Source organism: Pyrus communis, chromosome 7 (assembly GCF_041283825.1).
Source record: "Pyrus communis isolate YQ-2024b chromosome 7, ASM4128382v1, whole genome shotgun sequence".
NCBI lineage: Eukaryota > Viridiplantae > Streptophyta > Magnoliopsida > Rosales > Rosaceae > Pyrus > Pyrus communis.
The window spans coordinates 21,392,086-21,535,868 of record NC_142571.1 but is presented as its reverse complement, the minus strand read 5'-3'; the positions used below and the strand labels follow the sequence as shown (position 1 = coordinate 21,535,868).

Sequence of the window (143,783 nt, the reverse complement as noted above, 5' to 3'; positions counted from 1 at the left end):
TTTACATGTAGCGTGTGACTCAACGAAAAATCGAAATAAATTGGAAAGGTCATCAAATAGGACACGTGTCAATATCTGGCAGAAATGATTTATTTCATCTGATTATTTAAATCCAAAAAATCAAGTTTTGGAATTCTATAAATAGGAGGCCAAGGCATTCATTTCAAGGGGGGAAGGAGAAAGAAAAAGGAAGAAGAGAAAGAAAGAAGGGAATTCACATCACACCAAAACCTTGAAGCCTTGAAACTCTAAAGCTCTCAAGCAAATCCCGAAGGATCAAGAAAACACTCTTCGTTCTTCGTCAAACACTCCTTCAAGGTCAAGCCCCAACGGCCCTTGAAGAACTTCCACCGACTCAAGATCAAGCCCCGACGGCCCCTTGAAGAGAAGTGTTCATCGTTCATCATCCGTTCATCCTAAGATCAAGCCAGTCTTCAAGATCAAGCCCCGACGGCCCTTGAAGAGAAGTGTTCATCGTTCATCATCCGTTCATCCTAAGATCAAGCCCCAACGGCCCTTTGGATCAACAACCTCAACAAATCCACACATCCAATCAGTCTTCAAGATTAGGCCCAAAAGCCCTTGAAGATCCGCTCATCCATCAACCTTCAAGATCAAGCCCAAAAGCCCTTGAAGATCCGTTCATCAACTGTTCATCCCAAGATCAAGCCCCGACGGCCCTTGAAGAGAAGTGTTCATCGTTCATCATCCGTTCATCCTAAGATCACGCCCCAACGGCCCTTTGGATCAACAACCTCAACAAATCCACACATCCAATCAGTCTTCAAGATTAGGCCCAAAAGCCCTTGAAGATCCGCTCATCCATCAACCTTCAAGATCAAGCCCAAAAGCTCTTGAAGATCCGTTCATCAACTGTTCATCCCTAGATCAAGCCCCGACGGCCCTTTGGATCAACAACTCATCCACAAACCTACACCCTACGAAGATAGAATCAGAGGATCAAATTACAAAGAGATTGTAACCCCAAAATCATTAAACACAAAAATATATTTTGTACGCGTTATTCTTGTCTCTTGTTTCAGGAATTTTCCGTGTTTACAAACATGTCATGGTGAACTTGGTTAATTAGAATGTATCAAGCAAATGATAAAATAAAAATAAAAATAAAAATAAAAAAACACTTATTTTAAGATAAGATACCAATCTTACATATACTTTAATACACTCATTTTTTTTAGTACATCAATATATTTTTTTTAACTAAGGGAAGGAGGAGTTTGACTAAGCCACATAATGTGTAACCTAATTTGGAATCAAATTCGTCATTCACGAGATTCGAACCTAAAACCTCTCACTTCCAAGTAAAAAGGAATACCACCAGATATTTGATAAAACAATATAATCTGCATTAATAATATTTTCATTAATGTTCTATCTCATTATGGGTATTACAATTTTCCTTAGTCTGTATATGCATGCAAATAGACTGATTAAAAAGCACAATTTATCTTACTTCATGCTCATATTGTAATCCGCGAGAGACCATGAAAGTAAGAAGGGTGGTCCTATCCACACATCATTTTTACCTCTCTTGGTTTATTTTTGTTTTTTTATCTTCTTTAATTCATTCGATTTGACGGATGTAAATCGAAAAGGATATGTGAGAGGTAAAAATGATTATGTAGATAGCACTACCCAAATAAGAAATGTCACAATCTCACTCCAAACTTCTTCCACTTACATATATTGAACCAAATTTTCCTGTGGAATTCATATTTTTGGCATTACTATTATCTGAAAAACCAATTTCAACTTCATATGTTTCCGTAGTTTCTCCATTTGTTACTTATTATGATCTTTTGGGTACCTTTTTTTTCTTGGGTGTGATATCCACACTCCTTTTTACTTCTCACACACTCTTCTAATTTTGGACCGTCGGATCGGATGAATTGAAGAAAATCAAAAGACAGAAATTAAGAAGAGGTGTGTGAGAAATAAAAAGGGATGTGTGGATATCACACCCCTTTTTCTTTCTCTTATTTCCTTTTAATTACATGTCTTGGTAAGTTCCATTACTTGAAAATTTCAGCTGGCCGATCATTTCACTTGACCTAAATGTCAACTAAGATTAAGGAAACGATGCCTAAAGATACTGAGGTCAAGGAAAAAGGGAGGAAAAGAAAGGCAAAAAGCTAGAGCCCCTAAACCAAATGATGGTCGATTGGGACTGGCCATGGAGAAAGGCTGTGGAAGAGGAATAGAAATGCAGAGACCAAAATTGACGAGTAGGACTAAGGCTTACACATAGGGATATGTGTTGTAGCTTTGCACACCTGCCTTTGCCCCTCTCCAGTCTTCATCCATATGACAATTTTCGGGCAGCTTTAAGTGGGATTTTTTTATTTCTTTTGCCTCTCAACCATTTGACTTTGAATTTTCCATTTTATTAAGTAGCACATCTTGACGTAGTGTAACAAGTACAAGAAAGAGAGTTATAGCTAGGGTAACTCGAGCTCCCTCGTGGGTTGATTCAAGACATTTGTGAACTCATCAAAAAAAGAATCATTAGGATTAGTCACAGGTCGACTTCTTATAGCAATGGACTTACTATAGCAACTTTCTTTGAGCAAAATGAAATTATTGAGTTGTAGAAACAAAACGATAGATTAATCAGTACTGAACTCGTGATCCATATGAAATGAAATTAAGACCATTTATTTGTAAGTAAAAAAAAATCAATAAACGCAGTAATAATGTGACAAAATCAAAGTTATATACTGGAATTTTATGTTTTAATATTCCACCACAAGCACCAGGGTCAATACACGTAGGGGTGGTACCACTTTCCTTGGCTACAATATAGTTATCTTTACCTAAAACAGATGTGCATCAACTTATTAAGCAATAATAACTGTAACAATTCTTTTCACAAGCTTCCAGAGGGCACATGGGAGTGAGCCAAATTCAGCTGCACATACTGCCAACTCTGGTTCACATTTCAAGTTGCTGTAGGCTAACCTCTCTCATCTTCTATCTCATATCTCAAGGGCTATTTTACTAACAAATCCCTTTGGTTAGTTCCAACTATAGTAAATAAAGTTTTGCGGTGTGATATCCACACACTCCTTTTGACTTCTCTTATATCTTTTTAATTTTCGATCACCGGATCGAATGAATTTAAGAATATCAAATGACAAGAATTAGCAAGGGGTGCGTGAGAAGTAAAAAAGAATGTGTAGATAGCACACACCTAAAATTTTACTGGGTCTTTGGACTATAGAATTGGGCAATTAGAAAGGTTTCTTTTGATTCAACTTGTAAATTTGATTCTACATTATATTAGATTATCTATTCTTTCTATCATACAACAATGTAATACACATATTGCAGATCAAGCGGTTTCTTTTTACCATACAATAATGTACACACATTGCAGGTAGAGCGGTAAGTATCATTTTGTACTCTACAAGGGATCTAGAAAGATGAACTTATCCGATTATTGTATGGCTAGAATTTCCTACATTATCATCCATGGAGGGCAAAGAAAATTGTAGAGACTTCAGAAACCCAAGACGCAGGAAAAGGTGTAGGGTAAGGACATGCATAAAGCATATACAATGATGAATACTCATAGATCTGCCAAAAGTCAAAATAGAGAGAAGCATCTTTGGGATCAGGATACTTTCCTAATCTAAGGATGAGGATCCTCATGATCAAAGGATGTGGACTGTTGGATGAAAATCCAACGGTTATAATTATTATAATTTTAAAAGAACTCCCTGTTTGTAGCCGTTGAATTTTCATCCAACGATCCACATCCCTTGGTTATGAGGATCCTCATCCTTAGATTAGGAGAGGATCCTGGTCCCATCCTTTGCAAAGTTTGTAATGATGGGATTCAGAGATTCAAAACGAAATCCTAAAATATCATAGATTCTTTAATATGTTATGAACATGATTTAGGAAAACAAATGTAATGATACACTTGGTTAGAAACTTTAAAAAAAAATTTCTAACTAGTATTATTATTCTATTAGTATGCCAAGCAGTGTTTACGTTATATTAAAAAATTTCTTCTAGAATATCACCTTGAATTGTGGACCCCAAAATCCTCCAAAAATAACATAAAGCATCACAAAATGCATAGGTCACATTCTTCTAATTAATTAAATAAACATGATATTTTTTTCTTTTTTTTTTCACAAAACAAAAACGAAAATTTAAGAAACAAGTAGTAAACATCATCTGCCTTGTCACACACTACACCCAAAGTGGGCACAACAACTCACAAGTCACAAATTTACATTCTACGAGATGGAAGCAATGTAAAAGCATAGGTGCCAATTTTTCTGCTCCCCCATCTCCCAAATATCCTAAAAGAGTGAAAGACCACCTTACATTTCTGCCTACTCCCTCTCTCTCTCTTCTCTCTCTCTCTCTCTCAGAAATGAAATGAAGTTAGCTACTTTTCAGGATCGTCAGTGCTTTTGACTCACGGAACCAATCAACTGCTGCCATTGATGAAGTTGAATATCTGATGCACGGCTCTTGCAATGTCATCTGCTGATCCTAAATGACAACCTTCTTCTATCTGCATTTATACCAAATTTAAATTCCTCAAACGCGTTATACCGCGGAAATTTTATGTTGCATTGATCAAGAATTCAACGTTAAATAGCTCAAAGTACACTAAAAAAATTCCTTTATATTGTTATATAATATTAACTCCTTCCCAAGAAGGAGGACAAGAGCAGTAAGAAAAAAAAAGTAGAGTACATGCTTAGCCCGCTAGCTAGCTAGGGTAGCTTGAGATCCAAGTCAGAAAGTTTGACTAGGCAAAAAAACCAAACAGATAAGACAGAATAAAAAAATATGGATAAAAAAAAATTAATATATACCTTGAGATTGAAAGAGTAAAGAACAGTGTCTTGTGAAGATGTAATGTTGAGGTGCAAAACAGTTAGCCTAAGATCCTCCAATGCAAGGATGGCTTTCATCAGCTGCCCAGCTCTCCTTTGGCACTGGACTTTTAAGTTGACATGAGATTGGATCACAGTGACATCTATGTCTGCAGCCTCAGACTTGTTCTGAGCTGTGCCTTCATCCTCAAAGGCGGTGGCGATGGCGGTAGTGCCTTCTTGATCATGAGAACCAATTCTGCACTGGGATAGAGTCATGAACATTCCATTGGATGGCATTGCCATGCTGCAGGGAGAAGAGGAGGATGCTGGTGAGGAGCTGAAAGAGCTGTTGTTACTATTATTGTTCATCCCTTGAATTTGATCAGCTGTTTTTCTATTTCTTTTTTGGGCTTCAAGGGAATGAAGTAGGTGCTCCAATTCCTTCACAAAATCTATTGCACCCCCCACAATTGATGCTTGGTCACCCTTCAACCAAAAAAAAACCTTAATTCAATTATACATTAAAATTTCATGGTTTCAAGCTAATTAATTTGCGAAAGGGTGGCGATTTTGGCACTTCACTTTTAACCATCGTAGGAAGATTGCAGAAGGCTAAAAGGGAGCGTGAAAATCACTAGCGCGTGTTCATGAAATTATAAGATAGATTGAGTGAATATGATCAATTACCCTTTGAATGTAAGAAGTGGGCATGAGGGACCTGAGGACATTGAGATGGTCATTCATCTGGCGGCGACGGTTGCGCTCCACCGCTATGTGGGTCATCCGCTGGCTCTCCACTTCTTCCTTGTTCTTAGTTGGCCTTGTTCTCTTCCGCTTTCTCCTCTCCCTGGTGGCAGGAGATTTGGGTTGCTGGGTTTCCTCAGCACCATTATGTACCTGAACCCAGGTAGGTGGGGGTGGAGACCCAGCAGCTGAGCTGGGCTTTTCTTCCCCTTGGTTGCACTCAGAAATCGAGTGTTGGAGATGAAAGTCTTTCCCTTCTGATTTCACAGGTGAATGTTGCAGCTCAACCATTTCATGGGTCACACAGCTCTCAAGTTCTGGAGCTCTCTGAATTGTGGTTTCCATTTCAGGCATGTAAGTTTCGTCCAACTCCCATGGCTTTTTGAAGTGTTGGAGTTTCAAAAGTGTTTGAAAGCTTGGCTCTTTCAATGGAAAATAAGGTGTAGTGGTGGTGGTGGAGGAATTAACACTTTGTAGCATCTGGAGAAATGGCATTCTGTCCTCCAAGCTTGGCATTAAGAGGTGGTGGTGGGATTCTTCCTCCTCCTCAAAGCTCAAGCTTTCAGTGGTGAAATTCAAACTTTGCTCCAACTGAAAATCCAAATGCTCACCAAAGGACTGCTGCAAACACCATAACCCAAGAAATAGTTCTTAAAAGAATGTTAATAAAGAATGAGAAAAAGGAGGAACAAGGGAAGAACTTTACTGGGTTTCACACCTACCCTTTTCTAATTAAACAAAAGAATTCAACTTTGAAGTGGGAAAGTTGGAATATAAAAGTGGAAGCAGAAAAGAATATAAAAGAGGAAATTTATAGTTTTTTTCCCGTAAAATAACATCCATTGTATTGAATGCAAAGAGCATTGTTTAGAGGAGTAAATGCAGTCTATTTCTTGATGCAAGAAAAAGGGGTTAGAGAAAAATAAAGGGTATGTGCAAATTGAGCAAAATAACAACATATAAACATACACAGGGATTACTGGGTCCTTGAACTAGCCTCTCCATTACAGGCTGCAGAGAGAGAGAGAGAGAGAGAGAGAGAGAGAGAGCAGCAGCAGCAGCAGTTTGTTGGGTGTTCCTTAAATTGTGTCTTTCTCTCTCTAGAAACATATTACCAACATTCCATTTATGCTAACAGAACAATTGCAATAAATGTGAGAAGCCCCAATGAGAAGCGGAAGAATTATGAGACCCCATGAATCGAACAACACAAAATATATTTTGTTTTCTGATAGGAGTGAAATATGCTCTTATAATAGAACAATATTAAATGCTGTGCTACTTTAGCCTTGAAGAACTGACTTATTGAGAAGATCAGAGAACAGGTATAGAGAGTACTCTGCACAAGTGATTGAATAAATGGGCCTCCTCGTTCCAGTCCTCCTTCACCGAGAGAGAGGGAGAGGGGGAGAGAGAGAGAGAGAGAGAGAGAGAGAGAGAGAGAGAGAAGAGGGAGAGAGAGAGAGGTTAAGGAGCTGAGGTGAATAAAGTGGAGGGTGAAAAGTACCAAAGGGAGGGGGGGAGGTGTGAGGTAAGAAATGAAGGGTGGAAGTACTCTCAAACTGATTGAGAAGATATGCTGGTAATGCTTAGATATGCATGAAACTGAGAGAGTTGGTGATACTGAGCAGAAGGGAGAGAGAGGGGGCTAGGGTTGTCTGGTTTGCAAGGTCCCAAGCATTATTGGCGGTGGCAGTTTTGTCCAGCTGCGAGGACAGGCAGCTGTGGGGACTAGTCTCTCTCTCTCTCTCTCTCTCTCTCAGTGCACACTGCACCAGCAAGGGGAGAGAGAGCAGTAGAAAAGCTTTGGAAAGTCCTTCAATGGGAGAGATTTTTCAGTGTGATAGGCACACGAGATGGTATATCACGTGTCATTATATAAATGGTAGGATATATATGTTAAAAAGTTAATAACTTAAAAAATAAAATTTCCCACCACTTACATAAAAACACATGGTATATCATCCGTGTTCCCGTCACAATGAAAATTTTATATTGAATCACTTGTCTGATGATGGGTCATTTCCCATGTCACACTTGTCCAACCAGGCCGGCAGCCCAACCCAACCAGCCCTGCAGCCCAATTATCCATGATGTATCACATTTTTACTTTTCTACCTGTACACACAATACGTGTATGTAGACATGACAACGTGTCGTTCTTTTTCGTATTCGTGTTAGTGGTGGATCAGAAATTGCAATTTTAACAAATCATCTCAATCCGAACTGTTAAGATAACAAGTGAAAATTATAGAAAACTAAGAACACAATGTTTTCTGAATATTCCTCTCATTTAATGAATAGATAATTACATCACTTGTAATGTATATAGCCAAAGCTATTTACAATATTCTTTCTGACAGTCTAAACAAACTTTGTACACATGGCATATTATGATTTGCTATCTAAGAAACATATGTCATCACTTGGCATCCTCATCTTTACACCCCCTCAAGCTAAGCTTGGAAGAAGTTGAAGTTCCAAGTGATAGCTTGGACTGGAGGAAAAGAAACATGTTCTTAGCCAATGATTTTGTATGAATATCAGCTATTTGATCCTCACTGCAGACATACCGAACTCGAACAATATTAGAAAGAACTATCTAATGTAATGATGATCAATTTCTACATGCTTGGTTCGAGCATGAAAAACCAGATTAGAAGTAAGAGATATAGTAGAGATGTGATCACACCAGATTGTGGGTTTGAAAGATAAAGAAAAGCCAAAATCATGAAAAACCTTGCAGATCTAGGTAACCTCAGTTGCAGTGTGAGCTAGAGACCGATATTCAACCTCAGTGGAAGATCGAGCCACTGTAGGCTGCTTCTTAGCATTCCAGCTTATTAAATTTGATCCAAGAAACACACAAAAGCCACTAGTCGATCTACGATTAAATGTACAACCCGCCCAATCTGTATCAGATAAGGCTAAGAGATTGAGATTACCTTGTTTGAACTAAATACCATGTGAAGTTATGCCTTTGAGAAAACAGAGAATTCTTTAAGCTGCTTGCATATGAAGATCAGTGGGTTGCATGCATAAATTGGAAGACTTGATTTATAGCAAAAGAGATATCAGGAAGAGTCTAGGTCAAATATTAGAATGCACCCACAATAGACCTATATTAAGTGGGATTAGATAATAGAATGCCACTGTGATCCAACTTTGTAGTTCTAAGATGTGTGCAACATGGTTTGGCACCCGTCATCTTTGTTTTCTGTAATAGATCCAGAAGATACTTTCCTTGATGAAGAAAGAGACCCTGTTGCAATCTTTGAACTTCTAAGCCTAAAAAGTAATGAAGATGACCTAAATCCTTGACTGTAAATAAAAAACCAAGCTTTATGATGAACAAGTTACAGACAGAGGAATCAGGGCCACCAACTAATATGTCATCGACATAAACCAATACAATAACTAGAACATGATCCTTTAGAACAAATAGTGATGCATCAGAACAAGATTGAGTAAAACCAATGGACTTAAAAGCTTGAAAAAGCTTATCAAACTATGCCCTAGGAGCTTGCTTGAGTCCATATAAGGATTTCTGAGTTTACACACATGATTCGGCAAGATTGGATCATGAAGCCAGGAGGTTGTTGCATAAACACCTCTTCTTTTAAGTCTCCATAAAGAAATGCATTGCTAATATCAAGCTGATGCAGAAACCAATTGAATTGAGCAGAAAAAGTGAGCAAAATATGAATGGTAACAGGCTTAGCTACAGGACTAAATGTTTCTTGATAATCAAGCCCCTCTTGTTGGTGAAAACCCTTGGCAACCAATTGGGCCTTATACCTATCAATGGAACCATCAGGCTTTTTCTTAATTCTAAACACCCACTTGCAGTCGACCACATTCTGAAATGGTGAGGATGGAACTAGAGACCAAGTTCTAGTGGATTGAAGGGCATTAAACTCATTTTGCATGGGTAGATTTAATAGCTTGATTATAGGTGTAGGAACATAATCCACAGTAGGTGGCAGAGAATGTTTAGTAGTAGTATAGGCTTTAGGTCGAAAAATACCATTTTTGGATCGAGTAACCATTAGATGGATGTTGGGAAGTGATATATGGGAGGAAGATTCAACAGAAGTAGTTGTGGATTGTGATTGAGGTTGAGGTTGAGATGTAGAGGATTGACGAATAGGTGGAAAGGAAGTTCGAGAAATGGGAAAATGAAGATCTATAATGGGAGGGATAGTGGCAGGTGTAGAAGATGACTGAGAATGAGGATGAACTTGGTGAAATGGAAATGTTGTCTCATTGAATAAAACATGCCTGGAGATGTATACTCGACCAGTGAGAGGATCCAAACACATATAGCCCTTATACCTTATGTTGCATATTATATCCAAGAAAAGCACATTCTGTACTTTTACCATCTAACTTTGAAGAAATATACGGTTTTAACCGCAGAAAGCAGTTGCAACCAAATACTTTAAGCCTAGTATAGTCTGGAGATGAATGGAACAACAATTCCTAAGGAAACTGAACAATACCAGAAATAGGCAAACGATTGATCAAATAAAGAGTAGTGAAGATAACTTCAACCCAATACTGTTGAGGAACATAAGATGCAACCAATAGAGTGCGAGCTGTCTCAATGAGATCTCTGTGTTTTCTTTCAACACATCCATTTTGCTCAGGAGTATGTGGACAACTAAGCTGATGAGAAATACCATGCAATTAGAGAAATGATTGAAAATAAGTACTAACAAATTCGCCCCCTAAATCTGAACGTATAACCTTTATTTTATTTCCAACAGAATTTTCTACATATGTTTTGAAGCTTACAAATGTAGAATACACATCTGATTTAGCTTTTAAGGGAAATAACCAGTTATACTTAGTATGATCATCTACTAACAACAAGTAATAGCGAAAGCCACTAACAGATAGCACAAATGGAGGTCCCCAAACATCACAGTGTAGTAGTGCCAGACTTTGAGAAGCAGACGAACTTGCAGCTTTAAAGGGAAGCTTGTGATTTTTGGTTATAGCACAATCAAAGCAGAAAAAGTTCACAGAAGATGTACCTTGCACAACAAGTTTATTACTAGATATAACCTTGCAAAATATAGATGAGGAGGGATGACCCAAGCGACTATGTCATAGCTTGACTGGAGCTTTAATATTAGCAAAAGTCGAGGCAGTAATGGAAGATGAAGCTTTACCAGTAGAAGAGACAGTGTGCAGAGGATAAAACTCATCCTTAACTGAGCCCCGCAAAAGCATGTTCCCCATAGAATGATCCTTGACAAAGAATCCATCAGAGTCAAGTGTCAAAGAACAGTAATTATCACAGAGAAATTGAAAGGCAGACAACGAATTGTGTTTCATGTGAGGAACATAAAGAACATTGTTCAATTTAAATGATGTTGTAGTTGTACGTAACGTAGAAGAACCAACATGAATAATTGAAAAACCTTTACCATCATCGATGTATACTTTTTCTTCACTAGTGTAGGGAGTAGGAGAATTGATGGTTGAGATGTCATTAGTGATGTGCGAGGTAGCACCAGAGTCTATCAGCCAAGAAGGATAATGCTTTGAAGAATAGCATGCACACATTGCTTGAAGTTTGGCAGGTGGAATTCGACCTGAGATCTCTGGATTCATTCGATCAAAACAGTCAATAGCTTCATGACTAGGATTGCCACAAATTTGACATAGTGCCCTAGGACCAGAAGATGAACCACGAAAGTTGAAATTGTTGTTGGTGTGAGTAAAGCCACTGGTATACTGATTTCCTCGATAGTTGCCTCTAGTGCCACGGGTACTATTGTAGCGATTGTTCCGTCCTCGATTCAAATTGTAGCTAAAAGAGTTCTGAAGTGGTGGATTTTGTACGACATATGCCTGAGGCGGTGTGGGAAGAAGAGGTGGTTGACTTTGTACAGATAGAGCATGAAACGGTTCAACATTGTTGGAGGAGATAGATTTCTTTCAACAATTCATAAAAAGCTCATTAGTGAGTAGTAACCCACGCAACTCATCCAAAGAAGTAGAAGATAACCAGAGCATGATCGAATTAGTGAGAGACTCAAAATCATCAGGAATACCAGCAAGAGTGGCAGCAATTAGATCACGATCAGAAATTGAAGCTCCAGCAGTAGTGAAAGAGTCTGAGATCTCTTTAAGTTCTTGCAGATAATCAGACATTGATTGTGAACCTTTTTGAATGCTCTGAAGTCGCAATCGAAGCTAATGAATGTGCGCATTAGAAATACCCCCAAATCATTGTTAGTTTGAGCCAGTGATCGCGAGAAGACGAAACTCCAATAGTAAAGGGAATTACCTCTTCAGAGAGTGTGGAATTGAACCAAATTAGGAGATTTTGATCTTTCTCATACCAAGATTTGAACGCCGAATTGAAAGATCAATTAGGCAGAAATGACGTCGGGCACGATTCTGTGCCATCGAAAATACCAAAAAGCCGATAACGCCGAATAATTGGGGCAAAGAGAGCTCGCCATGGCAGATAATTGGATCTCTTAAGTTTGATAGGCACCATGCTACCAATGTTTTGGATTGTGAGAGATGTGTAAGATTGAGAAGAATTAGGGTTTGAAGAGGAATTGGGATTTGGATTGGGCATCGACTCAAAAGATGCAGAAAGAGACGGCATTAGAGATCACAAGATTGATGAAGAAATCAAGTAAATTGTAGAGAAATCAGAGAACCAGAGCGGAAGAGAAGAGGATCGAGAAAGGTCATGAGGCAATTGGCTCTGATACCATATAGGAAACTAAGAACACAATGTTTTCTGAATATTCCTCTTTTATTTAATGAATAGATAATTACGTCATATGTAATATATACAGCCAAAGCTATTTACAATATTCTTTCTAACAATCTAGACAAACTTTGTACACATGACATATTATGATTTGCTATATAAGAAATATATGTCATGACTTGGCATCCTCATCTTTAAAAATGCTCAATCCGGATCCAAACCACTTGTTAATGATTTGTTTGACAAGTGGCTCGTTAGCTAAAAAACTTGTTTTGAAATTCTCAAGGCTTATAATATTAACAACAAAACAAAATTCGTATGTACATAATATTATAAAGTATATGGTAATGTTTGCAGTACTTGATGATCTTTTCGAGAACAAAACTATAGGTGAGCTCGAGAAACTGAAAATTGAAAAAAAAAAAAAAAAAAAAGACCAAATACCAAACTGAAATCGACAAAAACCAAGCCAATGGAAAGTTGAACCGAACCAAAATTTATTGGTTCGGTTTTGATTTTGGTGATTCAAAAATCGAACTGAACCCAAGAGGTTTTATTTATTTTTTCTTTGAATAGTACACCCACCGTTTACGAGACCAAAGATTAATTGACAAGCAGGAGGATTAATAATTTATTTATGCTGGGGTATTCAAAAATCGGACCGAATACCAAACTGAAATTGACAAAAACTGAACCAATTGAAAATGGAATGAGCCGTCCCAAAAGGAGGGTCAGTTGCAATTAGCATGCAACTTGGTACTGCAGTTTGCCAATCATCTGCTTCTACACTAAAGGGTAACAGACGTCTTGGTTCAAAGGATTCATAACCCCAGAAGAGGAAAATGACACAAACCAGTAAACCTAGTTTGAATCCGATTGCCTACTTAACCTTTCCAACGCATAAGATTATTCTAGATTACGAAGACGTCTTGGACGAGATGAATCCACCTCCCTAGAATCATGAAATTTCAGCCCACTATGCAATTTTGGATGAGTTTTGGAATCAGACTAAGATGATAGTCTACTGATATCATGCTAAGCGATGACATTTAACCACGTTGTGTTGATATATGTCGATGTCGAACTGATTGATCAAATTGGAAACAAGTAATCCAGGTCGAACTTGATTCGCTTGCGAAATGCAAGGTTTTTAGGCCCATAGCTCCCACGCCGCCACATGTGAAGCATGTTGGTTACACATGAGTTTTCGTAAGAAAGCATAATGAGAATAATGAAATAGTGCAATATAAGGCACACCTCGTAATGCAAGGTTTCTTTTAACGTCATGAGATTGATTACGAGGAGACTTATTCTCCCTTAATGGACTTTATTACCTTCTGCTACCTTATAAGTTTGGTAGTTTCCTAAAAAAAGAATATGCAACTCATGGACGTGGTACCTTTGTATCTCTATAAGGATCTTCATACAAAAGTTTATATGAAAGTTCCAGAAGGACTTACATTGACTGATCAAATAGTTATCGACCATGGGACACCTTCTTGATTCAATTAAGGAGATCACTCTATGGAATGAAACAATTTGGATATATGTGTTATAATCGTCTGAGTGAATATTTGATAAGTTAGGGTTACGTGAACGATAAACTATGCCTATGTGTGTTTATTACGAAGTCACATTCTAGATTTGCCATCGTTGCAGTTCATGTCGACAACATGAATCTCATTGGGACTCCCAAAGAGCTTGACAAAATTGCCGCTCACTTTGAAATTGAAATTTAAGATGAAAGATCTTGGGAAAACTCAATACTACCTCAGCCTGGAGATTGAGCACTATTCGGATGGAATCCTAGTACATTAATCGAACTACACCCATAACGTATTGCGACTTTTATGAAGATAAACCAAAGCCTTCAAGTACTCCTATTATTGTTCATACTCTAGATGCTAAACAAGATAATTTTTCATCCTAAGGAGGATGAGGAAGATGTTTTTGAGCCTGAAGCCTGAAGTTCCATATCTAAGTGCAGTTGATGCTTTACTTACCTCAATGCACAAGACAAGATATTTCCCTTCGTTGTGAATCTTCTGGTAAGATACAACAATGTGCCTACTCACAAACATTGGAATGGTGTTAAAAACATTTTCCATTACCTCAAGCGTACAACGGATTTGAGTTTGTTCTACCCCTATGAATCCTCGAGATTAGCTGATGCTTCTTTCGGTCATCAGGTTGATTCTTACCTTATTGGTTATGCTAATGCAAGTTATTTATCTAACCTTCATAGGGCATGTTCTTAAACGGGTTACGTCTTTACCATTGGAGGCACCACAATTTTGTGGAGGTCTACCAAGCAATTATTAGTTGCAACTTCTTTGAACCATGCTGAGATTCTCGCCTTGCATGAAGCTACAAGTGAATGTTTTTTGCTAAAAGCAGTCATGGAACATATACCAAATACTTGTGGTCATTCTACCATCATTGACGTCCATACTACGATCTTTGAAAATAACGCTGCTTGTATCTACCAACTGAATAAATGATACATCAAGAGAGACAAGATCAAGCACATTGCGCTGAAGTTCTTTTATTCTCATCAGCAATAACATCACCAGAACATTAAAGTCAAGCAAATTCGTTCTCAAGAAAACCTAGCCGCTCTCTTCACGAAGTCATTGTGCAAGTCTATTTTTCAGAAGCTCGTCCAAGGAATTGGTATGCTTAAACTTTCTCACCTGAATAACTTGTAGGTCTCTTATTTGGAAGTTTTGTCAAACTCAAGGGGAGTATCTAGAAGTATACTCACTTAATCTTAATGTACTCCTTTTGCCTATGATTACGAGCATTTTCCCATACGGTTTAACTAGGTTTTAATGAGGCACCCATCTTGGAATGGTCATACCTTTATAAGGTTTACTACTTTCATCCCATATGACGTTTAGTTTTGACCTAGGCATTCTTCTCACGTTTCTCCTTAGTCTATGGGTTTTTCACCTACTTTGGGTTTTACCATAGCAAGGTTTTGTGAGTTTTACTTTCAATGGATGCTTTCGTTAATTTGAGACTCGCATTGGCCGATGTGCTAACGACTTCATCAACTGATCTACTTCAACTGTTGAAGACCTAATGCAAAGTTTTGTTTGAGTAGTTACACACTCAAGGGGGAGTGTTGCAATCCTAATTATTTAGGAATGTGATCATGTTAATCCTATCTTATCTTGAGATATCCTTGTGGAATTCTACCATATTTCTTAGATTATATATTATCCTATTAGAGTTATAATCCTATTAGAGTAAGGAATTTGCCTTCCGTACTACTATAAATAAAGGCATAATGGGGTGAGATAACACACACCTTACAATTACACATCTCTCTTTTCTCTCTTTGTCGTGTCGCACCCCCTCTCTTTCTTTGTTCTTTATATTGCTCAGTTAAATGAGCCTATAATACAGCTTATACTACTGGTTTCAACTCCTAATTGTACCAAGACTTATGTAATAAAATCTCACACTTGTTGGACCACATGTGATCAAGTGAAATAGTTAGTTGTTGTCGTTGGTCCGTCTTTCTGAAACAATGAAATTGAGCAAATTCAACTAATTTAAAAGATAACAAGTTTGGGACTATTAAACAAGTCTAATTCACTTCAATTAAAATGTTGGAGATGGTTCAAAGTTGAAATTTCTCCTTTCTTTGATAGAAAAATGATTGTAGTTTATTCCTATTGTGTCACGAAGAATATTGAAGTTTAAGGTACCATCACATGGCAGTAACTATAGTTTTCAAATTGAGATGCACTCAGTGGTAATATCTCTCACGGTCACACAAGTAGAAGATCTGAATTATGTTTCATTTTTAGATAAAACCAATTCTGAAATTCTGATAAAATCCAATAATTCAAAATTTTAAATTAAAATTAATATTTAATACCGAAGCTTTTTGAATTGCCTTGAAATGCTAATTTCTAATCTGATTCGACCAAAAATCACCACACGCAACCATCTTGCAAATTCCAACTTGGTTAAAAAAAATAAAAAAAAAAAAAAAAAAAAAAAAAAAAAAAAAAAAACAAGGGTATATGACTACAACCGCTTTTTCCCTCCATTTTGTGTCACAGTTCACAAACGGAACAAAACAAAACCCCATAATTTCTATTTTTCACATTCTATATAATTAAGGTTTTTTTTTTTTATTGGCTGGGGCCTATGCCCACTAGCTTTGGGTATGTTTCACAATCAATATGTCGGGACATAAATTTTGTCTCTAAGTAAGGGAACTGAAGGGACTGAATTCTAGATTTAAAGCATATGTCTCCCCTTTAATTTCCTCCTTTTTAATCAAATTTGAATTCACTTGTCAATTTGTAATGTTGTAGCTTTGAGCTTTTCTACTAAGAGCACTTGCACCCCATACCCAATTGTCAAGGCAATCGGGCAATTATTGCTCAAAATTCAAATAAACCAGCTTCAGCCCACTCTAAAAACTCGGGTAACGAGTGAGACCAGAAGTGCCGAAAGAAATCAGGCAATCAATGCTTGACCCAGCATCCGAGTGTAATTTGATGTCATGTTAACGTCAGCATAACGTCATTCGCATTTATTTATTTTTTTACATCCGGCGCATGTACAACACGTGAATGTGACGAGTGCGTTGTTAGACAAAAATGGCCAGTGGGGTCCAACTTGTAGCGCACTCAGTGCAAATTCTGCATGGGCGACATGGCCCGTTTACGTCCATTTGATTCCCAACGGTAAAAAGGGTAAAAATTGAACCATTGGATTTCCAACTGTAAAACATTTTTTCTAATCCAACAACTATAGTATACATGGCGCAACGTGGACCGTTGGATTTCTAACTATCATATAATCCAATAGTCCATATTAATTCGTCATTTTCATGGATAAAAATAAAAAAAAAATCGAAAAAAGGAAAAAACATTCTACTAGCCGTTTTGCCCACGTGGCACAACCAGAGCTGTTGGATTACCAAAAAAAATGTATCCAACGGTCCATATTAATTTGGTTTGAAAAAAAAAATGTTAAAAAGTTTAAAAAAAATTTACACTATGAATCAGACATTGTTAGAACTCAAGATTTTTACATTATGACACGTGGCGTGACGGAGTTGGTTAAAAATCCTATTCAAAATTAAACATAATTTATCTTCTTTTATTAATTTTATAAAGAATAATTTTTTAATGCCAATTACCCAAGATAATTTTTTAATGCCAATTACCCAAGCAATTCATGTACATAATTGAGATGCACTCGAACAATTACTTGAAATAAGTTGGCAGATTTTCAGGTATGAGTCTACCTATTTAACATGATCCATCTGCATATTCATATAAAAGTAAATAATTTTTGTTTTGAAATTTAAAGGTATGTGTTCTCTTCATTTTTCCAACTTTTGTTTTGCTTTGTGTTTCTATGTTTTATTGGCCAAAAAGTCACAAATGATACATGTGGTTTACATTAATGGTGGTGCTATCCACATGCCTATTTTTACTTCTTACACACCCTAGTTTTCTGTCGTTAGATCGAATAAATTGAAGAAAATCAATGAATAAAATTTAACAATGGTGTGTAGGAAGTAAAAAAAAAAAAAAGTGTGCAAATAGCACTACCCTTACCATAATGGTACTTTCAAAGTGATTTGTTACCCACTCATTGGGGATGGCGCCTGCCCTACTAACCTGAGGGCTTGGGACGTGTGACCGCAAATCTCTTACCCACTTAAACTTATCTCCCATACAAGAAAAACTTGTGTGGGGATCAGCTTGCCACTAGGCTTTGTTGAGTAACATTACAATCCACTCAAAACTCACCACGTGGTAAGTTTTAATATACCATTTTATTCCCTATCATTCTACTATGTAATTTCTTTTCTACCAATTAATATACACCATGAGATTCATCTAACAATTCGTATTTTTCCCTCTCCTCCCTCTCCTTTTCCTTCCCTCTCTGCTATTGCCCACTTGCAATCTTCTTCAACTATCATGAAATGAAAGGAAATAAAAAATAAATTAAAAAAAATCAATTTTAGAACACACAATTAAAATCATCCCAATCCTTGACCATGTCTTGGTTGAGAAAATTCACCATATGATCTAAATTCCAAGCTACTGTTCGTCAAGGTAGAAGAAGGAAAAGGAAAACAAAACGTACAGATTATTTAATATATTTTTATAGTCAATTTTGTTGTTAGTTAAGGTAGAATACTACAATTCATATTTATTGATAAACTATTAGAATTGTAGATGCTTTTTGTTTACAAATCATATTCTTATGAAGAAAAGAAAGGAACAGTGGGGAAGAAGCTACAAGGGCAGAGAGGGAAGAAAAAGGAGAGGAATGAGAAGAAGTAAAAAACTAACAAAAGTAAAACTACACTACTCAAGTACTGGTTTTTCTTTTTTAAGAAAAATGTTGCTCTGTGTTTTAATTTTTTCATCCACACAGTTTTCTTTTCAAATTTGCGGAACCTTTGTGCATTGAGAAGAAAAATACCAATAAATCAAAAACCTACTTTTTGTTCGAGACAGTTTTGCACTACTAGGCTCCCCTGACTGTTGCCTTTGTTTGTTCGATAGAAAGCTCCATCTCAGACGTATTATTGCTTGTAGCTTGTGGTACATAATGATTGAGGTACCTATCACAGCGATTGAGAAATCTGTCATAGCCCTCAGGTTTTCTAAATATATTCCAAAATGTGTCTTCGTATAAACAGACATGGCTTAATTAATCGCTGGCTAGCTAGCCATTAGGTCCCTTACAACTTCAAATCAGTCACTCACATGTATGCATGCATGCATATTTCTTTTCCAGTTTCTGTACCAGCATTACCTGACTGCCAAGGCACACTACAGCCCAACTGCCTCTCTCTTCCATTTGCTGATGAAAAATCCTAACAAATGATACTGATAAGTATATGAAATATAAGGCCACATCTTATCTTTTTCGTTCTTTGAGTTGTTTTCAGACCATTTGCGCTATCACCTCTTCACTAAGCAAACGTACGTACTCTGTCCTATAAGGCGATTGATCTCTTTTTGTAATCTTCATTTTTATTCTCCTAGCTAGATTTTATTTTTATTGGGGAAAGGTCACGGACGACTTCTTTATACATTCATCCATACTCAAACTTTCTATTTCTTTTTTTAATAGGATAAGTGTATACTAAGATCTTTAACGGAAGTCGTGAGAAATAGTAGCAGAGTTAATCTCATGCATTGTTAATTTGTTACCTCAACGACTAGGAAACAATACATATTAAAATTTTGAACTTGATCAAGATATTAGGTATTTTAGTGTGCAAGATCGATTATCAAACTTCAACGTCATTTTTATTTGTAATTAGAGCATTGTTTATGAGTCTAAAATTGATTGATAAAGTGTTAAGCCAATTGATCTAAGCTATATATTGGTATATTCCAATGGAAGCATTGTCTTATGATGCTAGTATATATCTTTAGAATATTATGCCTGTCCTCATGTGTTGTTACATCTTCAAAGAGATATTGATGTGTATTTATGAAGAGAATGACAAATTCATTCCACAAAGCCCCTATTTTCGTAAGATAAATTATATCTTATCCAACCCACACTGCCTCTATTCTCCTCACATTAGTTTAGTGCTGCAGATCTTCAACCACACAGCCAGAAGCATGCATGCGTGGTCGAACTCCTGAAAAATAGCATAATTTATTTATTTAATTTTGGCTGTTTCATGCTTGGTATTCCTGAATCAAATATACATGCATATTAAAACACATTGAGAAGTAGCAGCACATTAAAAATTATTAACTGAAGGAAAGAAAAAATAAAAAAAAAGCATTATCTCATCAGGACTTCAGAAACTGGTTGAAGAGTCTCCTGAACCATAATACTTGGAAGTCGGAAACCTTATCCCCATCACTTACAACTTACAAGGTCAAGCTTCTGATCGGCAGGTTTTGGCCCCTTTCTTTTTTGCAATTAACCATACTTCCAAAATTCCAAATCAATGTACTGTGCAACTGCATGCTTTCATATATATATATATATATATATATCACAATGCCCTTTTAAGAGAAGAGATTCCTGTTTTTTTTTAAAGAAAACAAGGACTAGTTGTGAGGCTCATATTACATTACATTAAATTTCAACGATCTGAACTGTCTATTTTTTTAAGTTCTACTTCATAGATTATCCTTGCAAAATATTAGTCAAATCGGAAATATTTGAGTCATCTAATTGAGTTCAACGAAATTGACAAATACTATGTTATAAGAAACATTGAAATTTCATCGTGAAAATAAAATGAAGAACTGATTTCGGATTGAATTAAATTTTTGTAAAGATGATCTATGAATCGAGACTTATAAAATAGACGGTTCAAATGGTTTAAGTTTGACGTGTAGTGAGTTCCACAACATCCTCATTTTAAAAGAAAATTGAAGATCTATACTCTTAAAAGGCTTGATCACAAACATATCAGTCTACAATTACAAGAAAACAGGCTTAGGGGTGGGCACAGTCTGGTTCGGCCCGGTTCCACCCTCAAAATGGAACCAGAACCAGAAAATTTCAACAGTTCAGTTCGGTGCGGTTCCGTTTAAATTAATTATTAAAACCATACGATTCGGTTCATGACGGTTTCAGTTCGGTTCATGTCGGTTTACGGTATGTTTTTTTTCTTTCTAAAATTCTACTTCTAATACCAAACACATATTTCAACCACAAATTCAAGTAAATTTGAGTTTCTACTACTAGGTCTACAAGATTTGTGACCGGAAGATAGAAAGTGTGCATATAAATTTAAATCAAAAGATAGAAAGGCTCATATCAAGACCAAAGTGTAAATCTTAAATTAAAACTAAAATGTACATAATGCATAACATACTGGAAAAGAATGGAGAAAAATAATGTAGAGGGAGAAAAGTGATAAAACAACAAAGGAGGGGGAGAGAAGTGAAGAAAAATATTGGGCTTATGCACATGGTCTTCTTGGAAAATGTCTTATTTATATAAAAATAATAATAAAACAATAATTTATATTAAAAGCGGTTCAGTCCAATTATTAATATTTCCAAACCAGAACCGGAACTGTTTGAAACAGTTCGGTTCAATTTTTGTTCCAGTTTTGACTTTTTGGTCAATGTGATTTTTTACGGCTTTTTTTGTTACGGTTCGATTCGGTTTCCGGTTTGGCGGTTTTTATGCCCACCCCTAAATAGGCTTGCAGTGACCAATTTATTAGTGACCATAAGAAAAAATGTTAATAATATTATGAATCTAGTGCCATTTTGCTAACAGGTCACTAAGCTCAGCTATTAACCTTTCATTACCTAATTTTAGTGACCCAATTAAAATTTGATCACTAAAAATAGCTTGATTTATAATCAGTGGCCAATAATAAAAAATGAAAATTAATCTTTTGAAAAAAAAAAGTTTTTAAGCAAAGGAAGAAATCAAGCAAAAATTGAACCCTTGGTTTTCTTTTTATGAGCCCAACTTTCCTCTTACAAAAACTCTCTTCAAGCCCTTTGTTTTGATGTGGGTCTTACATGTGTCTATTGGACCCATTTAGGAACCCTCAAGTTTCTCATCGAGGCCCATCTGTGGTTATTCTTCCGTTCAGCGGTTTTCTTTTTCATGAATTTGGGATGAAAAATTCGACCGTGGGATATTCCAAAGTCAGAGAGAGAGATACTACTAAACTAAGAGCTAGTAGGATACTCTTCAACATAAAAAAGTACTACTACTAAACGAAAAGCTAGTTGGTCTTCCATTTAGGGTTTGGACACATACAATATGATCATGGAATTTATATTGCAGTATATATATATTTTTTTTTTTTTTTTGACAAACAATAGATGTTGTTAGTTAAATGTTAGATTAGCCACCGACTGAGTTTGAACCCACGTCATCATGCAAGAGCTCAACACATTTTTATCACTATGATAAAGAGCCACTTGCTCAATCTATATATTCCGATGCTATGCAAATTGTCACTGATCAACCCAACTGTCGAACACATTAAATATTAATATGCGTTATTTACTTATTCCAAAAATTTGCCAATTGCAAGAGAATCCATTACTCAAATGTAATGCTTGTGACAGTGAAGGCTCAAGGAAATGCTCAAGAAACCAAACCATTTATTGAATCTACACCGTCAATCCAAAAACTATAAACTGCTTAGCACCAAACATACATCTTTCTAAATAAAAGGGAGGAACTGAAAGCAATGTCCTGCCTAAATACCACAATCTTGATGTTAAAAATTTAAACCATTTTAAGAAGAGTATATCCGGCCATATACATAATCAGTTCTTCCTCCTACATCATCTTACCTTTTAGAAAGCCCGCTAACGCTCGATTTGTATCGTGACATGGCTGATGTTATACTCCCTTCTGATATAAGCTACTACGTTGTCCAGCACCATGTCTGCATTTGCTTCTGGTCTAACTTTCACATGGCAAGCCAGCAGGATTTTCCCCACTGTGATAGCCCATATATGTAGCTCGTGGACAGCTACCACTTCGTCCATCTCCAACAGTCCTGTTTCAAGTTTCGATGCATCAATCTCTCTCGGAGTGCTCTCCATCAGGACATCAAGAATGTTCCGCATCATACTGATAGTTGTCCCCAAAACAATGACTGAAAAGATTAGGGTGCAGATTAAATCGACTATCTTCCACTCCGGCTTGACCCATATGATTGCCCCTCCAATCATTACCCCGATACTTTGAATGGAGTCTCCAAGCACATGGAGATAAGCTCCCTGTAGATTTATGTTCCGTTGCTTCTTCTCTCCTTGTCCATCTTTTGGCTTATCCAACAGTGGCTCAGCATGATCTTTGTCGGCGTGATGGTGTTTATGATCATCTTCATGAAGGTGCTCATCATCATGTGAGCGCTCCTCATGATCATGATCATGCAAGTGTTTCTCGAGAGCATGATCGTGATGATCATGATGAGAAGAAACAGTCATTCCATGACTATGACCACCGTGATCATGTCCATCATGTCCATGTCCATGTCCATGATCATGACCTAATAGTATGGCCATAACTATATTAACCACTAGACCAAATGCGGCAACAAGAAACATTAGAAATCCATTCACCTCGCTTGTGTTATGTATCATTCTAACTATGGCTTCATATACCAATATCCCTGCAAGCAACCATATGAGTTGGATGGATACCAGGGCACCGAGAATTTCAATCCTAAAAAACCCATAAGACTGGCGGGGAGTGGCTTCCCAGCTAGCCGCCCACAGAGAGAACAAGGAGATGGCAAATGCTGCAACGTCCGAAAGCAAATGTGCTGCATCTGTCAATATTGCTAAACTATTGGCTTCAATGCCACCAACTACCTCAACAGCCATGAACAGAACACACAGTACCACTGCTATTAAGAGTTTGCGCATGGAAGCTGATCGTTCTTTGGCACCTTTAGAGTTGGATCCAACATCCGCGAGTCCACATGGTGCTTCCCCACAAATCTTACTCCCACCATTACTTGTCTCACCATCATGAACATCTTGATGGATCTCAATAACCTGTGCATGTTGAGTATTTTGTGCTTCCATCTGAAAATCCACAAAAATAACACAAGTAATATGCGTGAATGCTTAGTGCAGTCAGTATGCAAAATAGCACGGAAAAAAATGTTCTGAAATTGGACAAAGAAAAAAACGCAATATGATTCCATTACTTCACTTTCATGAACCAAATTCCATTACTTCACTTTCATGAGCCAACAAAGAAGTTCATTGATTAGCACAGACCAAATGAAGTGTATCCTTAAATCTGTAAATAATTATTACACTTGCCTGTGACCTCCAATCTCTTTCGAACACGGTATTGCGATAAAGTTATCTAACAAGAATAACACAATCTATTGAAAAAACCAGTGAAAGACATAAAAGGAATGATTCTAAACAAGGTAAGAAATTTTTTCAAAGAATTCTTCTATCATTTTTCTAGCTTTGACTTGCATCGTTTGCAGCCACTACAATTTATAGGCTTCAACATTCAACCATTGGAGTTCCTACCTAATGAGACATCCTATAGAAAACAAAACGTTCTTTGCTGGACACAATGCATCCTTTATGTAGGCAGATTTCTGCAACCTCATTAACCCCAAAAACTACAAACTATATCTTTATCAATATCCCTATTTTTCAAAACAGAGCATAAGCATGTTAAACTTCCTAGGTGAAAATGTTTATGAGATTCCTGAAAGCAAAAACATGGTTTCCGCCATTGTTTTCATTTCTTCAGTAGTGGTCACACTATCTAGTATCTAATTTCCTTAGCAACTTAGAAGGCATCAAAGCTTGCCAACACAATTCTCTGAGGATCATGGTTATAAAATTTCGAACTCATAGTAACTTCTGAAACCATATCTTCCTCTAAATTTCTACATAAAAAAATTGAAAAAACAATGGAAAGAAAAAAGATGGCATCTCATCCCAAATCCCAATTTCTCACAGACCCAGCACAATTCAATAAACCAGTGAAGCTCAGCTGGACTCAAATTTAGCAGCTGTAGTTGCATTTTCATAGTATAGTATGGAGCAGAAAACTCATGATCCATCAAATGACAGGAATTCAATTTAGCCAAACTAACATCTGCAGGAGCAGGTTTCAAAATCGCCTTAGATTGTCTAGGCCGGTTGCCAGGAGGTTTTCGTAGCTTCCAAATAGGAACCAAAAACAAACTATATGACCTAATTTATTCATCAAATTGACAAAGTTGTTGCTGCAGATGTACTGCAAACAGGAATTCTAATAGTCCAAACATTCAGATTATCAAAGGCTTAGACAAATCGCACCAACAACATCAAAGTAAGTTATGGAAATCACAACCCAAAAGACACATCAACAAATGCTATCATTTCAGAATTTCACATACAACACAGCAGATAAGGAAATAGAAGAACCCCATTAACTATCTTTGGTGAAAAAACCCTATCACACCATCAAACCATTTCAAACATATATCGCATAATCTCTATCTTCCAATTCCAAGAGGAACAATTGATACAAGAAAAAGTTTATTACTTGATAAATATAAAAAACAGATTCACAGGAAAGTTAAGAATATATATAAATAGAATTAAGGACTTGAAAGAATCTACCTTTGAGTTTAGGCACTTACGGCATTCCTATAGCAAAGGGTCTCTCTCTCTCTCAAGTTCAGATATTACTGGCAGTAGCAGTGGTGAGAGCCTTTTTATCTTTGGAAAGTTTTGGGAGTTGGGGAGTCTTTGCCACGAATGGAAGAACAACTTTATAGGGTACAATTATAGCCTTCACCGAATGTTCAAGAGGACCAGAAGACTAGTAGTCTCTGTGCAACTACAAGGAAAGAAAGGAGAGAGAGAGAGAGAGAGAGAGAGAGAGAGAGCAAATAAAAAACTTGAGTCGAACGCTGTATTGGAGTAGTACTGTAGTCATGAGGTGACCCCGCGTGGGTCTCAGTTTCTCGAGGGTGCGGCAAGATTTGTCCACACTGTTCATGTCACACAACGGACAGATAATTCATTTAGAATATTCTACTTATTTTTATTTGAAAATTCATAGAATTTTTATTTTAATGTATTAGATTGGTGTTCCGAAGATAGTGGGTTGCCCGGATGAATATTTTGTATAATATGAAAATATATTGGATTTAGGAATGGCAACCGTTCAGTTTTGGAATGAAAATACTATATCCATCTTCATAATCATGAAAATTAACCATATTCATAACCGTCAATTAACCATTGGATATTATCCATAACCATACCCACCGAGTAATGGATTTTCCGTCGGTTAACGGTCCATCTTCGTGAATACAAAAAATATATTCGTTCAATTGAGTCATTATAATTTAGTAAATATTAATTTCGTAATTAAATATTTAATGTGTAAAATGATTTAATGAATGAATCTTGTGGAACATAAAAATTAAAGCTAAACATTGATAATGTTGGCTGATTTTTTATTCTCCCATAAGTACTATTGGTTTGGATTCTCATATATTTTGATTCATATCAAAACTTTTTAACTTGCCCACAAAATGCAACTCACACAGTGCAACTTTTGTATTCTCAAGGTAATGGATTTGGTATAATAAATAAATAAATAAATATATATATACACACATATATATATATATATATTATATAATACATAATTCGGGTCGGATAAGGAGACGGATACAAATTCCTATAACCATATCCAAAATTATAACCTAATATTATTCACGGTTTTTCCTAATATTCAAAATATATCCAAATTTTCACACCCAAATCCAATCTATTCGAACAATTATCCATGGTTATCGATTTTAACCGCTAGAATTATCATCCCTAATTAGATTGGTTATGATTTGATCATCAATAGTTGTTTTATTCCCTGCTAATCATGACTGGCGGTTTCTTAATTTTGCCTTATATGGATAAATAGATTTTGACATAAAAATTTTTCTTAAAAAGGGACCACTTATGATAAAGAGTTTTAGATTTGATTCTTATTATTATTTTTATTAGCAAATTTTATGTCAAATTATTATGAGTGCATAATTATATAACTGTGACATCCCATATCGTTTAGGGGAGTGATCCTTATATGTATATTCTCATCCCTACCTAGCACGAGGCATTTTGGGAGCTCACTGGCTTCGGATTCCGTAGGAACTCCGAAGTTAAGCGAGAAGGGGGCTAGAGCATTCCCATGATGGGTGACCCATTGGGAAGTTGCTCGTGAGTTCACAAAAACAAAACCGTGAGGGAATGGTAAGCCCAAAGCGGACAATATCGTGCTACGGTGGTGGAGCGGGCCCGGGACGGATGTGACAATTGGTGTCAGAGCCAATCCCTGGCCGGAAATGTGCTGACGAGGACATCGGGCCCCTAAGGGGGGTGGATTGTGACATCCTACATCGCCCAGGAGAGTGATCCTTATATGTATATTCCCATCCCTACCTATCACGAGGCTTTTTGGGAGCTCACTGGTTTCGGGTTCCGTAGGAACTCCGAAGTTAAGCGAGAAGGGGGTTAGAGCAATCCCATGATGGGTGACCCACTGGGAAGTTGCTCGTGAGTTCCCAAAAATAAAACCGTGAGGGAATGGTAAGCCCAAAGCGGACAATATCGTGCTACGGTGGTGGAGCGGGCCCGGGAAATGATCCTCCCCAGGCCGGGATGTGACAATAACAACTTTTGACAAAAAAAAATAAAAAATTATATAAGTTGACTCAAATTTTAGTCTCTTAATCTAAATATATCGTTGTTTTCAAATAATAAAGAGGTATTGGTCGATTCTCCCTTTCCCTTCACCCCACCCAACATGTAAGGAATTGCCAATTTTCCTTCTGAATTTTAATGTACGCAATTCAAACAAAAAAAAATATACGCAATGAACTAGCGGAACAAAAGAAGAAAAAAGAAACAATATGTGGTCTAAATTAGAAATAAAAATTACCTTTTGCAATTATAAAATTAAGTTTAGGGAATAAAAATAAGGAAATTGGCCGATAAAAGTTCATGATGTAATCGGCTAAAACTTAAATCCAGGGAGAAATTGGCCAATTATAAACAAATAATTGGCTAAAATTAAAGTTCATGGGGAAATTAGCAAGCTCCTTAAAGCATCTCCAAAAAATATGTCAAAACTGCCACATAAACATACAACATTAAAAAGTGACAGCAAACTTTCTTCAACCAAGCCTTCAATTTCTTATGTGACACTGAGTCATTTGAAAGCAAGGTCTTCTGGTGGCATTGATTTTATTAGATTAGTTACTGACGGAGTTTAAACCCATGTCGTCGTGTAATGGCTCAACACATTTCCACCATTATGGCAAAGGGCCACTTTGCTTCTTTTTCTTTTTTTTTTTTTCCTTTTTTTTTTGCCTTATATGGATAATATAATTTGACATTAAAAAATTTTGAAGGGCCCACCTCTAATTAATGAGAAGTTTTAAATTTAATTCTCGTAAATAACGAATTTTATGTCAAATTATTATGACTTCTTTATTATATAACTTAATGCAAATTTTAATTTCTTAGTCTAAATGTATCGTTGTTTTCAAATAAATAAATAAAATAAAGGGAGATAGCGAAACATGCAGCAGCTGCATGAACTTGCTCTTTCCCATTGAGAGAAAATTGTGAGAAACGATAAAATGACCAAAACAATAATTATGTTGTAAAATTAGACAAAATATGAAGTGCAGAACATGAAAGCAATTTTTGTGTTATTTTCTCTTAGTTTCTAGTTTATAACCTCAACTTGACATATTGTTACAGATTATTTTTTTGTATGATTACAGTTTAATATGTATGGTTTAAAGATTGAAGATATTCGTTAATACTTTGATTTTTCAAGTTGAAAATATAACCAATTCACCTACACATACCACCCCTTTTGTTGGGAACTTGCATCGAACAAAGTCATCCCACATTAGATGCAACAAGAGCCGCAAATTAAGCATTAGGGCTACACATTAAGCTATGTGGTGGAGGTCAATTGTCGACCAAGCTCGCCATCCATTTGTTACATTTACTCACGGACAATGCATGCATGGGCATCCATATTTATAATTAATGAGTTGTCAACAGCAAAATATGAGTTAGAATTCACGCTACTATGTAAATAGACATTAATCGCTTGTGAAATCAACTTGCTTCAAAGACTGATACATAAATTATCGATGCCATTGTTGGTATTGCCTTAAGCTAGATCCCCTTTATTCTGTATACAATATGCTGACATTGTCAACAGGTAACAAAACGCAACAATAAGATAAGAAGTTTAACATTTACTCATATTCTAATTAATCACATAAAGAAACATTAAACAAGACGTTTACAAACTTACAATTGCACAATATAAAATTATACATGCGAAAAGTAAAATAATCTGACTATATGTATATATTTGTGAATTTTGTGATTTCCATTTTAATTTTCGGTCTTCTATTGCACTCTTAATTCGGTGGATAAGGTAACATTTCCACACCCCATACATCTTTCTTCAGGCATTGAGATTCTATTCTAAAAGCAAATGACAACACAAGCATGGCCCCAAAAATAGGGCTACCCAACACAAGAATGAAAGTTTATCTTTTTCGGGATATAATCTCGTGTGATTGCTCACTCATTACGTAATATATGACAATGTGAATATATTTCTGGTGACACCCAACATCGCAAGAGTCCTACAACCCCAACAAACTGTCAGACAATATTACAACCCAAAAACACTTGGAGTAAATTACGATTCCTACAATTCCTCAAACTAAAATCATGTTAAGCCAACAGTTTTAACTAAACCAATTTTAGGACAAGATACAACCAAGTTTAGATCTTTCTTTTTCTTTCCTCCCCGCAAAGATATAAAAGCCCACAAAAAATTCTGAATTTCAGGTTTTTGTTTGGGTACAAAGAAGAACAGATAATAAGGAGAAGGCAGGTTCGACATAGAATCTTGGAATAATAATCTCTTTGTACGTGTGTTGTGAGTAGTATATTATGGGTAAGCTTCAACCAATAAAACTAGGAGATCCAAGTAGTAGTAAGATTCAAATTGGTTTCATTACCATTACGTACACAAAATTTATGACCTTTTTGAAGAAAAAGAAGATTGCAAAGAAAGCATTGTAGCGTTTTATCTAGTTTGCCTCGGAGCATGCATAGCATACGTTGGAGTTCTTGGCCGTTAGAACTTATATGCCTGTATCACAAAGAACACGTGGTCCATAGGTAGATGGATCAGGGTCACGTGAGAGTGCCCGGGGTGAAGGCTAAGCCCATTTCTTGATCAAGCAGAAGTAAATGGAAAGTGGGGCAAGATCCATGGAGAGAAATGAACATAAAAACGCCTATACTTCTTGCTCAATCTTCATTGTAAACCCTGGCATCATTTTTCCAGACAAGTTCATTCAGTCGCATAGAAAGTGAATCTGATTTTCTTATTTTGTTTTTTGCTTTCTTATCCCATTCATCTTTGTGATCTTATTTTTATGAAAATGCATCATTTTACTTTGTGTCCCTACTTTGTTTTATCCTTGAAACTGATGTCAAAAATTAATTTTTTTTGGTGATTTAGGTCCTTCATAACATTCATTTAGAAGTGCCAATCTTCGAGATTAATTGAGTAGTTAGTTTAATTGAATTTGATACCCTAACCCGCAGCACTTGACAAGTGCCAATCTTACTATCAATAACGTCAATTATTTGTACTAATAATATGCCGATACATTTTGTTATTACCAATGTTACAACGTTTATTCGACACAATATCAACAATTCACCCCTTAATAAATAAGGAACATCCTGCCCTTAAAGGGTCTGTCCGATGTACAATTAATTAAAGAGAGAAAACAACCGAAAACGAAAAATCAAAAGTCAGGGACGACGAGAGAAATCTGGAGGAAAAAAAAATCTTGGTGATGCAAACAAAAAAAGGTTTCTATAATCAATCATCTTTGTCCTCCAAATCTAGACCCCAACACTAACAATCAATTTGCAGATTGACACTGCTGAAGCTATACCCAGCTCTAATATAATCCGATCTGGTCTTTTCACATTGCAAGCCCGAAGGGCTAATCCCATTGTGATAGCTCTGTGAAATATATTGCAGAAATATACCAACTATTTATTGACTAGCATAAGAAGGGTAGTATGGTCAAGGTCAAAATGTGTAAAAATGATATAAAAGACAGTTAGTTAGTTAGAGTTGGGAGGCTTTGAAGCTTAGGAGATAAGATAACACTTGGGTATATAAGTGTGAAAGATCTTGTAAACAAGTAATCAATTGTAATACACGAAAATATCATATCTCTCTATCTCTCTTCTCTATCATTCTTTCTCTCTATATTTCTAGGTATTTTCTGGTTTTCTTGATGAACACTGTTATCATGGTATCAATCACTCGAACGATTCTTGGTGCCGTTTCTTCCGCTGGAGATTAAATAACTGCGGGTGAAGGTTAATGATGGCTGCAAGGTCACAGCGATTTCTGTCAAAAAGGGTCAAGGGGTTTGTTCATATCAGGTTCTTGGTTTCTGTTTTTGCAGTGCACACCATCTGTTTGTGATATGTTCTAGGTGAAGAGTGTGTGTTCTTTTTCTATGAATTTGAAGGTCGATAACCATTGTTAGCAAGTTCAAAGGCCGATAGCCATTATTTGAGTTCGTAAGAGGCCGATAGCCATTGTTTGATTGTGAAATGTGTTTTTTTTTTTGTCGAAGAAAGAAAAAGGCCGATAGCCATTAGCAAAGAAGGGCAGCATATTTAGGGTTCAAGAGCATATTTTGTTTAGTTGTTTGGTATTCAAATGGCGGCATCTAATGTCAAGATTGAAGGGTTGCTTGGGATGCTTACGGTAAAGCTTCAGGATGACAATTTTGTTAAATGGAGTTTCCAGTTTCAGTCTATTCTTAGGGGATATGATCTTTTTGATCATTTCACGGGTGAAGATCCATGTCCTCCGAGATTTGTTATTGATACAGAGTCAGGAGTTACTATTGAAGTTACTGTGGCATATAAAGATTGGGTGAAGAAGGATCTAGCCTTACTCAGTTTTCTCATTGCTACACTATCTGATGATGTTATGGAACACATTATTGGTAGTAAGACTGCGTGTGAGGCCTGGACTTGTTTACAAGAAAGATTTGCGTCTGTCTCTATGGTTAGAATCAATCAACTAAAAAGTGAGTTCCACACTATCCAAAAAGGTGGGGAATCTGTGGATAGGTTTCTTTTAAGGGTTAAAGTTACTAAGGATCAACTAGTGTCTGCTGGAGAAAGGATCACTGAGAATGATTTTCTTATAGCTGTGCTATCTGGCTTACCTCCTGAGTTTGAAATGATAAAGACTGTGATATTGGCTCGGGATTCTCCTATATCATATAAAGATTTGAGGGCTCAGCTTCTTGGTGCAGAGGCTAATATTGAATCACGAATGAAGTCTTTGAGTACATCCATGGCAGCAATGTATGTTCATGGAGATGGATCTGGCTCCAATGTTTTTCAGAATAATCATAACGGTTTCGAAGTTGGGGAAAGTTCCAACTCTCACAGATTTCAAGGGGAGTATGATGGCGAACACTCCAATGCGTTTCATGGTGGTTCTGGCTTTGTGGGGAATGGTGACAGGTTTGTCCAGAAGAGCAATTTTTCAGGGGGCAATAGGAGGTATAATGGCAATTATAACAATGGTAATTTTGATCATAGAAGTACTAATGGTTCAAGAAACTTCTCTGGTAATGGAAATCCATCTGGTCACAGAGGTCACAATGGCAGTTTTAATGGCAATTTTTCTGGCAATGGTAAAAGTGTTCAGTCACAGAATGGAAGTAGTTTCTCCAGTAATGGTTTTCAAAAGAGTAATACCTGGAATGGCAATACATCTTACAGATCTGGTGTTTCACCTGAGTGTCAAATATGTTCCAAGAGGGGACATACAGCAGCTAATTGCTATCACAGAGCTGCCACTGGAAATACAGGGTTCCTTGCTTGTCAGATTTGTGGGAAAAGAGGACATATTGCACTGGAGTGTTATCATCGCAATAATTTTGCTTATCAGGGTACTCCACCACCTTCTTCCTTGACTGCAATGACTGCACAGGCTCATATTAGACAGAATACACCACAGAACAATGGACATGGGTTATCCAATGGGGATACTTGGATTCTAGACACCGGAGCTACACATCACATGACTTCCAATGTTCATGCACTCTCTCAAGTCAATTCTTACAATGGAGATGAGAAGATAACAATTGGAAATGGTGAAGGTTTGGCAGTCAAGAACATTGGTTCTTCTACAATTACAACTCCAAATAATGCTTTAATTCTGCATAATGTGTTGCATGTGCCTCAAATTACTGCCACTCTTCTTTCTGTTAAGATGTTATGCAAAGATAATGGATGTTGGTTTATTTGTGATGATGTGGATTTCTTTATACATGACAAAGCAACAAGGGTGATTTTGTACCACGGAAGGAGTGATGATGGGGAACTTTTCAAGATTCCAGTAACTGTTTTTGATAACTCATTTGCTACAAGGTTGAGTCGATGTGCTGCATTCTTGGGACAGAAAGTAAGGACTGCAATTTGGCATCAACGGCTAGGACATCCATCAGGGGATATTTTAGCTAGAATGTTGAAGACTGCTGACATTAGTACTAGTCAAGATACTTGTCCAACTTTGTGTTCTTCTTGTGTACAAGGGAAAATGTGTAGACAAGTATTTCCAGTAAGACAAAATAAAGCTAAGTGTTTGTTTGAGAAAGTTCACTCTGATGTATAGGGACCATCTCCAATCCAATCTATAGAAAGATATAAATACTACATTACTTTTGTAGATGAATTTTCCAAATTCATGTGGATTTTTCCTATGATCAATAAATCAGAAGCTTGTTCAATTTTTGTGAAGTGCACAGCTTTTGTGCTTAATCAGTTTCATGCTTCAATTAAATGTTTTCAGTCTGATGGGGGAAGTGAATAAATGAGTAAACCATTTAAGGAGTTTCTAGCAAGTAAGGGTATTTCCCACATGATTTCCTGTCCTTATACTCCTCACCAGAATGGTATTGCTGAAATGAGACATTGTCATGTAGTAGAAACTGCCATTACTTTAATGGCAGAAGCAAGTTTGCCTCAAATGTTCTGGTATCATGCCTGTGCTCATGCAGTTCTCTTAATTAACAGAATGTCATCTCAAGTCTTAGAGTTTCAGTCTCCTTATCAAATTTTGTTTGGACAAACACCAGATATTCATAACTTTAGAGTATTTGGCACTGTCATTTATCCCTTACTGCGCCCATATACCAGTAATAAGTTTCAACCTAGATCTTCACTATGTGTTTTCCTTGGTTATGCTTTGGGATACAAATGAGCAATCTGCTATGATATGAACACTGGTAAATTGATCTTGTATAGGCATGTCATATACGATGAGGAAATGTTTCCCTATAAAACAGTCATATCTCGAGGGTGTATTCATTCTGAACAGTCTAAGCACATATCAGGAGATGTGGTTGTGGTTCAAATGCCTATTCATGCAGTTCATAGTACAATATTTGTATCAAGTGCAGCTTCAATGTTAGATCCAGTCTCTCAACAGCCAGTGTCAAGTGGGCAATCCAGTTCTGAAATGGAAGCATCTCATGAATCTGCTAATCGTTCCAACTACTCACAACCATCACCTTCCCATCATCACTCCAATGCAGAAGTCAATGCATCACCCTTGTTACCTGTCCATCATAGTTCCCAACTAGAGGTATTGATTTCTATCTCTCCTCAACTCAGTGAACATTCTGAAAATCATTCCATGTCCCCAGATGCAGTGTTTATTCATCCCATGGTTACACGATTGAAAAGTGGGACTATACAACGACAAGATTATGCTACCTATTTGACATCTTTTCCAGAATTACAGTCTTTACATGTTACAGAAGATGAAGTGTTCTCTGGTGGTTATTCCTTTGTGACAGAGATCACTGATACTAAAGAACCTTCTAATTTTCGAAAAGCTGCAAGTTTCCCACATTGGCAGCAAGCTATGCAGGAAGAATATGACTCTCTCAAGGCTCAGGGGACCTGGCAGCTAGTTCGATATCCTAGTAATAGATCTGTGGTTGGTAGTAAATGGGTTTACAAGGTCAAAAAGAAGTCTGATGGCAGTGTATCGAGATACAAAGCTCGATTGGTGGCTCAAGGGTTTTCACAGGAGCATGGAATTAATTATTCTGAGACATTTAGTCCTGTTGTTCGACATACAACAGTGAGAATCATTCTTGCTATAGCTGCGATGAATCACTGGAGTTGAAACAATTGGACATTAAAAATGCATTCTTGCATGAGGATTTACAAGAAGAGGTTTATATGCACCAACCTCAAGGTTTTATTGATCCCACATGTCCCACTTATGTCTGTAAACTAGTTAAATCACTGTATGACCTTAAACAGGCACCAAGGGCCTGGAATTCTAAGTTTACCACCTATCTGTGTGCTATGGGGTTTCATGCTTCATTGTCTGACACAAGTCTGGTTGTAAAGAACACTGGTACTGATATCATCATCCTTCTTCTCTATGTGGATGATATAATTTTGACAGGTTCTAATTCTGTCCAAATTCAACAGGTCATTCATGAATTATAAAAGGTGTTTGAATTGAAATATTTGGGTAGACTCAGCTATTTCTTGGGCCAACAGATTTCATATCCTTCAAATGGGGATATATTTGTCAACCAGTCCAAATATATCAAAGATTTGCTTCATAAAGCTGGAATGGATTCTTGTAAACCATCCACAACACCATGTAAGCCACACAACTCATTGCTTCTCACTGAAGGAATGTCATTGCCTGATCCTACATTTTATAGGAGCATTGTCAGTTCTCTCCAATACCTAACATTTACTAGGCCGGATATTGCTTTTGCAGTTAATTCAGTGTGCCAATTTATGAAAGCACCAACTGATGTTCATTTTGGAGTTGTGAAGAGAATCTTGAGGTATCTTAAGGGTACAATACAGTATGGTATTGTATATTCCGCAGCTACAACACCAAGTCTCAAGGCTTTTTCAGACTCTGATTAGGCTGCAAATTTGAACACTCGGAGGTCTGTGACTAGTTATCTTGTTTTTCTTGGCAATAATCCAATTTCATGGCAGTCCAAGAAACAAGGTTCTGTCTGTCGAAGCTCTACTAAAGCAGAATACAAAGCCTTGGCTCACACTGCAGCTGATCTAGCGTGGATAAGGGCAGTCTTGAAGGATTTGGATGTGTTTCTGCCCACATCACCTGTTATACACTATAATAATTTGTCTGCGATTGCATTAAGTGCAAATCCAGTGTTTCACTCTCGAATCAAGCACTTGGATATGGATTATCATTTTGTTAGAGAAAATGTGCAACAAGGTGATTTAGAAGTCGCCTATATTCCCACTGAAGATCAATCTGCCGATATTCTCACAAAGGGGTTACATGGGCCATTATTTGTCAAACATTGTTACAATCTTAAGCTTGGTTCCCCAATTTAAGATTGCGGGGGGATATTGACTAGCATAAGAAGGGTAGTATCGTCAAGGTCAAAATGTGTAAAAATGATATAAAAGACAGTTAGTTAGTTAGAGTTGGGAGGTTTTGAAGCTTAGGAGATAAGATCATACTTGGGTATATAAGTGTGAAAGATCTTGTAAGCAAGTAATCAATTGTAATACATGAAAATATCATATCTCTCTATCTCTCTTCTCTATCATTCTTTCTCTCTATATTTCTAGGTATTTTTTGGTTTTCTTGATGAACACTGTTATCACTATTTATATGATCAAATATAATAAATTAAATGCATAATCACTATTAGACTTATGAAAATTAAATTAGGAAAAATGAATAAGAATATCTGGCCTATGAACCGAAGAGAGGCACGATGTCACTGCCCTAAAGCTGTAGACGCCTCCCTACGTGCAGGTTATGGCGGTGCCTACAACTCTAAGATACAACCCAAAGCCTCACAGGATGTATGACCCATTATGCACGCCAACGGCAGACAGGATTGCCAAGTAGTAATCAATTGCTCAAGAATTATAAAGTAGGAATGTAAATTGACTGACAGAGATATGAGAAGTAAAAGAGACAGAATAGTTTTTAACATATTTTGTTTTCTGTCGGAGTTTTCTTATTTAAAGAACTTCTCATACCCCTTTAGAAAAGGATTATGACTCTTCAAATAAAACACAACTCATAAATACTAAAAATAAATAAGATAATAATAAGTTTTGAATCGTTAATATAAAATATAATTAAAATAATTAAAAATAACCAACAATCCCCCACAAGATTACAAATTCTATGAGGAATAAAATAAACACAATTGAAGATATGGCCACTGTTGGTTATTTCTTTACACTCCAGCTGATGAGTGAATTTCCCAGAAAGATATGGCCACTGTTGATCTTCTGTCTAAAGCACAACCGGCCTAATCAGCATTAGTGAATGCATTAATACTGAGAGGTTTAGAACATTTTGGAAACCATAGACCCAAATCAAGAGAACCTTTAAGGTATCTTAGTATTCTCTTGATAACTTGAAAATGAGATTCTCTAGAACTATGCATATATTGACCCATGAGATTAACTGCAAAAGAGAGATCAGGTCGGGACCATGTTAAGTATTGTAGACCACCCACAAAAGACCTATATTCCTCTGGATTAGAGAGCAGAGGAGAAGTATGATCTAGTTTTGAAGTACTTAATGGTGTAGCACAGGGCTTTACTCTATCCATTTTGGCTTTCTTGAGTAAATCCAAAATGTAATTAGTCTGAGAGATAAGAATTCCAGTAGATGATCCTTTAACTTTTATGCCAAGAAAGAAATGTAATGGACCAAGATCTTTAATAGGAAATAAGGCACTGAGTTGAGCAATTGTTTCCTTGCATGCCTGAGATAATAGACTTGTGATAAGGATGTCATCTACATAAACAAATACCAAAACTGGAGCCTTTTTCGCAAACAATGAATGATCATTCTAAGATAAAGTAAACCCTTAAGAGTGAAAGGCACCTTGCAGTTTCTCATGCCAAGCTCTAGGAGCTTGTTTCAAACCATATAATGACTTATGGAGTTGACAAACATGAGTAGGCTTAGTTGAATCCTGAAAACTAGGTGGTTGTTGCATGAATACATTTTCAGAGAGTGAGTCATAGAGAAAAGCATTGCTTACATCCAATTGGTTAAGAAACCAGTCATAATAGCCAAAGTAAGAAGAAGCATAATTGTAATAGGCTTGGCAACAGGACTGAATGTGTCAGTGTAGTCTAAACCTTCTTACTGGTGAAATCCTTTAGCAACTAGCCTAGCTTTATACCTATCTATAATGCCATCAGCTTTCCTTTTTATTATGAATACCCATTTACAGACCACAAGATTCTGTGAGGAATGTGAAGGAACAAGAGACCAAGTCCTAGTGTTTAGGATAGCATTATATTCCTCTTGCATAGCATGTCTCCAATGAGAGTGTTTGGATGCCTGTAAGTAAGTATATGGTAAGAAGTCCTTAGAGATATGAGAAGGAATTAGATGTTTAGTTGATGCATAGGCTTTAGATTTGACTATACCAGACTTGGATCTAGTATGCATGGGATGAGTATTTGCGGAAGGGATAAGATGGGATGAAATAGAAGGGTGAGAGCTAACTCTAGGTTCAGATGCAGAAGAAAGTACAGCTGCAGGATTTGGTGAAGCTTCAGGTTGTAATGTAGTTTCATAATTTGGTGAAGTTGGAGGTGCAAGATGTGAGAAGGTTGGAGGGTGTGATGGTAATGGTGAAGATCCTACATTAGTAAACACTAAGGTAGAAGGAATTGAAGAGGGTGAGCAGGCTGAGAAAGTAGGTGAAGAGGGGGTTGAAGTAATATATGATGAAATGGAAAATGAGATTCATCAGAAATAACATGTCGAGAGATGTATACTCGCCGTGTGAAAAAATCAAGGTATCTACACCCCTTATGGTTAAGGTTGTAACCTAGAAAGACATAAGGCTTGCTTCTAGGTTCTAATTTGGATGTGATATAGGGTTTTAACCAGGGAAAACATTGGCACCCAAAGACTTAAAGAGTATTATAAGATGGAGGTTTCTTGAATAAAAGTTCCCAAGGAGAAGACTTAGTCATGGTAGGCAACAGGTTAGTGAGACACACTACTGTTGAAAATGCTTCAACCCAATAAATGTGGGGAACATGAGATGCAGCCAGAAGAATGCAAGCAATCTGAACCAAATGCCTATGTTTGTGCTCAGCACAACCATTTTGCTCTGGTGTGTGAGGGTAACTTCGTTGGTGATAAATGCCATTTGTCTTAAGAAATTGAGTATATACAAAACTTAAAAACTCTCATCCAGAATCAAATCTCAACGCAACAATAGAAGTATGCAACATGTTCTCAACCAATGCTTTGAATTCAAGAAAGGTATGAAAAACCTCAGATTTACACTTAAGAGGAAAAAACCAGCAGTACTTAGTGAAGTCATCTACAAATATAAGGTAATATCTATAACCAGAGACAGACATTATAGATGATGACCCCCATACATCTGTATGTAGAAGTTGCAGAGGTCTAGTTGTAGTACTAGAGACAGATACAAATGGAAGTTTGGAACTTTTTCCCATTGCACAATTGGAACAAATTAAAAGACTTAGTCATGTTAGTTGAAACATGAAAACTAGACTTAGAGACTATTTTATTTAAGATTTTGAAGGAGGGATGGCCCAATCTTTGATGCCACACGCATCATAAGAAGCTTTGACCGTTGTAGCAAAGAGTTAATGATTATCAATAGTTGAACTAAAGGCAGTGAAGTGGTAAAAACCATTCCTCACAAGGCCTTTAAAAAGCATCCTCTCCGAAGAAAGATCAATCACAATAAAGTGAAAAGGATAAAGAGTAATTGAGCACCAATTATCAATTGTAAATTGATTTTGCAGATAACAGATCTTGCTTTAAATTAGGAACATGTAAGACATTTCTAAGAGCAAAGTCACGTTAAGTAGTATGAAGTGTAAAAGAACCAGAATTAAAAATAGGCAAACCTTTGCCATCACCAATGTAGACTTGCTCAAGTCCAATGTAGGGTTCTGAACTCTGCAAGTTTGCAATTGAATTAGTCATATGGAAGCTTGCACTAGAGTCGAAAAGCCAAGTTGGAGTAGCAGATGATGGTGCAGTGTTGGTACACATTGCAATTGAGATGTCTTAAGGCCAAATTGAGAATTCATGCGATAAGGACACTCAGCAATCTCATGATCATTTTGACGACAAATTTGGCACGTAAGTCAGCGTCCAGAAAAATTGGAACCAAATCAACCACCATGATTGTTCCTCTGATAATTGTTATGAGAGTAATTTTGACACTAATTATTAGATCTGTAGTTAGACTAATTCTGGCGCTGATTGTTTGACCTAAGGTTTGAAAAATTCTAATTGAAATTGCGATCTTGACCACGACCTTGATTCTGATTGAAATTGATGAAATTCTGAGTAATAAATGCTTGAGAGTTAGGGTTCTGAGGAGGTAGAGGAAGAATTCCAGCAAAAGATCCTAAGGCAATTGATTTCTTACAATTTGCAAGTTGAATTTCTTTGGTCAATAGTAAACCATGAAGTTCATCAATGGTTATAGATCCAAAACGAAACTGGACCGCATCAACAAAAGAGTCATAATCTGAAGGAAGGCCATGAAGTGTTACAGAGATGAGCTTAGAGTCTTCAATTGGAGCTCCAGTGCTGGCAAGAGCATCAACAGTCTTCTCAATCTATTGAAGATATGCAGCTGCAGTGGAATCAACCTTCGTGATTGTGTGAAATCTTGAATGAAGTTCATACACATGAGACTCTGAGGCCACAACCAGTCGCGATTCAAGCTTGGACCAAAGCTCTCGAGAAGAATTAACACCAACCGTATACGGAATCAGAGATTCAGAGAGAGTCGAGTTAATCCAAATAAGGATATTTTGATCATTCTCAAACCAAGCAACATAATCAGGATTCAAGATTGCATGTCCAGAAAAATCACGAAGAAATTTGGGTGGAGTAGCCACAGATCCGTCAATGATTCCAGTGAGATTGTAACGACGAAAGATCGGAGCGAACAACGCACTCCATGTGAGGTAATTTGGTTGTTATGAGCTTGATTGGCACCATGGAACCAATATTTTGGATCGTGATCGATGCAATTGGAGAAGTGCCAGAGGAATTAGGGCACGAATTTATGATTGGAGGCAGATGAACTTAAGAATCTGAGTTAAAGGAAGGAGAAGCATCAGTTACCATGTTTGCGATTTAGGGTTTCAGAGAGAAAATAGGGGAAGCATAGGAAAAAGGATCGGTCGTTTGACAGAAGCGAGGGATACCACGATAAGAAAAATATCTCCTCATTAATTTTCTAATAAGATTACAGATAAAGGTATTTATACATTTCTCATCACACAGATGATTGACAACTCACTACAACAAATCCTAACTGTCTAATAACAAACTATAGAAGTATTTACAAATTGACACTTCCAAGTTTTATCTTTTACACTATGTTCCTTAATACTTCTATCCCAATAAAAAAGATAAGGGCAATAATTTCACAAAACAAAATTTTGTTGTTTTTTGTTTAAGCATCACTTACAAATGATTTTAACATCTCTAATTTCAGAAAATTATAAAAGAAAAAGTTAAACCTCCCTCCCTCCCTCTTTCTCCACACTCCCACATTCCTTTTCACTCTCTTCCTCTCTCCCTCTCTCCTTCAATTATAAAAAAAATTTCGCACACTTTGTGTGTTGGCATATACTAGTTATAAATAGGTCAATCAAGTATTTTGATACTTAAATGTATTTAAAATAAATAAAAATTACAAAATTTGTCACTACAGCTGCAACCCACTTAAACTGACCCACCATTTCTCATATTTTTTTATATTTTTGAATAGGTCAACACAAATTTAGACGCTGCACTTCTTGATTCTATTTTTAACATTTAGATTCAGACGTTGCGTTGCATTGTCCGTTTCATGGTTTGTTTTTTTTCCATCACTCACACTCCTATATTTCACACTTCCAGTGACTTTTGATTTTTACATTTGGATTAAGACACTGCAATGAAGTGTCCCTTTCCTGGTTTTGTGTTTTTTACATTTTCATTCAGACACTACAATGCAGTGTCCGTTTCCTAATTCTGTTTTTTTTACATTTTTGATTCAGACACAATAATGCAGTGTCCGTTTTCTAGTTTTATTTTTTACATTTATATTCAAATGATGTGTTGCAATGTCCGTTTCATGGTTTTGTTTTTGTTTTCATCACCCACAAGCGTCCTACACTTCACACCTCGCGCCTACTCCTGATTTTTACATTTGGATTCAAACACTGCAACGCAATGTCCAATTTTCCTGCTTTTGAATTGCAGATGTAGAACTTTGTGCTCTCTGATCTCACCATCTCACTCTTGGCAAGCTCCTCTACTTAACTGGACCAAGTCTCCTCTTAGTGATGGCTTGGATAATCATTTAATCTTCTATAACATATTTATTCACTGAATTAGGGCGTTCTATATGTTTCTCACATCTTGAGAGTCTAGCCAACCCCGCCCCTTGTCCAATAACCATTTTGATGCTTAAGGGGAAAGAAAAAAAAAGACAGAAGCTGACTTTTTTTTATAATTTCACTTGTAGAGTCTAAACCTACAAAACTTGAGAACATAAACTACAATGCAGTGTCTGACCTGGGCTTCAATTAAAATATGCCGAAATCCAATCTTTATTTCGTCCTCCATCCCAAACCTCTAACCCAACCAAAAACAAAAGACTCAAAAAATCAACCTACACGTAGCAAAAATAAGATCCAAATTGAAAATGTATTAAAACTAATTTCAATTTTTCCATTCTTTCTCTTTCCTCCATAGCTTCTGTCACTCTGTGAATTCAATCAACAACACCCTCCCCTCTTGATCTCTTATTCCTAGTATGAACTTAATTGACAACCGCTTTTCCAACCAAGAATCGATGAGATTAGCCATGGATTAATGAAATTCAGCGGCGGATCGATGAGATATAACAGTTGACTGACAAATTTAGTGGTGGCGATGAGATTTTTGTCCTTACTGCTATGACCAAAGAGATTTTTATTGTTGGGCTTTCAAGTCTGGATTCATGGCTATAGTTTTCATCCATAACCGAGAGAGAGAGAGAGAGAGAGAGAGATGAGCATTTGGGTTCATCTTCACGTGTAGATAAGAGAGGTTTCATGGGAGAGATGATCATGAACCTTAAGTAATTTTATAACTATTTATATGGGCTTAAAACCGATGTAACATTCCTCATTGACCTATGCCTAACAAACAAAATTATTTCACCAATTAGGTCCAAAATAAAAATTGACCACTGATATATGGTTAATTAGTAAAGTTTTTATTGACTTTTCACTAAATTTCCTTTTCTTTTATGAGAGTGTGAACAAGTCATGAGTATGAAAAACTCGGCCAAGTTTTATAACTAGAAAGCCAAAACGGTCTACACAGTCAACTCTTCTTGACCCAATTTACTCCTGAGAGCACTTCCACTTGTTGGGTAAGGCAAGGACAGCGGCAAGTAATCACCTTTATTTTTTACTTTGAAAATGCAATTGTTTTGTGCAACTCCAACCATTGCGTAATGGTACCGGCGATTACTATTCACAAATATATTTTTGATTTTTTATGCTTTGTTGACGATATCCTCTACGTGTCATAATTGCCTTCGATTTCTAATGAGATTTTCAATCATTCTCGTAGCGACATGTGACATTATCCATTAATATTATCCACTCATGTTTTTATAAGATTCTTGACCATTCACGTAGTGTCACATGTCCTTATCTAATCTTTTGATTACCTCATATTTTTCCATAAAAACCCTTCAAACTACTACATCTACTCACATCAATCACGTCTATCCTCCCTACTCATCTCAATTCATAGATTTTTAGAAAAGAAGGTTCTTAACTTCAACAATGTCTGGAGGTTGCAAGAGAGTCAAGATCGAGAAATAGAGTGAGAAGATGAAGAACGAAGAAGAAGATGTGCCCAATGCCTAAGGTGGAGAGACGTATCAACTAGTCAAGTGGTGCAAGCAGTCACAACAATTGACCAACACTAGCAATAAGTTGGTGGTTCAAGAACCGGTTGTGAGACGAACCTAAACTGACACAGGGAAACTTGAAGTGAGAATCTCTTGGAAGATTACTCTCTCTACCTCAAAGAACGAACCAACCAACCAGAAAATCTCCCAACTCTCTCTTAAAAGCCCCCTGTTATTTTTAGGGTAGGACCCTGATTGTTACATAGGTCATTGTTTTTTTTTTTTTTTTTTTTTTTTTTTTTTTTTTTTTTTTTTTGAAGAATAATTCTGAGGATATGATTGGGCTATCAGTGGCAGATTTAGAAAAAAATTATTTAGAGGGTCACATGTAAAAGTTCACAAATATTTTCTAGACATATAATAACCTTACAAATTAAACCATAGTTCTGTCATTATAATTTATAAGACAAATAACAATACAAGGTACAATTGTCCATGGCGCGTTTTAATATTTTGAAACCCCGCACTACAGCTTCATTATCAATAGAAGAAAAAACATTGCTCTCAATATAAACTACCATGCTATCACTTAACCATTGATCTCCCATTCAGTTATTCAATAGACTTTTCACAATAATCATAGCGGAAAAGACTCTCCACTGAAGCACTAGTAAAGATTAGAACCAAAGCCAATGCAATTTGTAGATACACATGATTATATACTCTATTTCTCACCGTCTCCACTACTTGAATGCATATAAAGAATATAATGCCGAAGCTGATATTTAAAAAAACATAATAAGAAGGGCAACTCCTCTTGAAGCATTTTATCAAGCAGTTGAAGGACATGTATGAGAGGCAACTTCAACCTCCAAAGAAGCATCACCCATGTCATCCTTGAAGATTCACCGGAGTTCAGAAGGTCAGCTGATCCATCCGAAAAAACAGAGTTTTACGTATGCTTGTTTCCAATCTGATCCGTCCGAAAATCAGCCCTATTAATAACCAACTTTTAATCAATTAATTAACTATTCCCACATGTTGGCCAAGATTTGAAATTGTTTATTCAATAACTACCCTTTTTAACACCCACATGGTGATCAGCTTTGAAGAGAACAAAATTAAGGTTTGCCGGCAGCTCCACATTCCGCATGCATGAGTCTGCATAGTTTGTATGTTTATATACAGATAAGAGAACTTAATTTATTACCAAAAGAAAAATATGACAAGTTTGAGTACAACCTCCAAAAGTTGTTTCCAAATACCCCCAAAAATAAAATTAAAACAAGAAATTACAAAATTGTCATATGTTCAGCAGAATCTAGAAAAACATATTTGACGTGGTAAGCGACATTAGAATGCGTGAACTAACCTTATGCCACGGCGAAAAGAGTGAGTTTACCATGGGCTCAAATTAGGCTCCAAAGCCTCTCAAAAGTTGTTTTATTTGTTTATTTTACGCTTGTCAAGCTGCTGCATAATTTAATTTGTTGATTGCAGCAAATAGACCAGAGTGTGTGATGGTGTTCTGCAAGTTGGAATCAGGTGCCTCTCAAAAGTTGTTTTGTTTGTTTATTTTACGCTTGTCAAGCTGCTGCATAATTTAATTTGTTGATTGCAGCAAATAGACCAGAGTGTGTGATGGTGTTCTGCAAGTTGGAATCAGGTGCCTCAACATTCATTACAAGCCATTCAAGTTGTTTTAAAAGAACGAGAATTATTTATCCAAGCAAGTTCCTGCACATAAAAGGTGAATCTGATTTTTCTATGTTCTTTTTCTTCTCCTCTGTGTGTGTGTGTGTGAAAATTGAATCACTTTACTTTGTTTTATCCTTGAAAGTGATCCCACTAACTTTTTCTTGATGATTTAGGTCCTTCACAATAATAATATTGACTCATAACAAATGCCAATCTTTAAGTAATATGTGAATCCGATACCTTAAGCTGCTTGCACTAGCTAGACACCGAGAATATAAAGTATTGCGGAGAAAATTGAGAGATGCGATGCCCATTAGACAATTGGGCCGGATTCCATCCACGTTACCCTACCTCACTTTTTTTTTAATTAATCTTATTAAGATAAAAATAGAAATACAAATGAGAGGGACATAAAGCCAAACTTCACTGATGGAAATAACATAGTAAGTAACACGATAAGGGAACCCCACTTACAAAGAAAACATATGAAAAAAAATCATCTGAAACACCCTACCTCATTCTTAATTGAAGAAGTATAAATAGAGATTAGTACTAAAGGTATTCACGCCCGGTCCCAAACACCCTTGAGGGAAAGCTTTGACGCAACAAAAATGGTGTTATTTTGTGATCAAAATGTCATATGGTCGAATCATAAAAACAACTTTTTTGAAAAACAAAGGTAAAATTGTGACGATAGAAATTCTCTGGACTCTCACAAAACGAGGAACCTTACTAGCTTCACATGGCTCTTAGTGCTGAAGATATTCATCTTAATTGAATTACCTAAAACAATTAAAGTTAAAATTTAAAGTAAGAAGTCAATCATTAATTAATGTTTAGTACTGCTTCTAAAAAGTGTTTCGGACTACGTTACGTTTGGCTTCTGATTCATATATAAAAAATATTTGTAAAGAAACGAATTTGTAAAGAAGCAATTGACAGAGAGTAACACTCCCAAATCTTTTTAGGGAGCACTCGAATTTTTTATTAAAATATTTTGTAGTAAAAATCACTTGTAAATTGTAATATTTTCTACGGAAGCAATCCAAAAAGAATACAAACCTTTAGTATACGACCACACATTTCAGTGTGTGAAATTTTCTATTTTTGTTTTTAAAATTGAAGAGAGAGAGAGAGAGAGAGAGAGAATGTGAGAGTGGGGAGATGAGAGGTTTATTTTTTATTTTTTATGTTTATTTTTTTCAAAAAAAAAATCATTTTTTTAATTTTTAAAATTAAAGATGTTAAAATCACTTGTAAGTGAGGCTTAAACCAAAAATAACAAATTTTGTTTTGTGAAATTATGTTAATACCATTACCTTTTTTGTTGTAATATAAGACTAACAGTCTTTTCACTCTCGGTTGACAAAAATGATTCTATTAATATGTAGTTATATATATATATATATATATATATATATATATTATATTTTTAAAATGAGAAGTTATTTTGTATATATACTAATATTTGCCTACACAGTTTATGTGTATGAACACATTTTTTTAGAAAATAAGAAGGAGAGGGAGAGAGAGAGAGAGAACGTGCGTGAGAGGTTTTTGTTTTTGGTTTTTGGTTTTTTTTTTAATTTTAAATATTAGAGATAATTTAACACCACCTGTAGGTGAGACTTTAATAAAAATTAGCAAAATTTAGATCAGTAAAATTACATTATTGCCTATCTTTTTTTTCTTTTCTTTTTTTATGATAGAAGACTAAGTTGTTTTTTTACAAAGAATGTTTCATTAATTAATAGAGATATACAAAATGATGGTAAAGACAAGCGGTTATAGCTAATCAACTACGTGGATAGCCAAGCGTCCAAATGTCATCATGTTTATACCATGTGGCAATGCTAGAACATGAACACCAATAAACATTGCATTCAAACACCAAAATCAGGAGACATTTTTCACTATGACCGTCGGTACACCACATGTTCTTATATAAATGGTGGATTATATATGTTAAAAGATTAATAACTTAAAAATTAAAATTTTCCAATCCCTTACATAAAAACACGTGGTGTACCATCACCCGAAAAATTTCTCCAAAACCAGAGCAACAAATATGTACAGAAAGTATAGATATAGAGCTAGTTCTGAGTGCGAAAGGAGATTACAATTAACTTCCTTAAGTTGACCCACCATCGATGACTAGTATTACAGATTAAATGAAAAAGGAAAAACTAGACAAAATTAACCAAAGAAAAACTGCACAAAATACAGAAGGAAAAAAGTTGGCAGACCTAATTGAAATCTAATTTTTATCATGACGCTCATATATCAACCTTACATGCAGGATTACCAAGCAAGGGAACTTGACCTACAAAACCTTTCTTCAATCCAACCAAAACATCACATTTCACATAAATGCCGTAGTGCCCCGTCCTTATCGCGCCGGCCTTCCACCTCAGCCTCCCCGTCACCACCACCCTTAGCGCCACCACCCCGTACACCTCGTCCATCATCAGCCCGTTCACCACCTCCACCGCCACCGGCACCTCCCCGCCACCCAGAACCGGCGACACAGCCACCGTGCTTCGATGCTCGTGCACCAGCGGTGGCAGTGTCACCTGCGGTGTGATCGCCTGGTTCTTATAGGCGACGAAGGCAGAGAGGCGGTCGTAGTAGATGGAGACGCGGCGGTTGGGGTTTCTGGTGACGAGGGTGAACTGCATGGTGGTGGAGATTAAGGGAGGGGAGGTAACGTTGAGGCTGTAGACGGCGGCGCCGACGATGGTGAACTGGGGTTTGTGGGGGCGGTAGACGAGCCAGAGGGTGAGGGCCGTGACGCCAGCGAGGAGGAGGAAGATGGAGAAGCAGGTGCACAGGGCTCTGTAGGGGACGCTGGGTTTGTCCTTGGTCATTTTAGGGAGGTGGTGGTCGGGGGTTTCTTCCTGAGGGTGTTCTTTTGCCATGGGTGTGTGAGATTTTGATTGATTTATAGATAGAGAAAAAGACCAAGAATAGTTCTCTGAAAAGCAAACCAATACTCGCCCCTTCTTTTCCCCTTCACCTTTTGTGTTCCAATTGTCCCACAGATTCTTCTTCTTCCTTAGCTTTTTCTCTCCCTCACTTGCCACGTCCACCTCTGCTTTACCTTCTTAATATTAATCTCTCTCTCTCTCTCTCTCTCTCTCTCTCTTTAGATATAAACCCTTACCATTTTTATTTACTAGATAAAATTCCACCTAATTCTAAATATCTAAATAAAACTCCCACCTAATTCTAAATATATAAATAAAACCCAAATTTAAAATTAAAAAAAACTGCCAAGTAAAAAAGCAATTGACCTATTATTACAAAATATTTACAGCTCGTGCCACAATAATCAAATCAAATCAATAAATGTTATTGCTCACCTTAATTATAATGAACAAATAATTAGTGCAAGTACTATTACCCCTAACATATATATACATACACACACACACATACACACGTTCAAAAGTATATAGTACTATTATAAGTTCAATAAATATATATATATATATATATATATATAGTACTACTACACGTTCAAATATATATATGCACAATACTAACATATATGTTAAAGTAATTAATTTACCTATATGTAAATTTATGATTAGAAAATAATATATATTTTGTAGGTAAATTAATAATGAATCAAACAACATTCTTTTGTTTTGTAGGTAACTTATTTTTTATATATTATTACATATATTTGACACATTTTATTACTATATGATATACGTACAAGTAATAGGTAAATTAGCTTCGAATCAAATGACATTGCTTTATTTTGTAAGTAAATTAATTTTCAATCAAATAGCATTCTTTTGTTATGTAGATATTTTATTTTGTATGTATCAATATCATATATACTAGCATATGGGCACACACAAAATGTGTGAGAAATTTTTTTTATTTTTGTTTTTGAAATAGATGAGAGAGGGAGAGAGGAAGAGAGTGATAGAGAATGTGGGAGTGGAAATTTTTTATTTTTTTTTAATTAGAGATATGTTAGGATTACATGTAGGTGAAGTTTTGAAAAAAAAACAAACAACAAAATTTGGTTGTGTGAAATTATATTTATGCCCCATATTTCTTATTCATGTTATGTTTTAATTAGAGGGTTAAACTAGTAATTTCATAGGATTTTGGTTGACAATGAGTGTTTTATTAATTAGTAGAGATATTTGGCACATTTTATTATTATATGTACAAATAATAGGTAAATTAGTATTAAACAAATAATATTGTTTATGTAGGTAAATTAGTCTGCATGTATTGTCACATCCCGGCCTGGGCGGAACCACTTCCCGGGTCCGCTCCACCACCGTAACACGATATTGTCCGCTTTGGGCTCACCATTCCCTCACGGTTTTGTTTCTAGGAACTCACGAGCAACTTCCCAGTGGGTCACCCATCATGGGATTGCTCAAGCCCCCTTCTGGCTTAACTTCGGAGTTCCTACAAAACTCGAAGCTAGTGAGCTCCCGAAAGGCCTCATGCTAGGTAGGGATAGGAATATACATATAAGGATCACTCCCCTGGACGATGTGGGATGTCATAATCCACCCCCCCTTAGGGGCCCAACGTCCTCGTTGGCACACACACGACCAGGGTTAGGCTCTGATACCAAATTGTCACATCCCGGCCCAGACGAAACCACTTCCCGGGCCCGCTCTCCCAGTGGGTCACCCATCATGGGATTGCTCAAGCCCCCTTCTCGCTTAACTTCGGAGTTCCTACGGAACTCGAAGCCAATGAGCTCCCGAAAGGCCTCGTGCTAGGTAAGGATGGGAATATACATATAAGGATCACTCCCTTGGGCGATGTGGGATGTCACAATCCACCCCCCCTTAGGGGCTCGACGTCCTCGTTGGCACACACACGACCAGGGTTAGGCTCTGATACCAAATTGTCACATCTCGGCCCAGACGGAACCACTTCCCGGGCCCGCTCTCCCAGTGGGTCACCCATCATGGGATTACTCAAGCCCCCTTCTTGCTTAACTTTGGAGTTCCTACGGAACCCGAAGCCAGTGAGCTCCCGAAAGGCCTCGTGCTAGGTAGGGATGAGAATATATATATAAGGATCACTCCCCTGGGCGATGTGGGATGTCACATGTATTGCATATATGGGTTTAGTATTATGTAGGCAAATTATTTTTTATATATTTTACATATATTGGGTATATTATTTTTTTTTTTTAAGCAATCTAACATTTTAAAATTTTAATAGTAGGTGCAGTATTTGAATCAAATTTTTTTTTTTTGTAGGTAAATTATTTTGCATGAATTTTACATATATCAAGCATTATATGATATATATATATATATGTGTGTGTGTGTGTGTGTGTGTGTGTGTGTGTGAGAGAGAGAGAGAGAGAAATAATTTACCTACATTAATATGTAAAATATAATTTTATTGACTTAATTAAGAATGTATAATAACATATATTAGACATGTTTTATGTTATTATATATAGGCAATGAATTTATAACATTAGTTTTTTTTTTTTTTTGTAAAATTAATTTTCCCTTACCATGCATCCGCATGACATTAATTATGTACATCAAACACTCAAATAGGGTTTATCAAAAAAAAAAAAAAAAAAAATCAAATAGGGGTATTTTAGGCATCCGAATTTTTTTTAATGTCTTAAGTCAACCATAATTAATGAATTTGCTAATGTGAAATCTAGTCAATGAGTTTTATTCAAGTAAAAAACCTATATGTCGGGTTTTATGTGGAGAAAATTATGTTTTAGGATCTAAAGTCATAACCATGGTGCCATACTAGCAAGTAGTTAACCTTCCCCTTTATATTCTGGCTAATTTAATAGCACACTAATCACTCTTGTAATCCATAATCCGCAATAGCATTTTTTTTAAGTCACTTTTCATGGATTCCTACCAAAACACAACAAAATTATATTTCGACATTTGATACTTATTATTATAACACGTTCCCTAATACGACTTTTGAATGAATAATTTATAAGCAAGATATAAGAAAACAACGGTTCAATTTGCAAATTAACCGCACTGTGAGATCACTGACATGAGCTCAAGAAAAAGATTAGCTTCGTATTAAGTAATTAAATTGTGGTATGTCCTTGAAATTAAGTTTCTTCACATTAATTACTGTTTACATTTCTTATTTCTCACGTTAGACCTAATCAATTAGACGTTGTTCAAATAACTTTATCGACTCTTCTTGTTTTAATCCTCAAGTTAATAATTATTTACTCTTTTTTTTAACTGTTAGTTAATTATATTGGCCATACGATTGTTTAGCTGAGTTGCTTTGTGGTTAAGTATTAGGGCTAAGCTCCCAAAGGCACCAACCCCACTGCTTGCGTATACATGCACTAGCACTAGTTGCCCATTATTCAACTGGGACTGCCCTTTCACAATTTTGTTCCTTTTTTTTTTTTTTTTTTTTCAGTCCTTTCCTTTTCTACTGATGAGATATTAGGAATGAGTTAATTAACCTGATTAGCCATTTTAATTATTTCCGTCTTAATATATTTTCCATGTTCGAGTTAGGCAAACCTTCTATAAGTTTCTGGAGGGAGGGAAGCTTACGTAATACGTACTGCTATTTTTCTGAGATCTGGATAAGCTCGATCGAGTCCTTTGATGAGGTTGAGGGAAGCAAATGGAGCTATATCTGCATGAAGACAATAGGTGGCTACGTTTTGCCTTTAACACATGCTTTGCTTTTGCTGGATCCCTGCCTCGTCACATCCCACGTGTTACACACAATGTTACAAATTGCAAGGGTCCCGCCCGCAACATTTCATGCTAACGCTAAGGAATATATAAAAGCAAATGTTGACCTTGCATGCAATATATTTGCGTGACTTCATTTTTTTATATTGTTATGTGTGACTTCATTTTGCACTCCAGTGGAATTCCTAGCCTTATTAATAAATCCAAATGAGTCGGTTTTATTAATAAAATGCATAAATTTAGACTGGCTAGACTCGTTTACAAATAAAAAAAAGTCGAGTTCATACAAAATGGATCTAGCTCGACCCGTGGCCTCCTGTGACTTACTATTCCCTTACGGTTTTGTTTTTGAGAACTCACGAGCAACTTCCTAGTGGGTCACCCATCATGGGATTGCTCTAGCCCCCTACTCGCTTAACTTCGAAGTTCCAATGGAACCCGAAGCCAGTGAGCTCTCAAAAGGCCTTGTGCTAGGTAGGATGGGAATATACATATAAGGATAACTCCCATGGACGATGTGGGATGTCACAATCCACCCCCCTTAGGGGCCCGACATCCTCGTCGGCACACTCACGACCAGGGTTAGGCTCTCATACCCTTAGGGGCCCGACATCCTCGTCGGCACACTCACGACCAGGGTTAGGCTCTCATACCAAATTGACACATCCCGGCCCGGGACGGATCACTTTCTGGGCCCGCTCCACCACCATAGCACGATATTGTCCACTTTGGGCTTACCATTCCCTCACGGTTTTGTTTTTGGGAACTCACGAGTAACTTCCCAATGGGTCACCCATCATGGGATTGCTCTAGCCCCCTACTCGCTTAACTTCGGAGTTCCAATGGAACACGAAGCCAGTGAGCTCCCAAAAGGCCTCGCGCTAGGTAGGGATGAGAATATACATTTAAGGATCACTCCCCTGGGCGATGTGGGATGTCACATCCTGTACAAGAGATTTTTCAGCGTGATCGACACACGAAGTGGTACATCAGTGTCACTATAAAAATGATGAAATATGTGTGTTAAAAAATTAATAACTTAAAAAGAAAGTTTTTTATCACTTATATAAAAATATGTGATGTACCACCTATGTTTCCATCACATTTAATGAAAAATTTCTCCTCCCGTACAATCCTAAAATAACCCCCATGTAAGCAAAAAAACACACTCGCCCTTAAAAAAGGATATCAGCTACTTGACAACTTAGACAAATAAATAGGCCAACGCGGTGCAAAAATTTGCAACTTTGTGAGTTAGGCTTTTACAAATTGTTACATGCACTAAATAAAAATATGCAAAATGTAGGCTAAGTCTTCCATCAATGAAAAATATGCAAAATATAAATGGAACAAAAGCTAAAGAAAGAAAAGGGGACAACCCTCAACTTATTGTAGATTAAGATGTTTGAGTGAACTCTATAATTGGTCTTTGAATTTTCACCTTAGTTTAGAATTTGTCCATGAATTAAAATATGTTAATTTAAGTATGTGAATTGAACAAAATGTCTGGATCAATCCCGTAGGGATCCTCCTGACAAAATGATCGCATCCATTCGTACAAATCCAACAGTTCAACTTTTAGTTGCAAGTCTTTCTCCCCCTTTCGCAGCTATCTCTTGCCCTTCCTCTTTTCCCCTCAACTCCTCTTTCTTCCTCACTTCGAAGCACCCACCGCCACTGTAATCCCACATCTTACACAACCCAACAACCCTTTCCGGCTCTCTCCCACCCCAGCGTCCCCAGCTGTAAATTCCTCTTCCTGTTGAATAAAGTCCCAATTTGAAGAAGCTAAGAAAATATCAAAGAACAAATGGCAAGACTCAAAAATAAGAATTACAAATGTAAACAAGGAATTTAATTAGGGTGGGTTGGGCTGAAGAAGACCGAAAAGATGCAGGGGGTGGTTGTGGGTGGATCCAAGTGAAAGAGAGAGGAGTTGAGGCCCTTGAGGGGGAAGAGAGCAAGGGGAAGGGAGAGCTGCGGTAAGGGATAGAGAGACATGCAACTAATCCGACCGTTGGATATGCATCAACGAAAGAGATCAATTCGTCAAAAGTATCCCCACGGGACTGATCCAGATAGGATCTGAGTCCAAAATTCTAGTAGCCAAATGACATGAACATATGCCGGTCCCATATGTTTTTTATAACATTCATAAAAATTAAAATTAAAACACAAATGATATGAACATATGCCGGTCCCATATGTCTCTTCCCTCTCCAATCAGCTTCCATCCCAGCAACCCAACTCTTCCATGTCCTCCCAACCCCTCCGGCGCCAAGCCACTTCCACCAAATCTTGTCAATTCAGTTGAGACGATCAAAGAAAGGCTAAAGGTTGCTTTATCTGAAATTTTTCCTCGCACTTCGACCATTAACCTGCTACATCTCAAGCCAGTCTCTAAGGTGTTTAAGGGTTATGAGGCTACTATACATATCATGCCAGTCTCACTCTATCACAATGGGCAACTCATTGGTGATAAGTCTCAAACAAAGGTGTTCTTCGTCGTCAATTCTATAACCGAGTATAATGCTCTACTCAATCGAGATTAGATTCACTAGACTGGTTGTATCCTATCCTCCTTATATCGAGTTTTAATCTTATGGGATGGAAAGTCGATTGTGGTTTACCAGGCAGACAGTCAGCCAGTCGAGACCAATATGACCCAAGCTCCTTATACGATGATCAAGCCGGCTCCATCACGTTTCAAGGTCTAAATGAAGGTGACCGACCAAATCTTTATTCAGAAAGTCATCAATGTAGGTGTTGAAACCATTCAACAGGATTCAATGCAGCTTGGTCTGGCTGATCTCATTGATTTCTCTAATGAATAGCCACACTGATGACGATGAGTGAAAGATCGCAATTTCATCTATAATGAAACATTTGTTGGCCCGTTGGTACACAATTTCTCAAGACTCTCATTCTGGAATTAACTTGATCGAGTTCCTCACTGAAATAGATAATGGTGTTACTCTTTCTTTCGAAAATTTGAAAGCAGCGTTGGCCGAACTTAAGCTTAATCAGCCTCAAGTCCAAGCCTTATTAGAAGAAATAAATGTAGGCACGGCCGATGATCCATGACCTCTTTTTATTAGCTCTTTATTACCTTAGCCCATAAAAGATGAGCTTTGTATTGAATTCAAAGATTGTTTTGCTTAGAGTTATCACGAGATGTCTATCCTAAATAAGTCGTTGGTTAAACATGTACTTAAAATATAAAAAAAAAAAGATTGTAAGCCGTTACGCCAACCTTCACGCTGATTCTTGACCGAAGTACAACTTGACATCAAAGATGAGATTGTTCGTTTACTGAATGCTGACTTTAGTAAAAGAAGAATAAAACAAAACATACCTATCTCCCAAAATTTCAAGCTTTTCCAACACTCGTATAAACAACTAGCTAACCAAGCACACACTGATGCAATGAGTCTCGGCAAAAGAGTTTCTCAAACAAAATTACTTTGGATAGAAAAAAAAACGTCATATATGTTACAAACTCTAAGTGAGAAATCAAATGCACCTTAATACTCTCCATGTTATCAACAACATCGAAAAGCTTGAATCATCCAAACATATATAAAAAATGCTTCGTATGAGAATTACAAAGACACAAAAGAACTTTGAAGAGGCAAAAATGCATCTACTCTTTCAGCGTTCAACAAAAACAGCCACTCGTTCCCTCGCCCTCCTGCCAAAAACCCCACCGTCCTCCTCTTCCTCCTACTCCCACTCCACCAAACCCATTCATGATGTCGGCTCTCATTCCAGAGTCCAAAAGCTCATCGCCTCTCAATCCGACCCTCCCTTCGCCAAAGAGATCTTCGACTACACCGCCTACCACCCCAATTTTCGCCACTCCTATGCCTTTTACTTCACTCTCATCCTCAAGCTCGGCTGGTCTAAGTACTTCTCCCTCGTTGACGACCTCCTCCTCCGAATCCGCCTCGAATTCCAAAACTACATTGTCTCCCTAGCCCTATCTTCCCACCTGATCAAAATCTACGACGAAGCCAATCAATCCCAAAAAGCCCTCTGAGTGTTCAATACTATGGTGGAATTCGATTGTAAGCCTTCCATCAAACACCTGAACCGCATTATTCAGATTCTCGTTTCCCACCAGAACTTTCTCCCGCAGGTATTCAACGTTCGACGTCTTCAATGACGTTCATCGTCATGGGCTAACGACCAATACAAAATCATACAATATATTGATGTGTGCATTTTGTTTGAACGGGGATCTCAGCATTGCCTACCAACTGTTCAACAAAATGTTTGAGAGAGACCTTGTGCCGGATGTGCAGTCATATCGGATTTTGATGCAGGGTTTATGTAGGAAGGGGCAGGTGAATATCGCGGTCGATTTCTTCGAGGACATGTTGAACAAAGGGTTCGTATCGGATACGCTGAGTTACATGACATTGTTGAATAGTTTGTGTAGGAATAAGAAACTTCGTGAGGAGTATAAGCTGCCTTGTAGGATGAAGGTTAAGGGTTGCAATCCTAATATTGTGCACTATAACACTGTTATATTGGGGGTTATGTAGAGAGGGGCGCTCGAGGGATGCTTGTAAGGTTCTCGAGGACATGGCGTCGAATAGGTGCTTACCAAATTTGGTTTCTTATCGAACCTTGGTTAGCTGGTTATGAAATCATGGGATGCTTGATGAGGCTAACAGTTACATGGAGACAATGGTATCAAAGGGGTTTTCTCCGCATTTCTCAGTTATTCATGCTTTGGTTAAAGGGTTCTTAATGTGGGTAGGTTTGAGGAAGCTTGTGGAGTTTTGGAGGAGGTGCTAAACCACAGGGAAGTTCCTCGTACAAATACTTGGATTACGGTAGTTCCTAGGATATGCGAAGAGATTGAGTTGGTGAGAATGGAGGAAATTCTGAGAGAGGTAATGAAGGTGGAACTTAGGCCAAACACTAGAATTATGGAGGCAGCGTTTGGTTTAGAGGATTACTTGATCAAAAAGATATAAGCGAACCCTAAGAGAGGTGAAAGTTCTAGGATGGTACTAGTTTAACCTAGAGGGGGTGAATAGGTTCCAATTTAAAAACCAATTCAATTTTCAATTCTCAAATTAAATCCACATTCACATGACAAATCAAACTATCATACTCATATGCAATTAAAAAGTTAAATAAAAAGTAAACAAGGATGTAGGATTTAACAAGGCTAAATGCACCACTGGGAAAATCCTCGGGCTCCTAAGCCAGGACAAACACTAAGAGAAATGAGTACAGAAGGACTTACAAAACTCACCAACTAGACACGTATACTAGTAGGCACTTTTGTCTCCGTGCTTTGCTACTCGATTTGTCACATCCCGACCCGAGCCCCTGCCACATCCCGGGCTCGACTCCGCCATAGCATGATATTGTCCACTTTGGGCCCCAACCACGCACTCACGATTTTTTTTTTTTGGGAACTCACGAGGAACTTCCTAGGAGGTCACCCATCCTAGGATTGCTCTTGCACGAACTCACTTAACTTCAGAGTTCCGATGGAACCCAAAGCCAGTGAGCACCCAAAAGGCTTCATGCTAGGTAGAGATAGGAATATATATATATATATATATATATATATAAGGCTTACAGGATCCACTCTTCTGGGCGATGTGGGATGTTACAATCCACCCCCCTTAGGAGCCCGACGTCCTCGTCGGCACACTTCTGACCAGGGATTGGCTCTTATACCAAATTGTCACATCCCGACCCGGGCCCCCACCACATCCTGAACTCGGCTCCGCCATAGCACAATATTGTCCTCTTTGGGCCCCAACCACGCCCTCACGGTTTTGTTTCTGGGAACTCACGAGCAACTTCCCAGGGGGTTACCCATCTTGGGATTGCTCTCGTCCAAACTCGCTTAACTTTGAAGTTCCGATAGAACCCAAAGCTAGTGAACTCCCAAAATGCCTCGTGCTAGGTAGAGATGAGAATATACATATAAGGCTTACATGATCCACTCCCTTGGATGATGTGGGATGTTACACGATCTCTCATCAGCCTTTGAGTGAAAGTGGTATGACACTAACGCGATCATGCAAGAGACTAACTCAATCTCTCCTCAACCTTCAATGAATGTCTCCTTGAACTTTGCAAGATACTAATGCGATCATGCAGAATATATGAAATGAAATAATTTTTGGAAATCAACCAATGAAAAGGGCTTGAAAACTTTGAGTTTTAACGATAAGGACAAAATAAAGGGTAAAATGAATAGTACCATGATTGACTTTTTAGTGTAAAAATGTGATTTTTCGTTAAAGTGAACAGTACCGGGAGCTTTTTGTTAAAGTTCCCTTATGAAAATCACAAGGCACATTTTCATAATTGATTTCGATTAAAGCACAATGAAAAATTAGTGAACAAAACTAAATTTTTCTTCAAAAGAAAAAATACGTGAATACAAACTGATTTTTCTACCATAAACCTAGGCTGCTGACCGACATGGAAAACAAACTTTCTGCTGTTATATGAATGACGATGCTTTCAGTGCATGGTGCTGCATCAAATGCAAACTACAATACATACCTTCAGGGCATGCAGCAATATATAAGAATATATATGTATTCTAAAACATGCAGCAAGTAATGGATCTATATAATGCATGTAGTTGTTGTACACTATCATATATATATATATATATATATATGACTTAAACAATGAAAGTGCAGCAGCAATCCAAGACTAAAAAAGCTTATTCTCATATAGCAGCAGTATCCTTTTCACTTTCACGAAAACCCAATGGCAGCATCCACAACTCCTTATTAAACTAGACCCGTATATCAATAACATGCGGCAACAGCAAAAACGAAACCCTAATGTAATCCCATCCGTATATAAGCGGCAGTAGGAGACTTCAAAATGACTTAAAACTCTAAATAGATGAGATAAAAATAAAAACAAAAACATTTGAAGGTGTTGAGATAATAACGCATAAAACTAAATTATCAAGTGACTCATCCGGATGTATATGCTAAGGTTTTGTTCACACTTAAAAAGTCATGGGCTTTGAGTAAATCCTACCTATCATGTAAATCAACCCAAGTATACTCTTTTCTCTGTAGACATATCGCCGTAACAATAATCATGCCAAATTGATTGATCTAATATATTGTAGTTAATCCTAACTACATGGATGCATATGCATGACAAACTTACCTGAATGGATGTCTCTGAAACGCTTGCTATTTTAGTGATCGAGAGCACAAGAGACAAACTTAGACTAAAATAATTACAACGGAAAACACGTACTAGTCTAAAACATTACAGTGATTTTCATGTACTAGGCTGCTTTTTGGTACTTGGCTCCCTGGTTTTTATTACTTCCTGGGATCTGTTAGATTTTGGTCGAGTTGCTTGCTCCAGTTTTTTCTGTGTTTCACGAAATCCAGTCACAAATGTGACAAGTGCTCTTCCAAAGGATGCATCTTGCTCCAAGCAACTGAAGTTAGTTGCTACAGGTTTAATTTTGTTTCAATTGGGAAGTTGCCAGGATCATGGAGAACCGGATTGTGCTTATGGTTCACAGCTAGTGTGATCGTAGGCAAAGATCAGCCTACTCGCATAGTTTGGGCATTGCCGTTGTTGTCTGAGTTTGTCTGAATTTTAGACATCCTACCTTGAAGTCGCCTACGTTTTACAAGAAGCTTTCTTAATTCTGATTCTAAGAACAAACATTCAAGAAATTCTGGAGGTCAGCTTGTTGTGTACAGCATTGTTTTCTACTCATTTTCGTGATATTTACTCGTTAATTGCGGTCCCAGTGTCTAGTGCAGCAAAGAAATTGATTTTCTGGTAGAAATAACATAATTTCTCTGCATGTATATGCAAAAGTTAACAAGTATTCTTACTGTATCATCAACTAGTCTCTTCACTTTCTCTTGCTTTCTAAATACACGATACACAAATCTATGAAACAACTCACCGCTGTCCGCCAATGTTTGTATTGCACAAAACTACGAAGACTAGGCACATTGTTGCGATGCAAATGTAAAAGTTTTATAATCCGGCAGGCATTCGGATGGATGACCGCTTGCGCTGCGTATCAGATTTGCCAAGAATGATGCTTAGCAGCCATTACCAAAGCATATATGTGAGTGACTGATCAAGTCTTCGCTGCAGTGTAAGTCGTTTCTGGAAGTCCTCTAACCACTATTCTCCGACCGCAGAACTCCTGCCAGTGCAATTGATTAAGTCACAAGGAGAACAAATATGCAACAGGAAATCGAAGGACCAAATCTCACGTGGGAGTTCAAGTATTTACCGTTCCATTTAACGACATTGCTGCATCGCGTTCTGCAGCCGAAGAGAAAGAGAGGAACCCATAAGCGCGATTCTTCCCTGCCTTGCGGTCGTGCAACACTTTTGCGCTAGCTACGGTCCCAAACTGGCTAAAATGGCTTCTCAAAACATGAGGCTGGACAGCCCGCGCAAGGTTGCCGACGTAGAGTTTGTGAGGGCTCTCATACACCATGTTTTTCACCGGTGATGAATTCAATGCCTCGGTGTTCTTCCTCTTCGGATTCATATGAACCGAAAATCTCACCCGCATTTCCCTCCCTCCAACATCCTTCAAAAACAAATTTAACATTCAGTTATATTATGAGCGATATTCTACTTTAAACTAATCCAAACTACGGATAGGGGGATTTGAACTCGGACTCACGGGGGAGCTCAGCCGATTTGGTACTAACATTCAGTTAAACTAAGAATATAGTGACGCACTAAAAGGGTGGATAAGTTTTGTACTAACAGATCGATCCAATGCAGTAATGGCGGTTTTCGCAGCGTCCATGGATCCCATGGTGACGTAGCCGCATCCGCGGCTGAGCCCAGTATCCGGGCTCCGGCAAATCTCGGCGGAGAAAACAGTTCCGTGAGGGTTGAACATTTCCATCAGGTCCGGAACATCAATGCTTCTCGGAATATTGCACACATACAGCTCACAGGGTCTTGACTGCTCTTGCTTGTCGTCCAATCCCCCATCCGAATGGTCGTCGTTTCGACTGTCGTACTCGTACTCCGTCACTCCTCCGTCATCAGTGACTAGGCCTCCCTCCCGCTCTTCCACCACAGCCAACGCCGTGAAAACCCCAGCCTTCAAATTGGGGTACTTAATCTTCTGCTGCAATAAAGGCGACGAGACCCAATTTGAAACGGTGCGTTTTGGTGTAATCGAAGAGGAAGATAGAGTAGGTGTTAGGTTTAAGCAAGTGGCCGCCATAGCCAAGCTGATCAGTAGCTCCACAACTTGGAATTTTTTTTTTTTTTTTTTTTTTTTTTTTCCGGCTCCATATTTGTGTCATTGGTGCTGTGGATAAGATAATGAGATCACGGCTCTCCGAGTCCGGGCATCCAAAAGTTGCACAATCTGTTAGATTACCCGGCCCAGATTTATTTAAAGCCCAAACTACGTTTCGGAGAAGCAGGACATTGTCGCTTTGTGCATGTTAGACCATCTTCAAAGGAGATGTCAAATCCTAAGTAAAATATTATGTAATCAAATTTAAAGGTACGAGTAAGCTCCAAACAATATATCAATCATATATGGATTGACATAATATGAGTTGTCATATTTCAAATTTGATATATGAGAAAAAGTGATGTCAAATAATTTTTAATTATTTTATTGTGTAGATCCCACTAATGCAGCAATTATAAATCTTGAAAATTTATTTCCATTGATTTCTTTTTAACATGGGTTATACAAATATTATTTATAACAAAAAAACATATCGGTTGGAAAAAGATAAAATCTGATATTGCCACATCAGCCATCAAATTAACATTTCACAGTTATCTTTTAACATGCTCTTACATGATGTAGTATTCATAACATTGTTCTAAAAATCTCCGTCTAGCCCCGCCTATGAGCTAAGTGGCTGACTATTGTCCTAATTAATCCTTATACGTTTGAAAATTATGAAATAGCTCGTAGAACACCTAGGGGCCCACCTAGCCCGTCCAAACCCGTATAGATAACGACTCTCACTTAGACAGAAAATATAAAACTTTCGTTTTGCATTTTGTTTTTTTAAATAATTTTAAGAGACCAGTTGAATTTTGAAGAACACAATGATATGTGTGTTCCTCATATTTTCATTATGTTCTAATATTTTATAATCTCTATGTCATTTTATTTTCATGTATTCTTATGAAATCATGTATTTATTAAGTATAATTAGATACTTATTTGTACGATATATAATATATTTACTTAAATCCGTCGAATCCGTCTACCCCCTCTAAGCGCTAGCCTAGGCTCCAACCCATCGCCGACTAGCAGCTAACATCTTTTAAAACCTTAATTCATAGGCATCATGCCAAAATTAAGGATGTTTTTAGAATAAATGTGGTCAACTAAATAAAAAGTTTAAATTTAAATTTTTATGGGGGTGTAAATAGCAATTGTGTAAACTGAGATGCGTTGTTTAAATACAAAAAGTTAATGTTTTTCCTCTCGGCATTTTATTGCTTCCTCTTCCCTTCTTCTCCAACAGTCCAACCGACCCATCTGAGACCCGAGCACGCAGATCACAACCAAAACGTCGTCGCCCAGAGACACCGGATCAAGGAAATGGAGTCGGATCAACCGTCCATAAAGTTCGGGACCCAAGAGGCCCTCTCGCACGTGCGAGCCCTGACGGACGTCGGCGCCATGACGCGCCTCCTCCACGAGTGCATCGCCTACCAGCGATCCCTAGATCTGGACCTCGACAACCTCCTCTCCCAGCGCTCCGACCTCGACAAGCAGCTCCTCGCCCTCCGCAAGTCCTCCCAGGTTCTCGACATCGTAAAGGCCGACTCCGACCACGTCCTCTCTAACGTGACCTCCACCTGCGACCTCGCCGACAACGTCAGTGCCAAGGTCCGCGAGCTCGATCTTGCCCAGTCCCGCGTCAAGTCCACGCTCCTCCGCCTCGACGCCATCGTCGAGCGCGGCAACTGTATCGATGGCGTCAAGCAGGCCCTCGACGCCCAGGACTACGAGGCAGCCGCCAATTACGTCCAGCGCTTCCTCCAGATCGACTCCGAGTACCGGGATTCCGGCGCCGACCAGCGGGAGCAGCTCATGGAGTCGAAGCGGCTGCTCGAATCCCTCGTCAGGAAGAAGCTTTCGGCGGCGGTGGACCAGAGGGAGCATTCCAATGTATTGAGATTCGTCAGGCTCTACACTCCGTTAGGGTTAGAAACGGAGGGTTTGCAGGTTTACGTTGGGTACTTGCGGAAGGTGATTGGGATGCGATCCCGGCTCGAATTCGAGCACTTGGTGGAGCTAATGGAGCAGAACAATCCGACCCAGGCGGTCAATTTTGTTGGGTGTTTGACCAATTTGTTCAAGGACATAGTTTTAGCGGTGGAAGAGAACGATGAAATTCTGAGAGGGCTTTGTGGTGAAGACGGAGTTGTTTACGCCATTTGTGAGCTTCAAGAGGAGTGCGATACCAGGGGTAGTTTGATCTTGAAGAAGTACATGGACTATAGGAAATTGCCTAAGTTGAGCTCCGAGATCAATGCCCAGAACAAGAATTTGCTCAATGTGGGTGGCGTTGGTGTTGGGTCCGAGGGACCCGACCCGAGAGAGGTTGAACTGTTCTTGGAGGAGATATTGTCTTTGATGCAGTTGGGTGAGGATTACACTGAGTTCATGGTGTCTAAGATCAAGGGCTTGACGAATGTTGACCCGGATTTAGGTCCACGAGCCACTAAGGCTTTTAGGAGTGGAAGTTTTAGCAAGGTGGTTCAGGACATTACCGGGTTTTATGTCATATTAGAAGGTTTCTTTATGGTGGAGAATGTGAGGAAGGCTATAAGGATCGATGAGCATGTGCCTGACAGTCTCACGACTTCAATGGTGGACGACGTGTTCTATGTTTTGCAGAGTTGCTTGCGGAGGGCAATATCCACTTTGAATATCAGCTCAGTGATTGCTGTGTTGAGTGGTGCAAGTAGCTTGTTGAGCAATGAGTATCACGAGGCTTTGCAAGAGAGGATGAGAGAGCCAAATCTTGGCGCAAAGCTGTTCGTAGGTGGTGTTGGGGTGCAAAAAACTGGGACGGAGATTGCCACGGTTTTGAATAATATGGATGTCAGTAGCGAGTACGTCCTCAAACTAAAGCACGAGATTGAGGAGCAATGCTTAGAGGTAATTGAAATGATTTGCTTTACTCTGTGCTTTAATTATCAGGATTTGTGACATGAATAATAACTACATTGTTTGGGCAAGTCTTTGGCTTGCATTTCGCTTTGTATTAGGTTAGAAGCCCCAAATCACTATAATTATGCATACTTAGGTTTAGTCAAACCTGCATTTGATGTATCCAATTTCCTGTAGTTGGAGTTTCCAATGGCCTTGATAATGTTTGCGAACATAATAGAATGCTACATACTCGAGCACTTCACAGAATTTCCTGCTAATACAAATGGGAAATGGAGTTTGATGGTACAGTGTTAATTGTGAAAGAGTGATGTGTGGTTGCCCACTGATTCTGCATGATTGATCACTGCTGCTATCGTAGACTTGGTTGCACGGAGTCTTCATTGTTAAGATTTCTTATTTGTTGTCTTGTAAGTCGATAAGGACAGTCAGTCAACAAGGACAAAAGAATACGGGCTTGTGTGCTGTTGTTTTATAAATGGCGTACGGTTTGTTCATGTAGCTGTTGCCTTTACCTCCTTAGGCCTTTGGATGTTTCAGTTTTATGGTTAATTTTTTCCATGTTTTTTACTGAAATTTTGTCCATAGAAATGAAGAGTCAAGAGAGCATTGTAACTCAGTAAGACAATTTGGCCTTTCTGAAATCCTCCATTTGCTAATTGCTTTCGCCCACCTTCTTGCCTGTACTGGAACTCTAAGTATTGAAATGTAGATCGTTTTGATATTTGTCATACACTCACAAAATCGTGCGAGTAGTCTTTTGGCTTCTTTTATATCCTTCTCGCTTGTCTTAAGTTCATGTTTGATGTTATCATCTGATGTGATCATTCGTTTGGTTGGATTTAAATGTTTGCGCTACATATTATTTCCTTCTGTATCAAAGTAATTCCAATATTGTGGATTAAACGGAAAGTATCATGTTTATCAGGTGTTTCCTGCACCAGTTGATAGAGAAAAAGTGAAGTCTTGCCTGTCCGAGCTAGGGGATATGAGCAGCACATTCAAGCAAGCATTGAATGCTGGCTTGGAACAACTTGTGGCTACTGTGACACCCCGTATCCGTCCAGTGCTAGATAATGTGGCAACGATCAGCTATGAGCTATCAGAGGCTGAATACGCAGATAATGAGGTTAACGACCCATGGGTTCAAAGACTTCTTCATGCTGTTGAGACGAATGTAGCATGGCTCCAGCCGCTAATGACTGCCAACAACTACGACTCATTTGTGCATTTTGTCATCGACTTCATTGTGAAGAGGCTTGAAGTGATTATGATGCAGAAGCGATTCAGCCAACTTGGAGGCCTTCAGCTCGACAGAGATGCCAGGGCATTGGTAAGCCACTTCTCTAGTATGACTCAAAGGACCGTCAGAGACAAATTTGCGCGTCTCACACAAATGGCGACAATCCTGAACTTGGAAAAGGTCTCGGAGATTCTTGATTTCTGGGGCGAGAACTCGGGACCTATGACCTGGAGACTGACCCCAGCCGAGGTCAGGCGAGTCCTGGGCCTGAGAGTTGATTTTAAACCAGAAGCAATTTCCGCTCTGAAGTTGTAATCCCCATCCGACTCGACACTTATCCTTCACATTCACATTCTTTTGTTTTCTTCTTCATAAATATTATTCTTCGTTCATATTATTACCAGTTTTTGTACTAATTTACCCTTCAAACTCATACAGTGTAGAAGAATACTTGGATTATGAATTTTTAGATTTTTCCATACTAGAATTGCTATGTATATAAAAATAAAATAAATAATGAGTACGCATCTTCGCTTCTTTGACATCAGTCGGAGTTCCTGATTTTTGCTTCTCTGGCATTTGTCCTAAAAAGAGTTCTTGAATTCAAATCTCAAGAACGATACTTGTTGATTAAGAAAACAACTCCGTTAACTTGGGTATCCCATTTTTGCATTCTGGAGTCAACAAAGAGACGTTTGGCAACATTGTTGAGAAAGTTCAACGTTGGCTTTCTGGTTGGAAGCGCAGTACCCTCTCTCTATGGAGAATTTTTTCATTGTGATCGAAACACAGATGGTACATCACGTGTTTTTATATAAGTGGTGAGACATTTTATTTTTTTAAGTTAATAATTTTTTAACATACATATCACATCATTTGTATAGTGACACGTGATGTACCACTTCATGTTCCTGTCGCACTGAAAAATCTCTCTTCTCTATGGCAGGTAGGCTTGTTTATCTCCATTTAGTCGCCTCAGCCATTTCGATCTACTCAATGCAATCTACTCGCCTCCCAGTTTCTATAGTGATGGAGAGTCGGATCTGGAAGCCATATTAATCTTGGAAAGACAAATGGTTTGAGTGTGGTGTGCTTGAAGAGTTTGCTACCATCCCCTTTTCAGATGACGTGCTTGATTGGACTGTTGAAGACTTCCTTATTGATTCTGGTTGGAATATAGATTTGTTGTACTCTTGCCTTCAAATATTGTGGAACAAATTTTCAGTTTGCATATCTCTCTCTCTCTCTTTGGTGATGATGATATCATTCCCTGGAAATGGAATTTCATTTGGAATCTTAAGCTCCCACCCAAATTGGTGACTTTCCTCTACACTATTGGTCATGGAAAGTCCTCACTAACGTGTAGAGAGCTAGAAGAGGACCCTTGTTGTCCAATCCGCCATAATGTAGGCTGGAAACAATTTGGGCAGAGGAATCATCATGGAAGCTGAGCTTTGGAGTGTTTTCATGGGTCTTTCTATTGCTTGGGATGAGGGTTGTAGGGATATGATTCTTGTACCGTTGTTATTTTGATCCAACAACCTATTTTGGTTTCGCATCCGCTCTACAATCTCATTATTGATTGCAAAGAAGCTATCAAAGGAAATTGGAGATGCAAAATCACTATATCTATAGAGAAAATAATGTCTCAAGTGATCACATGGCTGACTTGGATCATAGGTTATCTCTTGGTCTTCATATTTTTGCTTCTCCTCCTACCACTGTCACGGCCCTTCCTAAGAGAAAATGATCATCGCCAAATCCTTTTCCTAGGGAACCAGGGGATTTCGTAATCGTATTCGTTCATCGTATATCGTACATCGTGCAGTCAGTTTTCATTAGGTATTATTTATATTTAATTTTAAATTTAAAATTTAAAATGATTTCTGACCGCACGATGCACGATGAACGGACACGATTACGGGATCATCCGAATCCCAAGGAAAAAGATCCGGGCCTTCCTAAGGCTGTTGTTGCCTGCCTTTTTTGTTTTGCTTGCTGGGCTTTGTCCTCTTTGTACCAAAAAAATAAGAAAAAAGGAACCGTCGAGTACCATATGTTTCGATTTCTAGTATTCTAGGCTCTGTATTTTGGGAGCGTAAACAATGCATGAGCTCCAGTTAAGTCGCTAAAACGCGGAATGGGTCGAGTTAAGACACGAAACAAGTCGGATCCAACGAATGCAAAATTTTGTAAATGTGTAGATGTAATAAAGTTGGAAACAGCGAACCAACATTACTAGAGGGTTTTGCTTGCTAATCCAAAAACAATGAAATTTTAAAAAAGATAACCAAAATTGAAAAGATTTAGCGGGACATAAAGCTGATACAATCTTCGTAATAGTTGATTGTATAAGTCGATTGCTTGAGGCTCCTACCGGCGGAGATTAGACATGAGCAGTGCCCTGAGTGAATTTAGGATCCTCGCATCTGTAACTGCCATCAGGCCCGATTCCAAAACCCTTGGGATCGGCAAACACATTCTCAAGCAGCTGGCTGCGAGGTGGAAGGGGGCTCTCATCTGCAAACTCAACGGCATCCTCAACCAACTCATCGATCTTCTTATGGATGGCCTTCAAGTCTTGTTCAGTCGCCAAATTGTTCTCAAGTATGTATTTCTTGAGGGCAGTGATGGGGTCTCTGGCAGCGTAGTGTGCCTTCTCAGCTGCCAAATGGAACATAACATAGCGGTTAATACACAGCTATAAACTCCGTCAATAACTAATTTTATAAGCTCGTTAGATATGCTAAGAAATACGAAACTCCATATATGCCTCAACAATGACAGACACAGAACCATCTAGTTCATACTAGTGGTGTAAGTCCATAATCCAACAAGTAAACTATGTCAGGATATTAGATATGAAAGGGCAAAATACTAATCGCAGGAGAAACCATCCACTTCCTAGTGCATATAGCGGTTCAAGTCCATGATCGAACAAAACATATACGAATCAGGATTTTATAATCAAAGTTAAATCCCAATAATATAATGGGAGCAATGGAACCAAAAGGAGTAGGTGAATTAAGCATGGACATATTTTAGCTCCTAAAATGTGTAGACCAAACCAACATGTTGAATACAAGTAGGCATCTAAAAGAGGAAGGACATAATTCAAACACTCACCAGGGTCACGAAGCTCATCGGGATCTGCCAATGAGTGTCCTCTGAACCTGTATGTTTCACATTCAACCAAAGTTGGCCCTTCTCCTCTCCTGGCCCTTCCAATCGCCTCCTTTGCCACCTCCCTCACCTTCAACACATCCATACCATCCACATGAACACCTGGCATACCAAACGCAGGCCCCTTCTTCCAAATTTCGGGATCAGAAGTAGCCCTCAAATGCGACATTCCAATGGCCCACAAATTGTTCTCCACAACGAAAATAATCGGCAATTTCCACAATGCTGCCATGTTCAAACACTCGAAGAACTGGCCGTTATTAGCAGTTCCATCTCCAAAAAATGCCAAAGTCACGTGATCACAGTCTGCCTGTTTCATCACTTCCCTCCTGTACTTAGAAGAGAATGCTGCACCTGTTGCCACTGGTATACCTTCACCAATAAATGCGAACCCACCGAGCACATTGTACTCTTTCGAAAACATGTGCATAGAACCACCTTGGCCTCGGCAACAACCAGTAGCCTTTCCAAAGAGCTCACTCATCACCTCGCGAGCAGGGACACCCTTACTCAACGAGTGCACGTGATCACGGTATGTGCTCACCACAGAATCCTCCTTCTTTGTAAGCTTGATAAACCCAGTTGACACGGCTTCTTGGCCATTGTAAAGGTGAACGAACCCGAACATTTTGCCTCTGTAATACATCTGAGCACACATGTCCTCGAAAGAGCGACCCAATACCATGTCTTCATACAGCTCCAATCCCTCCTCTTTTGTTATTAGCTAAATGCACAAAAATTCAAAAACCATATAGTCTTAGACGGGAATCATCTCGTAAGAAAATGAAAATTTTCGAAAAACAAAGCTCAGATGTGTTCTTCTACATCTCTATAAACTTAATTGCATCGATACGATGAAGTTGCATGAACTTGAAACATACTAGACAAATCAAATTGGATTCAATCCATCCAGAAACAAAACTGAAAGCGATAAGCTTTGGATTGATCTGTTCTGGGTTTTCAATTTTTGGATCAAACAACTTAAATTACGATTGATTTGAGTAAATTTGATCGTAAAGCTCAGCTACCCAGCACTAAAAAATCCAAGATCGATATAATTGAAAATCCAATTCTCTAATCCTTCAATTGGATTACCATGCATGAGAAAAACAAAGCAAACCCAGAAAACCCAATCAAGCAATGAAATCCAGAACAAAAGCATTACCAGATTGGAGGAAGCCTGGACCTTCTTCTTCTTAACAGCTTCGGAGACGGCAACGACGGCGGATCGGCGGTGAGCACTGGAATGAGAGAGGGAAGTGGGTCGGAACTTGCGGGTAGATCCGAGAAAAGAGGATGCCTTGGGGGGGAGCAGGAGGGAGGGCATGTCATTGGATCTGGGAGTGGCGGCGGCATTGTTGAGCTGGAGGGGCTGGGCCAAATTGGTGGCGGAGGAGACGGACATGGCTGCTTCCTGTTTCCACTGCCTCCGTCTGTTCGGCAAGTGAGAAAATTTGAGGTGAGGAGAGAAAGAAAGAGAAAGGAAGGGGGGGAGATGGAATGGGGGATTGAGGGAGAGAAAGTATAAGAGGAGAAGAAGGGGCGGAGGAAACAAAGGGAGGAGGCTTGGAAATAACCGCCGGATATGAAGAAGTCGGGAAGCCAACCAACAACTTAACCAACTATTACTACTTCTAGTCGGTGTTCTTCAATTTACTTGCTTTGGTTTTTGCAGCTTTCATAATTTTTACGTGTTGCCTCGTAATCTCCGATGGGACTTTTTGTCCACCAAGTGTCCGACTGTATTTTCTTGTGACAGTCGGAGTTCTCTCTCGTTAACTACTCTTCGATTTGCTTTAGCGACACTCAATTTTAATATAATGGAAAAATGTTTCATGTTTGTTTATTTATTATCATATAAATAATAGGGGAGGAGAAATCGAATCTACAATTTTTGATACAAAGATAAATGTTCTTAATCAATTAAGATATAAGTTAGAAGGTTTCAAATTCAATTTGTAGGATGTGAATGATATGTATTTGAAGTGATTTCGATACTAGATTGTGCTCTACCGCAACTTGTCATGGGTGTGATGACAACTTATCGAATGTACACAGAGTTTCTTTGTGTATGTTAAAGGGAAGGTTGGAGATTAATCATTTTCTCTATAGAGGCTCCCTCTTGAGCAATGCTATACTATTTTAGATGCCCCTTGAGCAATGCTTGACTCCTCAAGAAGACCCCCAAGCAATGCTTGAGCCTTTTTGAGTTTTGTCAAGCCATGCTCGTAGTATGATTAAAATTATGTAAGACAAAAAGGATAAAATATTTACACGTCTACATTTTCTCAAGTATATGTTTGTACAACATGAAGATCAATGATAATTACTCATCCAAGAAACTTATTCAGTCTAAGGGAGCTCAAAATGAAAAACGTTTCCTTTCTATTTAATTCCTGTGTAATTTTCTCCAAATAAAAAGTCATTCACATTATCTTTAATATATCTTAAATATAATGAACATTTATAAATCAATCTATCCGTGCGTATCAAAAGAGGTCAATGTTTATTATTCCAAGAACTTTAGGTATCGTTTGGTATGCAGACGGGACGGAACGGGACGGAACGGGACGGGACGGGACAGGACGGAACGAAACGAAGCGGGAGCAAAGATGCCTTCGGATGGAAACAAGGAGGAAGAAGAAGGAGACGGAGAGGTTATAATTTTGTGTTCCACGGATGTGGAACGAGTCGTTCCAGGGGGTGAGGTGGAACGAGTCGTTCCAGGGGGTGAGGTGGAACGAAAATTCACCCAAAACTCATCCCGTGGAACAGCTCGTTCCACCCGTTTTAGGCACACCAAACGTGGGACGGAACGCCTTGTCCCACTCTGTTCCGTCCCGTTCCACGTATCAAACGGTACCTAAAAGACCAACTATTATGCATGCATTACATGCTAGGTGGAATGCCAATTTGTGTGATATATTATTAAAAATAGAATAGAATTTTCTTTTGACTACTTTTTTATGTGACTAAATTTTAATATTTAATATTTATTACTTTGCATATTTTTTTTTATAAATAAAATAGTATCAATCTGCTTATATTCAAATTACATATTAAAAGAATTCTTTCTTGTCAACTAAAAGAGAGTAAAATGACAATCTAATTTTCTATTACGGAATAAAATTATGGACAGTAAAATAAATTTACATAAACTAAATTTTATGGTTTTTTTTTAAGTCTCACCCAAAGGTATCCTAGCATCCTTTAATCTAAAACATAAAAAATAAAAAGGAAAACTTCTGTCACATCCCGACCCCGGCCCCACCACATCCCAGGCTTGACTCCTCCGTAGCACGATATTGTTCGCTTTGGGCCCCGACCACACCTTCACGGTTTTGTTTCTGGGAACTCACACAAGAACTTCTCAATGGATCACCCATCATGGGATTGCTCTCGCACGAACTTGCTTAACTTCGAAGTTTCGATGGAACCTAAAGCCAATGAGCTCCCAAAAGGCCTCGTGCTAGGTAGAGATGAGAATATACATATAAGGCTTACAGGATCCACTCCCCTGGGTGATGTGGGATGTTACAACTTCTCTCTCCAATTTGATGTTTTTTTTTTCTCCCTTTCTCCTTCCCATTTTAAAACAAAAATAAAAATAAAAATATTTCCACAATCAAAGTGTGTAACATATGCTAGTATATTTTTCACAAAACAATTAGTAGTTAGGGAGAAGAGAAGCGACGAAAATCAAGGGTGCACCAAGGCAGATAAGCACAATCGCTTTCAATCACTGCTGTAATATGTCATATGAGTTAAACTCATTGTATAAGTGAATAAGAATACCACTATACAAGCAATTATTTAATTATTTTCTTTAATAAGACTACATTTTTTTTGTGTTGTCAAATTGTTTCCGAGTTTATTAGTTGCGTTGAAACCAAAACAATTAAAAAAGAATAAAGTATGTCGTCATCCAAATATTATGACCATGTGGTGAAGGATGACTTCCAACGTGTCTTTGGATAGAGCTACAAAAGCAAAATCCATTTTCTAATTTCAAATATTCACATTTTATAGTTATATTAAAACTGTGAGCAAACAAACAACAATGGGTCCATAGCTCAGTGGTAGAGCATTTGACTGCAGATCAAGAGGTCACCGGTTCGAACCCGGTTGGGCCCTTTTCCCTCTTTTTTCACGTCAATATAAAGCTGGGCCCTTAAAATCCCGATCGTGTCATACCCGATATTTTAACAGGTCGTGTCGTGTAATATCCGTTAAAATAAACAGGTAAAATCACCCAACCCAAAATCGAGCTAATAATATTAACATGTAATATGACCTGACCCGTTACCCGTTAAGGAAAATGAACGGTTTAGATGCATGATCTTATCAAAATTTAACCGTTGATTGTGTTGTTTACATTTATGCTTCATTGTTCTCATCAAATTTTGTTTTTTCAAATTTTTTTTTTTTGAAAGCATGATCTATTAGAGGATGCAGGAAGATGAACGGTTTGAATCGTTGATATTATATTCAAAGTTTTACGGTTAGTGAAAATATTGCTTGATGTTTATAAAGTTTCTACAAACTATATGACATCGACTCATATTTCAGTTAACCATAAATATCAAAACGTGATATCAAAAATCTGAACCGTTCATCTTCTTACATCTGCCAGATGATCATGTTTTCAAAAAATGAAATTCAGTAAGAATAATAAAGTGTAAATAACAATCGATGGTTAAATATAAATTTAAGGTTTATGGATTATGGATTATAGTGTTAGATTTCGAAGCTGACCCTTCATGAAAGTTGTAAAGCTTGTCACTATGAGTGATTGTAAAAAAATTTTACATTTTTTACACTTCTACAAATAATTATTATTAATTTTATTAATTTTTCTCTCAAATAAAAAAACATTATTCATGAGGGTTTAGAGGATTTTAAAAATCTAAACGATAATACAAGTGTAACCATTCTACTTGTAGAGAAATAATGATGAATCATGAGTGTTTACATATTCTTTCACATTTTTCATACTTGTATGCATGTCTTCTTAGTTCTTGCCTATACAAATACTATACTAGTTTATTTTAATTTTGGACAACAACATGTTAAGTAAAATTTATCATAGTAATGATAATAAGGAACTCTCATAATAAAAATAAATAATGCAATTTTTTTTTTTAAACTTATATAGAATAATAATACAAAATTATATATTTAATATAGAATATATTATATACATAATATGGTTATTGTGTTTTATAATAAATATTTTAGTAATTAAACTTTAAAATTATCAAAATAATTTTTTTCTTAACAGATCGAAACGGGTTACCTACGTGTTACCAGCGTGTATATTCTTAACGGGTCACCCGATAATGACCCAATTAATTATCGTGTTGATCCAAAATCTATTGTTTTTGTCATTTTCGTATCGTGTCGTGTCAGAAACTGCCGAGTCTACCCGCAAAGGCATATGTGGGTCCTCTTTCAGTCACTATGTCATTAAACCAGGCGAGGTTTTGCTTCTCTCCCTCTCTCTCCACTTCATTGATTCTTCGTCGTTAGCTGATTGAGCTGTTTATCTTTCTCTCAATTTTGTTTGATTTATGATGAAAATCGTGGGTTAGCTTTAATTTTGTCTGAATTCTGCCTTCAATAGTTTTCATTTTTAGGGTTTATCAAGAAAATTTTCCCCAATTTAGAATTTAATTTGATCGTGGCATCCTTTGATTTTTCCAGTGTTTTTGAGTTGGGTTAATTTTAGATTCGCAGGTTAATGGATGCATTCAATTCTACTATGTTATCAAGGACATTTTGGTTTCAAGTTTATATTTTTGCTGTAATTTGCTGCTTTTCCAGGCCTCCTTGTTAATTTTTGTCCAGAATTTGATATTAGCAACCCAAATTCATTGGAGAAATATCCGGAAAGATTATTGTTCGAAGCATTGGCCTGCTTTTTTGAAGTATTTGAACTCTTAGATTTTGCTGCTTATACAGAGCTAAAAACAAGGGAAAGGGGAACCCCAAATTGTTCAATCCCCATTCCCCAACTAGGCTAGGCCTAGCAAACCCAACTTCCCCCTCTCTTCAGAACCCTACTGTTACGATTGTGGTTATCTGTTTGCAATTAGTAGCTTAATAGTACTGTAATAAGTAGTAATCAAGTTATGGTAGTCGTATGGCCAGCTGGCATTTGGTGTTAGTGGAATCATATATGTAATCAATTTGGTGGGGTTGAGCAGAATAGATATTTTGGAACATTCAATACAAAATTACAAAACATTTCTCTCTCTGTCTCTGTCTCTTCCCTTTTCTTCCTTCATTGCTATCTGGTAACTTGCAGGTTGAGAAAGGGTTGCTGAGTCTTTGGTGCTATTATTGGTATCATCCTCTCGATCCTTGGCCTCCCTCTTGTATGCCCCGCCACACCAACAATTCTCGCATGTCTACACTGGAAGCTCGCCTCTCCACCGTGGAAACTGTTTTGGAAGCTCTTCCTCAGCAACTCCAGGCAGCTTCGGACTCCAGATTCACTTCCTTAGAGACAAAATTCGGCCTTCTCTTGGAACATCTCCATCGTGACCCTGGTGTTTCAGGCGGCGTTGGATCTTCTACTGTTCCACCTCTTCCGAGTCCTGAACAGCCGCATCCTTCTCCTACCGATGTCGAATTCCAATATTTAGAGACTCCACATTTCCCGCGTCAAGACTCTTTCGACGGTGGCGATTTCACTCCGCGCCCTCAATGGCCACACCGTTTGGATTTTCCCCGATTCACCGACGGTGACGATCCCTTCGCTTAGATCTACAAGGCTGAGCAGTACTTTGCTTATTACCATACCCCCGATCATCAGAAGGTCCTAACCGCCTCTTTTCACTTTGAGAATGAGCCACTGCAATGGTTCAAATGGTGTGATTGCATCCATTCCACACCAACTTGGACCGAGTTTACCACCGCATTGTGCCAGGAATTTGGACCTTGTGAATTCGAGGATTACACCGAATCCTTGTTCAAGCTCAAACAAACAGGTACTCTCAAAGATTACATACTCGAATTTAAGCGCCTCGCTAATCGAACTACTGATGTCGGCCCGGTTCTGTTGAAGAGTTGTTTTATTGGTGGATTAAAACATGAATTGAAGTATGATGTTAAGTTGCTGAAACCTAATTCGGTGCATGAGGCTATTGCTCTCGCGGTGCAAATTGATGCTAAATTCATGGATCTTAAAACAGTGCCCCATAAACAGTTTCCTCTAGCCAAACCAAACCTTCTCCCTACTTCCATCCCGGGAAGGCACCGTGTCCCTGCTTTGCCTTATAAGAAATTAACACCTGCGGAGGTTCAGCGCAAAAAAGAAAGGGCTGAGTGTTGGTTTTGTGATGAGAAGTGGGATAAGGGACACAAATGTGCTCATAAGCAGCTTCTTATGTTGGATATCGTTTCTGATGATAAGTATGGTGATGATGAACCAACTGATCTTCCTGTGGAGTTACATAGCATGGCATTGAGTGAGTGTGCTTTTTATGGCACTAGTGCCAAACCTTTGGTTCAAATTATGAAGGTGGAAAGGTTAGTTAAGAATTATACTGTTAAAATACTGTTAGATTCTGGAAGCACCCATAATTTCATCGACTCTAGATTAGTTAAGCAATTAGGGTGTACATCATCCAACAAGCCCCTTCGAGGTGATGATTGCTGATGGGGGTAGAGTGAAAAGTCAAGGTTGCTGTAGTCAAATGCAGTTGACAGTGGGACAATATAATTGCTATAATGATTTGTTTGTTTTACCTCTTGGGGGTTGTGATGTTGTCCTAGGGGTCCAGTGGCTAGCCACAGTAAGTCCAGTCTTGTGGGATTTCCAAAATCTGACTATGGAGTTTCAAATGGGATCCCAGCAATTTAAATTGACTCATTATGCACCTTCACAGTTTCCCATACAAGATATTTCGGTGCATCACATCAGTAAAAGGTGCTCCACTTCAAACTTGGGATTATTATTATATTCTTTGAAGGTTGAAACAAGTGACACATTTGAGCTCACTCCTTCCCAATACAATGAACTGCACACGATTTTGAACAAATTTGAGTGGTTTTTACCATTCCTTCCACATTACCTCCCTCACGGGCCCACGACCATAGGATTCCATTGCTTCCAAGAGCAAAACCCCCCAATATCTGGCCTTATCATTATGGACCTCTACAAAAAGCTGAAATCGAAAAAGCAATCCAGGAATTGCTACACTCGGGTTTTATCAGACCTAGCCGTAGTCCCTTTTCCTTTCCCGTTTTACTGGTTAAGAAGAAGGAATGCACTTGGAGATTATGTATGGATTACAGGGAGTTGAATGGCATCACCATCAAAGATAAATATCCTATCCCACTCATAGATGACCTGTTGGATGAGCTATTTAGGGCTAGGTACTTCTCCAAACTGGATTTAAGATCGGGTTATCATCAGATTAGAATGCATGCAAAGGATGTGGAGAAAACTGCCTTCAGGACCCATAAGGGACACTATGAATTTTTGGTGATGCCATTTGACCTTACCAATGCCCCAGCAAGTTTTCAAAGCTTGATGAATGACTTTTTTAAACCCTATCTCAGGAAATTTATATTGGTATTCTTTGATGACATATTAGTCTATAGTAAAACATGGGAGGAGCACCTATCTCATCTGCACCAGACTTTGGAGTTGTTGTTGCAGCACCAATTATATGTCAAGAAGTCTAAATGCTTTTTTGGTTAGCCACAAATTGAATATTTGGGTCACATAGTTTCAAGTGATGGAGTGGTAGCTAATCCCACTAAGATCTAAGCCATTTTGAATTGGCCAGTCCCTAGGAATGTGAAGGAGCTGAGGGGTTTTTTGGGGTTGACAGGTTATTACAGAAAGTTTGTACAAAACTATGGCAAGATTTGTCAGCCTCTGTACCAACTCACTAAAAAAGATGGGTTCATATAGTCTGAGGCAGCAGAGTCAGCTTTTCAAGAATTAAAAAAGGTCATGACATCTCCCAAGGTGTTAGCTCTTCCTGATTTCTCGATTCCATTTGTTATAGAATGTGATGCTTCTGCAAATGGGATAGGAGCAGTCTTACAGCAACAAGGAAAACCCATTGCTTTCTCCAGCAAAGCTTTAGGCCCCAAGAACCAGGCTCTATCCACTTATGAAAGAGAACTCATAGTTGTGGTGCATGCCATCAAGAAATGGCAAAATTACTTCCAAGGGCAACATTTCATCATCAAAACAGATCACAATAGTCTGAAATATTTTTTAAATCAAAGAGCTACTACTCCATTTCAACAAAAGTAGGTTTCAAAGCTATTGGGATATGATTATGAGATCCAATATAAACAAGGTGTGGAAAATGTGGTGGCAGATGCTTTATCAAGGGTACCTAGTGCCCCTACATTGCCTACAACCCACAGTGAAGAGTTAGTGGAATGTGTCACTATCACATACCCTTACTTTGGGTGGTTGGATGATTTGAGAAGACAATTGGAAAAAGATGAGTGGGTAAAGCAAAAGAAGGAAGAACTGAGGGTTGCCACCCATGGCAACACTGTCACTACCAATTTATCAAAGTTCCACATTGATAATGGGTTCTTAAAATATAAAAATAGGATTGTGATTGGTCCTGATTCAACTTGGAGACACAAGATTTTTGAAGAGCATCATTGCACTCTTATGGCCAGCCATGAAGGTGTTCAAAAAACCTACCACAGATTGAAAAGAAGTTTTTATTGGGTGGGAATGAAAAAAGACATTAATTCTTGGGTAGCTGAATGCAGGGTGTGCCAACAGATTAAGTATGAGACCTTGTCACCACCAGGTTTACTCCAGCCACTACCAATACCTGAACATGTGTGGAGGGACATTAGTATGGATTTTATTAGTGGCTTACCCAACTGCAAAGGCAAGTCTGTTATTCTGGTGGTTGTGGATAGGTTATCAAAATATGCTCACTTCATTGCTCTTGGACACCCTTACACCGCAATTATGGTATCTCAGGAGCTTGTAGAACATGTGTTCAAGTTGCATGGCATGCCCGCAACTATAGTGAGTGATAGAGACACTGTATTCCTCAATACATTTTGGAAAGAATTTTTCAAACTGAGTGGGTCTAAGTTGTGTATGAGTTTGGGATACCATCCTCAGAGTGATGGATAGACTGAGGTGGTTAACCGGGGCTTGGAAACCTATCTTAGGTGCTTCACAAGTTGCCAACCCAAAAAGTGGCTCTATTGGCTCCCATGGGTTGAATGGAGTTATAATTCTTTAGTTCACAGTTCATCCAAGTTCTCTCCCTTTGAAGTTGTTTATGGATTCCCCCCACCACATATTGCTTCTTATGAAAAGGGCACTGCCAAGCTAGATATAGTTGAGCAAGGATTGTTGGCTAGGGATAATCTATTAGCTATGCTCAAGACTAATCTGTTGGTGGCTCAAAATAGAATGAAAGCTCAAGCTGATAAGCACAGAAGGGAAAAAGTGTTTGAAGTTGGAGACTTGGTTTATTTGAAATTGGTACCCTATCAATTGCAATCCTTGGCTGCACATGCTTATCATAAGTTACATCCCAGGTTTTATGGCCCTTATGAAGTTTTGGAGAGGATTGGGAGTGTAGCTTACAAACTTAAGCTTCCTACAGATTCCAAGATACATCATGTCTTCCATGTTAGCTGTTTGAAGAAGCATTTGGGCCCAGGGGTTAGCCCTTTAACAGTTCTACCAGTGGTGACAGAAGATGGGTTGAAGTCTCTAGAACCAATGTCAATTCTGCAAAGGCGAGTTTACAAAAAAGGTAAAGGGGCGGAAGTGCAGCTACTTGTTCACTGGAAGGGCAGCAAGGAAAATGATGCTACATGGGAAGATTATGATGAGTTGACTAAGAAATTCCCAGATTTTCCTCTGTGATTACAACCTTGTGGACAAGGTTTATCTGAAGGAGTGGGCGATGTTACGATTGTGGTTATCTGTTTGCAATTAGTAGCTTAATAGTACTGTAACAAGTAGTAATCAAGTTGTGGTAGTCGTATGGTCAGCTGACATTTGGTGTTAGTGGAATCATATATGTAATCAATTTGGTGGGGTTGAGCAGAATAGATATTTTGGAACATTCAATACAAAATTACAAAACATTTCTCTCTCTGTCTCTGTCTCTTCCCTTCTCTTCCTCCATTGCTATCTGGTAACTTGCAGGTTGAGAAAGGGTTGCTGAGTCTTTGGTGCTATCACCTACGCCTCCAAAAGTCCCTTCACAGCCGCAACCCAATCTCTCCCCAACCCTTGTCTCTCTCCTCCCGCCACTCCCTAGAGGCCAATCCCTTCGTCCAAATGGCCTCCCTTGCCTCTAAACTCTTCCAAGTCTCTCCCAAACTCAGTCACTTCCCTCAACTGCGCTTAAATCTTCTCCTTCCTCCACCAAAGAGATCCTCTCCCAATTCACTGCCCTGCAAACCCAACTCTTTGAGCATGTTGAGCTGGATATTCTGGATCCAGACGCGACGATAGTGATTATAGTACTGAAGATGGAAGCTCTGACGACGATGAGTAACAGCGAGCTACTAGTGCGACGCTGGAGTTTTACGGGAATCCTTCACCGTCACATGTAGCCGCGTAGACAGCAAATTTGTTTCAAGTCGCCAATTTCATGTGTTTAAGTTTTAAAATTCAAATAGCAAACTTGTTAGTCGCGTGAAGCAGATTGCAACTTTGAATAATTACTTAGAGCGCAAGTTATGTACTTTGTCGGAGCATGTCTACTACAAAATGTTAGCAACCTTTATAAAAAAATATATATACAAAATTTATACCACTTTACAAATTAAGTAGTTACAAGTTTACGACGGTTTCAAAAACAGACACAAAATTGACATGGAAAGAATAACACGAGAAAAAAATAGGTCGGGTCGGGGGTACAAAAACTCTACTTTACAACATCTGCAGAATTTCCAGCTCTAGTATTGTTGTTAGTTGTTGTGTACATGACAATAACGTCATCGCTTGCTGGTCTTCTCCTTGCCTGCAAAGTGTATCGACACATTAGATGTTAGAATTGGACACATTCACAAATTTAAGAACTCTTACATGAGGCTAACGACGTACGTACCATTACCAAATATGTTTGATTTTAAGGGTAACCGGAGAGACGACCCCCTTACTTTTAGGTCCCTGAGTTGCTTGGTTTTACTTTGTTGCCCTATTCTTGAAAGATCAGTGCTGCTTTCTGCCGGTGAAAGAACAGTTCCTTTCTGAACCTTCTCATGATACACAGCCGGAGGTGCGAGCTTTAGTTGAGGCATGTTTTCAATCTCGACTAATCCTCGGTCTCTTTGCAAATTGGTCAAGATATCAAACTGTAGCATCCCAGTTCAGTTTTTCATTAGCTTGCAATGTAAGAACGGTGATCATAACAACAATGATAAAACAATCACTCCAAGGACAACAATAATAAGATATTGCCATACCCTTGATATTTGCTGAAGCCCGTACGTATTCTCTGATGCACTGCTTTCGTGTGTGTGGGAAGTTGTTCCGTATGTTTGTTGGGTTCTTGACAAAAACTCCTTCACCAAACTCTTCTCTGGAAGGACCGATTTGCTTCTAGACCTCTGAGACTTCTTCTTAGGCATACAAACAGGGCATCCAGAGGATGAGCTACTGCTTGATGCGCCATTCTCTAAAGCTTCACACTGAAGATGCGTTGCATGACCGCAATTGAAAATGCGAATGTAGCTAGAAGAGTTCTTGTCAAGAAGACAATCACATAAACAACATATTTGACTCCGAGGGGCGTACCCATGGGAGGCCCCTTTCTTGAGTATGCTCATTGTGTAGAATGTATCATCTTCTATCAGGGACTTGGCAGTATCCTACACACCAGAGTAAACAATTTGAACGCAATTGCAGATAACATAGAGGAAGAAGTATATTGGACGTTTTAACAACACAATTCCCTTAAACAAGTTAAATGAGAATACATCATGCAACATGACTAGCATAAAAGACAGAAAGAGATGGTATACCAGAATTCTTCTTTCAAAGCCATATGTGCTAAGCATCCCCAAAATTGTGAATTTAAAATCACCAAATTCTTGGTTGCCATTATCAGAGAGGAGTTTGGACATGATAGTTGGAAGGCGAACATATCCTATCATGCCCTCAACAATCTCCTTGATGAACCCAGAGAACAGCTTTCTTAATATATGAAAGCCTTTATGGAGCTTTGAGATTCTCCACTTGATTATAAAAGCCATCTCATCCTCTTCTGAGTCCAATGACTTGGCCACCGTCATTTTAACATCTTCTCCTTTAGATACCGTTCCAGCATCAAATGAATCTGTTAAAGGCTCACAAAACCTGTATTGAAATTTGGAGGATGATTAGTCTTCAACAAATCCATGAACTTATACTTTTAGAATACGACAACATTTCTTCACAAATAATGAAGAGCATGGCACCTCATTTAAGGGATAATTGAACAAGAATCACTCTATTATTATTTTTTCTTTTAAAACTACTGTCTCCAAGTCTTTGACCCGACTAATCACTATACCCTGTCTGACCCCACAACATTGGGGAGCGAGAAACTCTAGCATTTGTTAGGTGGGTAGCATGGGAGAGAGTTGAACCCCAAACCACTTGAGAGCAAACCAAGGACCTGACCACTAGACCAACAAGGAATCCTGGAAAGACAAAAGGCTGAAACCTAGGACTGTAATAGCCAGATACTTGTGCTCGTGGAAAACTCGGTAAGAAACAATTGGTTTTGCACTTACGAGTCAAGTAATCTAAACCAGAGGGCCTCTGATTCATCAGGATTTAAGCGATGGGTGTTCCTTTGGCACAGCCCAATACAGGCATGCAATATGCTGTTAATGTCGTTCACCTGTAAGAGATAAATTACATATAATAAATAACAGTCCAGTGAATCTGTAGTAACATACAAACAAAAACCTACTCAAATGCTATGGCTAAAATAAATATGATATGTACGGACCTCTTCCAATTTTAAAGCATTGCTGAAATGCTCAGTACGAGCAGAATTATTTGACGCCAGACTTGCCACAGCAGTATCAAGCTTCATAAATTTGTCACTGAGGGTGGAAAGTGTAAGTAAAAGAGCACTGCCGACATCACCAACCCTTTCCAACAAGAAAGAAGCAGCATCTGTTATCCCATATTTCTGGCACAGGCGTAAACAGTGTTCCACACGATAGCTATCAAATGTCTCTAAGAACTTGAGAACTGAATTGCGCTCATACTGACATAACAGCTGAAAAGTGAAAATGAAACATTAAGAGGGCAACAACTAAGACAAGCTTTATGGTACAGAAACCAGATGGCAATGAAACACAATCACTCAACTCTTTCAAGCCCCGTATTTAAAATTTGGTCAAGATGAATATACTGACCCAATAAGAACATTATCATAGAAGGAAGACACCTAATTATTACAAAAAAAAAAAAAATCAAAATAAAGAAAAGATTAGATGTAATTCTACAAAGTGCTCACCTCCAGATAAAGTTCAATCATATCATCAGTCACATTAACAGGATTACTACGCAAAAGCTTTGGGAAATCGGAGATCCTTTCCAGATACGCCTCAACTGCTTTCGATTGATCCTTAACCCTCACAAGATCATCTTTTCTTAAACTTGAGAAGTCAAGTGTGCCGGATAAGTGGACCTCAATCACTGTTTTTAAGTAAAGGAACAGACTTTTTGGATGGGAACGAAGTTTAGAGAGGATATGAGAACCTTCTTCAATAGTAAAATGATCGATAACCAAGAAGAATGTGCCCTCTCTGCATTGGATAAATTTTTTTTTTTTGAGGTGAATAATCAATAAGGAAGCTTTCACTGGAGAAGACAAACTACAAATGAATTAACAAGTGACAAAGAAAAAATAAAAGAAAAGGTTCAAGATAACTAAGAGATAACCTGTTTAAGTAAAAAAGCTCTGGAATTCGAGAAATAATTTCTGATCGAAAAGCAGCGCATTCCTTGTCAGTCAGCTGTAATAATGTTTTGTTGATAAAGGAGAAGGCATGAATGGGTTCTTCTACATCTTTCATGTAGCAATCCAAAGCAGCAAGATACTGATGTCTGCTAGTATGAATTAGGCCACAAACCTAAATGTCGCCAAGAGACCTTGTAGTGAGTAATCTTAAACTGAATGAATTATGAGACAACATCGTATGGTATTGGTAAATATACCTGGTAAAATCGCGCTTTCTCGCATAGCTGTAACACATAAGATGAATCCCAATCGGTCTCAGGCACTACCTCAAGAAGTCCCAGAACCTGCTTCTCTCTTCTTTTTGAAGTTATGCTATCTCCGGAAACACATGGTGGAAAGTTATTATCTGAGGTCAAATACTCCAAAATCTGAGACAATACACTTTTCGAAACAGTGGCTCTTCCACATGCAACATAGTATGCAATAAACTCAAATAGATGATCTATGTCTTTCTTTGAAGGCCACACTACTACTGATCCAGTGTCATCATTGCTAGGAGATCCATCTGTTTGAGAACTGTCCTTACTAATAATGCGAATAAGAGAATCTACTGTGTTCTGAACCATTGAATTTTTATTTTGAGCCATTAAATTGTTCCCATCCTGCATATCTGAATCATGAGAAGAAAAGTCAGATTTTGAGATTTCATCTTCTACGAAAGCACATCTCAGAACGTCCAAAGTAGCTTCAGTATCTAGCTCTAACAGAAGATACAGGTTAATATATTCTCCTCCTGGCAATACACTTGAGACTGATCTTGAATTAGGGGCATCAGAACCCTCCAACAAAAATTGCAGAAGTTCTGTTCTCAGAGATGGCAAGCGTGAGGGGGGAATTGTTCCCTGTCCTGCAACCACAGATAAGTGCAAACTTTGTTAATCAGATTAGTTCATGTGAAATGCAGCAATAAATGAAGCTATGCAAGTGAGTCAAACATGTATTCAAGTACAAAAGAATGCTAGTTTTCCTTTGATTGCTTCATACTTATTCAGTAAGATTACTCTCTCTTTTTCGATGAATTACTTATTATTTCAACATCACAAATCCATTTCTAGTTACAGATGGGATTATCACACAGAGGAATATACTCCTGTGATATTCCAATTGAACAACTCCAATAAGTGTAAGTCCGTACCTGGTGGAAAAGCAAGGCCTGAAAAGCAGTACTTTAAATAAACCAGCATCCTGTAACTGTAAACAAGAAAAAAAAAAATACAATAAGACCACTTGAAAGGCTCAAACAAAAACTGACAATATACAACCAAAAAGTAACAAGAAAAAAAATGTTGTACAACTGATTATATGCTTTCAGTAAGATAATAATAAAGGGTAAAGACCACGCAAAATGAAAGGAGAAGCAACTAAAGGAGCACGATAAACAACATATTGACCATTTAAACTCAACTAGAACACACAAAGGACTCATTATCAAGATAACCATACCCAAGGGCAGTAGCACCTTCTCTTTGACTATTTCGCAAGACCACCAACAGCTCCTCTAAGGGTGACCTGAAATCATCCAATCCTTTATTGAAGAGATACACCAGAGCACTATACAGCCCGTGCTCCCTGCATAACCTAACAACCTACAATAAAACATAACAAATTATCTGCATGTCTGAAAAATATGACAGACAAATACAGCAACATGAAAAACTATAAGCAACAATCTGAGAGGCACAGACCTGATTGAAATCCAAGGATGAAATATCCATGTGAAGGACACATTGTTCAACGCGCTGTAACCACCCTGTGCGGCTATAATGCTCTACCAGTGCTTGCATAATCTTAGGAAAAGGTCAAATGAAATAACATTATTATGTATAACATACTTGCCAATACAGCCAAAATACTTGAACAGTATGCATTACCTCAGGTGGAAGAGAACCAAGCATGTCCTTCAATATATAAGGCTCCAACAGCTCCAAAAATGTGTCTAACAACATTTATAAAGAAAATTTGATTGGTAACATGCAATGATGGAAGAAAGTGATATATGCATGTTGTTGTACTTTTATACGCAAATGGAAGCGAATTCTAACAAAATGCCAAATATCAGTCGTCCGCGAAATTGAAGAAACAAACAATCTCATAATAAGAACACAAGAGATTAATGTGGTTCGGCATAAAGTCTACATCCACAGGTGAAACACAGCGAGGATTTCATCAAACAAACGGAGATTACAAAAGAGTGTTTAACTCTCATAACCCAAATCCCACAAATTTCAAACCCAAAACCAAATGAGTAGAGAACTTGAATAAATAGAGAAGATTCTCCCAAATTGGTCTCTAACTCTCAAACTCACAAATTGACTCTCACAAAATCGCAAAACGAATGAGCCATGAAATTGCCACACGCTCATGACTCCAAAGGGTGACCTCCGCCCATAACAAAAGAGAAAAACTCTCTAAACTAATGGTGACGGCACACAAAATAAACTAACCCTAAGGTCCTACTTATAATCAATGTTTTAAAAGGCTCGCCTCAGGGTGCGCCTAGGGACCCTCTGAGGCTGGGCTTGAGGGTTGCCGCCTCTGTTTTGAGGGAGTGGGCGTAAGGCTTCGCCGGAGCCACCTAGGCGGCAGGGCTTTTTTTTTTAACTCCCAAACCCAAATTTTGCATAGGGTTTTAACTGCCTCATACCTCTTCCTTGCACTATCGTCTCTCTGCCTTTTTTCTGATTTTTATTTTTTATATAATGGATGTGTGTGCTGTCTGCGTGCATTGTTATATGTGCGCTCATTGTGCTTTTCATCCTCTATTATATATATATATATATATAATATAATATATGTCTATATATGTGTGTGTATATTTATAATATATATGTGTTATTGGTTAATAATTGGACGTAAATCCAAAACCTAATCAAATAGGTAATTAGCAAAATTACTCCACCAAGCAAGGAATCTAACCAAAAAAGTCAAATCCAGGCCCAAATAGGACACCAAAACAAAATAGGTAACACAAACCTAATTTCGGCATTATCCTAATTTTATGCCAAAAATCACAACACATGTAGCTACAAGCTATCGAACAATGCACATACTTGGAGCAAATGCTGCAAAACTGCAGCTGAGACAAGCAAAAAAAAGATACACCACACTTAGAACTTAATTGCCATCTTCTATCATATGTCAAAGTACTAATCCAGTCACTTCAAAAGAAGAAAATATGTTATTCACTCCAGATTGAGCATGACACTGGCTATGAGTTACGGTAAGATAAAATGAGATGGCAAGTGTATTTTATCTTGTTTATGTGACACAGTTGGACATTACAAAAAGCCATTCTAACTCAACCGTGCATGGATGGTAAAATGAACTTTCCCTCTATATAAGCATATGAAAACCAAAGGATGTTTCCCTTTTTGTTTCATATCAATAGAGTAAAATGTAATCCAGATATCCAAACTTCAGCTTAAAGTTGATGAAGTTTACAAAAAATCATAAACGCGAAAATAAACTGAAATGAGAATACCTCTCTGTTGAACAGCTACAAACTTGGAGAAGATTTCATCAAAAAGTATGTCAGTCCTTTTGATATGGACACAGAATTCAACTGCAACTCCACCAACACGGGTGTATTGCTCTTTTATTTCAGAGTGCATAGAACTGCTTTTGCTGTTTACGTCATCAGCTTGATCCCTTTTTCCAATTTGGTTGCAGAACGCTACTGAGATATATGAAAATACTTCCTCTACATATGACAATAGCAACTCAACCAGGTAGGACATTATGGTCTCCTGTACAGCAACCAGAGTTCTAGGAAGGTCAACAACACCATGAGCTTGACCATCATAAATTGTCATTGCCATGTTCAAGGCACCCATCCAATCACCTGCTCCCCGTAAAACCTGAATTCGTTCTTTCCATGGGAGAAGTCGGGAAACAATAAGATGCATTGGTCCGAGTACATATACTGAAGCTCCTCTTACAGCTACACAATTGTGATACGCTTTTTCAGGATTTCCAAATATATTAATGAAGTGTGTATGATAAGCAACGAGATCATCCCCTCCAAAACCATCAACAGAAAAACTTGTTTGGTGAATCACAGTTCCATCCTTTGCAAACAAACAAAGTTGTCCAGTCACCGTGAGAACCACCAGCATCTGAAGCCACAAAACTTCAAATTAAGCTCATTCTTAAGTAATGTAAACTTGAACCATGTACAGAACTCTTCATAGGCAGAAAAACATAAATTTATTTGGTTAAAAGAATAAACATAAATTCAGCATGACAGAAAACAAATAAACAGGTGCATACCTGATCATCTAGCCAAGCCACACCTATGGCTGCACTTTCAAGAGACCATTTCCCATATACTTTCAGCTCTGATTTGACCAACTTTGCCACCAGAACTTTTCGATCCCAAGCAAGTGCAAGTAACGAAACTCTTTCAACTACTTCAGCAGGCATATTTTCTACCAAAAATGAAGAACCTCATCTTAGGAAACCATCAACAGGAAACTTAACAAAGAAAGTCAATCCTTACCGCTACTAGCAGGTGAACAGTGTGACTGTATTGTACATTTCCAAGCAGTACAAGGCATAGAACCCTCCCGAACCCCATCTGGTTTGGAAAGTCGAGCATACACTTCCAAAGTGGGAGTTAGTCTTACCTACAACAAAGACACGTGGCATTTAGCACACTGAAAAAAAAAAAACTTTTTTATAAATAGGTAATCATCAAACCCCAAACCAAAAGGTACATGGAATTCACGCTATCATCTGAGGGCTTCATACCACCAGAACAGTGTGATGGGTGACAAACACGACCACACCTTCTTCGACCAAAGAAGATCCCTCATTGAAGAGTTTCCAACCTGCATCTCCACCAACCACACCCCCCATCATACCACCAATACTGCTGCCTGAAACTGCCCCACTTCCCTGAGAAGACAGTGAAGCCCCTCCAAAGAATTCATCAAACAGGAGTGGTGAAGCTGACAGCACTGTGCCCGTATTTTGTCCATCAAGAAGGCACTGTTCCAATCAACATACACAAGATCATCAAGTTTGATAGAATTACATTGTAAAAGATCACAGATTCACACATCAACCACGAAGCAAACATTTTTAAACATAATGCCAACAAAGAAATTTTTTTACCTGTGTTTTAATCGAGAACCTATTAAGCAGGGGAACCACCGAGGAAGAATGTAATAATACCAGACCCTTACTATCACCGGTAACTGCCTTAAATTGACGTGTAACCTGAGAATCCTGCCCCAAAAACAACATATGTACAACTGGAGCCGTATGTTCTCCAGTAATTATTTTGGCAGCCGATGCCCTCTGCACGTCCCAAACTGTAATGTGACCATCAGCATAACCAGCTAAGAGCAAGTCCCCTTGCTGATTGAAGCACATAGAAGTTACAGCAGCATAAGACCGTTCTCCTTGCAACCCAAGAATTAGCATCTGGTACATATATAGCATAGTTTGTTAACACGAATTCCCCTATATCTATATCATTGGAAGTTAAAAGTAAGTAAAGGAATGAAAGCTAACCTTTGCATCCATGCTGTCAGCAGTATGAGCAGAGTACTTGCTAGGAATAACAAGAATAGACCCTCTTCCCATTCCTATTGCAATGTAATTATTGTGAACTGCCAAGACTTGCGGTGAGCCATGATCACGCCTTAACGCCGGAGATGAAAGGGTCCGAGTAATGGGATTATTAGCATCGACATTGAAGTATCCTAATGTGGTGGAGCCTCTCCGAACACCCTCAAGCCTCATGGGTTGAGCAGCGGCACCCTCTTCCCAATGCAAAGCATTAGAAGCTTGCTTCTTCTCTAGCTCTTCAGCGATTTCAAGTGGCTTGCGCAACTTCTTTTCAGATTTTTTACTAATCCTCCTGTTCTCCAATTCCCCAATTCTCTCCTCCACGAGTTGAGTGATTGAACCCAATTCATCGTCATCACCAATATCGCTATCGTTACCAATATCGCCATTGTTATCCTCAGACTCCTTACCACCACCATCATCACCATCATCCTTGCCACCACCACCACCATCATTATCCTCCCTATCACTCTCTTTCGAACGGGGACTGTTATCATCTAAGTCTTGAATTTCTTGTTTACATTCCTCTACGACGTCAACAGTCTTACTAAATTCCGTATCTTTAACATCATTTGCGTCTAAATTTGTCAAATTCTCATCAAAACTACTTACATTCTTCTCTTCTTCCACAGCATTCCCAGCACTCGCCTCATCAACTTGAGATTGATCAACTCGAAAAGTCTGCTCTAACTTGCTTTCGCTCCCCAAAACCCCGCCTTCTCTCAACAATTCACCCCCAAAATCCACTTGTAATTCGTTTGATTTTGTCCTAAGCACTTCCGGACCAATTGCAGTCATATCACCAGTAGAAGTGGAACTCACCTCGGATTTTTCATCCAGTTCCGAACTTTCAAGAACCTTCTGGATAACTCCGCTCACGGTGCTCCTCCTCGACTTGATTGCCGCGGCGTGCGGCGTTGGCATCGACCTCGAGGCCGCCGCCGCTGCAGCCAGGGCCGCCCCGGGCTTCGCATTCGTTCTCATGCCTCCGAGCAACCATGGAGACGGCTTCGGAACCCTCCCGGCCGGATCCTCCGATAAATCCCCGGACTTGACCCGACTGTACAGATTGGACCTCGGCCGGACCGCCCTTTCATCCTCGGACTTAACGACGGGGACCGATACGGCGTCGTTGGGCGGTTCCGGTGGTTTGGGATCGGAATTGAGGCGGTAGATAGAGGAGGAGGACGGGGACGATGAGGCGGACGAATCGGTGTCGTTGAGGATTTCGTCGATCGTGCGGTGGGGGACGGAGCTAAGGTCGTCGTCGTCGTCTTGGTCGGAGAGGGAGAGGTGCGAATTGAGGAACGAGTCAAGGTCGAGTTCCATGGTGAGTTGCGGTTCGAAGCGAGTGAGCTTCTTGGTCATGCTGGTACAGCCCAAGCCGCTGCTGCTGCTACTGCGACGTCGTATTGGTCATCTTCTTCTTGTCATGACTGGTAAGTCTCTGGGAGTTTGTTTCCTTCCCACGTCATGTCGTTTGTTCTAATGAAATTGGGAAGTAGACTAGTAGAGTAAGTAAAACGGTATGTCGTCTGTTTGCGAAAAGGCGCGGCAGCTGCCTTGCGGTTGCAGGTGGAGAGTTGCCGGCACGCGTCACTCGGTAGCGATGCGCAGTTGTTGTCTTGGTTGGCTTAAAGGCAGCTAGATTTGACGATGACCACAGGAGTTGCGTTGGGACTTGTGGTCCTCTTTTCTTTTTCTTTTTCTTTTTTTTTTTTTAATGTTATAATTGTCATGAACAAATGAGATTTAAATTTTAAATTATTTTCGTTTACTTTGTAATATTTTGAGTTACTTCAGAGCAGTTTCACCTCTAAAAACTTTGCACCAGCACCCAGCGCATTTATCCACTCAAATAAACAGTAATAGACTCCAGTGAATACTAATAGGCCAAAGCATCTCCACCCCTAAAAAAATGCACTGGCACCTAGTCTAAAAATGCGATGGCATAAACGATCTCCACCCTTATAAAATGCGCTTGACACACCCCGTCCTAAGGAGGGCGTGCTAACCGTCACGTGAGAGTGACGTAACCATGTGCACAGTGTGGAAGCTAAGAAGATAAATAGAATTACAAATAAATAAAAACTGAATCACTAGCAAAACTAGCTAAGAAATGATGATAGTGCGAGTCTAAGTGTATAAATACACATTCAGAGCAATAAGAACGTCTAGTTGCAGTCAAGTAGGACAATTACTAAGATATAACACCAGAAGATTAATCCTACTTTTGTGAATTCTATCAGAACTCCGAAGTTAAGTGAGTAGCGCATTAGAGCACTCCCAGGTTGGGTGACCCATTGGGAAGGTCTCGTGTGAGTTCCCATAAACAAAACCGTGAGGGTGTGGTAGGGGCCCAAAGCGGACAATATCGTGCTACGGTGGAGTCGGGCCCGAGAAGTGGTCCCGCCCGGGCCGGGATGTGAAAATTTGGTATTTGAGCCTAACCCTGGCCGTGGTGTGCCGACGAGGACGTTGGGCCCCTAAGGGGGGTGGATTGTGACATGCCACATCGCCCAGGGAAGTGATCCTTATATGTATATTCCAATCTCTACCTAACACGAGGCCTTTTGGGAGCTCATTGGCTTCGGGTTCCATCGGAACTCGAAATAAAGCGAGTAACGCATGAGAGCACTCCCAGGTTGGGTGGGAAGTTCTCATGTGAGTTCCCAGAAACAAAACCGTGAGGGCGTGGTTGGGGCCCAAAGCGGACAATATCGTGCTACGGTGGAGTCAGGGCCAAGAAATGGTCTCGCTCGGGCGGGGATGTGACAACGCTGGCACCCAACCCATTTAAAATATTTTATATTTTTTTTAAAAGAATAAATAAAAATTAATAATTTTATTTTCGGATAAGATTTTTAACCGATTTCGAATAAATTTTCAAATAAACTTAAAAAAAAACACATTAAAATAAAATTACATACTCATCAAATAAACTTAAAAAAAAACACACTAAAATAAAATTACATAAACTCATCAAATAAACTAAAAAAAAAACACACAAATAAAATTACATAAACTCATCAAATACACTTTATTCTTCTTGTTGTGCCAACAATCTTTTCTATTGCTCCACAAATTGTTTATGCACTCTCCTTGAAGAAGACATTGTAAAAAAAAACTCAAGATTTGAAAACGATGAAGATAGATGTAGGGATATATGGTTTATATGGACAAAAAAAAAATTATGAGCTTTTTGGTATTTTTTTCACACAAAAAGTATATGAAAGCTTTGGTAGAAAGTGTAGAAAATATTGAAATGTGGTGTAAGGTGGAAGATGAGGGTTAGGTATTTATAGAGAAAAAAAAAAAAAAAACTTTTTTAAAATTTTTTTAAAATTTTTTCATAATTTTTAATAAATTTTAATATAGTTAATTAATCTGGACCGTTGGATTTGAAAAATATTCAAATCCAAGAGCTAAGGCGCTGCCACGTGGCCAACGATCATAATTCTGACCGTTGGGCCTTTTTTTTATTTTTATTTTTTGTGAAAAAAATGTGGACCATTGATCTGTGATCAAACGGTCCATTTTAAAAGTCAAATTCACATTTTTTTTACTGTTGGAAATCCAACGGCATTGAGAGGGCCACGTCGCCTCCTTCCAGGCGAAGCACAAGTAGGCTGACAGCGGAGCCCGCCGCCTGCACCCTTGTCCCCTACTTGCGCCCACTCGTGAGTAAGCTACACGCGCCAGGCAAATAAGCCAGCTCCTTGGTTAGTCAATTTTGGGCTGGGTGCTAGGCAAGTTGCTGGGCTGGAGTGAATGAACAGGGTGCCAGCCTGGTTTTTTGACTAGGTGCTGGGCTATTCCACCTCTGGTCGAACTGCTCTAAGGTCACATATAAAAATGAATTTTAATTCAACAAAGATATTAGTAATTTGAATGATTTGTGATTGTGAATATTATTTAGAGTCTCTTTCTCTTGTCACATTTTGTTAGCTAAATAAATTAGCTAGTTATTCTCTAAACATAACAAGCTGTTCCAAAAAAACCTTGCTTATACTTAATTTTCTTCACAAAGTTGCTTGCTTCAAGGTGTAGAATCAGCATTTGGCGAGGATCCTCCTGGTTGTTGACTAGAGGTCTTAGGTATGACAACGATTCGATTTGAGGACGAAAATGCTATATCTATCTCTATAATTACGAAAATTAACCATATCCAAAACCGTAAATTAACCATCGCGTATTATCCATAACTATACCCACTGGATAACAAGTTCTCATTGGTTCACGGTTATATCTATCTTTATCAATACAAAAAATATATTTGTTCGATTTAACGCATGATAATTTAGTAAATATTAATTTAAACATGGGAGTTTTAACGAAAGCCCGCAGTACTGTTCACTTTAACGAAAAATCACATTTTTACACTAAAAAGTAAAACTTGGTACTATTCACTTTATCCTTTATTTTGTCTTTATCGTTAAAATTCAAAGTTTTCATACCCTTTTTATTAGTTTTCCTTTTAAACATTGATAATGTTGACTGATCTTTGATATTTTCAATAAGTACCATTGAATTATCATAGATTTTGATTCATATTAAAACTTATGAACTTTCCCACAAAATGCAACTCACATAATGCATTTTTTGTATTTGCACTCAAAGTAAGGGATTTGGCGAATAATGAATATACATACGTGTGTGTATTTATATATATTTCAATACTTTAATATTATGAATAATTATATTATATATTATTCGGTTCGAATTCGAGGACGGATATGGATTGGAGACCTTTATAACCATATCCAAAATCATAATCGAATGATATTCACCATTTTTCTCAATATCCAAATTTTATCCAAATTTTCATATCCAAATCTAATTCATTATGACGATTATCCACGATTATCCGGTTTAGCGGTTAAAATTATCATTCCTAGACATACTAGAAGTCTCAAGGTAGGGTAGGCAGCCTAGGATTGAGAATCTGGGATACGAGACAAGACTACAGGAAGCTGTTTCCTCCTCTTGTTCTTGGACATTAGTCCAAAAGACCCCAAGGTGACTATGAGAGAGCAATTTGCACATGAGAATTTGTTTGGGCATATTCTGCTACGGATTACACACACCGCTAATGAATCTTGAGGTTCTTGGAACTGCAAACCCCTCCACCAAACACCTTTTAGTCGCCTTCTGCAAACTCGAAATTACAGTTTCACCCTCCTGCTTCACTGCTTAAAACCACCACTATTTGCACTGCAGCCTTCACCGCACAAGAAAGAAGCATCCATCCGCAGCTTGCTGTAAGGAGCTCAACTGCTTCCGTAGGAAGTAGGTTCTTCTACGATCCAGAAACGCTTTAAGGTTTGACTGCCAAACATAGGTAGAATCACTTTTGATTGTCAAAAAGCACTTTTAGCCGTTTCAGAAGCAATCCGAGTTGATCTTATTACGATTTGATAATCTTTTGTGTTTTACTGTTTTGCAGAACATAATAGAATTACAAGGTTGATGGCAACTATCTCTGCTTCAAGCTTTGCCTCCACAAGTTCCCATGTCAGCTATGGCGCTGTGTCGTCCGGATCAGACCCGAAAACCGGATTTAATAAAATGTGTTTTGGAAAACAGACCCTGACTCACAATGGGTTGAGAGCTTTGAACTCGGTGGACGAGCTCCGAGTCAGAATCATGGCCAACTCAGTTGCAAGGCAAACGAGGGGCAAAACCGTCAACAGCACTAGGAAATCTTCAGGAGTCATTGTTTGTGGTAGTGGGATGAATTTGGTTTTTCTGGGAACTGAGGTTGGTCCATGGAGTAAAACTGGTGGACTCGGTGATGTTCTTGGGGGCCTCCCACCGGCTATGGCTGTAAGCTTTGCTTCCTCTCTTGATTTGTAGTTAATCCGCACAAATAGAAGCGGACGATACTAAACAGACAATGAACTTTATACAAGCAATGGTTTAGTTCCCATTTATTGTCAGCGTAGTGTCCAGCGAGTTTTGTTTTTGATTAAAAGTTTGTAACCGGTTATGTTTGCGTATATTTCAGTAACGATTTCTTGTTTTGACCTATGAACATGAATTTTGGTAACTAAATTGATCCTTCTTCAGGCAAATGGGCATCGAGTGATGACGATTTCTCCACGTTATGATCAGTACAAAGATGCATGGGATACCGAAGTCACAGTTGAGGTGTGTGCAACATATAACCTTGATCATCATTGAAATAGGAAAATGAATGAATTTTTGGTTGTTCAAATGATTTATTCCTATCTGTGTAGCTTAAAGTGGGAGATAATACCGAAACAGTTCGATTTTTTCACTGCTACAAACGAGGAGTTGATCGTGTTTTCGTGGATCACCCGCTGTTTCTCGAGAAGGTTTGGTCATATATTTTCACTGATCTTTCCAATGTTTTTGAAATAGCATGACAAGGAAGAAACCTCAATTTCTTATCTGCTTTTTGTGATTGGTTGTTAAGGTATGGGGGAAAACTGCATCCAAAATTTATGGTCCGACTGCTGGAGTCGATTTCAAGGACAACCAACTTAGGTTCAGCCTTCTATGCCAGGTTAGTAATCTCCACCCTCGTTTGTCTATTTTCGTTAACTAGCGTAAATAACACATGTTATTGCCAATCTGTTATCAAATGTTTAGTATAAATGTTAATTTGTGCATCTTCTGATTGTATATTTTAGGCAGCTCTTGTAGCACCAAGACTGCTGAATTTAAACAGCAGCAAATATTTTTCTGGACCATATGGTAGGCAAAACTCATCTCCAATTCTTTTAACCAACACCACCTTTACTAAATCTTTTACGCATTAATTGGTAGTACGACATTTCTGTGTGCAGGGGAAGAAGTTGTTTTCGTTGCCAACGATTGGCATACTGCCCTGCTTCCGTGCTACCTGAAAGCCATATACAAACCTAAAGGCGTATACAAGACCGCCAAAGTAGCCTTTTGCATTCACAACATTGCTTACCAAGGCAGATTTGCTTTCGCGGACTTCGCACTCCTCAATCTGCCCAATGAATTCAAGAGCTCGTTTGATTTCGTTGACGGGTAAGTTTCTTCGCAATTTTTAAATAGCGTAGACCGCAGAGCGTTATCTGACTGAAGGTTGAGTATGATTGGTTCAATTCCACAGGTATGACAAACCCGTGAAGGGGAGGAAAATTAACTGGATGAAAGCCGGAATCTTGGAATCAGACAAGGTCTTGACTGTTAGCCCATACTACGCTGAAGAACTTGTTTCTTCAGTTGAGAAAGGAGTCGAATTGGATAACATTATTCGGAAAACTGGAATTCAAGGAATTGTGAATGGCATGGACGTCCAGGAATGGAATCCCTTAACTGACAAGTATACAACTGTCAAATATGATGCTTCAACTGTAAGAATACTCATCGTACAACTTCCATAACCGCACTGCATGCAAATTCTTTGATTCGTTTGGCAATGACTCTTTAAATTTGACTTGCTTAGGTGGCTGATGCAAAGCCTCTTTTGAAAGAAGCCCTCCAAGCAGAAGTCGGACTGCCGGTGGATAGAGACATCCCTGTCATAGGTTTCATTGGTAGGCTTGAAGAGCAGAAGGGTTCGGACATTCTCATAGAAGCCATTCCCCATTTTATCAAAGAGAATGTTCAGATTATAGTCCTCGTACGTACCGGACATGGAAGTTGTTCCTCGCCTTACATTGCGTATCTGTTTGTCATGCCACCAAAACCTATCTGTATATCATCCTGATCTGCATTCTGCAATTTCCTCAGGGGACTGGCAAAAAGCCAATGGAGAAGCAGCTTGAACAGCTGGAAACAGAATACCCAGACAAAGCCAGAGGAATAGCGAAATTCAATGTCCCTCTGGCCCATATGATCACGGCAGGAGCTGATTTCATGTTGGTTCCAAGCAGATTCGAGCCATGTGGTCTCATCCAGTTGCACGCCATGCGTTATGGAACTGTAAGATCCCTTCCTCAAGCAAGTTCTACGTCCGAAGGTACTTCTTGCCTTAGTACTGAATCGCTGCTACGCTTCTGCAGGTGCCCATTGTTGCGTCAACCGGTGGGTTGGTAGACACTGTTAAAGAAGGATTCACTGGATTTCATATGGGAGCCTTCAATGTGGAAGTAATACTTAAGTTTCTTCCCTTTAGTTTTACACAATCTTTTATTCTTTCGCATGAGCTCAGGTTTTGGAGATTGATGTTTCAGTGCGAAGTTGTTGATCCAGCGGATGTACAAGCAATCGCTACAACCGTCTCAAGAGCCCTTGGAACTTATGGAACTCCAGCTTTTACTGAGATCATAAGCAACTGCATGGCTCAAGATCTCTCGTGGAAGGTAAAGATTGCGCCACGCACAATCCATTTACAATTAGTCGCTTTCTTGCATTCCTAAATCCTTTGAATCGCAACTGCGCAGGGACCTGCTAAGAAGTGGGAGGAAGTGCTGCTGAGTTTGGGTGTCGCCAACAGCAAACCTGGGATTGAGGGTGAGGAAATTGCACCGCTCGCAAAGGAAAATGTCGCAACGCCATGAGAAACACGAGTTAACGAGCAGTTGATCGGTTTTGTGAAGAAACACAGAAGAAATCTGCTGCGCGCCCTAACTGACCGTCTTGTGTGCAGTATATTTACAAGCAACACAATGCGTGAGGGCATATGTTTAGCAATTTGCGTATCATAGGACACCCGTGGTGGGCCGTACCGGCTACAGATCTAACGAAACCAATTGCAGATTTGTATTCGATTGTCTTTTCTTCGATGTATACTTTCACATACATTTATCATAACATTGCAGTTCGATAATATGAAATTTCTTTCGATAATAAGAAATTTACAGCAACTCAAGTATTGAATGCGGAAAATATAACCGAAGAGTTCGGTTCGGTCAGGAAAACACGAACACAATGAAAGTGTTAACAGCCTTCCTATGCCCTAAAACCAATTTGGGCAATGGCCAATCAATCAATGTAAACAACACTGAAACATTCTAACGAGAGTTATGCAACCAACACAGAGCTCGTGATCATGTTTCGAAGCATGTATTGCACATCAAACGGAAGATAAAACCATCGCAAACAATTTTTTCAAGATCAAAAGAGCAACATACGTTTATATCAAGAAATTCAAACATAAGATGTTCACAAATAGGACTCGTTCGGCAGAAAACCAGGAGCCTTTTAACAATTTCTCCATTAGCACTACATATCATAAGCCAAAAAGAAAGACACCCCCTACTAGATTGATACGGTAACTAATCTCAAAGTACTAAAAACCATCAAACAGAAGAATGGATTACATCTTTGCTGAAAGGAGCTCCTAATCGAACAAGCTGAATCCCATATCGTCATCACTCTCCTCCTTGGGTTCTTCCTGTAAAAATCAAATTCGAAACCAAAACGAGCAGATCAGATAACCCAACACTTACAAACCAAAACAGTTTCAACAAACTCAGGTCGACGAAAAATGATGGAAATGGCCCAATACCTTCTTCTCCTCTACTGCAGGAGCAGCGGCAGCTGGGGCAGCCCCACCGGCACCTGGAGCAGCAACGGCAACAGCACCGCCGCCGCCACCAGCGCCAACATTCAGGATGAGGTCTTCAATGTTCCTCTTCTCGGCGAGCTTGGCGAACAAGCCAGGCCAGTAAGACTCAACAGTGATATTAGCAGATTTCACCACTGTTGCAATCTTCTCAGCCTATTACAAACCAATATTAAGGAGAATCACAGCTTCCAAAAACAACATTTCTAAATTTCTATTTAATCTAACCCATTAACTTAAAATAACACAAATAAACAAAACTAAATCAAACCAACATTAATCTATAGAAAGAAACATGAACACAAAAGTTTAACAATTGCAGCATAAACATTAATAGCAAATCATAAAAATAAAAATAAAAATAAAAAGCTAAAAAACAAACTAATAAATAATAAAAACGAATATGTGAAAAAAAAAATGGAAAAAAGGATACAGTGATGGGGATGCCATCATCGTGCAGGATTAGGGCGGCATAGGTGCAAGCAATCTCTGAAATCGACATCGTTTTTCGCTATAACGAACAACAACAAAGCCCATAATTATTAATTTTGCCATGGAAAACATACTCATAAGAGTTTGCAGTCTATGCTAACAGGAGAGAGAGAGAGAGAGAGAGAGAGATAGAGAGAGAGAGAGAGAGAGAGTCACCTGAGGGAGATGAGATCTGAGACTGACGGGTGGTAGAGAGCTGCGCGGCTGCAAAACCTCAACACTTTCTCGTCTAGGGTTTCTGATTTTCTAGCGAGGCAGGGCATTTAAAGGTGCGCAACAATGGCCTCGCCGGCTTTTTTTGGAAGCGCAGTAGTGGGCTCAGGGCCCAGAAAGCCCAGTTCTCATTTTCTTTTGGTGGTCAAAGCCCATTCATCCACTGGAGTTTGGACTATGGGTGATTTTATGGAGACCCCAAAATGATATTTGGACACCCAAGTTCTGAGAAAGAAAAAGAAAAGAAAAAGAGATTCAATTTGTAGAATGAATTGAAAGTCCCTTAGACCTAGCAAAAACATTCCTCCTAAAAATAAGTTCTACTAGTTAAAAATAAAATAAAATTTGGGCTCATCTACAAGGAAAAGGGGAAAATTTGAAGTTAAACTGTCAATTAGTTGGCTTGTCCAATGGACTAATGGATGTCCAGTTTGGTATTGTTTTTTTTTTTTTTATAACCAAAAACTACTTCACTTTAAAAGTAATAGCCTTCAGACATCAGCTTTAATAAAAAGCAAAGTTGAACCTTTAGAATATTTGTAATTCATGAAATAAGATCATTAATTTTAAACAATGACATACATTATCCTTTTGGACACTGCTTTTCATGCTCACAGCATTTTTAAAAATACAATTTATCAAACACCCAGCTGCTTTATTTTGCAACTGGTTATTTTTAAAACACAATAGAAACAATTTGTTAAAAAAGCACAACAATTCCAAGCCGGCCTGGAATGATCTCATGTCATCAATCAATTACTAGTTATATTTTTATTGACAAGCATATAGACAGCTAATCAAAATTTCGATATGATATATTGATAGTTAATGTAGATTGAATGTGGTGAGCTAACTATTTCAATTTAATTCTATATAACAAATGAGGCTTAAAAGCATCTCTAACAGCCTTGCTAAATGAGGTTGTTTGGGCATTTTAACAAAACATCACAAGTTCCAACATGCTATTACTCGCTATATGCCTCTCTGCTTTGACATTGTGAGCAATTTCTTGCTAGATTTGGCGATGAGGAAAGAGATATTCGCAAGCTAGCTATACATAAACAATTATTATTTATGTTCTTCCTCCACACACTGTTTGGGTCGCGAATTGTGGATACATCAACGATTGAGCGATCAATTCTAAGATGATGGAGTAGTGACTATTCATTGTGACAACAACAACGAAGTCAATGAGATATGGGATGATGGAGCTGATGAGATCAAGGACGACAAGCCTCGAATGGTTGATGAGATTTGAAATGGCAGAGTAAGGCCATCTCCAACCAACCCAGCCAAAGGGTTATAGGGCTAAATGGCGGAGTAGTGTCTATTAGCTAACATCATGTTGACACCAGGTTACCGTTGGATTTGAAAATTTTTTTTTTTTTTAAGACAATTTTTTTCGTATAAATACCTAAGCCATTCCTACACCATTTATCACCTAATTTTCATCATTCTATACTATCTTACTTCATTTTATTTCAATTCTTCACATTCTATTCTCTTACCTCTTTCAATAATTTTTCCTTCAATTTTTTCAATAATTTTCAAATGGCCACATCTACAATGAAATGTAGGGCTTGGACCCGAAAAGAAGATGAAGCTCTTTGCAGGGCTTATAGATGGGTATTGGAAGATAGTATGAGGGGGAATTCTCAAACAAGTGAAGGTGTTTGGACTCGTCCGAAAAGTACTATGAGTTCTACGAAGACACCACTCCACCGAATTCCCGAAACCACGAGAGTTGTTCTTCAAGATGGAAAAAACATCTTCATCTAAGTTTGAATAAATTGCATCAAGCAATGGTAAAGGTCGAAGGCAAACATGAAAGCGGAGCCAATTACTACGACGAAGTAAGTGTTTTCACAAGTTAATTTAAATATTTAATTATATTACATTTAATTTCATAAATTAATTTCTTTTAATTTTTGTAATTATATTTTGTAGATACGTCAAGCGGAGGAATTGTATATGGGAGGACAACTCAAAACCCTTTAGTCATCACGGTTGTTGAGAAATTTGTAAAGGGTGGGTGTTATTTGAAGATCCACCTCAGCAAAGAGTTGGTCTTACGCCGGTGTTTGGAAATGTTTCCTCAAATGCAGATGGGGATGAACATGGACAACGGTAGAAAATTTGTCTCTAGGTGAAGGTTCCATACCTAGGGCTACGGGATGAAATAAGGCTCGAAAATTAAAGGAAAATGACAAGGCAAAGGATGATTACACCTTTCAATAGGAAATGGTGGCCTCATTGCGATTAATGGCAGATCAAAATGCCTTTGCCGTGGAAGAAAGGAACTGTAGGCACGAAGAATGAGCAAAACAAATACAAGAAGAGATGGATGATAGGAACTTGCAAAGGAACACTTCGGATTATACTTCAATGAGCTAGGCATATTTTGATTGGAGAAAGAGGGAAATTATGGCCCGACGAGGGTTGTTTACATCCGACTATACTCCTACAATGGCGGATGATGATGATGATTATAATCTTTAAATTTAAGGTGTAGTTTTTAAATTTAAGATGTTGTAGTCTTTAAATTGAAATAATAAATTATGTTTGTTTTATGACCCTTTGGCTCCCTTGGTTGGAGATGGTTTTTTGTCGTAGGGATATGTTTGTCTTATGGTTCTTTGGTCCCCACTGTTGGAGGTGGTATGAAATATGGCCTGACATTGTTTAATAAAATATAATTTCTTAGAGGACTATAGGGCTAAATAGAGCACTTTAACTCTTATTCGGTTGGAAATGGCCTAAGAAGTGACATAGGGAGAGTCTGAAGGGAAAAACAAAAAATAACGAAGAGATGGAATATGAGTGGTTAGAGAGAAATTGACGGAAAGGACAAGGAAAGGGAGAAGAGAAAAAGAGGAGAGAGAGAGAGAGAGAGAGAAGTGGCTCTAGATAATGGTACAAGTTGACTTTCCTTTTTTTCCTTTTTGTCAAAAAATTATAAATGAATTATTAAGACTTTATACAATCAATTAAGAATTTAAGATAAGATAATAAATTCGATGACAAATATCTTCTCTCATTAAAGTTAAACAGTAATACATTGCTTTAATTTCTTTTGTCACAAAGTAAAAATTCAGGTAGCAAGTGGAGAAATTCCCCTACTACTTACTGGTACTTTCTTCTTCAATATTGAAGCATGTTCATGTAATTTGAGACAAGTAATTCAATTTTGCATCTCAAAACCAAATCAAATTAATTATAAAAATACTTCTCTCACCACGTAATTGTATCATTATTTATATCATCTTTTTTTATAGAGATGAGACGCACATGTGTTTATGAGTCTATTTTTATTAAAAATATGATACAAATAATAGTACAAATATGCAAAAAGTATTATATTACTAAATTAATTATGCAAAACCATGCATTGCCTAAAAAATGAGAGATCTCCTTGGATTCCAAGCACATTCTTCAAAGCCTCAAAAGTGATTGATTGATTGTGCAAAAGAAGAATCATAGTAAATAAAAAACAAAATAACCAGAAAGACAATCTTCTATTTCTTCAAATTAATCCATCCTATCTGAAAAAACAGTGACCAAATTAAAAAAAATAAAAGTTACAATTTAGATGGCCAATCAAGCTATCCCAAGCTTTTGACCAAATTGGTGTTTCAAAGACATAAAACAAATCTTTTGAAACCCGATTGCTTTTAACAATATAAACAGAGGTGGCTTTATATGTCATTGGATGCTCTCAGCGATCCCAGACACAGAATCCAACTGCTAATTAGTGTTGTGACTTGTGAGGCAGAAACCAAAGCCCAATATTTAGCTTCCACCTCATGCAATTACATGAATTAATGATTACTTATGATTAATTAATTAATTAATTCCTTCCCTAATTCTACCAACTAACTTGAAAAATAACCTAGACTCCCCCTAATTGTCCTAACCAAGAACATGTTTGATGATGATGATGATGAAGAAGTTAGTGAAGCAAATGAAGAACCAAGCGGATGCTGACACTTGGATGAAACACTTTTACCCTATTCTGATAGCAGCTGATGTGATTAATCTGCAGCAGCAGGAACCTCTTTTGAAATGATGGCTTAAAATCTGGTTTTGTTAATGGCATTTTTCCCCTTCCCTTCCATCAATGCGGTTCGTCTTGAAAAGTTGACATTGTTTTAATGCTTTGTGGATATTAAGTTGCAGAACTCTGCCCAGAATTTGCCCCAGAAGGTTGTAAGGCATTTGGCCCCGCTGACGTGACCCCAGTTGCTGCTGTTGTTGCACCTGTAACATTTTGCATGTAAACTGTAAATTCTCCAGATACTTTATCTCTGGAGTGTCACGACCACGATATCTCAAGCGAATTATGCTGGAATATTAGCAGGAAGATGGTTAAAATGTTTTTACCTGGGGTAGATGCGGAGGAGGTGATTGGCATTGAAGGAGGAGGAAGTGAGAGGATCCCAGCTGTGGAGGTGGACCCATAGGGCTGAGGCAAATAAGGGTACTGTACCATTTGGGGATATTGGACACCAAGGGCATGAGCCTGGCTACTACTCTGAGCATATTGAGCATATAATGGGTAGACATTTTGGTAAATTCCAGCTGGCCCAGATGCACCTCCAGTTGTGGTGGTGTAGTAAGGTGAGAATTGTTGGCCACCACCGCCATAGACACCATAATAGTTCTGCACAATAACATGCATTTTGCACAAAAGTCAGCTTAAGAAAAAATCAAGAAAAAACCAAAGAAAAAAATAGATAATTCATGTACCCACTTAAAGTGCTAAAGTTATTTAGTACTACGGTTTAGTGATATTTCTTTTTACTTGTAAGTAAGAGGTCTTAGGTTCAATTTTCGCCAAAGATGAATTTGAACCACATTATTACCAGCTCATTGTAATGTTAAACACACCCTCTCTCCCTTAGTTAAAAACTATAAATAATATTGTTTGTTTTTCAAAAAATGGTAAATAAAAAATTTACCATGGGATACATGGAATCTTGTGAATATCCAGTGTACCTGTAATTTTACAGCCAAAAAGAAGGAAAGAAAAATCAGATATAAGTACACGGTGAACCCGTATCATGTAAATTGTTTTGGAAATTATAAGGAGAAGCAAAGAAAGTTTTGGATGTGTTTTTGTTCTGGGCTTACCCATAAGCTGAATAAGGAAATGTGTATTGGCCAGTGGGTTGAGGGAAATAGGTTGATGATGATCCATGATAAGCAGCTGGTGGAGCCACCAACCGATGCGCTGCTCTAAACCTTCCTGCACCTGCAGCATTACCATAACAAAATCAACAAACACATTGGGTCTCTCTTCTTTGTTTCCTAACCCTAGCACATTTTAGATCCACATTCCCATTTAGGAATGGAAATATTTTCTGCGGGATGTGAATACTCGATCCACCAATACAGTAGGTCAACCGGGCACTCACATCCCGCAGAAGATTTATTCCGCATTGGAGAACAAAATGATTCAAGAAATGGTAAAAGAAAAGAATAAAATTATACTATGAGAAAGGCAAAAACCATGAAGAGGAATTGGTGGGCGAGTCTTTTGTGCACCAAGAAATGCGAGATTGCAGTTTGCCCTCCTTCCATCAATCACAGGGGATGGATTTTGGCACGCCCTCACGGCTGCCTCTGGATCCTTAAATGTAACCTAATCAAAGCAATCAAACATTAATTAACAAAGAAACACAAATTTTATGATCAGAAAAACCCAGAAAAATCACAAGAAAGAAAGTAATGAGATTTGCTTACAAATCCATAACCCTTGGATCTTCCAGTGTTTTTATCTGTGATCACAACAGCCTCCAAGATCTCCCCAAACTGTTCAAAATACCTTCTCATGGTTTCCCTTTGAGTCTCCCAGGCCAACCCTCCCACAAAGATTTTGGTAAAAGTTGTGTCATTGTATTGCCCTTGATTGTTCATGTAATTACTTCCCCCCACCATCTGAATTTGCCTTCCTTGATTCATCAAAACCAAAATCAAATACCCAAAAAAAACAAAAAGATTAAATTTTTAATTTTTTTTTTTTTAAAAGAAGAAAAAAACCCAGAACCCAAATTTCTTTTGTGTTTCTTTTGAAAGATCACATCAAAGAAAACAGAGAAACACTCGTGCGGTTGGTGAGATTCTGTTTGTTCTTCTTCTTCTTTGTGAAATGACTGGTTTTTTGGAATGAGACTGCTTCTTCTTCTTCTTCTATAACCGCCACTTTTTCACAACACCTCCGATTCTTCATTACTGTTTGAGGGTGGAAGAAAAAGGGAGGGGAGAGAGAGAGAGAGAGAGAGAAATATTACCACCCCATCAAAATCTTTATATGCAAAAACACCAAAACGGAGTCAGAATAAATATAAGAGGAGAAAAAGAAATATTGAATATTTTTAAAATTATTGGAAGAAAAAAAAGAAAGGAGAAGACAAAAAAGCTGCCAGTGGGAACCCACGACAATGGTCGGTGAAGGTGGTGGCCAATGGAAATATGGAAGACCAGCAGAGACAAGGGACCAGCCTTTCTTGCTGTATCACCACTTTCTCTCTCTCTTTCTCAACTATATGCAATATTTTATATATACACACACACACATAAGAATATAAATATTAAAATAATAATAATGTAGGATTGTGGGGGGTGGGTCTGCATGAACAATTGCTTCGCTGTATTCAACCTTCCATATTTCCTGTTCTTCTTCTATCTCTCCTCTTTTCTCTGTGTTTCCACCCCCTCTTAATATTGCTTGCTCTGTTTATGGCATTTGGTTCGGTATCTGAGGAGATAACATACCTTTGCTTTGAGAGTCTCTCTCTCTCTAAAGCTGCAGCTATTCTCCTAACCGAAAAAAGTACAGGAAGGAAGGAAACGGGATTGTTTTTGGTGGGCCAAAACTTTCTGGCACAACGTTCTAAAGTTTTCTTTGACAATTATGGGTGTTTTAATCAATAATAAAAATTTTGGACCCTTTTCTTTTGTCAATAAAATTGTTTATTTAAGCATCTCTGGTTTTGTTAAGTACACAATCTCTCCTCTTCCTGATTCGATGCTCTTGAATACCTTAAATTGCCTACCAATTAGTGGCGAAGTCAAAATTCTAATTTCGAGGCTCCTAATATAAAAAGTTAAAAAATAATTTAGACGATAATAATATAAAAAATTAAACGGTAACACTTTTTATTTATAAATCGTAAAAACAACATTACAAGTTTGAATCCACAATCATAAACATCGTTCTTAGCTAGGTCATTTTAAAAAAGAAAAAAAAAAATCTTCTATTATGAGTAAATTGATAACTTTTTAGGGACGTTTTGAATTATACGCCTTGTTTTTAAATGTCATAGACTAAACATCTATTTCTTTTGCAAATTTGATTAAACATTTTCTCTACAATTTTGGTACTTTAATTTTATTTCATTAGAAGTCTATTCACGTTAGCATTCCCTTTTTTCCTCCTATTTTTATGCATCTCTTATTATAATGATTTAAGATTTTTTTTTTATTTTTTATTAAAATATTTATTTTAGTAAATTAAGTAGAATGTAACAAAACTCGTTGTTAGGTACGTTTGATTATAATGGTACATTTAGTTACTTGGGACATTTGAATTTTTGGTCCATTTGTTTTCTTGGTACATTTGAATTTTTGGTACATTTATTTTTTGGTACATTTGAATTTTTTGGTACATTTGAATTTTTGGTCCATTTGGTTTCTTGGTACATTTGAATTTTTTGGTACATTTATTTTTGGTACATTTGAATTTTTGGTACATTTGTTTTCAAAACATAAGTTTTATTACTTTTTGTTCTAATAATGAGGAATTACTTTAATTATTATTTTTTTTTTATAGAAAGAGTCATTAAACAATGTAAAAGTTTAAATTACTTTAATTAATTATTTTGTTTTCTAGAAAGAGTCATTAATCAACGGATAATAACCTTTTTGTTCATTCAAAATTATATGATTTATCATTATTATTTAGTATTATCTACAATAATAAGGATTTATCTCCGATCAAATAAAAGTTGTTCCAGAGACTTATCTACGAAAAAACAAGACTATGTAAATCAAACATATTTTTAAACATTCCAAAAAGATGAATATTTATTTTAACATAGTTTATAATTGGGTATGTTTTAATTTGGGGTTGGTACGTTTTCGTTTGACGTTGGTACGTTTTCATTTAATGTTGGTACGTTTCCATTTGTCGTGGGTGTACATTTAGATTTGAAAAGTTTAAAATTTTAGACTTAAATACAATTGAAATTATTTAAAATATACAGCAGATATTTAAATGTAAATTAATTTCAATTAATCTGAAGTAGTTTAAGTTTGAGTATCTTAATTAAATGTTTCAAAAGCTTAATCAAAAACTCAAAAAGCATAAATGTTTAATCTACAAAAGTCTAAAATGAGTCATCTAATTCTAATTTTCTCAACTTTTTAACCTGTTACAAAGGACAAAACTAAGGGGGGTTTTTTTTTGTTTGGTTAAAAAAAATCTAAAGATAATTGTTGTCCATTATTGTGGTATTAATATTTTTTTCTCCATTAGCTCATCTAAATAAATGGTTAACTTAGTGGGCTTTATCACTTGTTAAATTTGTTAGCCTAGATAGTAAGAATTCATGTGTTAAAATTTCTAAACATGTGGAACGAGCTGTTTCATTTAAAGCCAATCAGATCAAACAACGAAGTAGAAGGAAAAAAAAAAAAGAACGACGTAGTAGGGAAAAAAAAGAATTTTAGCATCTTCTTCTTCGCAAGGCAACTGCTACCTGCAACACATTCAGGCCTCCTCTATGGATGTACCAAAATTTCGACTGGGCTATAACTATATCCTATCTAACAAAAAAAAAAAAAAAAAAAAAAAAAATCTTCTTCGAGGCGTAGGTTCATCTCTCATGTTGAAACATTCCAAGGGTCCCTGGAGGACCTTCATAAGCGTTTTCCCAGCTTTCGAAGGGTCCAAGGACCACAGTATCCTTATATGGATCTGCAGCCACCAATGCATGCATGGAGAAGAGACTCTACCAAGGGCATGTTTCTACAGGTGGAATGGATTTGTAAGGAATATGTATTATTATTATTTTACTGCCTCTACTAACAACCAAAGAATGGAGAATGTGGAGCGAAAAAATAATCCAAAAATTTTAGAGTTGACACGTGGATTTTTATATACAACTGACAAGAATGCCCTTATTAAATTTGCAACGCTCACATTTATTCCACGCTCAATTCAACCCTCTTGAAGACCTGAGCTGCTGACTACGATCTCTCGAAGCTCCGTTGCTCATGGCAAGGAGAAAAGTCAAAGATATTAAAAATAAGATTAATAATCAAATCATCTTTTTAAAGCTTTCCTTATTGAAGATCAACTCAATCAAGTAAGGAATAACAATTAAATCCAATCAGAGATTCTACGAGATAATTCCAAGATATTATTAATTAAATAATATCTTCGGGATAATTCTCTACATCATCCAACCGATAACACACCTTAGCCGGATGCCGACACATGACATGGAAAACCCTACACATGTGGCGGCCCTATCTCTATAATACCCCATCCTCCACCAATTTATTGTAAGCTTTTGTTACGCAATTAAGCCCTAAACTCTTTCAAAGAAACTGGCTTAGGCATCAAATCTCCATTGGCCAAAACCCCCACTATGTGGGCTTGTAGCTTTGGTCATTGATCAAAGGTGTTTAAATGTTTTGTACGTACAAATTCGTCAGGACTGAAGATGGTGGATTTTTGCATACCACATAAAAGATAAATGTTTTTGGGTGTCTCATACATTTTCATACTTGAAAATTTTAAGTATGGAACGGGGCTCACCTTCGAATCCCAGCTTGGGGAGCAAATTGACCAGAACATCCCAGCCTTCCAATTTCAACTTGCTTTGTTTTACATGAGAATTTTTCAACATTTAAATTTATTCCTGGCCACATGATCAAAAATGGAAGGCTGAGATGTTCTGGTCAGTTTGCTCCGCAAGCTGGGATCCGGAGATGATCCCAGTCCTTGAGTATGAGATTACAATGTGGAGTTGTTTATCTCATACTTAATTTTTCATATCTCCATTCCTTTATCTTACCATTCATTCTCAATACAGTAAACTCCATTAAATACTTGAACTACAAATCACTTAGTTATTCATTAATTTTATTACAGACATATTAACCTAAACATCCTCACCGTGTCATGCTATTTTGATTACCAATTTTAACAATACGGGTCCATTTTATTTAAGGCTTTGATGTCCATAATTTCCACATTTTTCACCATGTAAATTGCCATATAACAATGCAGTTGTGCCATAATATCACCAATTAATCACAATAAATGGAAAATTATTTAATAGACTTCATGTTAGTAGTTGAAAGTTCAAGCTGGCCATGGTGTAGAAATCGAACTTCTTGCACCACAATAAAGAGTTCTGTAATTGTTAATGTCATCTTCTTAATTGCCATATAATGCTTGCAGTCTTGCAGAAATCACACATCTACTATGTTTTTATCACTGTTCTAAAAATTCTTGCATAGGCGCTAGGTGGCTGACCACCGTCCCGAATAATGTATAGGCATTTGAAAATTAAAAAATGGCGCCCAGACTTGCTGAGGCACCCGCCTAGCTTGCCCGGACCCACCTAGGCACCTACCTAGGTTGCGACTCACTTAGACGGAAAATAGATAACTTTCATTTTGCATTTTTTTTTTCAATAAATTGTAAGAGACTTATTGAATACTTAAATGAACATACTTTATATGCTTGTTCCCTATATTTTCATTATATTCCAATACTTCATAACATATATGTTATTCTATTTTGTAGTTTATGATGAAATTATATATATTTTAAGTATAAACAAACACTTATTTACACGAAATATAATATATTCACTTAAGTCTGCCTAGGTGCCCGCCTAGCATCCTAGGCACTAGGCCTCAGCTCACCGCTCAACTAGTGTCTAGCGTTTTTTAGAACCTTTTTTTATCACAAACGACAAAATGATTACACTACTTATTTAAATTGCAAAGAAAGAGATTCAAATTTTGGTACAGAAAGTGAAGCACATTGCTCTAGCCAACTTGTGTAAACCTATGTATATATGCACCCATCCACTGTGTTCAAAGTTGACAAACATTGAAAGGGCAATACGGTCTTTTGAATATGAACACTAAGAAATAAGGGACACCCTTCTCATTACTCAAATATAATTTGGTATTAAATATCATTAAAATGGTTTTTTATACACATGTAAAATGATTTAGAAAAGGAAGAAGTAAGAACCAGTGTTCTGGAAAGATGCGAAGGATGTGGTTTTGGTGAAGTACGGGGAAATTTTCATTGAGGTTTTGATTGAGGATAGAGTGCGCCGTTGTCGGTGGCGCCTTATGGTTGTTTGTGCAAGTACAGATGAACGAAGATGAGTTCAACAATTGAGTGTCTTAAGTGATTGGATTGCATGCTACCCTGAACCTTGTCTGGTGATAGGTGATTTCAATGATTTATTAATGGAATCGGAGAAGGATAGGGGTAATGGAAGAACGACTGCTAGCATGCGGTCATTTAGGGATTTTGTGGCACAAGTGCGTCTATTGGACTTGGGTTTTGAATGATACTCGTATACGTGGAGAAATAGACGTGATGACGGTTTTATTTAGGAAAGGCTTGACTGTGTTTTAGCTACAAATGAATGGGTGCAATGTTATCAACAAGCGGTTGTTAAACACGTGGTTTTGGAGGGGTCTGACCATGCTATGTTAGTACTATCAACATATGTGGATATCCCTGGGCAACAAAAAGATTTATGTTTAACCCACTATGGAATTAGGATGCAAAATGTGCTGAGGTGGTGCATGATTGTTGGGTTTTTGTCCTCGGTAATAATCCAACACATAGATTGGTACAAAACTTATGGCGGGTTAAACATGGATTGGTGAGGTGGCAGAAGAAGGAGGGGTAGAATGAACAAAAGGAGATTTGCTGCCTGAAAGAAGTCATCCGTGAGGCATATCAAAAACCAGTGTTTGATGGTCAAAGAATCAGAAAGTGAGAGATAGAGCTTACAAAGGCAATTAGAAGGGAAGACGTCTATTGGCGCACGAAATCTCGAGTATAGTGGTTACAAGAGGGTGATAAAAATACTAGATTCTTTCATACGCACACTTTGAAACGAAGAAGGAGGAATGATATTCGTGGGTTAGAAGAGGAGGATGAGACATGGTGTACTGATAGGCATAGTATGCATGGACTTGCGGTGCAATATTTTCAAACGTTGTTCTCAATGGACCAACTGCCAAACTTTATGCAGATCTTGTCGTGTGTGTAGAGGAAGGTGATGGACATGGATAATAATTTGTTGATTGCTCCGGTGACTAATATGGAGATCGAAACTGCTTTATATCAGATGCATCCAACAAAATCATTGGATCCGGATGGATTCAATGAAGGGTTTTTCCAGCATCATTGGGAGGCGGTTGGAGGTATGGTCTTAGGTACGGTTAAATCTATTTTTTTGTTCGAGGCGTATGTTAAAGGAGTTGAATCACACTAATATTGTCTTAATTCCTGAGGTGGATAATCCAACAAAAATGTCCCAATTTCAACCAATCTCATTATGTAAGGTGTATAAAATTATTTCCAAGGTTCTAACCAATCAGTTGAAGAAAGTCCTCCTTAAAGTAATTAGTCCGAATCAATCAACCTTTGTAATGGGTAGGCAAATTTCAGACAACATATTGGTGGTTCATGAACTCCTGCATTCTATGTAACATGAAAATGAGGAAGGTGTTGATTTTATGGCAATGAAATTGGATATTGCAAAAGCTTACGATCATTTTGAATGGTCCTTTTTATGTGCTATGTTGCACCAATTGGGATTTGACGATATCTTTTGCCAATGGGTGATGGAGTGTGTACAATCTGTGTCATATAGTATGGTAGTTAATGGTGAGGCCACATGTTATATCACCCCTAACGATTTTTCATCCTTAATTAGAAATGAGGGGAGGGAGGGTTGGAAGAATTCGGGGAGGGTTGGAAGAATTCGGGGAATATTAGTGAATGTTTCTGTCGAGACTATATCCCATGTGTTTTTTGCGGATGATTCAATTCTATTTTGTAGAGCGACGAAGGTAGAAGCATGTAATATGAAATGTTTACTCCAACGGTATGCTGAGGGATTGTGCTAATTTATTAATTTGGATAAAAGTTCAGTGCACTTTAGTGTGGGTTATTCGCAGGGGTTAAAGACTCAGCTGGCACATGTGTTGGGGATTAGACATCAGGAAGGCTTTGGTAAGTATTTGGGTATCTAAGTAGATTTTAGGGCCTCTAAAAAGAAGGTATTTGAAGAGGTGATGAATAGATTGGACGAGAGAATCAATGGTTGGGCGGAACAATTTTTTTCGATTGCAGGGAAAGAGGTGTTGATTAAAAGTGTAGTGGCTGCCCTGCCTATCTATACAATGTCATGTTTTCGCAAGCTTTTGGTGGAGGGACTAGAAGACTCATAAGGGAGTGCATTGGTGTGCGTTGAATAAGGTTGCAAAGAAAAAGTCTTTAGGGGGGCTCAGCTTTAAGGAGATTATTGACTTTAATTTGGCCATGCTGGCTAAAGTGGGGTGGCGTATTATTTGTAACCTAGACTCGCTATTAGCCAAGGTGTTGCAAGCTAAGTACTATCATTCTTCATCTTTTCTTAATGCTTCGGTGGGTAAGGGTACTTCATGGGGTTAGAAGGGGATTTTGCAGGGGAATAAGGTATTAAAGGCCAGTCTAAGGTGGAAGGTTGGGGATGGGCGAAGTAGTCAGATAATGAAGGATCCCTGGTTGCCTACATTGCAGACTTTTTGGGTTATTTCAAGGCATGAGGAGATGCCTAGTTTGGTGGCTGACATTATGGTTCTTGGGGGTAGATGGAACCAAAATATTATTGAGACATGTTTTAATGAATAGGAAGCACGACATATCCTTGGTATGCCACTTAGTCAGTTTGGATGCCTAAATCGACTTATGTGGCGTTACACTCGGAACAGAGTGTATTCGGTGAAGTCAGGGTATATGGTGGCTCAAGAGATGAACTGGAATGGGGAGTTTGGACAAAAATGGGTGGGTCAATCTAGTAGAGATGTTAATAATGATCTGGTTTGGAGGTCACTATGGCAGTTGAAGGTTCCTCCAAAACTTTGTCATTTTGTTTGGAAAGAGTGTATGAATATTATTGCGGCGAGGACAAACTTGCAAATGAGGGGGTTTAGATTGGAGAATATTTGTCCGTTCTATGCGAGAGAGGAGGAAACGCGGGTACACCTCTTTTTTCGTTGCCCGTTTGCTCGTGTTTTTTGGTTTGGTTCCCCGCTTCAATTGGATGTGACCATGGTGGTGGGTGAAGATTTTATGGAGTGCTAGAAGTGGCTAAGTAAGAAATATGATCAGGAGAATGAGACTACGGATTTAATGCGCTGGGTGGTGTGTAGTTTGTGGAAGATATGCAAGTGTCGAAATAACATGGTGTTTGACAAAGCCGAGGTTGATCCTAGTGTTGCGGTGCAGCTACTCCGACAGCATTGGAACAAGTTAGTAGGGTGTGATGGGGAATTGGGGAAACAGATAACTCGGGGGAATAATGTGAGTAGGGTGGGTCATGTAGGATAGAGGAAACCACTATTTGGGACCTTCAAAGTGAATTATGATGGTGCTTGGTGTAGTACTACGGGGGTGAGTGGGTTTGGATGGGTTGTGAGGGATTTTGCGGGGATCTTTCAAGGTGCTGGAGGTGCAGGGAATATTCAATGTGTATCCAGTGCCATGGCGGAAGCTGAGGCACTAAGAGCGGCGTTGGGGGTTTGTGTGGAAAGAGGATTTGGGGTGGTTTAGATAGAAACGGATTCTAAGGTCCTAGTTGATATGATCAATGGGATCTTGCAACCGGAGGCTGTCTTGGATGGTATTTTATGGGATATTAATCATATTAAGCAACAATTTTATTTTGTTCAATTTTTGTATGCTCTTCGTGCCTGTAATGAGGTAGCGCATCTTGTGGCTTCTTATGTCACACGTATGGGGGGTAGTCATTCATGGGATGGGTTAGAACCAGAGTGGTTGTTTAACACTTTGGCTAATGATGTAAACATTTCGATTCGTATTTAATATTATCTTCATTTCGACAAAAAAAGAAGAAGAAAGAACTAGTGGCAAGCGTGGAAAGCGGCGCCATGATGGTCAAAAGGGATACCATAATTAAAAGAGAAATTTTATTCGAATTCATGTCAACTCAATTTTTTTTAACGAATGATATTATTTGCTGCATTAATTAAGATAGATGAGATGGACTAAGCCTTACAATGTGTTAGTAATAAAGTGGTCCAAATTTGCCTTTGGCGATAATGAAACCTAAGACCTCTCACTTACAAGTGAAAAGAAATACCACTAGACCGAAGTATTAAATGACCATGTCAACTCAACTTAAGATGTTAATACTCTATTATGTAGATAATATCATTAGTCCAAAAAAAAAAAAAAAAAAACTCCATTATGCAATTATCATTAAAGATTAGTCTCTTGCCACACATTCATGCGTATGCCAATTTGCTCCTTTACATCTTATTTTTTTTTAATATTTATTGTAATATTTATTTTTATTTAGTTATGGATTTTTTTTAATTAAACTATTTTATTTTAGAATCTTAAATAGGAAGATGTATTTTGGGAATATTAAAAACTTCCTCAATTTTTTAAACAAATGATATTATCTAGTACACTCCCTGTATATATACACTAGCTCCTTGTTACACGCTTACACATGTGACAATTGGCCTTTGTAGGTTAAATTAAGTTTTTTTTTTTGTACGATTTGAGAATTTTAGAAAATTAAGTTTTTCTTTATTTAAATATTTTTTTTCACAAAAAATTATTTGAAAAGAAAATAGAAGTCAACCATAAACCACCCACCAATTTAACTTCATTTAATCTAATTGTAAATTTTTTGAAGTTTTCAAGGACAATTTATGATGTTTTGAATGTTTCATCATTTGAATGTGCTCCATTTATATATATATATATATATATATATATATATAAGATATAGATAATCGCTATGAATTAATGAAACCCTCTTTGCCAACCAACAGAGGGTGAAAAGACTACTTAGTCTTCTATCACACAAAAAAAATGACGGGCAATAATGTAATTTCACACTCCCCTCACTTTCTCTTTCTCTCCCTCTCTCCTTCTCATTTTCTGAAAAAATGTGTTCACAAATGCTAGTATATATAAATACACCCTACATTAGCAACAAGCAAACCACCATGAATTCCCTTCAATCCAATTTCTATTCTTAATAAAACCTCCACCCACTCTATCCCAACCCCTAGAATGCTTTTACAGGAAAAAAAAAAAAAAGGCTCTTACTGATTAATGGAGGGTGCTTTCAAATTTTTTGAGCTTCAGAAATTAGGTATGGGTTGATCTGGGTTGCGTGGGGATCTCTCCTATCCTATCCTATCTTATCCTATATGCGTTTAACTTATGACGGAGGATGGCAATACGATTCAAAGCAACCCAAGTCAACTTATGATGGGTACAATCAATCAATAAACCCTGAATTCGGATTGCATACAACATATTCAAGACAAGCTCCTGCCAACAATGAAGTCTCCTATAATTCAATTTCTCGACTTATTCACCCAAGTAAAGATAAATAGATTGGAAAAGAAAGTAAATAAATAGGAATTACAGTAGAAACAGAGTGTATACTTTGGTAACAATTGGGTTTTGTTTTGGGAGCATTACATAGAGGGTTTAGTGGGTGAAAAGAAACTAGAAAAGTGTAAATAACGGGGTTGCGGTTTGTTTTATAACTGAGGGTAGTTTAGGAACTAAATTTGGGTGGGGGAGTGGACTAAACCTCGCAATAAGTTAGCAATAACGTGGTTTAGATTCGCTTTTTGCGAAAATTAAAACTAAGACCTCTCACTTACAACTTACAAATAAAGAAGAATACCACTAAACTATAATATCAAGTAACAGATTCAAAAAGCAAGTTAAACATAGAGATGTAAAATATGTGTTCAAATAAAACTTCGAAACCGAATCTTGACTGTCTCTACCACACGACGGCTTTGGACTGTCGAAGAGGATCGGTCAAACCTCTTTTTGGGAATTCCCTAGGTTATTTACCTCATTGTTTTCTTCTCATATGTCTGGTTCCATTGTCGCCTCTGTTGGCGGCTAGTCTACTAAGCTGGCATGGCAGCTGCCTGGACTTGGGAGAATTATTGATATTGATAGTGTGTTCTTTCAAAAACAAGATGATATAGAATGATAGAAACCAAAAAAATTATAATGCTGAAGTAGTACAACTTTAAAGAAGCAAAGATCTTTCAGTATAATTGCAAAAGATATAGTAATAAAGATTAAATATGGTGTCAGATACATGTAAATTTTCTTCATTGATTCATTTTGACACAACGTTCAAAATAAATCCAAATGGAAAGCTGAGATAATGCGAAGAAAATCATGCAATACTAATAAATGATAAAATTCCTGACTCAACCACCAAATGAGACCTGCCACAAACAGAGGTTACCTCCAAATCAACATCATACAACGTAACCATATACATTATGTAGTGTACACATACACATTCACTATACGTACATGCCTTGTTTTTTTTTTTAATAATATTTATTAAACATTGGTTGTATATATGATCATATACCGAAAACAATCTAGTCCAGTAGAATGAAAAATGGGTATCACTACACGTACAAGAAATAATCATATATAAAGATCTACACATCTACTTGATATACCAAAAAAGCCAGAGATGATAAGATTTCGGTATCAAATAAAAGGAGTTGAGAATAACAACCATTTTCTATTTGATTAAGTAGTGGATGACATGATTGTTATATTACAAACAAGCTGGATGACATGATTGTTATATTACAAACAAGCTTTGACAGTCCTCTTTGGCTAGTGAGTTTGATTCGAAAGGGTTTGGCAGCTGTAAGTCAAACACTTAGGATCACAGCAAAAATTTGCAGGCAAACAAATGTACCGTTTAGAAAAGTAGTCCTCTATAGATATAAACTCAAAAGGGTTTCAATAATTACATGCATGCATTGAGAGAAAGTGTACTTGTTGGTTGCAAACTATATATCTTTGAATTTGAATTATATGCATTTTAATTCGTACTTTCAAATCGCAAAGGTTCAACACATGGCACCAAATTTTGCATTCGAAAAGTGTTCCATGTTCCCAAAATTGTTGGTTTTTATGTTTCATATTTTCTACCCTAATTCCACGATCTTTATGCGCCTTTTAGACCATCTCCAATGGTTGGGTTAAAAGCCAAATATTTTAGCTCGAAAAATTTAGCTTTTAGCCCAGAAACAACTTAGGCTATTTTTAAAGAATGAACTTAGGCTATTTTTTTTCTTAAATTAAATTAAAAAAAAAATATGTAGATTGCCGTAAATTAATTTTATGAACATTTGAATCTAAAAAAAATTTAAATTCCGATAAATATTGAAAAATCACTAAATTTCCCATAAAGCAAGCCGTTAACTTTTACCAATCTTTCAATCCTGGGCTACTTTCAATTCACCAACCTTTCAACACCAAATTTTCAATTCACCAACCATTGAACACCAAACTTTCAACTTTCACCAACTGTTCAACCGATCATAAACACCACCACCATCCTGCCTGCTACCATTGCAGTTTTCTTGAAACTTTGTAATGATTTTATCCCACAAAACCTTCTTATTTTGATTAGTGCCAACTGCACCATCTTCACTAACAGAAACCCATGCCAAGCATAGAGCAACATCTTCCTCACAAGTCCAATTACGACCTCTAATATGCTCTCTTGCCATGTTGAACAATTTGGAAATGGAAAGAAATGGTAGAAAGATAAATTGGAAGAATTGTAAGAGAAATTTGAGTTTTGTGTGGATGTTTGAACAAATACATAGGTATTTATAAAGTTTTTGGGTGAATTTTGAGTTAAATAATTTTTTTTAATTATTTTAACCATTAGATTTAAATTTGGGCCGTTAGATCTTTTTTTTTACCGTTAGATTTGATTATATTTGATCTCAGCCGTTGGATTCAATGTATTTTAAAATAACATATTTTAAAAAATCAAATTTGAATCTGGACCGTTGGATCAACCAACGGTCCTTGAAACGCAACCGTTGGATTGCAAAAGTAGCCATTGGAGGTGATCTGGGTGGCCGACAACCCGCTGACAGCGGGGCCCACCCTGTCGGGAACGGACCGCAAGCGCTCCGCGTGGGGCACGTTGGCGAGTGAACGGGCCGAGACTGACCTTTGGGCCAGCGAGTCCAGTCGCGTGGGGGGGGGGGGGGAGGGAATTCTGGGGGGTATTTGGCCTAACTTTAACATTTGGCATTTAGCCCAATGTTTTAGCATGGGTTGGAGATGGTTTGGGGGGGAAATTTGGCATTTAGCCCATTGTTGGAGATGGTCTTAGAGAATATGAGAGAGAGAGAGAGAGAGAGAGAGAGAGAGAGAGAGAGAGAACTCGAGATCAGAAAGCTAGAAAACGTGAGGATTGAGAGGAAGAAAAGCGTTTGTTAGACAGAGATCGAAAAGGATGGAAGGCTCGAGAAGACCAACGCGTCGACATTTTATGGAACCAGGGGATGGGTCGATGGTGAACGCGTGGATGGAAAGGGCAGAAGAGTCACTCGACTATATAAATGTGGAAACAACAAGAGAAACATAACAAAAACCGATGGGCAAAATGGTTAGCACACTAGTCATCCACAGTACCACCCCGGTTGAGTTTTAGTATATATGATATATTTTAAATTTGTATACTGTTTTTGCTTAATGTTCTTTGAAAGTTTTGAGCTAACATAAATGTGGATCACATTTGATACCCGTATTATTTGTGTTTCCATTTTATAACGTCAAGCATATCACACGTGCTTTGTTCTATTCATATTTATATACATGTCTGTTATAAAGCGTTACTGAAACAAATGCTACTACAAAACGTTTTATGGAGAATCACTTCTAGCACTTCAAGTTGCTATATGTAAGCTCAAGATTGTAATTTTCTTTGTCACAAGGGAAGGTCAAGGGGAGAGAAAATATTCAAATTGAGGTTTGAGTGAGTGGTGTTTGGTTACATGGTTAATTAATTATCACTAGAGCTAAAAGGCATACAAACTTCCACACAGTGAACTTAATAATATAAGGAAGAAATGCATAAGCTTTTGGCCTCTTTTAAATTGATACGCATGCATGTTCTCAACCAAAAAGGAACAAAAAATGAAAAATCACATGTTACCAACTTATTACCATACATGACTCAAACTCAGGGAATTGAAACGAGAAAAATTTAGAATTGCCTTCGATCTGAACTTTTATTCTAAATTGCAATTGATTCTTTAACTAAAATTTATAAATTGAGGTCTTTGGATTTAAAAATGTACATCATTGGTGTATGTTGTTAACTTTCGTCAATCCATATATTATATTAATACGATGATTTGGTACACGTAAAATACAAAAACAATTTAGTATGTAAGTAGTGATCCAAAAATCAACAATTAGATTTTGTATATAAGGATCTAATAATAAATTCTTACAACAATTGAAACTTTGGATAAAGCTCGTATGCGTACGATTGTAGCTGGACTATTAAACTTCAGTTGAAGTTTAGGAATCAATTATAAATTTTAATCAATCGAAATTAATGAGTTGCTGCAGTTTCATTGTCTAGAGAATTTCTGCAACTCCCACATGGGTTCTCACAGTTCTAAACCCTAGTATCCAAAAATGTAACACCACAAAGTAAAAACCAAAAAATAACAGATGGCTGGGTTCAATAAAATTCGAGTATGAGATCTAGGCTGGCTTGAAGACAAAGCATGCAAGCCGAGCTCGAGCTGTGGAGAGAGGAAGAAAATCCATGAAATGAAAAGAAAAGAAAAAGATAGGGCATGAGAAAATGTGGAGTGTGTCGTATGCTATCCACATGAAGGCTGCAAAACCAGGCAGGCAAGCAGAACAAAGCACATGCCTCTTGCCAGTGCTTGTAGCTTTCCATTATTGTCCCCAAAGCAAAACACCATCTCCATCTTGGTCTTCTCTGCTCACCCACTTTCGGTAACTTGGGTATGTACTCGTATCATGGATCGAACGACTCACCAAGCATCACTTCCTCGCCGTTAGATTGTCCGTACGAGCTCGTACTGGGTAGTATCCAGCGGCTGAGAAAGGTGAATGACTTAGTCCCTATGTGGGGTATATATTTGACCATTGACCGTAATATGGGCAATATATATTTTATTTAGAGTTTGTTTGTTTGTTTTATTTTAATTTTTTTTTAATTTTTGAAGAACTAGAAAATGTCATTAACCAGGGCTGCAGCCAAAGATATTACAGAAAGCCAACAAAGGCTAACAACATCAGACATGAAAGCATAGAATACAGGGAAAATAAAGACACGGCAGAACAACCATGTCACCCTTACTTCTACCTAAACAAAAGCTAGTTTGGAGGGCAAGGGAAGCTCATCTTTGTTCAGAACATGAACAAACGAAGATGGGGGTCTCAGGACCTAGACTAAGTCGCACATCTCCGCACCAGCATGCAACACTACGTAATCCGCCACTGTATTGGCTGACCTTGGCACCCAAGACCAGTCACACGAAATGAAGGATTCTCTTTCTTTGCGAATCTCACACAAAGCCGGAAAGACCTCCCACGATCCTTGCTCAATACACCCATTCAACCAAGAGATTATTTCCTTAGAGTCCGATTCAACCACAATGCGAGAGAAGCTCCACTGTCTTGCCATGACGCAACCCTTCAAAACCCTCCGCATCTCAGCCATTAGAACACTAGAAGCCCTGACCCTTCTTTTATGCACCGCCAAGCATCGAAAGGAGGAGTCTCGAATGACCACACCAATATGGTTGCAACCATCAACCCGCTTCCAGCTAACATCGACATTGACCTTCATGACCCCACACAAAGGAGGAACCCAAACCCAAGAACTTGGCCCTGATGAACCGCGCATCCAAGAAGGCAGAAGTGGCAGTCGATATGGCCAACATAGTTAGTCATGGCGATGGGTGTCAGGAATTAAAAACTCTATCGTATCTAGCTTTCCAAGTTGACCAGCATGTAAAAGCAATGTACGACATGGTTTTCCTCCTGTCCCTCCACCTGACCTGGATGATTCCGCCAAACATTCTCCAACTAGGTATGTAAAGTAGTCACCGCATTCTTCTCAAATCTCAAACCCAACGCACCACCAAACCACACCCGGTCCACCCAAGGGCGGAGGATTAATGCATGCTCAATCGATTCCTCATGTTCGAAACAAAATGGGCATATAGGTGAGGATGCATACCTACACCGAAATAAATTTAACTTAGTAGCCGTAGCCCCCAGAAGTGCTCCCCATATAAATTTTTTTTATCTTAGTAGGAGCCATGATATTCCATATGCATTTCTATACCCTCGAGTCAATGGATGTCGATGAAGAGGGGCGAAGGTTCCGTGCCTAGTGATTAACATCATGGACCCAATGATACCAAAATTTGATTGTATATCGGCTCTTTCTATCAGCCGGCCAAATTAGTCAATCCTTACGCTCCACCACACCGATTGGCATATCCAAGATCGCCTGCCGATCCCTATCCGCCATTTCCCTTCTAATAGAGTCCTAACAACATGTCTGGGATACCGGGTTGAGAAAAGATGAGACCCTCAGCGATAGATCCACCGTGACCTTCGAGGTAGGGCAAGACATGGTCGGGGCCCATTCGATCAACCTAAACCCGAGTGTGCTCACCACTCATAATCTGCCAGTTAGCACCCTTAACAATAATGTCCCTACCCGTCAAAAGACTAGCCCAACCCAAGAAGACCGTTCCTCTTTCCACGCCTCAAAGAATGAACAATCAGGAAAATATCTCTGATTGATAACCTGGGCCCAAAGAGACTCGGGGTAATGAATGAGGCGCCTACATTGCTTGGCCAATAACGCTAGATTGAACTCTTTAAGGTTACGGAAGCCCATACCCCATTTCTGCTTTGGCAACCCCAAGGTCTCGCGACTCACCCAATGAATTTTCCTTTCACCCACCTTTTGTGTGTTAGGTACTCCAACCACAGCCGCCCTTTGACCATGGGCCACAACACCTTTACCGCCCTGAGAACTCAATGAGCTCGGCCTAGATCTTTCTCGCACCATGCCGGCTTGCCAACGTTCCCCAGGTAACATCAGGCTTACGTGGCAGTTCTTCTGGGCATCACGGGGCCACCTTGCTCTAATCTAGTCACCGTACCCCACAACACCCCCACTTGATGGTGGACAAGAACGCTAGGTATTGACATGACCTATTCTCCCACATTTATAGTAAAAGTCCTGTAAGCGCTTATACCTGAATTTAATCCAAGAATCGATGTCTTATGCTCTTGGCAGTCAGCACCCCGTAACCAGGGGTTTCATTGTGTCCACCAAAACCTTTACCCGCAGGAAACCCCTTGCATGGTCCAGGTTCTCCGTCTCCAGAAACTCCCCCACCTCATCTGACAATCTCCTTGCGCTAGCCTCCGTGCGTAAGTTGAGGGGAAAACCTCTAATTTGTACCTATAATGGTATCATCTCTAGTTTAATTTCCTCCAAGGAAAGGTTGCAAGGCCATATTTTCGCCGAAATTTTTTTTTTCACAAATGCCTAAGGAACAAAATCAACGATATGATTCGCTGTATCCTCGTCCTTAGCGATAATGATAAAAGTATTTCCTTGGACCCAGTTAATTTTTGCTTCCCATATCTCTTTCCAGGAGCTCATAAGGATATTCCTGACACCTCACTTGTTAAGGGGATGATCTGTTAGTGCTGCACCCACAACCTTCACCCCTTGTTCCATACTCGATATTTCCAAAGAGTCTTTCAAGTATACCACCAATTCGTCCACCCCTGTTTGATCCATTCCTCGCCAAATACCCAGACAGAAGAGAGAGAGCAATATGACGTTTGTACAGATCTGTGCCTATTCCCCGTGCACTCTCACCAGATGTGAATAATTCTTGTACTCTACCAGGTAACAAAGACATATAAGAATTCCTATCCAGAAGACCCACAACACATATTCAGTATAGTACACAAGCTTTTGCCTTCTTACCTTGGCATTAAGACCTTAATTTTTCGCAATAAATTCAGGACAATGGGTTGTTGCTTCTTTTAACCTCCTAGCCATCATATCTAGTGGTTGGGCGTACTTCCCCTCATAATACCTCATACATACCCAGGTCTGAGTCATTGGAAACATTAAGAAGCGACCTGAAATCATGAGAATCAAAGTATTCAAAACAAGAGAATCAAACCATTCCACGAGGTTACATTTAAAGAGGGTTCCCAGGTAGGTGAAGAGGGAAGAAGCGGGTGGTGTAATAACAACTCTCATAGCGGAGGGAAAGCTCTCACGAAGGAGATGAGTACTCTCACAGAGGAGAGAATGCTTATAACATATTTTTTTTTTCCCTAGTTTTCTTTTTCATTTAGCGTTTGTTTAGGCGGTGTTATTTGCACACAAAAATCTTGTTGTGTACTCCAACCATTTTATATTGAAAAAACAATTACAAAAGTCTATAGCAAGATTTTTGTTGTGATTGTAAATGCGAATTTCTTGTGACAAATAACAGAAGAACGTGTACAAAATAAATGATTTGTATTAATGTAGAATTAGGGTTACAATCTCTAATACTAAATTTAAACCTCTGACTTGATCACTAAGATTGCAAAGTGTATGTGTAGAGTGGTTGATCCGAGGGTCCTAGTGACTTGATCTCAAACAAATGAATGCCACAAGGATTTGGCTTGTGGGAATGGAGGAACTGGCACTTGTAGTAGTGGTGCTTGATGGTTCTTTTCTAGTGTCGCGAAGAATGCTGAGAACTTTTTGAGTCTTCCGAGTGTGTAGAGTGTTTGAGAGTTTGGAGTGTCTAAGTGTGAGGATTTATTCATGAGGGCTTTTCTTTGTCTTGGAGCCTCATATTTATAGGCTCTCCAAGTCTTGCTCGAGGCTTGGTTTGGTCTTGATTAATTGATGAAAGAACCAAGACTTGATTTTGGGTTTGGTTCGTGATTTGACTTCATCAAATAATCTTTGATTTAGTCAAATAAAAATCAAATAAATCAATCACATTTCATCCTTAATTTGTCCATCCTTGATTTGTCATTTTAAATCAATTAATTTGTTTGATTTAAATTTAAATTAATTAAAAAATAAATAAAGATAATTTCTTAATTATTTTCCGCAAATGTTGACACGTGACACCCTCGGTGACTTGTTCAATTTTGATGAGTTACATGCTATGTATACGATTTGTGAGACACACGGTGCATGCCACCTAAGCTCTGACATGTTGAAATTCTTGTGTCGGTGAACATTTACTTCAACGAAATTTTGACATCTATAGCTATGTTACAAGAAAATCTATAATTGCAATTAAAATTACTTAGTTGCACATAAAGAGGTGTGTAGATGGTCTACAAGTAACTCACTGATATGACTTGTATCCTCCCCGGCCCCTATTTCTAATAAATTTTTACCGAACTTATTCTATGTAACTAAATATCAGGATCTATTGTACATCATGATTGAAATCTATCAACAAATTACAGTTTACCATATTTGTGTAAATTTTTTCCTTTTGTGTTCTTACTAAGTCATTGCAGTATATGTGTGGCTGGAGGTTTAGAATAGCATCTTACTTAGAATGTGTTTATCGTTACTATGACGTCTCGGATAATTAATATATTATCATGTAAAAAAAAATGATATATACAGAATAATACATTATTAAACCGAGACGTGACATAGTAGTAACTACGCTTTACGTGAGTCTTCTCGTGATTTAGAGGGAAGAAGAAATCCTTACTTCATGAGCGCTGTGGTCAGAGCAGCTTTGTGACATTTGTGAGACTGCTTTGTGTCTGCGTTGACTGTTTCCTAAACTACACATTGGGCATGCATCATCGAGGATCAACCTAATTTATCAGAGGGCTTGGCAGGCAGTCTGTCAGCATCTCCAAACGTGGCACCTCAGAATTTCTGATATTGTGGCATGGCATGCGCGTACCCTCCCTCATATGAAAAAGGGAAAAAAAAAAAATGGAAAAAAGAGTCCTAGACAAACAATCGTTAACCTACTTCCTCCACCTTCTTAAGTTCCCACCTCACATGCATGAGTGTAATATATAGGTCCCCTACTGGCTACTACATTTGAAAGAACCGAAAAGTTGGTCTGCATTTTTATTACAATTTTCGGTTTCAAAATTTTTCAATAGTAAATGAAGGGTGTAGGACTCTTTTGATAAAAGAAATTGAGTACATATTTTTTTCAGAAGATAAAATAAAACATTACAAATTGGATCCTCTACGGATCCTATTATCTTACAAATCAAATAAACGCTTAAAAATTATTTCGGGAGAAAAATTACAAAACTAAATACAAGACTGATTACAAGTATGTGCTAGATTAACAAAATCATCAGATGCAATGTTATCTTCCTTGTAAATATGAAATAAAATTTACTAGACTTTCTTATACTAAAATATGAATTTCCAGCTTTCAGAATTGGTCTAGCAGTCGTCGACATCTTTTTTTCATTTAATTACATATGCACTTACAGGTTCACAATTTGGGCTAAAGCTCTCTCTCTGTTGCTATAGAAACCCAATCCTAGATCTGATTTCAGCCACCGCTCCTTAACTTTGCTCGGGGTCGGCGGTAGCCCACTACCCACTCCCTTCCATTTCCTCTATCCCTTCTGTCTAATCCTCCCCTCTTACTGCATCCTAACCCTTCTTCCTTCCCCCTTTCCAGTCTTCCTTTCCAAATCCAACTTCTCCTCCTTATCTGTTCCTTTTTAGTTTATGCGTTGCTTTACTTTTGGCCCTTGTTTCAACTTTCCTTGAGCTTTTGTCTCAATTCCTTTATGTTTTGTCTCAGTCCCTTCTCTTGCTTTGATGCTACTTTCTGTTGCACATCCTTAACCACCAACCACTGCTACTCGGTCCAAGTGTTTCTCCTCGGCAGCGCGCTTGAGTTTTGGGTGGCTGTTAAAGTGTTTTTAGTAATATTGGGTAGGTGATGCGAGATTTATACGCACATAAATTAAACCCTCTTTTTGTCAAATTGTAGTAAGTATGCAAGTAGGGATCGTTCTGGACCGGGGATTAGGAGGGATTGTTAACCACTTGGATTTGACTCAAAAACGTAAAATAACAATATGAAACACTATACTAGACTCAAAGAATGCAAAACTAAACTTTAAAACACTAAGACAAACCAAAAGACTCAAACATCACCCAAAACACTCAAAACTGCCTTAAAATCACTTTCTGGGCAGTTTTGAGCACTTTGGTGAATTTGGACGAAATTGGGAAATAAAATGAATCAAAACACTTAAAAGCACAAGCTAAATTGATTTCTAACTAAATTGGACATTAAAGTAAAGGGGGATTTAGATTTATACGAAAATTGAAATAACAAAACAAGTTAATAAACTAAACAGATTGTAAAACGAATTTGATGGAATGGAATGAATGGATGATAGAATGGCTAAGGGGTCATCTCCATACATGTTATACTTGCATAATAAAATGATTTCCAATTGCATTTCAATAAACCATGAAACTCAATTAGAAGTATTCAAATCAAAATGCAAGCATAAACATATATTCGAATCACCCCCTAACCAAGGGGGGTTTAGTTCCTCATGGTACAAAACAAAGAGAATCAAAGAAACACCTAAACATTCCAACAACTCAAACTTGAATTGTATGAACGTTTAGGCACTCTTCTCTTCCATTCCTCATTCGTACAAAACAAAGAGTATTGAATTTAAACATTGAAATCAAAGAAACACCTAAACATTCCAACAACTCAAACTTGAATTGTATGAACGTTTAGGCACTCTTCTCTTCCTCTTCGTTGTAGCACAAGGTCTAGGGATAGTTTGATGGTGTGAATGGTTTGGGGAGTGGTGGAAATGGAATGATGGTGTTTGGATTGTAAGGGAGAAGACTCACGGCACAAAGGTGGTTTATGGTCTACATTTCTGCAATGGATGAAGTGTATGAATGGAATGGATGGACTTTGTGAAGGGCACGGCCCCAAGGGACCAATTTCTGTTGTGAAATGAATTGTGCTTGAATGAGAATGAATGAATGAGTATTTATAGGTGAAATGGGGGGAACATGACAGCTAGGTTGCATGTGCTAATGCTTGTGTGTGCATGTGAAATCTGCCAAGATGCATGTGAATTAAAACTAGAGTGATGATGATGAATGCATGTGCAAAGGAAGTGGATTTTCTGCAAATGCAAGGTGAATGTGCATGGCTGAAAATGCATGTGAAAGCATGTGAATTAAATGGATGTGAGTGGAAATGTGGCTGCAATGATGAAGTGAATGCATGTGGAATGGATGCAAAGGGAATTAGGCTCGGCAATGATGGTGTTTTTCTGTGGTGAATGGTAATGCAATGTGTTTGCATGTGAATTAAAGCTATGTGAATGATTAGGGTGAGTGTACATGTGCTTTGACAGCTAGGATGAATTAATTAAAGGAAGTGCATGTGATTGCAAAATGTGAATGATTATGAGTGTGTGTGAGTGAATTAAAGGATGGAATGCATGTGAAATGAATGAAATGCAATCTGAAATGGGATAACATGTGGGTGAATGTATGGCTCCATGGATTAAAGAATGGGAGTGCATGTGTTGAATGATTAAAGTGCATGTGCAATGTTTTAAAGGATGAAATGATGGAGGAACAAGTGCATGTGAATGCATGGTGATAGCATGTGCACGGTTTTGGTTGGAATGATGGCAGATTGTGAAAACATGTGAATGCATGTGTTTGATGAATGATAAGTGGTGAATGATATGATAAGTGATAAGTGGTGAATGATATGATAAGTGATAAGTGGTGAATGATAAGTGGTGAATGATATGATAAGTGATAAGTGGTGAATGATAAGTGATGAATGATATGTGGTGAATGATATGATAAGTGGTGAATGATAAGTGATATGATATGTGATTATGATAAGTAATGGGAGCATGTGAGGGAATGAATAATGAATGCATGTGTATGGTTTTGGGAGAAAGGTGGAGATGCACGGCATAAGGGAATTGGAAAGGTTTAAATGTCCTAAAACTAAAGGGAACAAAGTTCCAACACTTTGGTCTTCAATTTCGTCCAACATTTTGGCGCCAAGCATAAGCTATCCATCCTTAGCCCAAAAGTGCTCCAAAAGTCTCCAAAATGCATCTTTTTGCTCCTTTAGCCCTTTGGACCTACAAACACACGAAAATAGCTTAAAGGACTAAAATAACTAAAGAAACATAACGTAAATGCACGAGAACAAGCCATTTAAGTCGCATGAATATGCTCCTATCAGTAGGATTATGCTAGCACTCACTGTGTGGGTGACTCGTCATCCCCATTTTCTGTTCATCTGACTTGATAATGGTTGTGATTTCCTCTCCAATTCTAGAGTTTTTGTTGTTTTCAGCAGCTGGCTCCTTTTGGGTCTTCCTTTCGTTTTTTTTTTTTGTTAGGCTTGTATTTTGGTTGTCGGCTGCCTTTTGAGTTACCTTTTTCTTATGCTAGTCTTTTTATTTAATGGGAGTAACTTAGTATGACCACAAAAAAAAAAATTACATATGCAATTAATCCGATAGGCACATGTGGGATGTTATTGTGAAAAAGAAAAGCTTCGATACAATTAGTAGTAGAACCAATCAGTGTAAGTTGTATTTAATTATATCTGATTTATGACTTGGGATTTTTACATTATTCACCATAATCTATACCCTAGTTAATTGCTAAAAATTCATATTATAAAGAAATTCTTACCTAAGAATGGAGGTAGCGCAAAAATGTGGCAATAACTAGCTGGTCGATCAAATGTATTTCCTTTGGAAGGTTGAGGAACCGGCTAACTAATCTTTTATATAAAGGAAAACTAATGAAAAAAGGTTTGAAAATTTTGAGTTTTAACGATAAGAACAAAATAAAGGGTAAAGTGAGTTGTACCAGAATTGACTTTTTAGTGTATACATGTGGTTTTTCATTAAAGTGAATAATACTGAAAGTTTTTTGTTAAAGTTCTCTTTATATAATGGGCCTTCAAGTACGAAGATACTATATGAGAACTATGAACCCATCTGTCAATAGAGCCCGAATAACTTATGCTAGCCTTCAGTCACCTGAGGGACGTTTTGATATAGGTGTCTCGTCCTTGAATTTTTTAGACTAAATATACACTCCTTTTAAAAATTTGATCAAACATTTTCCTAAAATTTGGGTTATTAATTTCAGTTTTTCACATAAGTTCAATTTTGTATAGAATTTTAGTTTTTCACGGCTTCTCCTAGGCATTTCGTTTTGACTTTTTTTCCCTTTACCTATTATCCATATATCTATGCATTCATTATCCATCTCTATGCATTTTTTTTATTGTTTGTTATAATTTTTTTTTCTGTGAATATAGTAGAATATTTATAAAAAAATTGTCAGATTTGATTAGTTGAAAAGACGTAGCACATAATAAAGATTTGTTTGATTATATAGGTATGTTTAGTTACCTATTATACAGACACATCTAGTATTATAGTGGATTTGATTTTTTATATTTCTCGGTACATTTAGAATGTAAATGTACCAAAAGGATTATCTAGATAGAGACATTTGGTTTTGTGGTACATTTGATATTTTTTTGTACATTTGATTTTTTGGTACATTTGGAATCTAAACGTACCAAAAGGGTTACTGGACAATGGGCACATTTGGTTTTATGGTACATTTAAAATTTTGGTACATTTGGTTTCTTGGTACATTTGAATTCTAGACATACCAAAAGGGTTACATAACAATGGGTACGTTTGGTTTTATGGTACATTTGGATTTTTGGTACATTTGGTTTTTCTGTACATTTGAAATCAAAACATACCAAAAGTCTGTTCTCAAATGTATCATAAGTTTTAAGTATATATATTTTTTTATATATCTATACGTGAAATTTAATAAGTTAATGTAGTTTTCTTAGAAAAAAAAAATGTATTGAAGACCTTTTATTGAGATGTTTTTAATAGAAAGAGAACTTTTTTATTTTATTTTTTAATATTGATAATGTAGTATCCCACATCGCCCGTGAGGGCGTGGTCTTTGGGCCTTATATATCCATGCCCAGAGCTTTAACTTCAGAGAGGCCTTTTGTGGGCTACGGTCCACAAAAACAAAACCGTGCGGTAGCTGGGTGGCTGCGACATAGTCCAGGCCCAGAATGCCAAAGCGGATAATATCCGAGAGGTTGGAGTTTGGGATGTGACAATTTGGTATCAGAGCCAGACTCACGGCCGTGGTGTGCCGACGAGGACGTCGGGCTCCCTAAGGGGGGTGGATTGTAGTATCCCACATCGCCCGTGAGGGCGTGGTCTTTGGGCCTTATATATCCATGCCCAGAGCTTTAACTTTAGAGAGGCCTTTTGTGGGCTACGGTCCACAAAAACAAAACCGTGCGGTAGCTGGGTGGCTGCGACATAGTCCAGGCCCAGAATGCCAAAGCGGACAATATCCGAGAGGTTGGAGTCTGGGATGTGACGTAGCCCACAAAAAGCCTCTTTGAAGTTAAAGCTCTGGGCATGGATATATAAGGCCCAAAGACTACGCCCTCACGGGCGATGTGGGATACTACAATCCACCCCCCCTTAGGGAGCCCGACGTCCTCGTCGGCACACCACGACCGTGAGTCTGGCTCTGATACCAAATTGTCACATCTCAGACTCCAACCTCTCGGATATTGTCCGCTTTGGCATTCTGGGCCTGGACTATGTCGCAGCCACCCAGCTACCGCACGATTTTGTTTTTGTGGACCGTAGCCACAAAAGGCCTCTCTGAAGTTAAAGCTCTGGGCATGGATATATAAGGCCCAAAGACCACGCCCTCACGGGCGATGTGGGATACTACAGATAATGAGGAAATGAAGAATTAGTTAATTAATTTTTTATTTTATTTTATTAGAAAATGTCATTTAATGCGTAGAAGGGGATTGACGTAATTAAATTTCTATATTATAGGCAATTAGTGCTAAGCTATCTTATGCCTCTATATAAATGCATTTAAATTAATGACATGAAAATTAAATAAATAGAAAGTTATTGAGGTGACAAGCGGTCAAAGCACCTTAATCAAATTTTTAAAATGAATGAATGTTTAATCTAAAAACTATAGAAAAATTATAGGGGATTCTAATTTTCTCTTATTATTATTGTTTTTTTTTCTCTTAATTATTTTTGTAATATCTTTGGTTCAGAGTAGTTTCTGGTTTCTCATGCCAACAACCCTAGTATTGCCCAGCTAGTAGCAGTAGCTGCAGCACTATCCTCCATAAGAGAGAATTGATTCATCAAAAGGTATAGTCCGAAACAAGATATATTAGACAACCAACTAGGACCATCTTCAATCAAACATGAAGATCAGGAAACAAAAGCGCATGCATAGCAAGAAGATGCGTTGCCCGATTACATTCACGATCGAGAGAGTGACAATGAGTGAGTCCTAGCCTCCATAAGCAAATCGCCATCGTCATCCCAGAAAGTCTTATGAACTTTGAAGGCAAGAGACCACAGATTTTTCATCCATCTCACGTATCAAGGAATCCTAAAGAAGCATGCAAGGACCTCAGAAGCTTGTGGAGAAAAATTACCAAAAACAGCTTTAGCAATGACCACGGTTAATTCACCCTCTGAATTGCGAACAACCACCCCTAGTCCCCCCTAATATTCTACTGAGAATTACCTTTGCATCAACATTCAATTTGACAGCTGGAGCAGAAGGTTCTGTATACAACTCCACACCACGAGGGACAAATTGATGTTCAATTGTATTTGCTTGCTTATATTATTGGAAGTGCTTTTGAAACCCAAAAGCCCTTTTAATTTTGTTTACCAAACACTATCAGAAGCGTATTTAGTTTCCTGGAAGGCTGATTTGGTAATAAAAGCTCAAAATTCAAGCTAATAAAAATATTATTTAGATCTAAAATTCTATGTGAAATAAAGCACTGATTATTCTCTAGGCATATCCGTCTATCTGATCTTTTTATGTTCAAACTTATGCAATTGGAATGAAAAGAGTAATACAACCTCATATACGATTGGTTTTTACAAACTATGATCATGTTCTTGTTCTCCTTCACAAATGGTGCTTAGCATCCAGTTACCCCTTCCATATGTCAATACCTGATCATCATCATGATTAATATCAACAGCAGCGACAAGCCTACCCTCCAAGCATTCTTGCAGAATCACAAGGCCTAGCTCCTCGAAATTTCGACCACTGTTGTTCATGTCCACCTGCGCCATCAGCTCCTTGAGTTGCCTGGTAGTCATACGCACCTTAACTCTCAAACTGTTTGAGGATGTTCTATGACCGGTTAATCCTGGATCTTCAGCTGAGTGCAACCCCTTGCCTCTCCCAATCCAATTTCCCATTTTTCCTTTCGAGCTCTATTTTTTTAAATGAAATAAAGGATTAAACAAAATCAGCTCTTCAGAATGGGATAATGTAGGGCGTGAAGCGCAGCTTCTCAAGCTGTAATTTTCCTTCTTTCTTTCTTTGTCACTTGTGGGTGTTGATACTAACGGGTAGATGTGGATATCTTTTGAAGCTGGTTTAATAAAAGCAACATGATCTGCTTTAAGCACACATCTCATCTCACCACAAGATATGCATGTTTGTTAGAACGTAGCTAGAATATTCTATCAAAGCTGATAACTTTTGGTCAATTAGCAGCAGCAGAATTTTGAACATTTTTGTATTGGTCTTTTCATATTTCTGGCTTATAGTGGATTTTATAATCGTCCGATTATTCTTATGCATTGTTTTATAGTTAATCAATGTAACATGGTTCATGTGTTTAAATATGTCCCACCATTTAAGGTTGAAAACTTTGACTCTACTTTAATAACTTGACATTCTCTTTATTTGACATTCGGTTACGAGTTCATACATAGGATCATTAATCGTGTCAATTTGGTGATGCAATAGCTAGCTGAGGTTGTGTATATTCGGGGTTAGAAATGGCATTGTAGGGTCGTTTTAGGATGTGATTGGCTTTTTCTCATGTCAACAACATTCATGGACTCAACGTTTGATTCTTCGGTTGACATAGAATATCATAAAAAAATGTTGCATGTTATGAACAACATTACTAAAGCTTTTACACTTGGAAGCACAGTTATTAATTTACTGATATAGCTTGATCGAATATTTATGGAAATGATGACTATCTACACTTCGGTTCTTCTTTGTGACATTTTGGACTAATTCTTTATTGTTTATGTAATTTTACTTTCCTATATAATAGTGCATGATTGATTTGAAATGACATTGTTGATATTTCCGTTCATTTAGTGATGATAAGTAATCATTAGTTGTATATAACAAAAGATAAGATTAGGAAATAAAAACCGGCACAAACACCATAAAGGGGTATGTGCAATTATCACATAGGGAACGAGACTCTTCTTTCTTTAATTTTGATTGATGAGCTCAATACGATATTGTAGTCACAGTACCAGGCATTCAGATCGAACGTATTCCCACATGATTCACAACTATCTGTTGCATGTTTGTTGAGCCTCGTTCTAGAATCTAGTCATTGTGATGATAAGACTTTTTGGCATTATACCATATAAGCTGCCACAGTCATCGTTTTCTTTAGTAGCTCGTTGTATTAGAAACCGTATAGGAATATGAAACCTCGTCCGCCTACATGCAGTATCAATGCTTTTGGCGTCCCTCTAGGTGGTGCACGAGAACCATGTGTCGACATCATCAAAGTCACTTCCGGATCCACAATCTTGTGTCGAAGAAAAATTGAATCTTGTATGTATTTATAAGATATGGGATATATTTTATATTATCAATTAATTTTACAGTAATGCTACATTTAATATCTATTTGTATCATTTTTCTAATAAAGCACTCATGTGGGTCTCATCTCTATTAGAGAAATGGTACAAATAGGTGGTAAGAGTAACATTTTTGTTAATTTTATGACATTTCAAATTTCTTCGTCAGTTCGTTGTTTCAGACCAAGTTGGCTTATGTCTAAAGACCAAAGACCACAAGTGCTCTACATCACCTAATTTGTGTTGCCCATATGTTAGGCTTGAAAATTTGTCATATGTGAAACGGCGTGTTGAGAGTGAATTCCACATTAGAGAAAGATGAGACCTTACATGTGATTAAAAGGAATTGACAAAGAAAGTTGAAAGGAACTTACAACTTGGAAGACCCCTACAAGATCGTGAGGGTAGAAGGCAAAGGAACTTAAAACTTGGAGCGCATGGATGGAACTCCGATCACCAAAATGTAGAACATCGCCAAATTCAGACGATAGTATGCTTAAAAACGTCACCATCTACACATAGAAAAGTCCCTAGAAAACTCATCTCCTTATCACCTCATGATGGGCTTCTCGTCAAAGATGATCCCAATGACAATTCTTTTTTTATTTTATTTTTATTTTTATATTTTATATTGTATCATCTTTAAGCAATTGCACCAGTGATTTCATATTCTTGGAGATATATAGGCAGTCATTTTCGGTCATTCACACCCTCTTTGCAAACATCTATTTTTCTTCAATAATATAATTCTTAGAGCTATGCTATATGTTTGTTCGTTCTTTCTCTTTTACTGTGCATGGAATACCCAAAAGTTTCTTAACTAACATACTGCTGTGAATCTTCGCATGATTGCAAGTCTAAAAATTCAAAGTGATAGTGTTAGAGGAGTCTCTTTTAGCCTATTCCTTATTTTTTGGTTCGCAACTTGGGAGGCTCGACCTGAATTAACTACGGCTACGATTAGCAGGCTACAGGCACGAAGACATGGCTCTTGACTCGGAAGTCCAATACACCATCCAACTTTCAAAAAGATGATACAACCTAAGGGTGGTGAGTTATAACATTTAAAACTGGGTTCTACACCATTTGAAGGAATAAAATCGTGATTTAGGAATCATTCAAGGAGTGGCTCTAAGTCCCGACCCTGAGTACGATAACCTTTATCCCAGACCAACGTACTAATCTAAGTACATTATACAACACCATGTCTTTAGCAGGTCTAAAGAGACATTTAGACTAGGAAATCCTTAAGAATTCGATCCTTGATACGGAGAAATGCCTTAACCAAGCTAGCTAAGTGTAGTCCAATCGAAAATGTTCAGTTCCAATGCATAGGGTTTGACAAAAGAATCCTACAAGTGTTTCTGACCTATATGTAAGCGACCAAGTCCTTAACAAAATTTTGTTTAAGATTCTTTTGGGGAAACAAACCCTCAACCTTGGTTTGTTAATTTCCACAATGATATTCTAAAGCTGACTCGGCCAGGATTAACTCTTATGAGGGTTGACTGTCGCCAGAAGGTCTGCTTCACTGAAGAGTGAAGAGGGTTCTAATGAAGAAGAACTCATTGAATAATCTCAACACCCTTCTAAAGCTTTATGCTAAGACTGCGAGTAGGGTGTTGCCGATACTTTAGTAAGTAATGAATGCTATGAAACACATCAAGATAAACAAGGTTGACTGTTGAAATGTTATAGCTTATCTCTATTCCATTTGACTTTGCTTAAGAGGGATATATACAGATGTGATAAGAGCTTTTGGTAACGAATCCTAATCATTAAAAGCTCAAAATGAGAATTGAGTTTGGGAACTGAGGTGTGAGAAGGATGGAAAGGTTCCATGGCGAAAGCTAGAGGGAAGGATTTGAAAAAGTCAAGCCAAGGCTGGGCTATTTAAAGATGAATTGATAGGAGATCTCACCGTTGAATTCGAAGAGTGTTGCCTAGAGATTCATGTGTCGATGGTTGAAGTTGCTCGGCGATACAAAGGGAATGTCAAAAGTTCGCAAAGAACGAAGTCAAGATGCCTTGTGTCTAAAGAAAGAAAACAATACATATTCTAACTTACTTTGAAAAGCATGGTCTCTAGGTAACTCCTTATACTCAAGAGGAACAAGTCCTTTCAGATGCTTAGTTAGAGGCAATTGCAGGACCATAATTTTTTAGGATCGGAGTAAGGCAAACAGTAATAGGCTTACCTCAGAATTCTGGTCATGGACTCAACAGGCTCTTTTATGGAGCTGACTAAATGGATCTGTGATGCCACCATAATTCTATTTCGGGAGTAGTGGGTGAAGTTCGAAGACTTCATTGAGACAGACTGTGCTTGTTCTTCAAGATTCGAGAACTTAATCTAGCAAAAAATTAGTAGGTTCCTTATAATCTTAGAGTCATTACTATCTAAGGATTGGCATGCACTGTAAGTCAACTCCTATGATGATTCAATATCTCCTTCCTAGATATCCTCTGGGATTCTTACAATTTAACAAAGATTCTACTATCCTAAAAGGTCATCTTCTCGATTGGTATAAATACACCATTCTAGGGTTCGTATATGGTAACATAATCTCTACTAGGGGTGGGCATAGGCCAGGCCCAATTTTGAAGGGACCGGACCAGACCCGGGTTTAAAAGAGACGGGCCGGGCTAGGGACAACATATTCTAATATAAGAATCGGACCTAACCCAGCGCCTTGTGAATCAAATCCTTGACATACCTGGATTGATTAACAAAAATATCCCCATTATCTTGATGTTGTATCTGCAACCCAAGAAAATATGTAAGCCTTTCCAATCCTTATATGGGTTAAAACAGGCACCCCGAGAAGCTAGTATCTGGAAGTATAAGCTTGAAATCCCAAAGCTAGCAAATAACTTGTAAATTTAGAATTTACAAGTTATTTGCTAGCTTTGGGCTAAATTTACAAGTTATTTGCTAGCTTTGGGATTTCAAGCTTATACTTCAGATACTAGCTTGTTTATCAAGATGGTTTCCAGTGATGTGGTTGTTTTATTGCTATATGAGGATGATATCATCCTTACCGGCGGAACCAATACCCATGTACCTTTAGCCTTTAAGGCATCAAATTCTTCTTGCATTGTTGTTTGCCATTGGGACATGGAAGCAACTTTTCTAAAAGTGGTTGGTTCTGTGAAATCAATAGTAGCAGTAAGAAAAGAAAATCCTCCAGCAAAAACATCATTATCATTCAACATAAGCGTATCTAATTCAGGAAAGCATACATAGAAGCCTTTGTAAGATTGCTGAACAATTGTACCACTTTTTAGCCTAGTAACCATATGATGAACAGAAGGCACATTTAAATGTTCTTCAGTGCTATTAGAAATTTAATTGGAAACAGAAGGTGAAATTGAAAGCAATACCTCTAATTGTGATTCGTGTTGGACAGGCAGCAGACGTAATGTACTTTGGAGAGGAGTAGAAGCTATGTCACTATGAGAAGAACTTAATTCTTGTGAAATTGAATGTGAATTGTCGTGAACAAATTCTGGAACAATAGACTGAAGATTGGATGAAGAAACCCGACTTGATTTAGTAACATCAAACTCTAACATATGAGTGATAATTGGAACTGTACTTGAACCATGAGAAACTTTGAAACTGTGATCAACCATTGTTTTCTGCAACTTGTAAGGAAATACATCCCCACCATGAATAATATGCCTTGATAAGATCAACTTTTTAATACCAACATAACAAACAACCCATTTGTAGCTGGATGAAAAACCCAAAAATACACATTGTGTAGACCTTGGCTGCAACTTGTTTTGATTATATGGTCAAATAAATGGATATACAACAGTTCCAAAAAATTTCAGTGTATGTATAATAGGAGGCTTATCAAACAACAACTGATATGATGTTTTTCATCCGAAAGTCTTACAAGACATCATGTTAATTAAAAAAGCAGCATGTTGACAATCATAGTTTCAGAACAACAATGGTACACTAGCAGTCTCTATCACATGTTGATGTTTCCTCTTAGCAAGACCATTTTGTTGACGGGTATACGAACAAGATATTAAATGACTGATGCTTATATAATCCAAAAAATCGTTGAAGAGTTCTCATGTAGTCACCACCCCCATCAGTTTGAAGACAGTTAATAGTGGAGTTAAATTAAGTAATAACAAATGAATGAAACTTGACAGATATTGAAAAAGTATCATCAATGAAACTTACATAGTATCTATATCATTCTAGAGACATATGTGTAGATGGACCCCATACATCTGAGTGTACCTTTTCAAACATACAAGTAGCTCTAGTTTGTTTTACAAAAAAGGTTACCTACACATTTTTCCAGAAATACAAGAAGAACAAACGGTAGGTGACGAATCTATATTGACAGATTGTTGACAATCCTTAAGCATAGTTGATAACACTTCTTCAGACGGATGTCCAAGTCTCTTATGCCATATAGATGCCTTAACAGTCCTTCCCGGAAAAGCCACACCTTTATTAGCACCAGCAATAAACCTTCTTGAAGACACATTCACAGGAATTTCATAAAGCTCTCCTCTGCTTCTTCTGTGATACAAGAACACCCATGTTGCTTTGTCCTGTATGAAAAACACAATTTCATCACAAATAAATCAACAACCATTGTCTTTACACAACTTCTTAACAGATAAAAGGTTTACTGTAATTGTAGGGACATGTGAAACATTTTTCAAAAGAAATGCATATGAAGGAATGGAAATAATAGGATAACCAATATGCTTCACATTAAAACCTTCACCATTTCCAATGGTGATTTAGTCATCACCATTGTAAGAAACCGGCTGGTTGAGATTATTAATGTTGGGAGTCATATAATGAGATGCACCGGTATCAAGAACCCAAGTGTCAGCTGCAGAAAATCCATGAGCATCCTGTCCAAATTCAGCTGCAGTCACAGTATTAGGTGCTTGAGCAGCAAATGCAATGCGAGAAAATGGTGGAGGTTGTCCGTGATATGAATAATTGTTTCTGTGCCTGCATTCTAGAGCACTATGTCCTTTTTTTCTATAAATTTGACAAATAAGAATCTAAAAACCTGCAGAAGATTGTCCATTATCACTCCTGTTCAAACAGTTGGAGTAGTGTGCCCTATTTGAGAGCAAATCTGACATTCAATCACCACTGAAGACTTAAAATTTGTGTTACCATTCCAGTTAGACTTGAAACCACCACTGTATTGAGGGCCACCAAAATTATTCCCTCTTGACTTATTTCCAAAGTAAGGCATATAGTTATTATATGGAGCAGATCCATTTCTATTAGAGGAATATAAATTTGATGAACTAGAGCAATTCCTATTTTGTGACCTGTTACCAACATTATTAAAACCATAACCATTATGAAACCCATTGTTATGACCCTGATAGCCACTCTATTTCTATTATCAGCTGCCTCAAAATTTCTGCCCTGGAATACATCACAGACATAGCACTAGTTAAAGATGTAATTCTAGCTTCAACAGTGGATTTAGCCCCAAGCAACTGTGCCCGAAAATCTTTAAAAGGAATAGGAATATCCCTTGCCAAGATAATAGTTTTGACCATATCAAACTCAGGTGGAAGACCAGACAATGCATTAATAACAAGATCATTATCTGACACTTTTTCTCTTGCAGACACTAACTGATCCCTAATAGCTTTCAACTTCAAGAGATATCTGTCTATTGAATCACCTCCCCTTCCAAATTGTATAAAATTCAATTTTAAGGTGATTAACCCTATCCATAGACACAGATGCATATCTTTCTTGTAAACTAATCCAAGTTTCTTGAGAAGTTTTACAGCCTATAACGTAATCCATATCTTTCATAAGAGACTATTGCTATCAACATGCTAAGCAAAGCCATATCTTTCTGAACCCAATTCTTATAAGCCTCAGTAATTTCCCTTGTTACTCTTGTGTTGGTATTAAACACAAATTTGGGTGGACACTGAGAATCACCACTAAAGAAATAAAAAAGATCATAGCCCCTTAACACAGACTGAAACTAAAAACTCCACTTGACAAAATTATCATCTTGTAACTTCACAGTCAACATCCCAAGTAAACTTTCAATCCGTAAAGTTTTATTAGACATAGTTGCTGAAAATTGATATACACCACAAGAATGCACAAAATAACAAGCTTTGGAAGAACCACACAAATCAAGAAATCCCAAAATAAAGAAGTCACAATGGCATCGGCCTCTCAAGAAATAGAATTCAACAACAATCAACACAAAGTATCAGATAATGGCATCGGCCTTGTTCATTAAAAACTCAATTATCAACATATCATTCCCATATTTGGCATCGGCCTTAAGCTTGGACAAATCTTGGAAAACCCAGATTCACAAATGAACATACAAAAGCAAATTTTTACTGGCATATTTCAACAAACATCTAATATGCAACAAATAATACAGATACATTGTAGACCTTTGAAATCGCACTTCACAAGAATCAAAAGCACCGAGATGGGAAACCCAGTAAGAACGCAGAACCACCGACGAACTACCAAGAAAACACAGCGGAATAACACAGTGAGGATTGATGCTCGGCGATTGATACCATCTTAACAGTGATAAAGAACTGAAGAAAGTGTTTCGTTGTATTTGCTTCAATGCAATCGTATCTTACAAATGATCTTAATTCTTATACTTTTTAACTGCCTTGCTTGTACAGTAAACTACTATAGTTAACATAACCGACTTTAGCTAAAACAAATGCTGACATGTCATTAGGGGTGGGCACGGTGCGGTTCGGTGCGGTTCCACCCCTAAATTGGAACCGGAACCGAAATATATTAACGGTTCGATTCGGTGCGGTTCTACTTAAATTTATGACTAGAACATTACGGTTCGGTCTACACCGGTTCTGATTCAGTTCTTGCCGGTTTACGGTTCCTAATAATAAATTATTTGAACACCAAATCATTATGCATTCAAATACATCTTCTAAAACTGATTACATAAAGTTGCATACAACACATCTTTTTTAATGCAAATGTCTTTGGTAGTGGCACCAAGTCAACAAAAAGAGACAACTAAAACACATATGCACTGGTCAATCAGTCAACAAACAAAAAAAATGATGAAACAAATTGCAAGTTTTCAGACTTCAGAGAGCAAGCAAGAAGCAACAGCTCCTGTACACAATTTTTCAACCTATTTTTCAACCTATTATACCATGACATGTGTGTGTATATATAATTTATTTATTTATTATTAATAAAACGGTTCGGTTCGGTTCGGCCGGTTCTTGGTCATTCGAAACCGGAACTGGAACCGGTTTGAACGGTTCGGTTCGGTTTTTCACTCAAAGTTGACTTTTCCAGTCAACACGGTTTTTTTTCGGTTTTTTTTCTTACGGTTCGATGTGGTTTTGTGGTTTGGCGGTTTTTATGCCCACCCCTACATGTCATCCTTATCTCTAACCAATCATATCAACTATAACATGGCGCATGCCATATAATCCAACCACTCTTTACTACAGTGGTGGAAAAAAGTTAAGTCCTTGCATGATGATCTGGGTTCAAATTTTATCTGTGACTAATCTAAAATTTAATCTAATAAATTCTATCGTTTGACAAAAAAAGAAATATAATAACTTAAAATGTGTATATTAATAATTTCAAATATTTTTTTACAGAATAAATTCAAATATTTATCAAAGAGACATAAAAAAACACATTGAATATCAAAACAAAAATAGAATATGAATTTGAATTAGAGTACACATCAAAGAAGTAAAATCAATATATAATCCAACACCAAGTTTTAATTAAATTTTAATTTTTTTTTCAGGGATTAAAGTTCAAAAAACCTTTCTTTTTTAACAAGTAAATATGAATTTTATTTATGAAATATGGTTATATATATATATATATGAGAAATGAGCAAAGATGTCTTTTTTTTTTGGAGTCTCATGATCCCCCCTGTGAAATACGCACATATAATTAACTATAGCTAATTTATAGAATTATCAAAGATTCAGAATTGTAAAAACTTAAGAAAAAAGGTTGACCTTATATCCTTCCAATTGAGAATCCATGCTGAGCACAGTAAAGTCTATCACCTTAACTAGCTAGCTTGGTTTAGTCACAGGCTAGCTAAATGAGGCATAATTAGTGTTCTTTTGTTGTTATTGTCACTAAAAAGCACCATAAAAATGATGTCTATTTACTTTTCACTGGATCTTTCTCTAGGGTTTTAACGGAATCATAAAGTTTTAGGCCAAATTGCCATTTCACTTTCTGATAAATTCTTTTGGCTGCTTAGATACGAAACCACCAAAGGAATAATTCAATGATAACCAAGGAAAAGTAATTATTTTCAAAATGTAATCGAGCGAGATAACACCGAAAGTTGCATGCGCATGGTGTGGTGTGGAGAAGGTATTCTTGGATCAAGTTATCAACGCTTATATATCAGTCATTCAACTCACGTGCATAATATTGCTCAAATTATAAAACGATGAGAAATAATTAAGTTTATCATCATCAATTACATTGCTGACCAAATATATTCGAACGGGCCAATCAAATGGCATGACCAGTAAAATGAGCTTTTAAGAAGAAATCAAATGTCTACCGTTTGTATTCTATGGAAAATTGTTAAGATTGAAGAAACAAGAGAGAGAGAGAAAAGACTTATTTTCCGATACTGATACTTCAACACTTACAATACATTGTTCATACATATAATAACAAACTAAGAGCTTGCTAATCAGTCATTTGTCTAGTGGCAACTGTCACAATCCTAGTCTTTGATACTCTAACAAAAATAAGTTTAAGGTTTTCATTTTTGTTGTTAATTAAGTGGTTTTTGTATCAAGAAATATGCTTAATACTAGGAAGTCATTTTGCACACTCTTAATTTCTTTTATTTGTTTAATCTAATAGTTAAAAACTAGACTATGTATGAGATAAAATGGTGTACATAAACCATTTCCCTAAATATTATGGTTTTCTTGATTTAATTTGTAAAACTCGATTGAGTGATGAGAAGAGGTAGTAACAAGCAAAAAAGGACGAGTTATTTTGCACACTTGTCCTTTAATGCAACATGTATATTTAAATTATGGAGAGGAGGGAATAAAGAGTATCAAACTTACCC

The 143,783-nt window shown here is 37.8% G+C and overlaps 11 protein-coding genes, 1 long non-coding RNA gene and 1 other non-coding gene across 20 annotated transcripts; 4 read left to right on the top strand and 9 right to left on the bottom strand.

Moving 5' to 3' along the window:
• Positions 1-4,180: 4,180 nt before the first annotated feature.
• On the bottom strand, positions 4,181-7,380 carry LOC137735525 (transcription factor bHLH57). Of its 4 annotated transcripts, none has more exons than XM_088696525.1 (4): positions 6,576-7,380; positions 5,550-6,224; positions 4,860-5,348; positions 4,181-4,552 (listed from the first exon to the last, which is right to left on the bottom strand). In XM_088696525.1, exons 1-4 carry the CDS (start codon positions 6,714-6,716, stop codon positions 4,466-4,468), a joined length of 1,392 nt encoding a protein of 463 aa, XP_088552651.1. In that variant the 5' UTR covers positions 6,717-7,380; the 3' UTR covers positions 4,181-4,465. The 4 variants fall into 4 exon arrangements, with proteins under 4 accessions (XP_088552651.1, XP_088552653.1, XP_068331054.2 ...); XM_088696527.1 differs by having other exon boundaries at positions 5,550-6,227; positions 6,945-7,374; XM_068474953.2 differs by having other exon boundaries at positions 5,550-6,227; positions 6,576-7,372.
• Positions 7,381-22,431: 15,051 nt separating this feature from the next.
• LOC137734670 (metal tolerance protein 1) lies at positions 22,432-25,764 on the bottom strand. 2 transcript variants are annotated; one of them, XM_068473931.2, is made up of 2 exons: positions 25,446-25,764; positions 22,432-23,891 (listed from the first exon to the last, which is right to left on the bottom strand). In XM_068473931.2, the coding sequence occupies exon 2, from the start codon at positions 23,889-23,891 to the stop codon at positions 22,662-22,664; it is 1,230 nt and encodes a 409-aa protein (XP_068330032.2). In that variant the 5' UTR covers positions 25,446-25,764; the 3' UTR covers positions 22,432-22,661. The 2 variants fall into 2 exon arrangements, with proteins under 2 accessions (XP_068330032.2, XP_068330033.2); XM_068473932.2 differs by having other exon boundaries at positions 25,466-25,737.
• A 21,908-nt stretch (positions 25,765-47,672) lies between these two features.
• Positions 47,673-48,721, bottom strand: LOC137735639 (NDR1/HIN1-like protein 12). Its single transcript, XM_068475083.2, has one exon. It carries the CDS (start codon positions 48,517-48,519, stop codon positions 47,878-47,880), a length of 642 nt encoding a protein of 213 aa, XP_068331184.2. The 5' UTR covers positions 48,520-48,721; the 3' UTR covers positions 47,673-47,877.
• Positions 48,722-55,945: 7,224 nt separating this feature from the next.
• LOC137734371 (uncharacterized) lies at positions 55,946-57,338 on the top strand. The gene is given in 4 exon segments (XM_068473647.2): positions 55,946-56,446; positions 56,448-56,843; positions 56,845-57,058; positions 57,061-57,338. Coding segments are annotated over 4 exon segments (1,389 nt in total).
• A 2,772-nt stretch (positions 57,339-60,110) lies between these two features.
• LOC137733849 (RNA-binding (RRM/RBD/RNP motifs) family protein) lies at positions 60,111-61,546 on the bottom strand. Its single transcript, XM_068473042.2, has 3 exons — positions 61,076-61,546; positions 60,587-60,892; positions 60,111-60,496 (listed from the first exon to the last, which is right to left on the bottom strand). The coding sequence occupies exons 1-3, from the start codon at positions 61,544-61,546 to the stop codon at positions 60,428-60,430; spliced, it is 846 nt and encodes a 281-aa protein (XP_068329143.2). The 3' UTR covers positions 60,111-60,427.
• A 1,224-nt stretch (positions 61,547-62,770) lies between these two features.
• On the top strand, positions 62,771-66,204 carry LOC137733848 (conserved oligomeric Golgi complex subunit 4). The gene is made up of 2 exons (XM_068473041.2): positions 62,771-64,468; positions 65,409-66,204. The coding sequence occupies exons 1-2, from the start codon at positions 62,771-62,773 to the stop codon at positions 66,036-66,038; spliced, it is 2,328 nt and encodes a 775-aa protein (XP_068329142.2). The 3' UTR covers positions 66,039-66,204.
• A 1,707-nt stretch (positions 66,205-67,911) lies between these two features.
• On the bottom strand, positions 67,912-70,728 carry LOC137734813 (pyruvate dehydrogenase E1 component subunit alpha-3, chloroplastic). Its single transcript, XM_068474096.2, has 3 exons — positions 70,072-70,728; positions 68,850-69,630; positions 67,912-68,387 (listed from the first exon to the last, which is right to left on the bottom strand). Exons 1-3 carry the CDS (start codon positions 70,309-70,311, stop codon positions 68,110-68,112), a joined length of 1,299 nt encoding a protein of 432 aa, XP_068330197.2. The 5' UTR covers positions 70,312-70,728; the 3' UTR covers positions 67,912-68,109.
• Positions 70,729-72,968: 2,240 nt separating this feature from the next.
• TRNAC-GCA (transfer RNA cysteine (anticodon GCA)) lies at positions 72,969-73,040 on the top strand. The gene has a single exon. It is a non-coding gene; the product is annotated as a tRNA-Cys (tRNA).
• A 7,594-nt stretch (positions 73,041-80,634) lies between these two features.
• Positions 80,635-91,078, bottom strand: SETH5 (transducin family protein / WD-40 repeat family protein). 2 transcript variants are annotated; one of them, XM_068473193.2, is made up of 19 exons: positions 89,414-91,078; positions 89,012-89,323; positions 88,646-88,885; positions 88,395-88,521; positions 88,166-88,323; positions 87,378-88,011; positions 85,768-85,832; positions 85,582-85,683; positions 85,340-85,482; positions 85,032-85,087; positions 84,094-84,743; positions 83,818-84,008; positions 83,390-83,681; positions 82,874-83,149; positions 82,653-82,762; positions 81,900-82,233; positions 81,342-81,746; positions 80,984-81,230; positions 80,635-80,896 (listed from the first exon to the last, which is right to left on the bottom strand). In XM_068473193.2, the coding sequence occupies exons 1-19, from the start codon at positions 90,836-90,838 to the stop codon at positions 80,871-80,873; spliced, it is 5,793 nt and encodes a 1,930-aa protein (XP_068329294.2). In that variant the 5' UTR covers positions 90,839-91,078; the 3' UTR covers positions 80,635-80,870. The 2 variants fall into 2 exon arrangements, with proteins under 2 accessions (XP_068329294.2, XP_088552648.1); XM_088696522.1 differs by having other exon boundaries at positions 80,990-81,230; positions 89,414-90,950.
• Positions 91,079-94,254: 3,176 nt separating this feature from the next.
• On the top strand, positions 94,255-98,267 carry LOC137733254 (granule-bound starch synthase 1, chloroplastic/amyloplastic). 2 transcript variants are annotated; one of them, XM_068472401.2, is made up of 13 exons: positions 94,255-94,792; positions 94,917-95,296; positions 95,540-95,620; positions 95,710-95,808; positions 95,910-95,999; positions 96,127-96,190; positions 96,283-96,493; positions 96,579-96,822; positions 96,915-97,091; positions 97,202-97,393; positions 97,474-97,560; positions 97,645-97,773; positions 97,855-98,267. In XM_068472401.2, exons 2-13 carry the CDS (start codon positions 94,940-94,942, stop codon positions 97,969-97,971), a joined length of 1,848 nt encoding a protein of 615 aa, XP_068328502.2. In that variant the 5' UTR covers positions 94,255-94,792; positions 94,917-94,939; the 3' UTR covers positions 97,972-98,267. The 2 variants fall into 2 exon arrangements, with proteins under 2 accessions (XP_068328502.2, XP_068328501.2); XM_068472400.2 differs by having other exon boundaries at positions 94,377-94,811.
• A 375-nt stretch (positions 98,268-98,642) lies between these two features.
• Positions 98,643-99,765, bottom strand: LOC137733255 (uncharacterized). The gene is made up of 4 exons (XM_068472403.2): positions 99,627-99,765; positions 99,412-99,489; positions 98,922-99,134; positions 98,643-98,807 (listed from the first exon to the last, which is right to left on the bottom strand). Exons 2-4 carry the CDS (start codon positions 99,478-99,480, stop codon positions 98,754-98,756), a joined length of 336 nt encoding a protein of 111 aa, XP_068328504.1. The 5' UTR covers positions 99,481-99,489; positions 99,627-99,765; the 3' UTR covers positions 98,643-98,753.
• Positions 99,766-103,179: 3,414 nt separating this feature from the next.
• On the bottom strand, positions 103,180-106,569 carry LOC137735634 (uncharacterized). 2 transcript variants are annotated; one of them, XM_068475080.2, is made up of 6 exons: positions 105,426-106,569; positions 105,192-105,324; positions 104,814-104,934; positions 104,642-104,678; positions 104,064-104,343; positions 103,180-103,940 (listed from the first exon to the last, which is right to left on the bottom strand). In XM_068475080.2, exons 1-6 carry the CDS (start codon positions 105,642-105,644, stop codon positions 103,849-103,851), a joined length of 882 nt encoding a protein of 293 aa, XP_068331181.1. In that variant the 5' UTR covers positions 105,645-106,569; the 3' UTR covers positions 103,180-103,848. The 2 variants fall into 2 exon arrangements, with proteins under 2 accessions (XP_068331181.1, XP_088552646.1); XM_088696520.1 differs by having other exon boundaries at positions 105,174-105,324; positions 105,426-106,246.
• Positions 106,570-138,820: 32,251 nt separating this feature from the next.
• Positions 138,821-141,304, bottom strand: LOC148695880 (uncharacterized). The gene is made up of 3 exons (XR_015964024.1): positions 141,106-141,304; positions 139,422-139,574; positions 138,821-139,248 (listed from the first exon to the last, which is right to left on the bottom strand). It is a non-coding gene; the product is annotated as an uncharacterized LOC148695880 (long non-coding RNA).
• Positions 141,305-143,783: the final 2,479 nt, after the last annotated feature.

Coding starts and splice junctions, on each gene's coding strand:
- LOC137735525 (XM_068474953.2), bottom strand. CDS start 6,716: ATGTTTCTAGAGAGAGAAAGACACAATTTAAGGAACACCCAACAAACT. Junction 6,228..6,575: donor AAGGACCCAGTAATCCCTGT/GTATGTTTATAT, acceptor TGGTGTTTGCAG/CAGTCCTTTGGTGAGCATTT. Junction 4,553..4,859: donor TTTACTCTTTCAATCTCAAG/GTATATATTAAT, acceptor GTATAAATGCAG/ATAGAAGAAGGTTGTCATTT.
- LOC137734670 (XM_068473931.2), bottom strand. CDS start 23,891: ATGGAAGCACAAAATACTCAACATGCACAGGTTATTGAGATCCATCAA.
- LOC137735639 (XM_068475083.2), bottom strand. CDS start 48,519: ATGGCAAAAGAACACCCTCAGGAAGAAACCCCCGACCACCACCTCCCT.
- LOC137733849 (XM_068473042.2), bottom strand. CDS start 61,546: ATGGCGGCCACTTGCTTAAACCTAACACCTACTCTATCTTCCTCTTCG. Junction 60,893..61,075: donor TTACTGCATTGGATCGATCT/GTTAGTACAAAA, acceptor TTGTTTTTGAAG/GATGTTGGAGGGAGGGAAAT. Junction 60,497..60,586: donor CAATGTCGTTAAATGGAACG/GTAAATACTTGA, acceptor TTGCACTGGCAG/GAGTTCTGCGGTCGGAGAAT.
- LOC137733848 (XM_068473041.2), top strand. CDS start 62,771: ATGTTTTTCCTCTCGGCATTTTATTGCTTCCTCTTCCCTTCTTCTCCA. Junction 64,469..65,408: donor TTGAGGAGCAATGCTTAGAG/GTAATTGAAATG, acceptor CATGTTTATCAG/GTGTTTCCTGCACCAGTTGA.
- LOC137734813 (XM_068474096.2), bottom strand. CDS start 70,311: ATGTCCGTCTCCTCCGCCACCAATTTGGCCCAGCCCCTCCAGCTCAAC. Junction 69,631..70,071: donor TCCAGGCTTCCTCCAATCTG/GTAATGCTTTTG, acceptor TTGTGCATTTAG/CTAATAACAAAAGAGGAGGG. Junction 68,388..68,849: donor CGATGAGCTTCGTGACCCTG/GTGAGTGTTTGA, acceptor TCCATTTGGCAG/CTGAGAAGGCACACTACGCT.
- SETH5 (XM_068473193.2), bottom strand. CDS start 90,838: ATGACCAAGAAGCTCACTCGCTTCGAACCGCAACTCACCATGGAACTC. Junction 84,744..85,031: donor AGGCCTTGCTTTTCCACCAG/GTACGGACTTAC, acceptor CTGTGGTTGCAG/GACAGGGAACAATTCCCCCC. Junction 83,682..83,817: donor GAGCTTTTTTACTTAAACAG/GTTATCTCTTAG, acceptor TATCCAATGCAG/AGAGGGCACATTCTTCTTGG.
- LOC137733254 (XM_068472401.2), top strand. CDS start 94,940: ATGGCAACTATCTCTGCTTCAAGCTTTGCCTCCACAAGTTCCCATGTC. Junction 95,297..95,539: donor GCCTCCCACCGGCTATGGCT/GTAAGCTTTGCT, acceptor ATCCTTCTTCAG/GCAAATGGGCATCGAGTGAT. Junction 96,823..96,914: donor TCAAATATGATGCTTCAACT/GTAAGAATACTC, acceptor TGACTTGCTTAG/GTGGCTGATGCAAAGCCTCT.
- LOC137733255 (XM_068472403.2), bottom strand. CDS start 99,480: ATGTCGATTTCAGAGATTGCTTGCACCTATGCCGCCCTAATCCTGCAC. Junction 99,135..99,411: donor ATGATGGCATCCCCATCACT/GTATCCTTTTTT, acceptor GGTTTGTAATAG/GCTGAGAAGATTGCAACAGT. Junction 98,808..98,921: donor CTGCAGTAGAGGAGAAGAAG/GTATTGGGCCAT, acceptor TGATTTTTACAG/GAAGAACCCAAGGAGGAGAG.
- LOC137735634 (XM_088696520.1), bottom strand. CDS start 105,644: ATGAATCAAGGAAGGCAAATTCAGATGGTGGGGGGAAGTAATTACATG. Junction 105,325..105,425: donor GATCCAAGGGTTATGGATTT/GTAAGCAAATCT, acceptor TGCTTTGATTAG/GTTACATTTAAGGATCCAGA. Junction 104,935..105,173: donor TGGTTTTTGCCTTTCTCATA/GTATAATTTTAT, acceptor GTAATGCTGCAG/GTGCAGGAAGGTTTAGAGCA.